The following is a 140,716-nucleotide window of genomic DNA, read 5'->3' on the forward strand; positions in this document are numbered from 1 at the left end:
GGGCGCAAACTTGCGGGGCCGGGCGGGAGCCTCGGGCGCTGCGGGCCGGGCCGCCGCGCTCCCGCCCCCCGCGCCCTCCCCGCCCTCCCCGCGGCGGCCGCGCTCTCCAGCCTCCCGCTCCCTCGCCCGCTCTCCGGCGTGCTCGCTCGCTCGCTCGCTCTCATTTTCTCGCTGCCGCTACCGCTGCCGCTGTCGTTGCTGCCGCGGCGCCGCCAGGCGTCCGCACCTCGGCTGGCTGCGCTCGCGGCTCTGCTCCCGCTCCGCTCCCCGCCGAGCCCGGAGCCCCGGCCGGACGCGGCTCCTCGGGGCGCCTCGTCCGCGCTCTCGGCTCGGACCCCGGGCTCCGCGGTAGCCGGAGCCGAGCTCGCCGCCGCCGCTCCCGGCTCGCTTGCTGGTCCGACATCGCCCGAGCAGCCGCCCAACGAACACCGCGCGGCGGCCCGGCGCCGGGCTCGGTCCGCAGCGTCAGCGCCGCCCGCCGCGGCCCGGGCTCGGGGCACCCCGGGAACCCAGCGTCCAGCCGCCGCCCCCCGCCGCCCCTCCGGCGCGCCCCGGCCGGCGGGAGCGCAGCCGACCCCGGCCGCGACTCAACCCTCGCCGGCGCGCGGTGAGTGGTGGCCCGCAGGGGACCGGCAGGGGGGACTGTGCCCGGCCCCGGGGGAGCGCGGGCGGCGGCGGGGACCCCAGGGCCGGGCGGGCGGCCTCCAGGGGCGCCCGGCTGGGGGGGGGAAGGGCCCGCAGACGGGGCTGGGGGGCACGGGACCTGGCTAGGGGTCCCCCCGGGGTCCCCCGGGTCCTCGGGAGAGACGGGGAAAGTAGTGTCGCGTGGGTGTGCGGGGACGGCTCGGGCCGTGGGGAGGTGGGGGCGGCGGTGTCAGCGCCCCTCTGCGGAGAGGCGGGCGGGCGCGGGCCGTCGCCGCACCTCCACCCCGAGGTCTCCGGGCAGCCCGGCCGCCGCCGCCCCGGGCGCCTCGGCTCCTCTCCGGGCACCGCATTCGGTGCCCACTCGGGCACCGCCTTCGCCACCGGCCGGAGTGGGACGACCGCCGGCCCGCAGCTGCCACGGACTTGGGGCGGCGCTGCAGACCCGGGGTCCCCGGACTTGAGTCTCCGTGCGGACGCTCGGGGCCCTCCCTATGCGGTCGCGTGTCCGCAAGTGCGGTGTGCGCGGGGCGCGCGTGCGGGGCAGGAGCCCCTGGCCGGGGTCGCCGCCCAGCGCCCCGCGGGCGGGCGGGGGCCGCGAGGTGGGGTGGGGCGGTGGGGAGTCCGGAGGCGGCCGGCGGGACGAGCGCCCTCTGCCCCGAGACACCCCTTCCGGAGGGGCCGCCGCGTTCCTTTCCTCCTCGCCTGCCTGCTGGGGCTGGGAGAAATCTGGCTTGGGGGGACACCGGCCGAGTCCAGCCTGCGGGTTGGGGCGCCTGGAGCCACCCGTTTTGCCAGCTTGCTAGGCACCTGGCGGTGGCGGGGGAGGGAGGGAGGCTGTGGGCGCCCCTCGTCCATTCTGGAGTCCCAGCACCCCAGTCCTACGGCGGCCTCGCAGCCCCGCCTGCGCTCGGCAAGTGGGGAAGCTCCGCAGGCCGCCCGGTTCTGCTGGGCCTCAGGCTCAGGTGTCGGGTGGAGCTGGGGACCCTGGAGGGCAGAGAGCACCTGCAGAGGGGGGCCTGAAGGAGGCTCAGCCCTTCGGGGCCGGTGGGGCGGTGGAGCGGGTCCAGAGCCTTCTTTCCTGCCCTCCCTTCAGAGGACTACTTCTTGGAGGCTCCCCCTTCTCCCTGGCCATGGACGAGAGTCCTGTCCTGGGGGGAACTGAGCCTCCACTCGGCCGTGGGGAGGCCATGCCTGCCCATTTGAGAAGTAGGTGGTCACTGTCATTATCTCCCCGACTTTTGTCCTTTTAGATGTAAGCTTTCCCCACCTGCCCACAGCTGCACTTCACCTCTTAAGGACAAACTCACCCCCCAAAAGTTATACGCTCCCCGGAAGCCAGCAATGCCTTTACCCAGAGGAATGTTCTGTGGATGGATTTTCAGCCACTTGAGGTGGGGGGGCACAGCCTGTCACATGGAGCGGGTCTCGAGCAGACTGAGAGGAGGTAGGAGTGAGTAGGAACTTGAGCTGTTTTCTAGCCCTCAGAGGCCTGGTGCAGGCTCCTCCTCCCTCCTCCCGTCGCCTTCTCTCATTCCTCATCCCTACTCCGACCGGCTTCTGGGTGGCTTCAGCTTCATTCTGTAGAGGCTGTGATGTCTCTGGCAGTGGCAGGGCTGGCAGGCCCGTGGGAGAGAAGGGTGCAGGCTAGAAAAGAAGATCTGAGGCCAGGCTGGCGCAGGAAGGGCTCTGCAGCTCCACCCCCTTCCGGAGGGGCCCACAAAAGTGGGGAACAAGACCCAGTGGACTCCTGAGCCTTGTAATTATAGCGGACAAACCATCCTCTTTCCTAGACAAGTATGGAGCCTGCAGCCCCTAATTACCACTCATCCCAAGACATCTGGCCACCCTGCCTGCTGTCAGCCTGGAACCCAGCTCCAGCGGGCGGGCTCTGCTGGCAGCCTGGGCAGCGGTGGGTGGAAGGTTATCTCCCCTTGCAGAGTGGCAGCTGTGTCCCTGCCCGGAGGAGATGTGGGGGAGTTGGCATCTTGGTCCTTGCCCTACTCCTGGGCCTGGTAAGAGTGCTGCCAGCTGAACAGGCCCATGAGGGGGTGGGTAGAGGCCCAAAGATTTGCCCTGAGGGGTAGCAGGCCTGGCAGGGGTTGGCAGCTTTCTGCGGCTCCCAGCATACTCCTGGGAGGAGTGAAGAGGCTTGTTCCTATCACCTCTGTCCTTGTTATCTGGGACCACTGGCACTGACCTGAGAGGCTGCATGCAGCGTTCCCTCCCTGGCTTCCTTGCTCTGTTCTGAGTCTCTGTGTGCTCTTGGTCTCCCTCAGCCTCTCTGCTTCTTTCTCCCCAGGCTGATGGTTCCTCATTCCCACCCAGCTTCATCGTTCCTGCCTTAGTCCCTGCCTGGGCCTGGGCCCGTCCCGGTCCACCAGTCTCCTAGCCCCATGGACAGAGGCTCTTCCTGTCTAGGTTTGTCTTCCGGGAGAAACAAGCTTCATCGGGTACTAAACATTGCCCTTAAATTCTAACTGATGACTCCTACTGAACTGCTTTATTATGAACCTCACTGTTGACTGGTCTCATGGCACCGGGAGGCCTAAATATATGTGTACTCACATGTATGAAATAAGTTAGGGAGGTGGTGTGTAGTGACATTACCAGGACCCAGCTCAATGAAGGTAGATATGATCTGTGATAGCCCATGACAGCCCGTGTGTGTTGGGCAGAGTGATGTAGTCTAGTTAAGTGACTGGTCATCCCAGAGCAGGCCAGGTCACCTGGCAGCGAGGTCAGACCGCGGTGACCGTGGGTCTAGAAGAGCTCAGTCACTGCCCCTGTTGGCTGGCCACTGCACTGGACTTAGGAGTTCAGGGTTCTACCAGGTACACCACCCCTGGCACCCCTTTCCCCCCCAGCCCATCATCTCCCACTCCCTAGCCACTGGGCCTGCTTCCTGCCAGGCAGGACTTCTAGTAAAATTATTGTCCTTGCCACAGGACCTTTTGGAGGTTTAAATATAAGAATGAAGATGGGGACTCAGCCTGGATTCCAGCTTCTCACTGGCCATGTCTCAGATGGCCTTGCTGCCCCTTCTTGGTTCGTGGCCTTCCGGTGGCCGAGGGACTAAGTCTCACCAAGCAGGGCAGGGGATGGATGTGGGTGGGAGCAGGGCAGGGAGAGGAGGGGAGGAAGCAGCGGGGGTGATGTGACCACACAATAGTGCCAGTTGCAGATCAGTCACTGGCCTGCTGGGGTCTGTGCTGCAATGTCAGGGATAGTAGTGGCCCTAGTGTGGGGGTGGGAGGGAGAGGTCTGGGGACTCCTAGGGGACAGGGGGCCTGCTGGCTGGAGAAGACCTGGGTGATGAGGACCTGGTGACTGAGAAGGAGGCATGTCAGCGCTGGCTGCTTTCTGAGCTAGGCTGGGGACCAAGGGTTGATGACACCTGCTTGCCTTGTATCTGGTGTTGGAGCACACTGGTGAGACTTCTACCTTATGTGGGCTGTGGGCTGTGCAGGTGGCTGTCCTTCTGTTTCTCTGGTCACAAATCCCTGCTGATTTCTGTGCTGTGGGCCCTCCAGGAGCCTTTCAAGGAACCCCTCATTTCTATCTACACTCTAGCCCATGAGGTCTGGCTTGATCTTGGCTGGATGCTTTCTCTGGTTTTATCTTATTAGTTCCTCTTTCTTCTCACTAACCCTCAGCCACGTTAGTGTCTGTATAAAGCCTTTCCCACCACAGGGCCTTTGCACTTGCTCTCCCATCTGGATAGCCACAGGGTTCCTCCTCTTCCTGCTCTCAATCTGAACACCACCGCCTCAGATAAGGCTTCCCTGCTGATTCTCTTCTGAGACAACCCCACCACCAAGCCCTCTCTCTTTACTTGCCCCGACTTTCTGGACATTCCCTCTTAATAATGTATTGACCGACATTGTGTCCATCCCCACTGGAAAGGAAGCTCCACAGGTGTGTGTGCGTGCCTTTGCACAGCGGGGCAGGCACACAGTGGGCACTCGGTGCCCATTTGAGTGCCACAGGCTGGCTGAGTAGCTATGGCAGGAGGACTGCATTCACTGGCCAGGCACAGGGCTGGGGGATTTGGTACAAGGCCGGAGACCTCTCCGTGGAAGCAAATGCCCCTGCAGATGTGCCACGGGCTCTGCCTCTGAGGCATGAGTGGTTCAGGGCTTTCCTGTCCTCAGTGCTTGCTGGCGTTAAGCAAAGGAGTGACTTCTTGCATCCGTCCTTCCTCTCTCCTGCCTTCTGTCCTTCCATATGTGCTCGCACAGGGCTCTCTGCCCAGGCCCCAGTTTTGGCTCTGCATCTCAGATCTCAGGTTGGGAGCCGACCCAGCCCAGGGAGCAAAGGAAACAGAGGCATCTTCCTTCTTGGTCTTTGAACTTGGCCCGAACCCATGCCCCAGATCCCAGTGTTACAGCCATTCCTCCGCACAGAGACTCCTGTGATTACAGGACCTCACCCCCTTCCCTACACCTGCCAGGTGCCAGGCGGGATGGCCAGCGCACAGAACTGAGGTGAACCTGAGTCTTATGTCCATCTGGGGAGGCTGTGCACTGGGATTGCAAGAACCAAGCCAGCCACGCTGGGGAGGCTCAAACTGTGGACTTTGTCACGGGGGCAGCTGCTGGTGGACCGGATGTGGGGTGGGGTGGGATCGGGGCCCTTTGGGTGCTTTCACCCTGGGCCTAGGCCCTGTCCATCCCTGTCCAGCAGCCACACCACCACTTAGCAGTGCAGGTCCCTGTGGCCTCGACACCACAGGTGAAGGGAGGAGAGGCCCTTGGCTCTCCCAGTCTTGCACTTGGGGAGAGGCATCTGAACAGCCTTGGGGACTCTGCACAGATTTCACATGTCCATTTATAGTTCACAGCTTCTTGGGCATTTGGGCAAGGCCAAAGTACGGAGAGATGCGAGAGGCCATTAGGCGGGCTTGAGGGCTGAGGGTGGGCTCCAGGCTCCGGGCTTGAACCCGGGGTCTCTTCCTTCTGAGTGATCTCCCATCCCTCGCCAGCTGCTCCTGCCACACTGTGGACCCCCAGAAGGCCAAGTTTAGCCCTGCTTCCGCCTGACCCAGAGCCAAGCACAAGATGGGCTCTTCCCTCCCCGTCTTTGCCCTTTACTGTGGTGTTTGGGTTTTGTTCTGTTTCGCTGGTTTTGCAAGAATGAGAAGCAGCTCAGTGAAAAATAATTGGGGTTTTAGTGAATCATGGTAGTTGTCTAGGGCTCTGGTTGTTGTTTTGTGGTTTGTGGTTCTCCCTGGCTTGGCCGTGGCTGGGTGGGGAAGGACTTAGGTCAAAGAGCGTGAAGCGCCTCCTTGTTAAGACAGCAGTGCCATGGGGGTGGGGGGTGGGGCGTCCCCTGAGCTCCTTGGGTGGCAGCGGCCCCTCCCTTCCGCTGTCTCGTCTCCTCCTGTGAGTGTTCTGTTCTCCTTGGGGCCAGAGATTAGCCAGGACCAGAGAAAAGGAGGGAATGGGGAGAGGTGGGCAGACAGAGAAGAGAAAGGAGAGACCCACTGGGGTGGCAGTCAGGTACCTGGGTCTGCAGCCATCCTGGTGGTCACTTCTGGGAGAGGGCTCCCCCCAGCTGCTCCAGGTCTGAACTTCCAAGCTATTTTGGATTTGCTGGGGAAAGGACTTCAGAGAAGAACCCCCTCCAGGGGGCCCCCAGCCCCTCCTCCTGCAGGTGGAGGCAGGCGCCTGGCAGCCCCCAGCTCTGCTGTCGGCTGCCTTCACTGGGGTATTTTTACTCTGCCTTGTTCCTGTTACACGATCAAAGGAGAGAGGGAAGGCTGAAAGAGGCCGCGCGTTTGCCCAGCTCTTTGGAGGAGCTCGGAAAAGGCAGGCCTGGCAGGCCTGAGAGGACCTGCTGTGGTCAGAGGCTGGGCCCATCCAGAGGAAGGCCTTGCAGGGACCTGATCAGCTGGCGCAGGGCCCAGGCTGCAGGGCACAACATGTTAATCTAGGGGGCGCCCCCCGCCCCCCGCCTTTCCCTCCTCCCAGACTTCCTTCACTGCAGGCCCCTGCCCTTTCTTGGGTGTGTGAGTGTACTTGTGGGTGTGAACATGTGTGTGCATGGGTGAATGTGCATGAGACTGGGGTGAGTGCATGTGTGTCTGTGAGTATGAATGTGCACGTGTCCATGCATGCATGTGTGTGCACATGTGAGTGTAAGCATGCATCAACTATGTTTATGTGCATGAAGTATATGCTCACACATGCACACACGTGTACATATGAGCATGTGCACACACACAAATCAAACACGCAGTAATATGTATGTGTGAACGTAAGGTGTGTATGTACGATGTGCATGAAGTATGCACACAGGTGTGAGTGCATGTGCATACCACATGCATAAGCATGTGTGTGGGCTGGGCAGGTGTTTATGTACATAGGTGCATGTGTGAGCATGCGTGTGAGAGTGTGTGTGGGGGCAGTGTATGAGTGTGTGTCCCTGTGTGTGCACACTGCTCAACCTAGATGTGCTTGGCCTCCAGGAGAAGCCCTGTTGCCCCCAGGAAGGATCTAGATGGTGCTGTCAGGCTTGGTTCAGGAGCTGCTGTGGCCCACATTCATGAAGTCAATGTCCCTCCATGTGACATTTCTGGGGACAAATGTTACTCTCTAGGTTAGGATTGGCAGGCCCTGGAAACCTGTGCCCGCCAGTGTCCCCATGTTCTGAAGTGTGAGTGCTCAGTTTCCTCAGCTGTGAGAGGGGGTGAAATAGCCTCTCATGGGGCTCAGGGGGGCTGTGGGTTCCACCAGGGCCTATGAGTACAGCAGGATGGGCCTGGCACGCAGTGGTGTGCTGTCATTTGGACAGCCTGGAGTTCTGGCTGTCCCCACCACAAAGGGTCAGGCGGCGTCTCTGAGCCTGACCTGCACACAGGCTAACATGTTACATCAAACCCTTCCCAGAGCACCAGGTCCGGGATGGTGGCAGCACACAGAGTTCTCCGGACCTCCCCAGGTTCCCTCAGTGTGGCTCATACCGGCTTCCATGCCTTGATTTGCTGTGTGACTTTGGAGAGTTATGCAGTGCTTCTGAGCTCTTGGTCCGCCTTCGGAATGGGGCTAAGAGGATTTGGTAGCCATATTGTTGCCTGTGAGGAGCTAATGGGGAAGGAGCGTTTTGCTTTGTGGCACAGTGCTTTATGCTTGCTAAGCAGGTGCTTCATCACTTGAGCCATGTTCCCAGCCCTTTTGCTTGGGGCTTGAACTCTGGGCCTGGGTGCTGCCCCTGAGCTCTCCAGCACTAGCACTCTACCACTTGAGCCACAGGGCCACTTCTGGTTTTTTGGTGGTTAATTGAAGATAAGAGTCTTAAGGACTTTTGTGCTCAGGTTGGCTTTGAACCTCGATCCTCAGATTTCAGCCTCCTGAGTAGCTACCAGCACCTGGTTTTTTAGTTTGTTTTTGAGATGGGATTTGGTACATTTTGCCCAGGCTGGCCTGTCTCCCAAGCAGGTGGGATTATAGGCCTGAGCCCCCCTGGGGGGAAACACTTGGATGAGGGGTTCAGAAGTGAAGAGTCCCTGAGGGCAAGAAAACCAAAAACTAAAACCGGACTCTCGGGTATGCTCTCTGTCTTTCCCCTTGGTCCAGAACAAGAACAGTTAGGGCTCAGTGGAGAAAGGCAGGTGAAGAAAGATGGGTCCAAGACCCGGATTAATTTCTATGGCAGCTCCATATCTTTGGCAAAAGTTTCCAGTCCAACCCAAGTCTTTTTCCACCTTCCTGGGAAACTGTGGCACAGAATTAATGAATGGCTTGCTGGTCTCCATTGGACAAACCCACAGGGAAAGGCCCTGGGTCGTCTTCCCAGGCAAGCCCTTCTCCCTGTCGCTTCCTAAGTGCAGAGGAGGGAGGCTCTGAGCTGGGAGGTTGGGGTGAGGGAAAGAACCCCAGGGGAAATTAGCCCAAATTAGCAGTGAGAATAAGGGAGAGCTGGTGTTCCCTCCTCTACCCTTGCAGATAAATATTTAATCACAACAACAATAATAATGACGATGCCCGTGATAATGTGCAGGAGCAGGCTGTAACCCGAGCCCTAACTCAGAGGAAGGCAGAGCAGTGGAGAAGTGGAGAGAGGAGGAAACCAGAAGGGGGGGCAGTGGAGCACATAGAAGGGGCCTGGACACAGGGCTTGCCCCCTGCCTGGGACCTTTAGGCAAATGGGATGGTCATGTAGGAAAGGAGATTGCTATTGGGCCTTTCTGATGTAGGACAGTTCAGAACCTCAACTGCCCTGCCTCTCTCTGGCCTTCCTGTGGCTCTGGCCTGTACCCCAGCCTTGCAGGATGCTTTTGTCCAGAGGCCTGGTTTGTGTTCCTTGGGGCCTCAGTTTCCTCTTCATCATGAGGTTGGGCCAGCCAGACTGGTTTCTTGCTCTGTCAGCCTTCCCCAGCTATTCCCACAGCTCCTGGGGTGCTCTGAGGCCCCCGCCTCTGAGGGCAGTGGGCACAGGCCCTGAGAAATCTTCAAACGTGACCTAGTTTCTGCTTCCAGCTCTCCCATTTCAACCAGAGTTGAGCTGCAGCCCGGAGGAAACCAAGTCGAGGAGATTTATGGAGTCTTTGGCGATAACCTCCCTCTCCCAGGCTTCTGATGAGAGATCAGAATAGCTAATGTCTTCTCTGGGCTTGTGTTTGATAGTCTCTCTCTCTCTCCCCCTCTCTCTCTCAGGTCGGTAGGAGGAGAGGAGCTGTTTTCTGCTTGATGCCAAGATACGCCAGGCTAGGAGCACCCTTCCCTTCCCACGGGCACCAGCCGAGAGTAAGCCTGCAGGACAAGGGCCAAGCATCAAGGCTTTCCTGCAGCCCCGGCTACTCCCTGCTGCCTGTGGGCCTGGGCTGTGTGGGCACCTGGGTGCTGTCCTAGTGCTGAGGAGGAGGAGCAGGAGGAGGGGGGAGAGAGCTCAGGCATGGCCTGCTCTCCTGGCCATGTTTGGCCGCCCTGCTCTTGAAGCCGTCCTGCCCATGTGCACCCAGGCTGCGGGGCCGGTGGCCTGCCGGAGCTAGGAGAAAGGCCCCCCGTTCATGGCCCTCTAGGGACTTCCGAGATGCCTGGAAAGACAGGCTGGGGCTGGCGGTGGGCCCAGCTGCCCCTCTGCCTGCTCTTCAGCCTTTCTGGCCCCTGGGTGCCCACCCTTGCAAAACCTAAAGGCCACCCCCACATGAACTCCATCCGCATAGACGGGGACATCACGCTGGGGGGCCTGTTCCCTGTGCACGGCCGGGGCGCAGAGGGCAAGGCCTGCGGAGAACTGAAGAAGGAGAAGGGCATCCACCGGCTGGAGGCCATGCTGTTTGCTCTGGACCGCATCAACAACGACCCGGACCTGCTGCCCAACATCACGCTGGGCGCCCGCATTCTGGACACCTGCTCGAGGGACACCCACGCCCTGGAGCAGTCACTGACCTTTGTGCAGGCGCTCATCGAGAAGGACGGCACGGAGGTCCGCTGTGGCAGCGGCAGCCCGCCCATCATCACCAAGCCCGAGCGTGTGGTGGGCGTCATTGGTGCTTCAGGGAGCTCCGTCTCCATCATGGTGGCCAACATCCTCCGCCTCTTCAAGGTCAGTGTCCAGTTGGCCTTGCAGGGGCCTCCTCCAGCAACCTAGCTCTCCCCAGCCCCGGGTGCCTGGCGGGCCACCAGTCCCTGCCTTCTCTTCCCATCCTACCACCAGGGGAGTGCATTTCCCTTGGGAGCAGTGTCAGAGAGTTGAGGCTCCAGGGCCTCATCCTGCAAGCTTGGCCTTGTGTGTGCATATGGCCGATGAGGAGCTGGGAGCGGCCCCCCAGAACCCAGCACTGGGTGCTGACCGCGGTGTTGAAGTGTCACCTGGTCCCTGCCCCCCCCCTCAATGAGCACCACACCTTTCTCTGGGAGCAGCCACAGGGCAGGTGAGGGAGGCAAAAAGACGCCTAGACCACAGACAGGTGGATCGTTGGGACAGACGGATAACAAAGGAGGAACAGAAATAGGAATGCCAGAGATTGCAGAGAGAAAATGCAAGACTTGTTTTGACATTGTTTTCAAATGATTGCAATTCCCAAGAAAGTGATGTTTTTCTTTTGATGAGTGGAGGAAGCGCTCCACCCTGTGACTGTGGTTGGAGAACTTGTTCTGTGAGTTCAATTTTTTTTGGATGGGGTGTGGCTGGCTGGGCCTGGTGGGATGAGATGCTGGTGAGGTTGGGAACAGAGGCCGGGACCTGGGGCCTCTGGGTCTGGAACCCAGATGCTGGTTCCTCTTCCTCTCTGCCCTTCCTCCTCACACACCTTGTCTCCCTTTCCTCCCAAAGCCCCGCCCTGCCCCCTCCCTGAGCCCCTCCTCCTCTCTTCCGGGGGCAAGAGCTGCTGATTTGCAATTCAATTGGAGCCAAGTGCTTCGCTAAGCTGCTAAAACAACTGAAAGCTACTGGGTAGAGAGAGAAAAAACATTACAAGCATTTTACCAATAATTATGTGCCCGCTTTTCTCTCCCTGAGCCTGCCTTGTTTGCTGTGTGTGTCTGTGGGAGAGCGTGAGAGGGAGATAATGGGAGAGGAAGGGGAAGGGTCAGGGAGGCTGGGGGGCCCTTCACTCACCATGGGGTCACTTTTAACCTATCTCAGCCTCCTGTAGGCAGGAGGCTCCACGCTGTGCAAGGCTGGGAAGCCTAGGCAGGATCTTGCTCCTGAGCTCTTTCAGGAATCCCCTTTGCCAGGATCGTAGGATGCATCCTGGAGGCCAAGGTGGGGGTGGGGTGAGTGGAGAAGAAAGTCCAGTGGCCTCTGCCAGCATGGGCGTCACGGCCCTTTCCTGGACGGCTGGCTGTACTTGATGATCTGGGTAGAAATGTGATTTTAGTTGCAAATGGATGTCTATGAAGAAAGCCAAATATGTGCATGTTGTAAGAGGATCCAAAGGCCTGAAGGAAACTGCCCATTTGGGAGACAAGGTGAAGAGTCCTTGGGGGCCTGAGTTGCCATGTTCATGCTTCAGGCTCCCAGAGGGTCCTTTGGGAATGGGTGGCTGGTGGGTTGGGTCTGGCACTGAGGATTGGAAGTGAACAGCTGGGGAGGACAGGGTGACCACGTGGGCCAGGATGTCTGTGCTGGCTGAGTCATCACTTCGGCTGCCTGGCCAGGTCTGGGAGAGAGGCGGCCTGGCGGCGGAGGGACCGGCCCCGGGCTCCCTGTCTGCCTCTGGGAAGGTTACACGGTAGATTGGCTGCTGTGGTCCCCTCACGTGAGCTCTGCATTGAAACATCCGGGAGTCAGAGTGCTTTAGAAGGACTGGGTAATGCAGCCTGGCCAGATAGGGGTGATATCAGTAGAGAGCCCTCCTTTCAAAGGAGGGAAGTTGCCTGATTTACCAGGACAGGCTCAAAGGGGCTGACAGGTGCCACCTGTCTGGGGTGTGTGTGTGTGTGTGTGTCCGTCTGGGCACATACATAGTGGTCCTTCTGGGTATTAGCTGCTCAGAGTCACAGTCTATTTTTATTTATTTATTTTTTTTTTGTGGGTTGTGGGACTTGAGCTGCGGACCTGGGTACTATCTCTGAGTTCTCCAACTCGGGGCTAGCACTCTACCACTTATAGCTACAGGGCCACTTTTAGTTTTCTGGTGTTAATTGGAGATGAGTCTCATGGACTTCAGTGCTTGGTCTGGCTTTGAACCTCGATCCTCAGATCTCAGCCTTCTGAGTAGCTAGGATTATAGGCGTAAGGCAGCAGTGCCCAACTGCAGACAATCCTTAGCTGTGACTTCTATGCCTTTTCTCTGGGGATGGGGAAGGTGAGGGGGGCGGGGTCAGAATTACCTACCAGGGCTCAGAGGGGCATCCTACTGTCTGTCTCCCTGGACAGAAATAAGCATGCCGACTGGGCATGGTGGCATGTGCCTTGTATTTCCAGTTAGCGGAGAGGCAGAGATCAGGAGGTTCAAGGGTAGCCACAGGGTGGTGGTGGGGGCGGTAGGTAGAAGCTCAGTTGGTTGTGGTCTGTGTTCCCTGGTTCCCTTTTAGTGGTGTTAATGGTCTTGGCTGGTGACAAGAGGCCTCCTCAATAATTAAACTAGTAGAAATGAGAGATGAGAGGCTGGGTGAGAAACTTAAAAGCCATTTACAAAGGCAAAAAGATTGTACTTCAGGGAGGGAGGTCAGGGGCTGGAGCCTGGGTAGGAGAGGCTGAGGGAGGGCACCTGAGGCCAACAGGTGTTTGTTTCTCAAGGAGACACTGTCCTCAGTGCTGTCCCCTGGGAGCTGGACTCTTGAGGACTGCCTACTCTGAGGAGCAGGGAACTGGAAGTTCACTTCCTGCCTGGATAAGTGCTAATGAGGTGCGGACAGGACCCAGAACGAGCAGAATGAGACTGCGAGGGGCCAACTCCATGCTTAGACATGTGGAGGTTGGCCTCTGACTTCAGCGCAGGGCTGGAGTCATGTCCCTGTCCACACCGGTACCTGCCACTCGGCTGCTCTTCATGGTGACCACAGCTGTGACAAGGCATACCCCTGACTTCCTGCCCCCACCACCTTCCTTCATCTTAAGTGTGGCCTATTCTCCCAGGTCCAAGAACAGAGACAGGTGTGCTGACTTACAGTGCCACGCTGTGTGAACACCCCAGATTCTGGAGTCAGACCCCAGATTCTGGAGTCAGACGGGGTCTGAGCTTAATTCCCTATCCACCAGACTCCAGACTCACCTCACCTCCATATCAGTCATCAACATCCTAGTGTAAACGAGCCAGTGTAGTCTTCTTTAAGTTTTCTTTCTGAGAATATCCAGTGCTGGGTGGGGAGGAGTGGGGTGGGAGGAGGGGGCAGAACCAGCAGAGTTCAGACTCCTGAATTACAGTGCAGTTTCCTACATCTGGACTGGTAAGCGCTGTCAGGAATCCAGAGCCCTTATTTCCGCGTCCCACATTGGGGTCCACAAAGGGGAGGGTGTATCTAATGATGGTGAACTTGAAGACTGGCCAGATAGGCCAGGACCTGCCCATTCCAACCCAGCAGGCTAGGTGTGGGCTCTGTGAACAAGGCCAGCATGGTGCCTGGCACACAGTCAGCCTACAGGAAATGTATGGCACAGCCTGGGCTGGACCTCAGCGTGAGAGACTCCGCTCATGCAGAAGAGCATGGCAAGGGTGGGCAGTGACAGACGGTGACCTTTGAGGCGGATCCCAGCGAGTCCCTGCCATCTGCACTGGCTTCTTGCTTGCTCAGGGCACTGGCGGCGCAGCCAGCTTTGCTTTTAGATGGCAGCAGTGTTTGTGCTGTGTGGCCCGTGGGCACAGGAGGAGGAGACTTGGTGGTGCCCTGTCCTCACCCAGAGCACTGAGGAGGCTCTGTTGCTTTGGTGACTCCAGACTTCGGGTTGAGGACGTGGCTCTCGTGGCTGAAGAGTGCTTCATGTGTGGCTTAGCCTGGAGAAACTGTGCACAGCTGTCTTTATCTTTCCAGGAGCTCCCCACAAATGGTTCTCTCTACTGTCTTCTTAGTGTTCCCTGAAGATCCCACAGGACCTCTAGAGGCAGGGCCAGCCCTGAGGGCAGGAGTGGGACTGACCTCTTTGGTCATCGCCATTGCCCTCCCCGACTCCACTCCACACACAGAAAGATACCCACGCAGATTTCAGACCTTCAGGCAAGGAGGCAAGTCTGGAGAGTCAGCAGCGCCGGGATGGGGTGTGAGGAGTGTTGGGCTTGGTGTGTGGGCTGGAGGCCTTGAGTTGAGGGTCAGCCAGCACCCGCCCCTTCTACCTCTAATAAGCAGCGGGCAGGAAAAGGCAAATCTTGCTTTTTATTCAAATGGAGCTTTCTGCTTGCCAGGGGGCTGTGCTGGGGTGAATACCTGGGACTCGGCCAGGCTTGCCCCATGGTGCCAGCACTGCCACTGGCAGTGATGGCTGGAAGGGATATTGTCAGAAGGACAGGGACACCCTGTGGTTCACCCTTTTTGCCTTGGAGTGGCGAGGCCCTAACAGGTCCATGAGGCCATGGCCAGGGCTGCATCTGCCTCACTGCTGTCCCCCAGGCCTGGAGGAGGATGGCAGCCTTGGCTCTGAGGGCCCCCTCCCCCTTCCTAGCTTAGATTCTGAGATTCAGAAGTCTGGTGTGGCCCCCATACTAGCACAGTGGGAAGAGAGCACGCTTAGCCCCAAGGGATGGGTTTAGGACCAAAGGTTTAGGACTGAGCGTGTGTGTGTGTGTGTGTGTGTGTGTGTGTGTGTGTGTGTGTGTGTGTGTGTTTGTTCCAGTACTGGGGCTTGAACTCAGGGCCTGGGTACTGTCCCTTAGCTTTTTTTGCTCAAGGTTAGTGCTGTACCACTGGAGCCACACTGCTGCTTCTGACTTTTTGGTGGTTAATTGGAGAGAAGAGTCTCATGGACTTTCCTGCTTGGACTGGCTTTGAACCTCGAGCCTCAGATCTCAGCCTCCTGAGTAGTTAGGATTACAGGTGTGAGCCATGGGTGCCCAGCCCAACTGGGCTTTTGGTGCAGGTAAAAACCATCGCATAAAGTGTCTCTGTCCACTGAGAGCCTGCTTCCTTCCACAGACAAGCCTGTGCTCTTTTTTGTTTTGTGTGGATAAGGCCCCACCTGCTAGCGGACTCTACGGCTGAGGCCCCTACACAACCCCCTTGATATAGCTTGCAAATGATTCTACGTATGTGGCAATTATATTGAATACTGTGTAGGAAAACCCATACCTACCACCTGGCTGCATATTGATTTTTGCTCTAATAGCATCCATACTTGTTTTTATCTTAGAAAGAAAACCTCACAAATAGAATGTCCCTCTTTGTCCTCCAGGACAACTGCTTCTTGGTCCTGGATATGTTGGCTTAAATTTTTTTATACTCATGGACTTGAAAAAAATATCTAAGTATAAATAGCATTTGCTATGGTGTGCTAAAGCATGTTAAAACATGATAAAAATGAGACCTTATCCTATGCCTTCTGCTGGCCTTTTTCCCCCTCTTTCTTACACCTTACCCTGTGGTTTGCTCTGTTTCTTTTCCTGGCTGCATAGTGCTCCATGGCAGGACTCTGTCCCTGTGCATTTACGTATCCAGCCTCCTGAGTAGTCACTCGGGCGTCTCGGAGGACCTTGCTCACATCCTTGAGGCAGAGGGCATTGCAAGGTTGTGGGAACACACCTGCGGATCCTCCCCAGGGCTGAGACCTTATTGTTTCCTTTCTGTGCCGGCCAGGGGGCTACCTTGAGACCCCCTTCTGATGGGAATCTTCTTGGGTTCATTCAAGTACAGGCCTCTCAGTGTACCTGGGCCTGTGTTATGTCACCTGCTAAGTGACGCTCAGGGCATGGGGTCTTGGACTTGCGTTTGGAGTGGCTGTTCTTTGGTTCTCTGGAGTCCTTGCTGGCTCACTACTTACTAGCTGTGAGCCCCTGAGGGAAGTTCTGGGCTGTGTCCTCCTCTGTGAGCCGGGCAGGGTAGTTAACATCAGGGGCTGTGTGATTGCCAGGTAAGGGACTTCTCGGGGAGGAGAGGCCTGACGTCACAGGCTGTGGGTTGTGCTTGTGTGCAGGGGCGGCTGTTCTGTCTCTGAGAGGCTGCCGGGACTGTGGGTCACCAGGGCTGTGGCCGTGATGCTGCAGGAGCTGGGGACATGGCAGGTGTCCTCTTCTCTGCGGCAGAGGCTCTGCAGGCCTGGCCTTGAGGGCCGCTGGAAGGGGCTTTATAGAATGTCTAAGTGTGAGGAAATGTTAAGTGCCTTATAAGTACTTTGATTATTTTAAATAGCTTAAGTGGTTTTCCAAGATGGTCCTAAGTATCCTGAGGACACAGACATAAAATCAATTAGCAAACTACAACAAACCAAGGGGAGGGAAGTAGCCCCTCACCTGCCCCTGCCCGACCCCTGCCAGTGCCTGAGCGGTCTCCCTCCCCTCCCCCTGCTGCATGGGGCTCCCCGGGCCTCGGGCCTTGCCTCCCTCGGGCATCCCAGGCTGCTGAGGCCTTGAGTGAAGGGAGATGAGCCTGAGCAGGTCTCCTCTGAAGACTCCTCTCCCTGACTGGGCCTCTACTCAGCCGTCCTGGAGGCCTGGACAGCTGGCCCCACTCTGCAGTAGTCTCTAACTTACTGTACAGTTAACTGTTAGCTCATAGTCCATTCCCATGTTCTGTTTCGAGGTGGCAGCACCCAGGCTGGCACACACAGGCAGTGATCTCTGGCACCCACTCACCAGTGGTCTTTGCTCCAGCTAGGGTGTGAGGGACCTGGGCACACTGCCTGATGGTGATGGTGCAGGCCTGGTGGCCCCCTCTCTCGCAGCCCAGCATGCACCTTCCCTAGGCAACATTAGGCCCATTCAGTATAATTAGCTGCCCACCCCCTTAGCCTGGGACAGCCCCCCAGGGCTGAGCCATCACCATGCAGGCCAGCAAGGCTCCCCTACACCTCAGCAGTCCTATAGGTCCCCGGAGGTGATCAGGCCATGACCATAGAAGGTAGCAGGGCCCTCCCAATCCCTACAGGTTATATAGGTCACCCCAACAGTAGCCAGTGCTCCTTCCCATGTGCTCAACTATGTGGGAGGGGTGTGCCAGTCCCTTTCCCAGCATTAGACTTCTGCCTTTGTGCCCTGGACCTGGATGTCTGCGTGGATTTTTGGTAAAGTCTCCATATTATCTAACACTGCCTCTCCTCCTGTTCCACAGCCATGACACCCCGTGACCTCGGGGCGTTCCTCTGGGAGGGTGCCTCCTGTCTGCCCTCACGGAGCCTGCTGAGCGCCTTCGGCAGCTGTGCACTGGTCGGACATAGATATGGTCATCATAGCCTCCCTGTCAGGAAGGGTGAGGGGTTGGGGGTGCCCAGACATGGGGCTTCCAGCCCCGTGGCCGGCCAGGCAGAGGAAGGCGGGGCCATACCCACCTGGCCTCAGTGACCTGTGCTGCAGTCAGGCACGTGAATCTCCACAGAATGCACTGGAAAGGCCAGAAACAGTGTTTAACAGAATGTGTCACTGTGAGGAAAACTATGCCATTACTGGCTGGGAGCCAGCTGGACACGGCAGCAGGTGCCTGGTTCAGTGGTGGGTGGCTCCCTGCTCATGACGGGTCTGCCGAGTGGGTTTTAGGCCTGTTCATATAGTTGTATATAATTGGTTACTTTTTTTTTTTTTTGCCAGTCCTGGGCTTGAGCTCAGGGCCTGAGCACTGTCCTTGGACTTTCTCAAGGCTAGAGCTCTACCACTTGAGCCTCAGCACCATTTCCGGCTTTTTTTCTGTGTATGTGGTACCGAGGAATCGAACCCGGGTCTTTGTGCATACAAGGCAAGCACTTTAACCACTAGGCCAAACTCCCAGCTATAATTGGTTACTTTTATTTTGTATTGGTTACTTTTATTTTATATCTTCTAATTTGCTATGAAACAAGGAGTGCCCTCTTCTTTTGCTTTTTATTTTGCTATTGAATAAGGAGGGTCCTTTTCTTCCTCCTCCTCCTCCTCCTCCTCCTCCTCCTCCTGCTGCTGCTGCTGCTCCTCTTCCTCCTCTTCCTCCTCCTTCTCCTTCTCACTGGAGATTGAACTCAAGGCCTTGCACTTGCTAAGCAGGTGTTGTCAGCTGTGCCTCCAGTTCTCCTCATAGCTTGATGGTCTCCAGTGGGGTTCCTATGTGGATATTTGAAGGGCATCTTGGGGGTTCAGCCTTGCGTGTAGCTCACAGTGTTGTCCATGGCTGTGGAGGAAGGGGCTGGTGGAGAATGTGGAAATGGAAATCCTGAGAGGCGTGTGTGTGTGTGTGTGTGTGTGTGTGCGCGCGTGTGTGCGTGCTGGTCCAGGAGCTTAAATTCAGAGCCTGGGCACCATTCCTAAACTTTTGTGTTCAAGCCTGGTGCTCTACCACTTTGAGCCACCAGGCTATTTCTGGATTTTTGGTGGTTATTTGTAGATAAGAATCTTCCAGGCTTCCTGCCTGGGCTGGCGTAGAACCTCAGTCCTCGGATCTCAGCCTTCTAGGGTTACAGGTGGGGTCCGCTGGCCATCAGTCCTGGGAGTCTTTAGGACCTCTCAGGGTCACTTCTTGATCAGAATGGTCAGCACAGAGGTCCTGTGTCACAGATGAGAACTCTGAGCCCCTGAGCAGTTAAGAAGCCCAGCCTAGAGCTCTGCCCCGTGTGTGCCTGGAAGCTGTGGCTACTTTTCTTTTCTTTTTTTTTTTGGGGGGGGGTCGTGTAGGTGCTTTTGGTGAGGAGTTAGAAGGTGGCTGTGGAAGGCAGTGTGCGGGCTGGAATCAGATCACCCTTCTTGTCCTGAGCACGGGCAGTCAGGCCCTGGCAGCGGCGTGTGAGCATGACCTGATGTCTTCTGACTTCTTCCTGTTGTGGTTAAAAAGAGCCAGCATGTGGGTTCCAAGTTTGGAAGGAAACAAAAACATAAAGAAGCAAGTAGAAATGGCTCAATTATCCCCCTAGCCAGGGTTACGACCTTGATCCATTTGTGTATTTCCTCCAGGGCCTTCTGTGTAATTTACCCCATCGATGTGAAAACATCTATATGTTTCTGTAGCCCGTGGTTGTCTACCTGCTGCAGTGGTGAACACTTTATAATCTCCTTACACACACTATGGGGCTCTAACCATCATTGGGGACTGACATCTTTGAGGTACCATGTCCTACGGTGGGGGGTGGTTTGGATCTGGAGTCTCGGTCAGCTGCCTTTCTGGCCCCTTCTGTGCTCTTTGCGGGGACAAGATATGACAATGTGGCCTGTGGCCATGTGGGGGCGCAGTAGGTGGGTGGAGGGTGTGTGTGGAGGTGGAGCCGAGGAGTCAGAAGCAAATGTCTGGCAACGTGGGGGTCTAGGCCTCTGCTGAGCCCTGGGCATGGAGGCCAAGGATGTTGGTTTCACTGTAGCCCGCTCAGGACAAAAGTCCTTGGAGTCCCGGAAATGAAGCTCAGAGATTTAAATCAAGCCTCTTGGCAGAGAGTAGGGTGGGCCAGGGCCAGGCTGGCGGGGAGGGAGATAACCTCCTGAGTGCCGGTTGCTGTGGACAGGTGGTGTGTGTGGAGGGGCCTGGAAGGAGGGGGTGGGAGCCCCTGAGGGCTCCTGGGTTGGCATTACCTCAGGAGTCTTGTAGGGTCTGGCCCCTGGTGTCTGGTCATCTCTGGCCCTGCCGTGGGGGTGGATTCCCTGGGCTACTCACTAAGCTCTGTCTGTTGCTCCCTGTGCTTGATGGCCCTAAAGATTGCTCTGTGCCCTGCTCCCTCCAACATATTGGTATTTCTTACCCATAGTGAAATGCAGGTTTCATATGTACAACCTGTGAGCTTCCCCTCCCTCCCCTGCCCAAGGTCATGGGGCTTGAACTTGGGGTCTGGGTCCTGTTCTTGAGCTCTTTTACTCAATGCTAGCACTCTGCCACTTTGAGCCACAGTACCACTTCTCTTTTTTTGGTGGTTAATTGGAGATAGGGGTATCATAGTCTTTCTTATTGGGCCTATCTTTGAACCATGATACTCAGATCCCAGCCCCTGAGTAACTAGGATTATAGGCATGAGTCACTAGCCCCTGGCTCTGTGTGTGTGTGTGTGTGAGGTTCTGTCTGTCTGTGATTTGCTAGTTAACTAGGGCTTGAACTCAGGGCTTGGAGCAATTCCTTAACTTATTTGCTTAAGACTGGTGCTTTACAACTTGAGCCATTCCCCCGCTTCTGGCTTTTTGGTGGTTAATTGGAGATGAGTGTCTCACAAACTTTCTTTCTCAGATTGGCTTTGAACTGTGATCTGTACATCTGTACATCTCAGCCTTCTAAGTACTAGGGGTACAGGTGTAAGCCACTGACTTCTGGCTCAACTTGTGTGTTATGATGGATGCAGATATCTGAATGGCCATCCCCACAGTATCATCAGGGTCTAGAAAGTTTCCTAGAGTCTTCATGGACAAGGTTTCCTGCAGCCTGGCTCACAGTGTTGGACCTGAGCTTCACTGATGCCCACAGTGAGTGCTTTGTGTCTGCTTATTTTGCTCACAGTCTGTGAGCTCAGCCCTGAGGCTGGGTGTGTTGATGGCTTGCTCTTTTTTATGGTGTTGTATTATTCCATCATGTCATTTTATTTCAGTTACTATCCATTCTGTTACTGTTGGACATTTGCGCATGCCAAGTGTTATGGCTATTATGAAAGAAGCTGCCATGAACATTTGTGAATGTGTCTTTCTGTGGAGGTAAGTGCTCATTTTTGGTGAGTGCTACTGACTCCTTTGGTTATGTGAATGACCAGGCTTAGTTGTTTTTCCCAGAGCAGGACCTTTGTGCCACCTCTTTCTTTCTTTCTCTACTGTAGTTTGAATTCAGGACCTGTATTTGCTAGGCAGGTGCTCTCCCACCTAAGCCTTGCCTCCAGCCCATTTTTTGCTTTGCTTTGATTATTTTTTTTTCTGATAGGGTTTCCCACTTTTCACCCAGGACTGGCTTGGAACTATGGTCCTTCTATTAATGGCTTCCTACCCGGCTGCAGTGACAGACCTATGCCACCATGCCCAGTTTGTCCCCCTAGAGTCTTTTGTGCTAGCCTTGAATCGCAATCTTTCTGATTTGTGCTTCTTGAGTATCTGGGACTGCTTTGGGACTTCCCCTATGTCTTCAGGCCTGTCTGCAATGCCATGGCTTCCACCATCTCCACAGGTGCCACTGGGGATTTCTGGGGGGTCAGCTACACAGACAGGGCTGTCTGGGTTCTTCCCTGCCTCGTCCTTCAGTGCTGGGAATGTAGCAGGTGCTTAGTAAAAGGCAGGGCTGATTTGATGTGGTGTGTGCTGGGACTTCCATGGAAATTTTTTGGTGCAAGTGGCCAGCAAGGAGGTGAGTATAACTGGCTCCGTTGTGCAGGTGAGAAACTGAGCCTCCCTGGGGGGCCTGGGACCTCAGCACTGCCTGTCTCTGAAGCCTGTGCTCATCTCAAGATCCAGACGGCAGTGTTGTAGTTCTTTGCTCTTTTTCAGCTCGCCCACTGTGATTTCAGTCGGCCTCACATTCCCGTCCGGGGGCTGTTGGATTAAATCCCGTGGTGCCCCAGTTAGTTTGTGGTCCAGACCGTGCCTGAAGGATCCGCCAGCTTTTGTCATTTTGAGTTGGGGCCTGAGGAAGGGATTTCCAGGCTGGGGTGGGTGGGGAGACAGCAGAAACCCACTCATACACAGCTCTCTCCTGGTATGGCTGATGTTGGTATACATTTTTACCTTTTCAAAGCCCCTGTACACTGATTGAGACCCATCCTTTGGGAACTGAGGCTTGCCACTGTCATTTTGTATCTTCTGGGTGAAAACCAGTGTGTGTGTGTGTGTTTGGGTGTGTGTGTGTGTGGTGTGTGTGTGTGTTTCTGGATTCCTGCTTGACCCTAAAGATCAAGGTGAGGACTTTGAGCTCCTGCCTCTGGCCTAGGGCTGTAGTATACTAGATAGGTTGTTTCTGGCCTGTGGGTGGACGAGTGGAGTCAGGCTCACCACAGCCCATACAGGCTTGTTCGAAGCCCCTCTGGGACACTGGAGAGACTGTTTCAGGTCACTGATTGACTGAGATCCATGAGAAGTCTGGAAGGTCTGTGGTGTCTTGAGGCTGCCTCTAAGTTGAAGTTCACGATGGATGCCCAAGGCTGCTGTCCGGGGTCCTGACGGAAGTAGGTGTGGCATGGAAACAGCCTGCTCACAGAGCCCTTCTGGCTTGGTGCAGCCCGAGGTCCTTTCTTGTTCATGTTGTTGGGGGCTGGGCGTGTGGCCAGGCAGACGGTGCATGTGCCTTGATATTTTAATTGAAGCCTGGAGACATGGTTGCTCTCTACTGTGCTAACAATGTACAGAATAAATAATTCAGCTGTAGCTGCGCTGTGCCTGTGTCCTGGCCCATGGGGCCGGCCACCCATGTTCAGCCAGGGCCAGGGGCTGCCGTGAGGGGCCTGTGGCTGCGCCGAGGCAGCACATGGCTGGTTGAACAGGACCCTGGTCATCTCTCAACCCCTGAGTATTCGTCTTCTCCTAGGCAACCCCTGCAGAGGATAGCAGAATGTGGGACCAACCTTTGTAAGCAGCCATTAAGTGGCACTCAGAGGTCCATTTGTCCTCAGAGCAGCCTGAAATGCCAGCAAGCTGGAGGCAGGGACCCTCTTAATGGGCTCATGTCCAGTGCTGTGTTTGATGCAGCCAATGTTTATGGTGCTCTAGGCTTGTGCAAGAGATCCAGAGCAAGTGGAGGGGCGGGAGAGATTGTCCAAGTGAATAATTCTGAGTGTGCCTAGGTGAGGAGGTATGGCTTGCAGATGAATCCTCACCACCCCACATAGCATGAGGAGGGTTGGGTGGAGGTACATGGACAGGACTGGAGGCTCAGACGAGAGATAGACAGATAGCACAATTTTGTCCAGTATGCATGAAGGGTGGCTTCCAGGTGGAGGTGGCTGGTTTTCTGCACCAGAGACAGCCAGAGCGCTATCCTCAGTGGGGAGTTTGGGTGAGGACAGGACCTCTGGCATGGTTGGCAGGGCTGAGGCAGGGCTGCTGTGTGTGTGTTGTGGATATGTGGATCAGACTGGGTAGTGGATCTGTGGACTGCCCCCTGCAGAGTGGTTCCCTGGCTGGATTTGGAGTTTTCCTTTGGGTGTGGATGCAGGGGCAGTTGCAGGAGGGTACTGGGCTGAGATAATGACTAGGAGACTGATAGTTTGAGGGCCATGCTGACCCACCATGGCATAGCTCATTCATTCATTCAACAGTGAAGTGGCTGGTAAATGTTTTATGAAGTGGGTGTTGGGATAGGTTGTGAATACAGCAGGGAGCACAGAACTTGTTCTTGCCCTCATGGAGCTGCCTTTCCAGATGGGGTGGAGGACAGTGAACACAGCAGCAGGTCAAGTGGACGCAGGTGCTCTGGAGGGAAATTGCGGTGGGGCTAGGGTGACTAGTTGAAAACATACAAGGCTTCAAAAGTTCCAGGGAAGAAAGCTAGGGGGAGCTCCCAGAGCCGGGGCGGGCAGAATGCCGGATGCAGGCTGTTCCTCTTTTTACCAGAAATCTCAGCTTCTTCAGCACCTTCTGACTAGGAGGTGGGGTCTGGACACTGCTTTCAGCCAAGGTGCTAAGGGTTCCAGCGGTCTCATGGTGGGGGCAGACTGTCTATCCACCTTCCACACTTAGGCTCCTGGCTGCCCCCAAAAGAATCTGGAGGCCACTCACCCCATCAGTGTGACTCAACAACCGGGACCTCCCTCTCCCTGTCTTGGGGTAAGTGGGTGCAGTGCTGCCCCACTGTTGAAGTGAACTGGGGCTGTGCTAATTGAGGGCTCTTCCTGGGGACCTCTCAGCTGACGTCGGGAGTAGAGACACCATGCTGTCAGCCAGCAGTGATGGAGTTGTAGAGGAGCTGCCTCCCCGGGCGGGGGCAGGAGGGAAAGAAGGGCCTGTTTAATTTAATTCTGTGTTTTATCGCTTGTTGGATAAATAACCTTCATTAAGATGGAAGGTGTGGGGGGGAACGGACAGGGAGAAGTTTGATTAATTTCGAGCTGGTTTCTCATTTGTTAATTTTCTCCCTGTTCAGCAGGATCATTTAAACAAATCACCAAGCTGCTCTCTCCTTCTTGGGTAGGAGCAGAGTACTTGCGGAATGATGGGGCCCCTTTCCACTAGCTGTTTCTGGGAAGGGCCCGTGCTTGTTGCTGAGGGGTTACAGGGTCCAGGCAGTCAAGACATGGGCAGGTGCAGCTGGCCAGCAGGCCATGGCTGGGACCTGGAGCCCGAGGAGAGGGCTGGTTAGCCACTGGCTTGTGGGGGTCTAGGGACCAGGCAGGCTTCTGACATGACAGGCCGGGTATCTAGCCCGGGGACTTCCCTGAGCCAGCCCACTGCCCATGCCTTCAGACCTCCAGCTAACCAACAGCCTCCTGGACCACCGAGATCCTTGCTCACCTGCCAGCTCTTGCCTCTGCTCTGCCCAGCCAGGCTGCATCCCTTGCTGCCGGGGAAAGTGTCCCCTGCTGGGTGCTAATGGCGTGATAGTCGTGCACTCTGCACGTGGGGCTGCCTTCTAGCTACTTGTCTTGCTGGGAAAGGGTGATAAGATCTGGGAGGTTCTGAAATGTTTTATTTCTCCTTCCAGTGCAGTCCATGTGGTCCCCCTCTTTCCTGAGTCTGTGTGTGCATGCCCAATTGTGTGTGTAGAGTGGGTGTGCCCAGGTTGTGGTGTGTAAGTGTCATGGGTAGTGTGTATGCGTGCACAGCCAAGGGCATCTCTCACAAGGAGCTCTGTGAGCGTGTGTCCAGGAAGCCCCCCAATGTGTGTGCACACTGAGAGCTCAGGCTCTTGAGTGTGTGAGAGGTGGGTGTCTGCAGGTGGGTGGGCCTGCCTGCCTCTGGGCACCCAGAGTGCCTCTCCCAGGGCCCTGGAGTGTGTGACTGGTTCCTGGTGTTCCCATGGGTGTGCATGTGTGCAGGTACCTGGTGCAGGTGAGCACCTAAGTGTGTGTGCAAGGTGTGGGGCCTGTTTGTGCCTCTGCCAGCTACTGGTGTGGCTTGGCCTGGATACATATCCATGGATGTCATCTCTTCTTCTATTTTTTTTTTTCTTGTTGGTTGTGGGACTTGATCTCTGGGCCTGGGCGCTGTCCCTGAGCTCTTCAGCTTAAAGCTACCACCCTACCCCTGGAGCCACAGCCTCACTTCCCATTTTCTAGAGGTTAATTAGAGATGAGAGTCTCATGGACTTTAGTGCTGGGCTGGCTTTGAACCATGATCCTCAGGTCTCAGCTTCCTGAGTAGCTAGGATGACAGTCGTGAGCCACCGCGCCTGGCTTGGTGTCGTCTCTTCTCTGGCCTCTGCACCATCAGCCGATGCCTGAGATTGGGGTGTCCGTGTTCACATTGTCTAGGAGACACGTCTCCATTTCTGCTTGCTCCTGGATGCCTGCGGGGCACAGGGTCTTCTGGGAAAGTCTTCCTGCGGCCTCCTGACTCTGTCACCTCCAGTCTATCCTGGGACCCACTGTGTTTTCCTTCACTGAGCTGAAAGAAGGATAGACAAAGGAGAGCTGGTAGGCAAGACAGGTGTTCAGGTGGCCTTGGGCAAGTATCCTATGGCCTCAGCCCCCAGGATTCATAAGTTACTAATACAACCAGTCTTGTACCGAGAGAGAGAGAGAGAGAGAGAGAGAGAGAGAGAGAGAGAGAGAGAGAGAGAGAGAGAGAGAGAGAGAGAGAGAAGAGAGTGTTGTAACATAAAGTGGCAAGGTAAGGGGATGTGGAGTGGGGATGATTGTACATGAGGCATTCAGTACCTACCACTCCAAGAGGAGAAGTTTGATGGAGAGGGGACTGGCGCAGGGAAAGTTTTCTGGTGTGAATAGGCACAGATTTGGTTGCCCAAGGCTGGTCTGGACAGTCAATGTGGCTGGGAAGGGAATGGGGTTAGTAAGAGTCCGTCACAGGGTTGATGTAGGCCTGGGTTTTCCTCTGAGGTGGGAGAACACTGTTGTAAGTGGTGGTCCTGCCTGGTGGCATGCCCACTGGTATCCCCTGCATGCCCATGTGTGCTCAGCGGAGGTCCTAGATTGCCTAGAACAGGCTGGGTAGCCCGGTGGGACTGGACATAGGATGAATACTGGAGATAAATAAGGAGAGGAAATATGGATCTGACTGAGATCCCTCTGGCTGCCAGATGGGAATGGACTGTGTGTGGTGGTGGGGGGGCGGGGTAGGTATGGGAGCTGGAGACCAAGGAGCCAAGCACCTGTCCAGCAAGAGGACCTGGTGGCATCAGTGAGTGGTGGCTGGATTCGGGCAGTTTTCAAAGCAGAGCCAACACCATTTCCTGAGAAATCAGGTTAGGACTGTTGTGAAGCTCAGGGACGTGACCATGCTAGGCCTGAGCAGCGGGGTGAACAAGTGGTCCCTACCAGCCTGTTGCTTCCCTCTGGCCTGTGGTTTGGGAGATCAACCGTGTACCTGCTTATTCTGAGCTGCTCCTTGGGGGTTATGGGAATCCTAGAAGGGTCAGGAGCACCCCCAGTCTGCTGGATTCCTTGTGGGTATCTTGAACTGCACCTAGCCAGTGAAACCAGTAGACAGGATGCCATTCCCTGAGGAGTGAGTGGCCAGGCAGACAGTGGGCAGGGGTGCAGAGCCTGGTGATGAGGGCAGAGTCAGGGTAAACGGAGGTGGCTGAGGAGGCCTGGGTCAGATGCTGTTGGAGGGTGGTGCATGGACGATGGTTGGCACTCTGCCAGGAACCACCTGACTTTGCCTGCAGGACTGAGCCTCCTTTTGATCTGGCTTTGGCTCTTCTTTTCCTTCCAGAGCTCAGAGGCACCTTTCCCCAGCGGGACCCACAGAGCCTCCATGGGGCATTCTTTCCACCCTGTCCTCCAGGGCAGCCAGCCTGGCTCTGGCCTGGCTGTGATATAAATTACTCAGAGTGATGGGGATGTGACTTTTATCAGCTCATGTGTTCAATAATGTTAACACATCCCATTATATCATATTATATTAATACAGTGCAATATATTACACACAGCACAGCACATTAACTTGCCTTCGGAGAGCACTGGGCAGATATCTCGGTTAATTTTCTTGCTGGCTGGCCACGCCTCTACCACTGGCTCTGCGGCAAAGTGGTCTTCAGGATGCGGGTGCAATTACCTTCTGCCCTGCCCCTGCCTGCTGCAGCCTGTGGGAGGCTTTGCAGAAGGGGCATGTGCAGATGCTACCACCTGTGGAACCCCCCTCTATCCTTTCTTGAGAAATGGCGGGGGTCTGTAAGCCCCCACTGAACAGATACAGAAACGGAGGTGGAGAGCCTTGAAGCAGAGTACCCAGGGGATGTGGCAGGGCATGGCCAGGAGCAAGGACATCTGGCCCTCTGCTTCCCAGTGGAGGGGATAGTGTGGACAAAGGACAGGTGCTAGAGAGACCTGGGTTCAAATCCTGCCTAGTCCCTTACTGTATGAATTTGTATTGTATTTTCCTGGGCCTATCTCTCATCTTCAAATGAAATATTGGAATGCTGCAGCTGTCATGGGAGGAGTGAACGGGATGGTTCCTGTAAGGTGCCTGGCGCAGTGCTGGTGCTTTGTGAGTGAAGGCTCCTGGTCCTATTAGAGTTACCTGGACCATCACTTTCTGCTGCTGTGAGGACTGACTGGCCCAGGCACAGCCAGGACTGTCCCCGCTGCACCTTTGTCCCTCCATCATCTGGGCATGGTTGGTGCCCAGTGTTGTAGGCTTTCTGGCCCATGAGCAGCATAGGGCATGAAGGTTTGGCTTTGTCAGCAGATAGGCTCGAAAGCTGGGGGGCCCTTGGACACTTGCCTGGTTTTCACTCTAGGCTGCTGCTCCACTACTTGAGGTAAGGTCCTCTTCCAGTCATTTGCTGGTTTTTGGGCTTTCTCAAGGCTAGTGCTCTGCCACTCGAGCCGCAATTCCACTTCTGGTGTTCTGGTGGTTAATCGGAGAGAAGAGTCTCATGGACTTTCCTGCCCGGGCTGCCTTTGAACCACGATCCTCAGATCTCAGTCTCCTGAGTAGCTGGGATGACAGGCGTGAGCTACTGATGCCCAGTTTAAGATCAGATTTTTACTTGACAGATGAGGAGACTGAGGTTCTACAGCAGGGTGACTTGCCCAGAGCCACACAGTGATCCGTTTCTAGCTTGCAGAAACTGGGCTTGGATTCCTCCCTGGCCTGGAGCACAGGCGGTATAGCCCCAGGGGTCTGACCCTGGCCTTTGCCTCTTCAGCCTTGGGTACCTCCTATCCCCAGCATTCCCTCCCTACACCACTGCAGGAGCATTCCTGACAAGGTGCCGGAGTCAGCATGTAAACCTGCAAAAGTGAGTGTAATTTATTGATCTACATTTGGCTTATGAAATAGGACAAGTGCTGATTTGAGGATCTTGTTTGCTCTCGGCCTGGCACCCACTGCTCCCCCACCCACCTTCCATCTCTTATCTGCAGCCAGCCTCCACCTGCACCAGCCTTGCTTCTTTGTTTGTGGGCAGAGCCAGCCTCCTCCTTGCCCTCCATTGTCCTCCTGCTCCCTCCTGCCTCGTAGGGTGGGGGTAGGGGGGAGTGTTGGCTGGTCTCCTAAGAAAACATATAGTGTTTAAAAGGGCAAGACAAGAGCCTGAATAGGGTGCCTTCCGGGGGAATATTTGTTCAAAGGCCCCATTGCCTCGTCTGTCTGGTTCTCTCCCAGCAAACATAATTCAGAACAGGCTGGGAAATTAATCCAAGAGTCTGAATGTTCTCCTGATAAGAGACTGTGCAGCCTAGGAGGGGAGACTGAGGCACCATGGGAGAGGCTCTGAGTGATGATCCTCAGGGCAGTCCTGGTTAAGTCAGGGGACAAACTACAAGGAGTCCCAGGGGTGAGGGATAGTGGAGGAGGGAGAGAAACCTCAGCGTACCAACCCTGTCCAGCCACATACTGCAGGTCACACATTGGCTTGACCAGGCAAGCATCAGGCCATGAGGCAGTCAGAGCTGGCAGTGACCAGCTATTTGTCCTCATGAGACTCTGAGACTTCATAGGTGGAGCTGAAGTCAGAGGTCATGCCTGTGGAAATCATGTGTTAAAATGCCAAGGGCTGATGCTTTTGACAGTGCCCTCTGCAGAAGTATGAAGGTATTTTGATAACACCACCTGTTGGGCTCCCAGAAAAATGCCGATGAATAGTCTTTAGGAAGGGGCCTCTACTCCTGCCCAGCTTGAACGCTTAGAGCTCTGGCTTCAGAACAGCGTCAATTCTCTTTATGTGAGTGTGTGTGTGTGTGTGTGTGTGTGCTGGGGCTGGGGCTTAAACTCAAGTCTGGGCATTGTTCCTTACTGTTTTTGCTCAAGGCTAGTGCTTTACCACTTGAGCCACTGTTTTACTTCTGACTGACTTTTTGGCTTTTCTGCCTAAAATGGCTTTGAACCATGATCTTTTGGTCTCAGCCTCCTGAGTAGTTAAGATTACATTTGTGAGCTACTGAAACCCAGATACAATACAAGTTCTTTCTAAACTACCTCTTCATGGTGCGATCAAGGGACAAGAGACTCCACTTTGCTTTGGGGACCAGGCTGGGGTCACAGGGCAGGCAAGGGTCCTGGGTGGGGTTTTGAGCTGGACCATGGGGCACTGGAGGTGGTACTTACACACCAACCAGATCTATGGGAGCATGAGTATTCTCCTGCAGTTTTGGGCGGGGTTGGTGATCCTAATTAAAAGCTGGGATCCAAAAGGCTTGATGATGGAATTTCTAATTAAATCAATTTCATCTCATCTGGGAGACAGAGGTTTGCATACAATAAGCATGAAATTAATAATTATGTTTAGAAATTAGCTGTTACTCAAAGCAGAACCACTTACACAACCCTCTGGGGCCCTGGCCGCACCTCTGCCCTGTCCTTTTGTTGGAGACAGATGGGCTACTTCAACCTGCAAGGTGACAGCCAGGATTAGAGCCAGGACTGAGAAAAGACAGGAACCAGACTGTCCCCATGGCTAACCTAGGATCCTGTCCCACAGGAGACATGGGCTCCCTGTGTGATTAAAAGCCTTCAGCATCATTCTCAGATTCTTTTTTTTTTTTTTTGTCGGTTTGTTATGGGGCTTGAACTCTGGGCCTAGGTGTTGTCCCTGAGCTCTTCAACTCAAGGCTACCACCCTACCCCTTCCCATTTTCTAGTAATTAAGTGGAGATGAGAGTCTCATAGACCTTAGTGCCTGGGCTGGCTTTGAACTGTGATCCCCAGATCTCAGCATCCTGAGTAGCTAGGATTACAGGCGTGAGTCACTGCGACGGCTCATTCTCAGACTGTGTGTGTGTGTGTGTGTGTGTGTGTGTGTGTGTGTGTGTGTGTGCGCATGTATGGAGGAGACAGGTTTCATTTTTTATTTTATTTTATTTTATTGTCAGAGTAATGTATAGAGGGGTTACAGTTACATTTGTCAGATAGTGGGTACATTATTTCTCACACATTGATGCTACTTCTCACACATTGATACCCTCTCATGTTTTTTGTCCCCGTTTCCCTCCCCCAAACCCCTCCCAATCATCTTGTTTTTCCACCTTCCCTTCCCTATTTCAAATAAACAAATATATATATACACACACACACAATATACCAGGTAACAAAGTCAGATACAGTAATCACATAAAATTAACCCTAAGGGGAAAAAAAGAGAAAAGAAATAACATAGTACATTAAGAACAACAATCACAAAGATAAACCTCTTGTTTCCATATGAGGTTTCATTTCATGGTACCATGGGAGTGAGTCTCTTTAGTTCAAATTCTGGCTCAGCTACTCTAACCTTGGCAAGTTACTTTACCTCCTCACTGTCTCAATTTTAGAAAAATGGGAGAGAATAAGAGGGCCTATATAATAGGATTTTTCTAATATTGAAGGCATTTAGTTCTATAAACCTACTCAGGAAGCCAAGTGTATTGGCTCACCCCTGTAATCTTAGCTACTTGAGTTGGAAGGGTCAAGGTTCAAGATTAGGTTAGGCAAAAAGTTTATAAGACCCTACCTTAGCCTATAAAAAGTTGTCATGTGGCCTAAGTGGTGTCATTCGAGTGATGTGGGAAGCATAAATAGCAGGATTGTAGTCTAGGCCAGCCCAAAGGAAGAAGAAGAAAAAGATCCTATTTGAAAACTAATGAAAACAAAAGAAAGGAGATGTGGCTCAGGTGGTACAGTGCCTGCGTGCCTGCTTAGAAACGGTAAGGCCTGGTCTGGGCGTGTGGCTTAGAGGTAGAGTCATTGCCTAGCATGCATGAAGCCCTGGGTTTGATTCCTCAGTATCACATAAACAGAAAAAAACCAAAGTGGTGCTGTGGCTCAAGTGGTAGGATACTAACCATAAGCAAAAGAAGCTCAGGGACTGTGTCCAGGCCCAGAGTTCAATCATCAGGACTGGCAAAAACACTCCCTAAAACTACTTAGGACAATTGTTAGCTCATACAAGGCATCTAATAAACATTAACTGTGCTGCCTCTGATTGCCTAGGTACATAAGCTTTAAGAATTTAATTCAAGCCTCGGGTGGCTCACGCCTGTAATCCTAGCTACTCTGGAAGCTGAGATCTGAGGCTCAAGGTTCAAAGGCAGCCCAGCAAAGAAGGACTTGAGACTCTTATCTCCAAATAACCTGTAGAAAACAGGGAAGTGGGCTTGGCTTAAGGGTAAGGCCTTAGCCTTGAGCTGAAGAGCTCAGGGACAGCGCCCAGGCTGAGTTCAAGCTCCATGACCCCCCCCACACACAAAGAACTAAATTCAATTCCTTTTATTCCCAAATAACCTGTGATACATGTAAACCTAACCCCATCTCACCCCAAACCCCAAGGGGGAGGCAAACAAGTCATGGTGCTGGTGCTTACGTGGGTCAGTACAGGTGAAGTGATGCTATAGTAACAACTAGCTCAAAAACTTCTGTGGCTCCTGAGAACATAAACAGTACTTTGTGCTCCACGGGTGGCCTGAGTGCTCTGCCAGTCTCTGCAGGGGCCCAGGCTGTGTGGAGCTTTGCTGTTGCAGTAGTAAAAGGACTATGTACATTGAGGTCTCACACCCACGGTGACATGCTCCACTCCCAGCTCACTGAGCAGCACTTTGTCATGTGACCTTGCTGACCACGGGGGCAGGGGCTTAGGGTGTTACGTGTGCCAGTGAACAGAGAACTGGGAATGTTTGGTGAGTGGCTCCAGTGAGCAGAGCAGCACCCCCCCTGCCCCCCCCCCCCCCCCCGCCTCCATTAGCTCCATTAGCTATGGCTGTTCCCTTCTTACCCATCACCTCTCACGCTAGGATCAGCTCTGCCTAGGCAGGGATCTGTCTGTCTTCACCTCCGAGGCCTGAGACATGCACAGCACCTAGTAGGTTCTCAGGAAGCCATTGCTGAGTGGGTGAGTTAATGAATGGTTGGCAGTGTTTCTGAGAAGGGTGAGAAGATGCTGAGAGACGAAGGGAATGGGGTGGGTGAGGTCTGTGGGAGTAGATGAGGCAGAGGGACCCCAGATTCGTGTGGGAAGATATTACTGATTTGCAATATGGACTCTGGTGTGCTCTCAGTAATGATGGAAAGGCTTCAGTCCATGGGGTGAGAAAACATCTCAGTCATTGAAGCAGAAGAGGGCCAGGGTTCCTGGGGGCTGGGCAGAGAACAGACCCCATCTACAGACCAGGGAAGGGTAGAGCAGGGCAGGGCAGGGCCAGTGCTCTGGGGCAGCTCAGCAGCCTGATTGATTGCATTGAGGCATAGGCCACAAGCCTGAGGTCAGACAGGGGCTGTGGCTGGGCTGGGTGGCCAGATGTTTGGGATGTTAATTGTGGCTGGACTGTGACCAAAGAGCAAAACACCAAGCTTTGATGAATGACAGGCTTGAATTCCCAGGGCCTGGGGGGAGGTAACCAGGCCTCCGATGGCTCTAGCAGGTATGGGAAAGGTGTCTGCCTTGGAGGAGCTTAGGTTTGCTGTCAGACTGTCTTCCCATCTGGTGTGCCAGTCCTTTGCTACACTACCAGTATGCCAGGTGTTGGTAGCTCATGCCTAGTTACTCAAGAGGCTGAGAGCTGAAGATTATGGTTTGAAGCCAGCCCAGGCAGCAAAAAGAACTGGAGATATAGCTCAAGTGGCAGAGCACCAGCCTTGAGTGAGAACATGAGGCCCTGAGTTCAAGTCCCAAGGTCAGCGCAAAAGAAGACAATCACCCGTGCTGCCTGCTGTTCTCCCTGTCTTGTAAGTGTGTTCTTTGTGGGGGCTCAGGTGCATGTGGCCTTGCGGGGTGTCCCAAGCTGTTGGGGTCACAATATGATATCTGTGTGAGACAACCTGGTAGAGCAGGCAAGACCCCCACCAGCTACAGACCCAGACCTCTACTGTCCATCTCACAGGATGCCCCTGTCCTGCTACCCACCTCCTTAGCTTCTGCCTCAGCCTCTGTCTCTGCTGTCCCATCACCATCTGAACTTGTCTTAGACCTTTCCTTTCTTTCTTCCTTTCCTTCTTCCTTCCTTCCTTCCTTCTTTCCTTCCTTCCTTCCTTCCTTCCTTCCTTCCTTCCTTCCTTCCTTCCTTCCTTCCTTCCTTCCTGTCTGCTGTCTGTCTGTCTGTCGTGGGGATTGAACTCTGGGCCTGGGCGTTGTCCCTGAGCTCTTCAGCTCAAGGCTACTACCCTACCCCTTGAGCCATAGTGCCACTTCGAGTTTTCTAGTGGTTAATTGGAGATAAGATTCTCATGGTCTTCAGTGCCTGGACTGGTTTGAACTGTGATCCTCAGGTCTCAGCCTCCTGAGTAGCTAGGATTACAGACATGAGCCACCACGCCCAGCCCTTAGACCTTTTCCTAATATGTAACTTGTACCAAATGCTGCAGGTAAGCCATGAAGTGACTCCTGGCCCACCTGCTTTGCTAGAAGCTTTGCTGTGTTCTATACTGTGTTCCTGCCTCCTGCTAGATGGCCAGAGTTGCTTATCTACTGGCTGCGCCCAGCCCCCCCATGCCTGTGCAGACCCAGGGCCATTGTGCTTCCCTAGGCCCCCTCAGAATCCTTCCCCAGCTCCCTGCCCTCCTTGGCATGGGCTGGGAGCAATTTGTGTCTACACCCCTGAGCACTGGGGCATGGCCTCCAGCTCCTCGACTGACCCCCACTCCCCATTCCCACACCCTGGCCTGCCCCTCTAGGCTGCCATCTGAGGCTGCTTGAGTCTGTGTCTTTTGAGTCCTGGAATTGGTACTGGGGTTCTGCTCACCCTACTGACATGGCTGCAGGGTGGGTGGGGGTGGCAGGGGACTAGTGAGTGAAGCCGCCCCTGTTTCTGAGGGCTGGGTCTCATAGCAAAGGCCCAAGGGGGTGCATGGTGGAGGCCTGCAGGGCATCCAGTAAGGGACAGGGCAGGCAGCCAGGGCCCTTTTCCCTTTGGCTAGCTTCTCTGCACCACACAGCCCCACCCATCTGCCTTTTATGTACCTGAAAGCCTTGCTGCCTTTTATCTGAGAAGAAAACAGCTCCACTGAGAGCAAGGCAGGTAGCGAGAACTTGAGGTAGCAGGATTGGGAGGGCAAGGAGTGGGCAACCAGCTGGCCCCTGCTGGCCCCGGCAGGAGTGGTGGCTGATTACTGTTTCAAGGATCTGGCCATGGGCATAAGAGAAGAGCAATATGCAGGGGTGGTGAGTAGGGAGCAGAGCAGCCCAGCCAGTGCCTGGCTTCTGATGGTCCTGAATCTCAGTTTCCCCATCAGTGAACTGGGCCCAAGGCTCCTAGCCAGGTGGAGAGCCCTTATAGGTGTTGTTCTAAGTCTTTTTTGTATCTAGGGATGAAGCTCTCTGTCGTTATGGTCAGCCCCAAGTCACCACGGAAGGGGAAGAGCCTGAGGTCCCAGGAGGCTGCCTATTTGCCTCAAAGTCACAGTACAACAGCCAGGCTGGGTTGCACAGCCTGTAGCAGCAGGCTGGCTCCAGAACATGCTGGAAGTTCGTGCCCTTTCTGTCTGTCTGTCTGTCTGTCTTTCTTTCTTTCTTTCTTTCTTTCTTTCTTTCTTTCTTTCTTTCTTTCTTGTCTGTCATGGGGCTTGACCTCTGGGCCTGGGCACTGTCCTTGAGCAACTCAGCTCAAGGCTACCACCCTACCCATGGAGCCACAACACCACTTCCAGTTTTCTGGTGGTTAATTGGAGATAAGAGACTCACTGACTTTAGTGCCCTGGCTGGCTTTGAACCTCGAGCCTCAGATCTCAGCCCCTTGTGTAGCTAGTATTACAGGTGAGAGCCACGACGCCTGACTCTTGGAAGTTTGTGTTCTGCAAGAGGCTTAGGGAAGGACAAGCTCTCAGGAAGAGTACTGGACTCTGGCTCCTGCAACGGGACTAGCTGATATCCATGGCAGTGGCCTTCGACTTTGTCGCTCGGCTGCAGGAGATTCCAGTCTTATGGAAGACAGGGTGAGGACTTCAACCTGGCTCTTCACTCTTGAGCAGAGCCCTGGGCTTTGGGGACCATGGATTGCGTCCCTGTGAGCGCTGGGCACTGGGGAGGACCCTGCCTCCTGTCCCATGGATGGTGCAGGACATGGATGGCTGCTCTCTGAACTGAGCCTCAGATTCTGCTACTTGGGCATCCCGTGGCCTAGAGCCAGGTGAGTCTAAGCACAGCAGGTGCCTTTGCTGGAAATGTTCTTCCTCAGCTATCCACATGGCTTCCTCCTTCCTAGGGTCCTGATCCAATGTCCCGTGGTCAGAGAGTGTCCTGCCATCTCTTCCCATACTTTGCTCTCTTCTTCCTTTTCCTCCTCTTAAAATGATCAGGCATTGTTAGCTTACAGTTATATTCTTAGCTACTCAGGAGGGGGGATCGGAGGATTATGATTCCAAGCCAGCCCAGGCAGACAAATTTGAAAGAATCTCCAGTTAGGCTGCTAAAAGCCAGAAGTATATGAGGCGACCTAATCAATAGAGCACCAGTCATGAGCAGAAAAACCTCGGAGTTCAAGCCTGGCACATGCTTTGTGTGTGTTTATGTACTGGTACTGGGACTTGAACTCAATGCCTGGGTGCTGTCTCATTTTTTTTTTTTTTTTTGCCAGTCCTGGGCTTGATCTCAGGGCCTGAGCACTGTCCTTGGGCTTTCCTCAAGGCTAGCGTTCTACCACTTGAGCCATAGCAGCACTTCCAGCTTTTCTGTGTATGTGGTACCAAGGAATTGAACCTGGGTCTTCGTGCATGCTAAGCAAGCACTCTACCAACTAGGCCAAACTCTAGGCCCCTGTCTCTTACCTTTTTTGCCCAAGGCTGGTGTTCTACTACTTGAGCCATACTTCTGATTCTGGCTCTTTGTAGTTTCTCATGGACTGTCCTGCCTGGGCTGGCTTTGAACTGTAATCCTCAGATTTCAGCTTCTTGAGAAGCTAGGATTACAGGTGTGAGCCACTGGCACCTGGCTGATTATTATCTTTGAGACAGAATTTTATTTTGTAGTCCAGGCTGGTTTTGAACTTGAGACCTCTATTCTGTACCACCTGAGTGCTAGCATTACAGGCACGGACCACCATACCTGGCTTCTTCCTGCTCTTTATGTCCACTGAAATCCTCAGAATTTTCCTTCTCCCTGGCTGGAGTGTGAGCCCAAGCTTGGGAGGGTGGGTTTCTGCTGTCTGTGTTGGCACTTAGGGCCATACTAGCATGCTGCTGGTGATGGTTTGCAGAGGAATGAATGGGTGGGGGCATAGGCTCCAGCATGTGCTGTGCACACACACACACACACACACACACACACACACAGATGTCCCCAGAACTCATCTTTATTGCTGCTCAATCCCAGAAGCAGCTTTTGTCTTTTCCCATGTGGCCAGGACCTCCTGTCACTCAAGGAGGGCACAGGGGGAAGAGGGAGGGAGAGAGGGAAGGAAGAAGGGAAGGGTGGGAAAGAGGGAAGGAAGGAGAGAGAGAGAGAGAGAGAGAGAGAGAGAGAGAAAGAGAGAGAGAGAGAGAGAGAGAGAGAGAGAGGCAGAGGCAGGATTATTCATGTATTCCCTTCCCCTCAGTCACTCACTATTGTCCAAGCCCTAGTTCTACTAGGAAACAGCTTTGTCACTAGGAGTTCAAGCTCTCATGCCCCCCCCCCCCCCCCAAACAGGTCAAGCTAACAGAGTGTTTTCCACCGGCTCTTTGCCTCCTCTGCTGGCATCTTCCAGGACACAGCAGATGCCAGCCAGGATCTGGGGTTCTATAAGTCCTGTCCACCTGTGTATTACCCCGGGTAGCCTAGCCTTGCACAGCGAAGAGCAAGGAGGAGGACAATAGATGGAGACTCATCATGCCAGGGAGGTGTTCAGTGCCCTCACACTTGGTGCTATGGGAGGCTAAGCAGTCCCCTGAGGGCCCAGGAAGGCTTCCTGAAGGAGGCATTCTGTCCAGCGAGGGTTTGGTGCAGGTAGAGAGGCAACCCTAGCACAAGGTCCTGAGGCTGGCTGGGACCTGCTGGACTTGAATAATGTCCTTGTCCTTAGTACTTCGATTGGCACAAGGAACACAGGAGGGGGGTCTATGTGTGGCCCAGGGGAGGATGGAGGCAGAGCTGGGCAGCTGGCCGGCGTGGGCAGTGTTGCCCGCATCTCTTGTGTGGCTGTCATGAGAGGTGAGGGACATCTCTGAGGTGAATGTAAATAGAATGTTTCCTCCCACTCCAGCAGGGCTGCAGACCTAGAGAGTGGAAGACACACCCCAGTCCCACATGGCCAGGTTGTCACAGCTGCCTGCTGATACACAGACTGGCAGATTCACCCCAGGCCCTGTGTGTGGCGTCCTTGCCCCTCCTCCACTCCTGGCTGGGGCAGAGTGGGATGGGCTGACAAGTTGGCATTCTCAGGAGGTCCTGGTGACAATGACAATGTCACAACTATGGAGAGAGCACAGGGCAGGCAGGCAGGGCAGGTTCTGGGGGGAGCAGGGGTGCAGGGAGAAGCAGGAAGGAGTAGGCCTGGGGGCCTGGGGAGGAGGGAGCTCTGCCCTGCAGGGAGCCAGCTGGAGTAGCTATTGCAAGTGGTCACATGAATCCCTTGTGTAGCTGTCACAGTCTCATTATTCAACAGCTACTGTCACTGACCCCATCATGCATCTAAAGAGACTGAGCCCTGAGGAGGAGACATTACCTGCCCAAAGTTCTAGCTACAGAGCAGCAGAGTGGGGATTTGAACCACACCTCAGCTTGATGCATCTCCCTAGGATGCTCAGGAGCCTGTGGGGGGAGCGGAGGAAGGACAGGCAGATGGGGGTAGGGTATATGCCGGGGCAGAATGCCTGGGCCCAATACCTGGACACACAGCTGACCATCCATCACTGCTTGTAGCAAGGGTCTGACTGGAAGTGGGGGATGGCTTAGAAGGAATCATTTTAGGGTTCTGTCCCTGTCTGCCTCCAGCTTGGAGGTCTGGGTATGGTCTAGACTCCTGATGAACTTCTGCTACATGGGTCCCCAAAGTGGTACTCGGTCAGGAGGAAGCAGGCACAGGTCCCCCGAGGACCCGGCAGACAAGAGTCAAGCAGCTGGATGTGTGGACAGTGCATGTAGGGAAGCAGTATCAGGACCCAGTACCCTTCCTGGCTCTAGCCCCAAATTCAGGGTTTCTCTCTCGGGAGGGTAGCATTTTATTCTTACTTTATTTATTTATTTAGTTTTGTTGGTCATGGGGTTTGAACTCTGGGCCTGGTTGCTGTCCCTGAGCTCTTCAGCCCAAGATTAGTGTTCTACCACTTTGAGCCACAGCACCACTTCCTATTTTCTTCCTATTTTCTGGTGGTTAATTGGAGATAAAAGTCTCATGGACTTTAGTGCCTGGGCTGACTTTGAACCATGATCCTCAAATTAAAGCCTCCTGAGTAGCTAGGACTATGGGTGTGAGTCACCGGAGTCCACCTTTTTTTTTTTTTTTTTGATGGGTCATGGTGCTTGAACTCAGCCTGGGCGCTGTCCCTGAGCTCTTCAGTTCAAGGCTACCGCCCTACCCTTGAGCCAAGCCCCACTTCCTATTTTCTAAAAGTTAATTGGAGGTAAGAGTCTCAGGTCCTTTTGTGACCGGGCTGCCTTTGAACCTTGATCCTAAGATCTCAGCCTCCTGTGTAGCCAGGATCCATCTTTTTATTTTTATTTTTCTAAAAAGTAATCAAAGCTCTTAAAAAAAAGGGCATTTCAGATATATACTGAGCAGAATACCAAACAATTGTCAGTTTCTTCTTCTTTCTTCCCCATCTCCCATCTCACTCTTGGTTGTTTTTTTTATTAGCATATATTGATTGTACAAGGAGGGTTTCATGGTGACATTTCTCTGCATGCAGTGTACCCTATCATCCTCAGTATTCTCTTTCCTACTCTGCCCCCTCGATTTCTTCGAGTCAGACCTCACAGCATGTCACCTCATTGTTTCTCTAAGTGGTTGTTCTGGGCATGGGACAATCTCCTTCCCCAGACATTTGTCACGTGTGGAGATATTTTTGGTTGCCACAGCTAGGGGGAGAAGGTGCCACAGACATATAGTGCGTGGAGGTCAGTGCTCTCCTCCCCCACCAGGGGCCGAGACCAGCAGGCTGAGACCCTGCCCTAAAGCTGTGGTCTCTAAAAACCAGCAAGCCGCAGTCACCTCTCCCTCCTCCACCCCGTGCATGTGTAGCCAGTGCTCTCATATTGATCCAGGACAGGATCGCTGATGGAGCCACATCTCGGAGGGCGCTGTCTGCCTGCAGCACACACCCCAGGGCTTGTGGTTCTGCTGACAGACGTGGGAAAGGGAACCCACTCACTGGTGTATGTTCAAGTGTGGTGTGGGTGCATAGCTGTACAGTCCAGATGACAGAGAGCATAGGGGGAATGGCCCAGCCCATGCCGGAGCCCAGTTCCCTGTTCCCCTGCACTGCTCCTTGGCCAGGTCACTGTTTTGCTTCAGCACAGCATAAGTCTGTGTCTCTCCTTGTGTGCATAGGACATGAGGCTCTCTGGCTGCCATTGTTTTTACCCTGCCATGTCTTGGAGAACCATCCAGAGCAGGACAGGGAAAGATGCCTCGTTCTTTTTCCATAGCTGTGTGATATTTCTCAATGGTTGCCACTGATTTAACCATTATCTTTTGAGGTACATGTAGGTTGTTCCCAGAGTTTTGCTGTAGCATACAGTGCCATAGTGAATGTACTCTGTGTGTGTGTGTGTGTGTGTGTGTGTGTGTGGTACCAGGATTTGAACTCAAGACCTCACATTTGCTAGGAAGGCTCTGTACCACTGAGTCACATCTCTGGTCCTTTTTGACACTGGTTAGTTTTTAGATAGAGTTTCACCTCATTTCCAGGTACATAACTGGAGCTCGATCGGCCTATTTTATGCTTCTTACTGTAGCTAGGATGTTGGGTGCGGGCAACCACACCCACCTTCCTGGCTCAGAAGAAGAAATCCCAGAAAAGTCTTGTGGGCTTACCTACTCTGAGTGTACTTGGGACCTCAATCCTCTTGTTGTTAGTTCCCCAAGTAGGTAAGTTTACAGGCACGAGCTACCAGCACCTGGCTGTGCACTCATTTTATAAAGACCCCAAGAGCTACAGTGAGAGGCCTAGGGAATTACTCTTTGGTCTCTCCAATCCCCCAAATCAATTTTTCCTACCTCTCCTTCTCCTGCAGGCCCCAGAGATTTGGGTTCAGTGGGAGGAGGTAGCAAGGCCACTGGAGAGGTTGTCTTGGGGCTCTTTTGGTGATGAGCATCTTGGGTGGACAGCATTGCTCACTGGCCCCTTAGCCATTTGTCCCTTTATTAAATGGTGGTTAGACTTACTGTGTGTTGACTTTCCCTTCTCTGCTCTAGCCAGGCAGGTCTCTTGCTCTACACTCACTGCTGAGCCATTTGCCCATCCCTGGCAGGGTGAGGTGGGGCAGGAGACTGGGCCCTGTGAGCAGATGGTGGAGAGAAGGGACTTCTCCGAGGCCCGGGCCCTGTCTGCCTGTGCTTCTGTCCATGGGTGTGGGTGTGGGTCAGGGAGCTGGGCCCTGGGCTCTCTCTCCCCTCTGAGCTGGGCAGGAGGAAGTTGCTGAGACCAGAAACCTGCTGTGCAGTCACTGCAGGAGCCAGAGATTGGACCAAATGACACCCTTTGGCTCCTCTGGCAACCATCTCCTCACCTTGAACCCTAGGCTGAACTCTTTCCCCACATGGACATTTCCCCGAGGCTGGCGTCTCCCAGCTGGTTGGATAGCTCCTGGCACGTGTGTTTGTATTTGCATATGGCACTGGGAGGGGGCTTTGGGGTCCATCAGTGGAAGGATCTGGGAAAGCTGGTGGGAGAACTCTGGGGGAGGGAGGAGGCTTGATGCATCTTACTCTGCCTCCCTCTAGCCTCACCCCTGCCAGGGTGGACAGGATCTGGGATTGCTGAGGGATAAGAGGTGGGTGGCACGGACCCTGGCCAGAGCTGAGGCCTGGCCGAGCACCGTGTAGCAGCTGTTCCTGTTTCCTCCTGCCCATGCCATGGGGTGTCCAAAGGGTGAGGGAGTCCATGCCCCTGTGCTGGCTGGGCTGGCAAGGCTGTGGGGAGGGAGGTTAGTGTGTGGGGACATGGTGCTGGCTGGGCTGGGTGGACTGAAAGATGCCTCCTCAGTGTTCCCTCTCCCTCCCCCAGATCCCCCAGATCAGCTACGCCTCCACCGCCCCCGACCTGAGCGACAACAGCCGCTACGACTTCTTTTCCCGCGTGGTGCCCTCAGACACGTTCCAGGCCCAGGCCATGGTGGACATTGTCCGTGCCCTCAAGTGGAACTACGTGTCCACGCTGGCCTCAGAAGGCAGCTATGGTGAGAGCGGCGTGGAGGCCTTCATCCAGAAGTCCCGTGAGGATGGTGAGTCAGGTCACCTCTGGCCGTGCCTGGGGAAGGAGGTGTCATTGCAGCGTAGTGGTGACTGGGACCTGGCAGGATGTGAGCTCTGCCCCTGTCAGCCACATCTCTTGTGGGCCTCATTCTCTCCTTTGAGCTGAGTTAGAACCACAGCCCCCCGGATGTTAGGTATTCCTGGGGTGGTGAGGCCCTTTGAGGACATGGCTGGCCAAGAAGGAGGGGCTGTGGGGGTACAGCTGTCATATCAGGGGTATGTGAGTGGCGGGGGGGTGGTGTGCTGGTTTGGGCCTCCATGAAGATGATGCCTCTACTGATGGGATGCAAGTGTCTTTGGGTACTTGCTTTGTTCTTCTCTGGTCTCTCCAACCAGTTTGTTACCTACACTACCTCCCTGAGACAAAGCTTTCAGGGGCCCTCTGTGGAGCAGGGCGCTCACAAGGGTTGGCACTGTGGCAGTTTACCCAGGGCTCTGAGGCCTGGTTGATGATGCAGTGGTGCAGACCTCTGGAGGTGACAGGCAGGTATATGGGGTTGCAGTGAGCCCCTGCCTGGGGCCCCCTGTCCAGAGGCAGGGATCCCCAAGCCTAGCGAGGCAGCCCATCTTGTAGAGTCTGTCCACCCATTTCTTGTCTTGCTCAAAGCCCTGCCACTCTTCACCTTGGCCCACGGTGTCCCTATATTTATACCCGCAGGGCTCCAGAACTCTAATTGCTTTTCCTAAGGACCACAGTGTCCCCAGACTGGTGCTGGTAACACCCTGCAGGCATAATCCTGCTAGGAATCTCTGGCAGCCCCTTTAATTATACAGCTGGAGCTACCTGGGTGTCACAGCACAGCAGAGGGGCTGCGGGAAGTAGGCCAGGGTTGACTGATGGCCCTTGGGCTATCCTCACCTCACAGCCTGAAGCAGAGGGAGGAGCAGGCCTGCCTGACCTGTCCACCTGCAGGTAGCTGGCAGCAGCATCTTAGGATCTTGAGTGACAGTTTCACAATGAAGCTACAGTCCCCTATCTCCCCACCCCTCTGGCAGCCCACATGTCTTCTGTTTGCTGGCAGGTGACACAGGCCTCCGTCCAACCCACACCACCCTTGTATACTCTGCTTCCTCTCCTCCCAATAGTTGACATCTCTCCCAAGCAAGCCAGCTGCCTCTTGTTTAAGGTATGACTTTCACAGAACTTAAGGACAAAAGTAGTGGACGTATTGGCATCTGCTTTCAGGTGACCCCTGCCCTATGATACGGGCACCCCCGTTTACAGGAGGTAAAGAAGAAAAGCTACCCAGTAACTCTCAGGTCACATAGAGTGCAGAGGAGGAAACAAGAAGATTCTGGACTCTAGGAGTAGAGGCCTTAGCTGTTCCTGTCTCCTTGTTGACTCTGTCATGTGCCCCTGGAGCCCCCTGTACTGAGACCCATCTGGATCACCCCTGTGTGATGCAGACAGACAGACAGACAGACAGACAGAGACATACATGCATCTACAGATACTGCCAGGAGGGATAGGAGATGCATTCTGGATATTAGGTTCTGGCTGAAGGTAAAACTAAGTGAATTGTTTTTACAAGCAGCTAATAAAGTGTCGGGAGTTAGAAAAAACAAAGTCTATTCAAGATGTTAAAAATAAAAGGCCTCACAAGCTGGAAAAACTAGAGAATAGCTGCTATGCCGGGGTCTCCAGCTGTGTGCCATCTTTACATCGCTGAAAGTTGGGCTTCCTGCCTGTCCCCAGACCCTCCTTCTGTACTAGTCTTGCCTCAGTTGGCACTCTGGAGGGCCTGGTTTGTCCTGTCCCACCTATGGACAGCTAGCTGCGTCCTCTGGCCCGGCCTGTTGAATGGGATTTGAGTTGGAGGAAGGTCTTTGGGTGGGTGTAAAGGAAAAGGAGTGAGAAAGCCTGGCTGCAGCTGGCCAAATTGAAATCAGAATTGAGTGGCTGGTAGAAAGCGGCCGCTGTACCTTGTCGCCTAATCCCTGTGAAAGATTAAAGATGTCTTTGGCCGAATATTGTATTGATTTGTCCTCTGAAGTATAAATCATCTGTGAGGAGTTGGGGAGGGAGGGGAGCACACACTGGGCTCCAGCTGGGACACATGTCACGTTGGGGGTGAGCTAGTCGCAGGCTCCTGGCCAGGCCTGGGCTCTGGCCCCGTCAGAGGAGTGTAGTTATCTGTGGATGAGGTCAGAGAGGGCCAGTGGCATTCTCCAGGCCACGCGGCCAGAATGTGGCAGCACTGGGGATAGGACCGTATGTCCTGCAGATCTGGACTTACCCTTTAGGAAGCGCGGCCCAGCCAGCACCTGCCATTCTCAGCTTCTTTGCTCTGGGCAAATTCTGAGGCCCTAGCCACGCCTGCTCTGCACCAGACCCCCACCTTCCCACCCCTTCTCTCAACGGTTTAGAATCCAGCGAAACACAGCGAGGTGCCAGAGCAGGGCATGGAGCAGGGCTCTCCTCTCTTCTTCCTGCTGGCATTTCTGCAACAGGTGAAGGCAGCAGGCTCTGTCAGACACAGCAAACTGGCTAGGGGGTCCTGGGAAAGTTGCTGAGCAACAAGGCTGTCTTCAGGATGAGAGGTGTGAGCGGTGTTGGTGGTGTTGGCGGCACTGGAGCTGGGGGCTCAGGGATGCCCCCAGAGGGCTGCCATCAGGGTCTGGCTGCTTGGCTCCCAGCCTCCCTGGCATGTGGCTCTTCCTAGGGAGGCCTGGGGAGCCTGGGACCCAAGAGGCTGTGGTGTGAAGGCTGAGGTTGCATGTGGGCTCAGGAATGGAGCGAGAGGAGCCAGCCCGTTCCGGTTCCTACCACACAGCTCGTCTGGTGGGCTGAGGGCAGGTGGCCACGGTGGACCGTGACTGGCTCCTGCCTCTGTCGGGGTCTGTGGCACACGGTGCCTCGGTGTAGTCTCTCCCCAGTGCATGTGGCTGCTGGGGACGTGGACCCCCGGGCTGCAGTGGGGTCCCTGTGTGGGGTGAAGCTAAGGCTGCTGGGAAGGTGGGAGTTGTTTCCCTCCGGGCTTCTCGGTGGCACAGCCAGGATTAGCCTGGGGGAGCAGGTCCCACCGTGCTCCCGGGGTAAGGCAAGGGCCTCCCTAGCAGAGGGAAAGCAGGTGGAGGGGTGGCACAGACCGCAAGGTGGCCATTGTCTTGTCCTCACCATGCATGGAGTTTGAAATGAACCTGATCTCTCTCTCTCTCTCCCTCTCTCCCTCTCTCCCTCTCTCCCTCTCTCCCTCTCTCTCTCTCTCTCTCTCTCTCTCTCTCTCTCTCTCTCTCTCTCTCTCTCTCTCTCTCTCTGTCTCTCTCTCTGTCTCTCTGTCTCTGTCTGTCTGTCTGTCTGTCTATCTCTCTCTCTCTACCAGTCCTGGGGCTTGAACAAAGGGCATTGTCCTTGGATACTTTCTGCCCAAGGCTAACTCTCTGCCACTTGAGTCACAGCTCCACTTCCAGCCTTTTCTGTGTATATGGTACCAAGGAATCGAACCCAGGGCATTGTGCATGCTAGATGAACACTCTACCATTAGGCTATGCTCCTGGCCCTCAAGCTTAAGTGTCAAGACAGCTGTGTTGTTCAGAGCTGGGCCATGCTGGGGCTCAGAGAGGTGCAGTAACTCCCCTGAGGCCTCACAGCCAGAAGGGCAGGAGTGGAACCTAGCAGGGGTCTCCCCAGCCATTGGGCGGCCCCACCTCCCCTGCTGTGACAGAGAGGACGAGGGGTGGGGGGGGGGGGAAGCTCCCCGCAGGCAGGTCCTCTGCTGGGCATTTGGTTGGAATAGTCCTGAGGGGTGGATCCTGTGCAATCGGGTGTCTCACTCCTGTGCCCCAAGGCTGGGGACCGGATGGCCTCTCTGAGTGTGGCAGGAAGGAGCCTGTGGCTCCGGCCCACTCCTGGAAGACGGGCTGTCCTGTGCTCCGTAGGAAGCTCAGAAGCCTCACATCTGCAGTGCCCCTGGACCCCAGGGGGATTCCAGGGACAGTGCCAATGATGAGCTGGGCTGTGTGGGGCTGCCCTGTAGCCCCAGCTCCCAGGACTGAGTGGCAAACTTGCATTTCAGCAGCTTTGGGCAGAGCCACGGTGTGAGGCCCTGCTTGGGAATGTGGGCTCTGACAGCCTGCAGCTTAGGCTGGTCCAGCTGTGACTGGGCTGGGGTTCCTGTGAATGGACGCTGTCCTGCTGGGTTAGGTGGGTCATCTGGAAAGGCACGGGGCTGGTACCACTCACATCTGGGAAAACTAGAGTTTGGCTTGAGGACCCTCAGAGTCTCCTAAGAGTGGACACAAGGTACCTGTCACGTCCCCTTCCCTGACTGACCTCATGTCTGTCCACTCCCCCCTCACTCTGCTCCAGCTACCCTAGCTTCCTCATTGGTTCTCAAACATGGCAGCAGGACCTTACCTCAGGGTCCTTGCACTGGCTGGTCTCTTGCCCCAGAAGCATTCTCCTGCTTATCCATGCGGTTCAAATCCTCAGTGTGCTCAAGTAACCCTTCTTTAGGGGAGCTTCTCTGGCCAGCCATCTAAGTTATTCCCTACTTCTTGTGTCCTGTTTTGTTTTTCTTCATAGTGTTAGGTTAATTAGTGTACTTTTTAGCCTGTGGTCCACAGGGCAAGGATTTTTTTTTGCCTTGTTTGTTCCCTGCTGCAGCCCACTATTTAGCTCAGCCTCTGGCACATAGTAGTTGCTCAATGAACATCTGTTGATTGGCTCATTGATCACAAAATCCAGCCTGAAGCCGCTCATTTGTTCTTTAGTTCTCCACCTGCCTTGGGCCTCAAACATTGATCTCCCAGTCTATGAAGGAGAAGACTAAGGCTGATCATGCAGAGGGCTGGTCAGGCTGCCCTGAGACCCCAGCTGCCTCTCCACCCTCTGTGGAGTCACTGAGGGTGAAGAGGCAGAAGGCAGGGCCAGGGCACTCAGCAGCAGTGTCAGGCTTGCTAGTGTGAGCTTCCCCTCCATTCATTTCTTGGTGCAGTGCCTTCCCTGTATTTCATCCTGATATACTGTCTGTGCAGAGAGGAGGATTCAGGAGAGGTGCACCCCCTCCTCTGCTGGCCCCTGCCCTCTGGTTTTGCTTCCCCTTGGTACAGGAGCAGAGCCAGGCCTCACCTCAGCAGCCTGGGCAGAGCAGGGCGTGGTCTGAGCTGCCTTGCTTGGGATGCTGGCTGAGTGTGATGACACCCCTTGTCCCAGCATCCCCGGGCTGTGTGGTGCCCCGTGGGAAACAGCAGAGAGGAGAGCCTGGGGGCAGGACAGGGCAGATGGGGCCCATCAAGGGGCCACAGGACAGGGAGCTTGTGAGATGAGCTGGGAAGAATGATGTCAGGCCAACCTGTATTTTGAAATACTGCAGCATTTGGGCCTCTGTCCGCTTGACCGCGGTGGTGTATTGGTGCCTGCTGCCAGCACCCTGTGGTTTGATTTCTTCCAGACCCCCAGGCTCTCAATGTTGAGCCCCACATCCCACAGATGTCCCTGCATGTCCCCAGACAGAGCTGCTGCTCGTGGGGGGAGGCAGGCTGAGGAGATAGTCGCTCCCTGTCACAGCAGCCTGGTGTCTGCCGAAACTTCTGTCTATCTCTCCCCCTACTCAGCTCACAGCCTGGGAGGGACAAAGCCCTGCTCAGCCCCGTGTCCCTCCTCTCCCTTTCACCTCCCAGGCCTCCGCAGATGGGTGAAGGGAACCGGTGACCAGCCCTGGTCTGCTACCATCTATCTGTGGAGGTGTGGGAGGGACTTGGCTGTCCCTCAAGGAAGCAAATGCCCCTCGTGGCCTCCCCCTCCCTTGGTCTGTCCTGTGTCACTGTGGATGTCCTCTGAAGACTTTACTTGGGAAATGTCCCTCGGAGGACTTTAGAATGGGCAGTCCCCGAAGGTTTGCAAGTGTAGGTTTCCAGTGGCTTTGGGGGCTTGGTCTTCAACCTGAGGATGATCAAAGTCGGCTGTGTGGGGGTTGGCGCCTGGCTCATGAAGATGCCATGATGGGGATATGGATTTATGGTGGGAAATGAGCTTGGGGTGGGAAGAGGTTGTGTGGTCTTTAGTTTGAGTGCATTTGAGTGTCCGATGGCTTTTACAGCTTCTCAGGGTAGGCTTGGCTGTGCCTGCTGCCTGACTCTGGGGGCTGCACCCAGGGCTCGCTGCCTGTGCACCTGTACACCTGCACGCTGTGCCTCAGATCCCGCCTTCTCCTAGGATTGGGGTAGGAGTGGTCCTGCCTCACGGCCAGTCTTCACCACCCCAGCCTATCAGCCGGGCCATCCTGGCCTAGACCCAGCCTGTGTCCTATCACTCTGCTAGGGGGAGGGAGCATTAATTAGACCTGACTTGGGTGTCCCCTGCTGAGCCACAGGCCCACCAGTCACAGCAGCAGGGTCTCTTGTCTCCCCTGGAGATTGGCAAGGTGCTGGTGTTAATGTGACTACTAGTGATTGCCAGGTCAATTCTGGCCTGTTAGGAAGATGAACCCCTGTGCTGGTCTGGCTCGCCTCGGGGACTTTGCCTGTCCGCTCTGATTTTCCTGCCACTCTAGTTGGTGGCAGGGTGCTGACATCTCTCCATTTCCTCAATCCCTGAGGCTGGGTGTCACGAGGCCCTGCTGCTTTTCTCTTGGTGTGGCCACTTTTCCCGGCACTCCCTCTGATGTAGGCAGCCGGCCTATCACGGCAGGGACGCGGGCTGGTTGCCTTTGCCTCTGAGCTTGACAGCAGTGACAGGAGGAAGATGTCACAGGCTGAGCTGTTCTGCTGTGGACTTGCGTCCCTTCCCTTGGACAGGAGATGGCATGTTCATTCACTCGCCTCCTCCCGGGTTCCACATGTGTGAAGATCCCTTAGGGGCCTCAGGAATTTCCTTTGCCTTTATGGTTTTGGCCCTCAAAGCCCAATTCTAGCAGAACTGGGTGACTAAGAGTGCAGATGCCGAGGCCAAGAGCCAGCTTCAAGTTCTGTCTCTCCACTATGAGCTGGGCTCCCTTGAATAGATGCTCAACGCTCTTTGCCTCAGTTTCTGCAGTTGTCTATCAGGGATATGGGCTAAGAGTTCTAGTCCTGGCTCTGGGCAGCTATGGGACCCTGGATTAGTCACTCTCCTCTGGGCCCCAGTGTTTTCACCGGGGTGGAGGTGCACCCCGTGGCTCTTCTGGCCTGCCTGGCCTCATGTGATCTTGGCCTCCTGTGCATCTTTGTTTTTGGTCTCAGTGCGGCCACAGGCATAGCCAGTGGGTTTCCTCGGTCCCAGTCCCTCTGGGGCCTTCACAGGTGTCTCTGACCTAACTTGTGTTCAGGTTCATCTAGTCCTTCCCCTCCCTCCCTCCCTGAGCCTTTGCAGGCAAGGCTCACTGGGCTCCTGTGGGACCCCTACCAACAACTCCCTGCAGTCGAGGCCACCGACTGCCTGCACCACTGCCTACCTGCACCTTTATATCGGCAAAAAAGGCTCACAGAGCTGCCTATGGAGTCAGTTGACACCTTGTCTCATCTGCTCCTCCGCTGGCCCTGGTCCAGGCAGTATGGGGCCACTGCATGCCAGTGGCCAGCTTTCCTATTCCATACTTGGTGACCTTGAAAGGTCTCATCTTTTCTTAGAGCCCAGAAAGGGGCTGTGCCTTCCATGGGTCCACGTGGTAGACACTTCTGCCTTGTCTTCTGTATCTCCCCTTTTCCACAATCCTTAGGCTTGCAAAGATTCTACATCCCACATCAGCCTCTTGGCTAACCTGGCTGGTGTCCTTTATTAATTTATTATTGTTATTATTATTATTATTATTACTGTTATTAATTTGCCAGTTCCAGGGCTTGAACTCAGGGCCCGGCCACTGTCTCAGAGCTTCTTTTGCTCCAGGCTAGCACTCTACTATTGAGCCACAGAGCTACTTCTGGCCCTTTCTGCATATCTGGTACTGAGGAATTGAACTCAAGACTCCACGCATGCTAGACAAGCACTCTACTCTATCACTAAGCCACATTCCCAGCCATTATCATTATTACTATGTGCCAATACTGAGATTTGAACTCAAGACCTGAGAGCTCTCCCTTAGGTTTTTTGTTTTTTTTTTTTTCCTGACTCTGCCACTTAAGCCATGCCTCCACTTCTGATATGTTTGGTGATTACTTGGAGATAAGAGTCTCATGGACTTTGCTGCTGGGACTGGCTTCAACTATGATCCTCAGATCTTAGCCTCCCAAGTAGCTGGGACTACAGCTGTGAGACACTAGCACCTGGCTTCTATTTTTATTTTTTCTCAGTGCTGGAGATTGAACTCAGAGCCTCACACTTGCTAGGCAGGCGCCTTACCTCTGGTTTTTTTGTTGTTGTTGTTGTTTATTTATTGTTTTGTCGGTCATAGGATTTGAACTCTGGGCCTGGATGCTGTCCCTGAGCTCTTCAGCTTGAGGCTAGCGCTCTACCACTTGAGCCACAGCGCTACTTCTGGTTTTCTGGTGGTTAATTGGAGGTGAGAGTTTCACAGACTTTCGTGTCTGGGCTGGTTTTGAACCACAATCCTCAAACCTCAGTCTTCTGAGTAGCTAGGATTACAGGTGTGAGCTACTGGCACCTGGCTGTACTTTACCTCTAGAGCCATACTTGCAGCTCCTTTTTGTCTTGGCTATTTTCCGGTGGAACCTCACTTTATGCCCAGGCTAGCCTGGGATGCAGTCCTTTACTTGTTCTTCCCTGTGTCACTGGGCAGGATAAGCAGGTGTCATTCCACTGAGCCACTGATTGAAATGAAGTCCCATGTAGTTTTATACTCTGGCTAACCTTGAACTATGATCCTCTGATCTCTGTCTCCCAAGTAGCTAGGACTATGGTCTTGAGCCAATGAGCCTGGCTTGTCCTTTGTCTTAATGCACAAATTTCCAGGTATTACCATCAAAATAGAAGGCGCTAGTCCCATCCTCAGACCTGGGACTGCATCCCTGAGGACTGTCTCCATCTTACAGAGACACTTTTATCCCAGGCTTCCCAGGGCTTGCCCAGGCCCTCCAAGCTGCAAGGGAAGGAGGGAGAAAAGTAAGGGGGAGGGGAAAGAGAGAGAGAGAGAGAGAGAGAGAGAGAGAGAGAGAGAGAGAGAGAGAGAGAGAGAGAGAGGGAGAGAGAGGGAGAGAGAGGGAGAGAGATCAGGTATCAAGGATTCTTGGGGCCTCAGGAGATTTGAGTTTGGAGTTTGGCTCTGGGTCACACAGCTCCTGGGAGGTGTGTCTTGGCTGGGCATAGCCACAGGGGTCTTTATCTTCTTCCTGCTAGTAAATCATTCCTAGCTTCTGTGCAGCAATGCATTGTCTGTGGAATACATATTTATGAAGGATCTCCTGTGTCAGACATTGAATGAGACCTGATGCCCACAGTGGACTCACAGTCCAGTACCCCTGGCCTCATCACCTGGTGAGAGGCTAGAGATGGCTGTCAGTGGACAGGTCTACATAGCACTGTTAATGAGACTTCAGGTAGGAGCCAGGCTGTGGGGGAGACACCTCAGGCGAGGGTCACACAACCTGTGTTCTTGCAGATGTGTTTGTGTTTGGCCTGAGTCCCAGTGCAGGGATGGGTTAGCCAAAAGGCCTATGGGAGGAGTCTGAAGATCCAGGAGGAGAACGGCAAGTGCAGAGGCCCTGAGCCTGCCTGGCAGATAGGAGCAGCTGGGAGGTAGGAGCAGAATGAACAAGAGGGGAGGAGGGGGCATCCAGAGGGTTTGGCTATGGCTCTGTGTGGGAAGAGAGCCACTGGAGGGCTGTAAGCCGAGAAGAGGGGACACAAGGGAGCTCAGATTCCATAGATGTGCTCAAGCCCTTGTGTAGGGAGTCGACTGGGGCCTGGGGCAGTGAGGAAGCCACTGCAGTCATCTAAGAAAGCTGATGTGTGGAGCAGGAGGTGGAGGTGGTGACAGGTTTGGGGTGAGTTTTGCAGCTGTTGCCCACCCACAGGGCTTGCTTCTGGGTTCCTGTGGGCAGAGATGGGGGACATCCAGGGAAATGAAGCCAGCAAGTTCTCAGCACCATGGACAGCACCCCACCCCAACACCTGGCCCCCAACTCTCCAGTACTAGGATGCTGAGCAAAGTATGAAGTGCAGGTTCCCTTACCCTTGACTTCATTGTTAGTTTCTCTCACCTTCCCTCCCTCCCTCCCTCCCTTCCTCCCTCTCTCTTTCCCTCCCTTCTTTCTAAGGCTGAGCTATGCACCCTTCTTGGGACCAGGGCAGGTTGAATCCAGGTTTGAGCTTGGGGATACATTACTGGCCAACCTGTGTTTCTGAGGAGGAAGAGTCCAGAGCAGGAAGAAGGGAGAGGCCTGTCCACGGCAAGGCTGTCCCCAGTGGGAGGTGTTCTGGGGGGGGGCGGCATCCCAAAGAGCAGCAGGTCTCTGAGGCTCTGCCCAGGCACAGCGTGGTCCAAGCCTGCCAGCCTTCCAAGTCCTCTTTGTTTCTCCTCTGGAAAGTGGAGATGATTGCAGTCTTCTGGTTATTGTGAGAATTAAAACAAAACAAAACAAAAAACCCACACAGGTGAACTCATGTCAGGAAGGCCAGGCAGGGGCCAGAGGGGTGAGGTGCTGTCTCTGCCTCCAGCCCCAAGGGTGAGCCCTTGGCTTCCTCATGATCAGAGTTCGCCCTCCTCTTGCAACTGCAACTGTCCTCGCCTTTCTCCCTGACTGACTTGCACAGCACATTATATATCTATGCCCCATTTTGCTGTAGACAGAACAATCATATGGATATTCTATGCAAATTCTCATTTTTAATGAGCCAGAGGAAAGCTAACGATGTCTTGGAGCCCAAGGGAAGCCAAGGATGGGAAGAAGAAGCAGGACAAAGTGACAAGCCGGAGGGAGGAGGGGGGAGGGGATTTGTGGAGAGCCCAGGAAGGGCTTGGGAGATGTAGGCGGATGGGTGAGTGGTGGGGGTAAGAGGGGCCCTCCCTGCCTGATCTGGGTGACAGATTCTGAGATGGGAGGGTGGCTTTCCAGGTCATCTCAGAAGGTGTGAGGCCGAGGGTGGGAAGGGAGAACGGTGGGTTGGGGAGTACTGAGGGTGAGAGATGGCCTGCGGAGGCGCTGGGACTGAGCTGTGGTGTGTGGAAGGGTTCCGTTTCCTTTTCTGTAAAATGGTCATCTTTCACCAGACACGAAGTGATTAGAGGAGCTAACATGGGGAGAAAGTACTCAAGTTGGGGTGCTGTGTGAGTGAGAGACAGAGACAGTGAGCAGGGAGTGCAGGGGAGTCAGTAGGGAAGAGACCTCTGGGTAAGACAGCCAGCTTTTATTTTGAACTTTTGGTTGGTATTGGGGTTTGAACCCAGAGCTTTGCACTTGCAGGGCAGGTGCTCTGCCATTTGAGCCATGCCCCAGCACAGGACAGCTTCTAGTTAAGTACTCAATCTATCATCTCATTCGTCATTTATCCTTCCACTCCCTGGCAGCCGTCGAGCACTTGAGAGGTGGGCATGCCCTGGACAGAGCAGGGCCTTCACCTGCCCTCTTTGTGGTGTGCCCAGCCTCAGGAATGTTCCTGATGGACGCAGTGCACGAGCGCCGAGTTAGGAACAGCCTTGGGCCCAGCAGAGTCGGAGGCTGCTGTACTCAGAGCATTTCTTCCAAACATTTCTGTTCTCAGCTGTGGGTGACCGAACGCAGTTTTGGGATTGCTATGAAAGTCTGGGTAGGAGCCTGGTGATTCCCAGGCTCCTGCAGAAAGGAGCACTGGCTTCTGAGTCAGTCTGGAGAAAGACCTGGGGAGGGTTTTTGTGTTACAGGTGCCGGATGTCTGGGAAAATCACTGTCCCTCTGGTTTAGATCAGAAAGGAACTCAGAATGCCAGGCAGTCCCACCCTACCTGAGAATCTGTGGGGTTGTCAGGAGATAGGTGTCTACGAATAGTGTTCAGATTTATTCTTTGTACTGCAGTTGTTCCACTCTAAATGTCTGTGAAGGAAAATTCTCCAGGACCCTCCCCAGCTTGGCATGTGGGAGGGGCCCCTCGTCCCTGCACTGCCCCTGCCCTGGGCGTCCTGCTGAGGCCTGCTCAAGGCTGGTTCCCTCCCCTCCTGGTCCTCATTTCACTCTCCCATGTCTGTCCAAGCTGGCCCAGCATTGGGGCTCCAGGCCTCCTCCCAAAGGGTATGCAGGAGCCTGGTTTTAGAAGTCTCTGGAATCTTCTGCTCACAGCCCAGGGCCAGGTCTCAGCCCTGGACACTGGGCCACTGGCCCTTCCTTACCCAAGACCGAGGCAGCCCCATGTTTCCTGGTAGCCTCTTGGTGCTCTGGTCAGGCTGGCTTGTGAGGTGGCAGCAGGTGTCACCCTGGGAGTTCTCCACCAGGGCCAGTCAGTGGCACCTGGCCCATGATCTAGTTCTGTCCCCAAGTCACACTCAAGCCAGTAGGTCTGTTTTCCAGAGGAGAAGCTGATACCAAGTGGGGTGAGGGGTTCACCCAGTCAGGGTGTACCAGGCTGGACCAGGCCCCAGCCCTGTTGTTCTGTGTTCGTAGCATCAGGGGAGAAGCCAGGGAGGGCTGTTCCGCTCCTTCTCTGGCCTTTGAGGTGGGCCCAGGGCTGGCTGGTGTGGGTGAGGGTCTGGGAGGATGTCATTACCCAGTGTTGTCTTGTGGCAGGCTGGGGCGGGGGTGGTGGGGACGCAGACTTGCTTGTGGCAGGAGACATACTTGGCCTGCCTTTGTAATTACATCTCAGAGTTTCATTTTGCTTGTCAGTTTCTACTTCCTGGGGATGTGGGCTTAAATATTTCATTCTTTCTGGCCAAACTGCAGGCCTGGCTGCTGGCCCCTAACCCCAGCTCCTCACTCTCGCAGTGGAGTGGAACTGGCCAGGGCATCTTTCCAGTGACTCTGTCCTCACCCAGCGATCTCTGCCAGCAGCCCCTTGCTGACTTTTTTTTTCTCATAGATATCTAGGGGATGAGGAGACTGGCAGAAAACATAGCTGGAAATTAGGAACCAGTCAGCCAACATTGATTGAATTCATCCCGTGTTCTTGTGAGGAGTTGGGGAATGAGAAAGACAATCTCCTATCAGGGCACAAGGCCCTGGGCTGGTAAGGAAACCAACAACAATGCAGTAATAGGAAGTACTCGTTGGCTACTTTAGTGCCAGGCACTGTCCGAAGTCCCTTATCTCTATTAACCAGCTCACTCATCCTTCACTGTCTGTTATGAGAAGACATGATCCAGAGGGGTTAAGAAGCGTATCCAATGTCACACAGCAGAAGAGTGACAGAGTTAGCATCTGAGCCCCAGCTACTTGGCCTAATCCTCTCCCTGACGTGGGTGAGTTTTGCAGAAAGGACCACAGCGCCAGGCAGAGGATGGGAGGAGCCAACAGAGAAGAGCAAAGGTGTGATGGGAGCCCGGTGGGGAGGCACTCTTGGGACTATGGGAAGGAGCTGGGAGGGTGGAAGGGAGAGAAGCAAGCAGGGAAGAAGGCGCTAGGCTGGAGGAAGTGATGGTGGTAGTGTGCATAGGGGGGAGGGGCACTAAGGGGGCTGAGGGACAGAGGTAGGGGTGGGAAAGCCCTGTGACCTCGCCACCCATCGGCCACTGGAGCTGGTGCACAGGGAGGCGCTGACACCGAGTTGTGTGCAAGGCTCCCTGAGTGTGGACAGAGCTCACTGCAGCCCTCTTCAGTCCACACCAGACCAGGACCTGGCACTGCATGCAGCAGCTTAGGGCCTGCAGGGGCCTTGAGGGAACCCCTCACTCCCTGAACCTAACCTGGGAATCAGGTGGGCTCCCCCACAGCTGGATGCCACACAGCTGTCTAAGTGGGACAGAAGCCAGCTTTTCTGGCCGCCCTGTTCCCTCAGTTCCCTGCTCAACTCTCCAGCCAACCGTCTCAAACATTTTCCTTCACTTCCCTTTTCTATTTTGTTTCCTGCTTTTCTTGCTTTGAAGGTATTTTGCCTAAATGGGTTTGTGTTAAGATATTAGGTTGATCACTCAGCCAGTGTCCCTCTGCTCAGCGCCTACCACCACGAATAATACAGCTCTAAACAATGTGGGCTGCACAGCCCCATAAGACTCCAGGCTAGAAAGCAGTGGGGCTTGGCTCTCAGGCATGGAGCTTGAGCTTCCCTGGCTGGGTGGCAGGTCTATATCCTTCCTTATCCCCCAAGTCCCTCCCAGGGGCCTGGCTGTCTTTAGCCTGTGTGTCCAGGAGTGATAGAGAGCACCTCCCATTTTACAGATGAGAAACATGGGTCCGATGACTTGGCTGTTTCAGGAAGCAATGTGTGGCCAAGAGGGGACCTGGTGTCTGACTGCACCTGCACAGCCCCTGAGACACAAATGGCCAGCCTTCGGAGGCCTGTAATCTCCCCTTGCCCCATGGCTACCCCTGCATCCTCCCATTCAGCCCAGTCGTCCACAGAGACAGTCTGGACAGCGGCACTGGGGACCACAGAAGGGATCAGAAGAAGGAAGGTGAGGACTGGCTCCAGGGCAGGACCATTGAAGCAGTGCACCCGATGTAGGGGCTAGGCCCCAGGCGCCCTGTTAGGGGCTTTGCAGCAGGCCTGGCCTCCCTGCCATGCCTGAGGCAGAGCTTGTGGGGACTGGACATGGTGCAGGTTGTTGTGTGGTGTTAAGCTCTCAATTGAGCTTAATGCTGCCTCCCCTTAACCTGAGTTACAGATCCAGCAGTCCTGGCTGAGTGATGAGGTTCCATCAGGCCCCACCCTCCTGCTAGGCCCAAAGATGTGGCTTCAGGGACAGACTTAGGCCTCTACACCATCCATACCAGGTGGAGGCAGGGAGGCCTCACACCCAGAGAGGGGTAACTTCCAAATTCACACAGCAGGAGGCAGTAATCTGGCTCTTCTTCTCTGGTCTCAGGCTGAACAGGAGGAGGCAGCTGGATCCCGAAAAAACCTTCACATAAACCTAAGCTCACTAGGGCACCTCAGGCCCTATAGGTGGATAACTGGGACTAATTCACCCCTCTCCTCCCTTGGCATCTAGGTCTCCCTGATACTGTCCCACAAGTGAGCCTACTACCTTCCTCAGGCTGGAATCTCCTGAAGCAGGGGTGCTAGTCTTTGCTGGCCCTTGGAACAGGCCAGTCTCTGAGGCCAATTTGCCCTTTTCTGCTCCTGGTTGTCCTTTGAACACCTGTTTCCCTAGTCCCCACAGCAAGGAATTTGCTTCTAGGTAGAGGAAGATTGAAGAAACATCCACGAGAATGTGGTGCCCCACATATAGGCCCAGAAAGGTAAACTTGAGAAGAGAGTCATAGCCAGGCACGGGCAGTAGACCGCTGTGGACCTGCCAGGGTGGCTGTTCCTAGCTAAGGGAGCAGGGGCAAAGGCCTGTTGGGCAGACATGATGGAGGGACAGGTCTTGGGGTGATTGCAGGATGCACGCCTAGGAAACAGGCATATCCTGGCATATGAGCACGGGGGGGGGGGGCTCATGCTATGCATGAGCCTGGCATGTATATGCTTGCATATGCAGACGCACAGTGGGGTGCCTTGGCCTGGTAGGTTGGAGAGAGGATGGTGAAGAGGGTAGAGATGGTGGCCGGGCTGGGGCCACAGCCTAGACAGACCTGAGCTGTGTGCAGCCCCAGAGTTGTCCCTGCCCCCCCATGGTGGGGCAGCCCTGGGGGCAGACGTATCCACTCAGGGCCTGGAAGTCCTCCCAGCCCCTGGTACTCCTCTGCCTTCCTCCCTACCTTTGGAAAACACCATTACAGCTCTGTTCAGCAGAGAACAACAGCAGTGCCTTCTGGGTGACCTGCCCCCTGAGTGGCTCTTCCTAGTCCTTTGTCTGAGAGTTGGTATGGGGAAGGGGTTGGTGAGGACCTGGCTTTTAGGGGAGGAGGGAAGGACTAGGAAGAGAGAGAACTGTGCATATGGTGGTGGTGTGTGTGTGTGTGTGTGTGTGTGTGTGTGTGTGTGTGTGTGTGTGTGGTGTATGTGTTCATGTGCGCACCTGCCAGCCTTTGCGTGTGCATGAATGCGTATGACAAGCCCTAATGGTCCAGGGAAAGCGCCAGTCTCTTCCTGCCTGCCTCTCCCTCTTGCTAGAAACCCAGGGAATCCTGGGGGACCCCTCCCCTGCCCTGTGGGTTGTGTAACTCTCCACCTCCATCTCATTGTAATTTGCCACCTTCAGATTTTGCTGCAATGTAGATTTTTCCACTCGATTTCCTAGGGTTTGTCTTTGCATTGTTTTTCTCGTTTTTAAATTTAAAAGGATTTTTAAAAGGAGAAGAGAGGGAGGAGAAGAGGAGGCTTCTACTGGCTCGCAGGACCAGCTGGTCGCCTGTGAGAGGCCAGGCCCTGCTGGGCCCTGGGCCATGCGACTGGAGGCAGAGACAGGCTAGCGAGGCATTCTGCAGAGGATTTCTGTCTGTTTTCCTGGAGCTCAGGGCTGGGATTACCAGAACACGGTGTGTGTGTGTGTGTGTGTGTGTGTGTGTGTGTGTAAAGCCCCTTGGCACCATGGGCTAGGACTCTATTTTGGAACTGGCTGTAGGCTGGTAGATTAGATCCTGGGGACCCAAACCTGGCCTAAGAGAAAATGAATTTGAGGAAGCCATGGGCAGGGGGTAGGAAAATGAGAAGGGTGCTCAAGCCTGGGGCGCACAGCTGTATGCTTGGGGGTCTCTGGCATGTGCTCCTTGGCATAGGCAAAGACAGACTCCCACAGGGGGAGACCTCTCCTGCCTGCCCAAGCCTCCTGCCCCTCTGGGTGCCTTAAAGGCCTGAGACTCCTTGGAAAGGGTAGCCTCCCAGAGGGACTGGAAAGGGCTGGGCACTATGGGAGCACGGAGGGTTCTTCTTGCCTCAGGCTGGGGGAAGAAGGAGGCTGCATTCAGCTCCACGTCGCAGTGTATATCAACCCAACTCTATGGGCTCAAGGGGGTGACACCATAGGCCTGGGAGGTCCCAAGCACTGGAGGGCAGAAAAAGGAATTCATTTGTTCAGTGTGTCCTCATATGAAGGCGGATATGGAGGGTGCAGGAGCAGCTGTGTACCCCTTCCACAGGGGAGCAGAGGATCAGACTCCTACAAGTCCCCTGTCAGGCCCTGCCCATGAAACGTTTGAGTGGCCTGGCTGTCACTGTATCTATAAGTTTTGTCCAGGGTTGACTGGTGGAGCAGTTCAGTGTGCCCTGGGTTCCAGCCCCAGCAAGGCAGAGGGGGAAAAAACAAAGTTTTTCCCAGCCTGGGTTCTGGTTGCTACATTTGGTTCTGATTCTGACATTGTGGGCCAAGAGGAAGCTTGCCATAGTGTTTTCTCTGTCCTATCCCTCTCCTTCCCTCCTTGAGGGATCCATGGTTCTAAAGGTGATGGGTTCTCTCCCTGTCCTTGCCTAATCATTCAGCAAACACCTATGGAGCATCTATTATGTTCTCAGTTTGGGAAAGAATGCAGTGTACTCAGAAGACACCTGTTGCCTTCACACAGATTTTACATGTGCAAATGTATGTGCAGGTCCAGAGGCGTTACATGTTACATGCCGTCTTTACATGGTATGGGATATGGGACTGAGAATGCTATAATTTGCTTTTTCTAGTCCACTTCATGCTTTTAGGACTTGTCATGTTGACATGTGGGAAATATTACCTTTTTTGCCAGTTCTGGGCTGGAACTCAGGGCCTGGGCACTGTCCTGGGCTTTTCTCAAGGCTAGTGCTTTACCACTTGAGCCACAGCACCACTTCTGGCATTTTTCTGTGTATGTAGTACCAAGAAATCAAACCTGGGGCTTCATGCATGCTAGGCAAGCACTCTACCACTATGCCACATTCTTGGCCCCTAATTTTCTTTTTTTAATGCCATTACTGGGGCTTGGGATTGAACACAGGGTCTGGGTGCTGTCTTTCTGCTCAAGGCTGGCATACTACCACTTGAGCCACACCTCTATTTCTGGCGTGTGTGTGTGTGTGTGTGTGTGTGTGTGTGTGTGTGTCTGTGTCTGTGTGTGTCTGTGTCTGTGTGTCTGTCTGTGATTAATTGGAAAGTGAGTTTTTTTTGGTTTGTTTTTTGGTCATGAGACTTGAACTCTGGGCCTGGATGCTGTCCCTGAGTTCTTCAGCTCAATGTTATTGCCCTACCCTTTGAGCTACTGCCCCACTTCCTGTTTTCTTGTGGTTAATTGGAGATAAGTCTCATGTTCTTTAGTGCCCAGGCTGGCTTTGAACCACAATCAGATCTCAGCCTCCTGATTAGCTAGGATTACAAGCGTGAGCCCCCTTGCCCAGCTTCTCTAAGTGTTTTGATGGACACTTTTTGACCAGATGTTAAGATGACCCACAGCATCAAAGATGCATCCGGTTTGGTGGGTGAAATGGCACAGGAAGAAGGGGGTAGTGTAGAGGAAGACAGGATCTTGTCCACATAGCCTGTTGGCTAAAGAGGAGCCTGAAGGGCAGGGACAGAGCCTGGGAGACGGGGCGGAGCTTGAGATCTGGAGAGGTGTCTGCTCCTTTCTGAAGCACTCAGAGAGGTCCTGGAGTTTATACCTCCTTGGCAGCCTTCGCAGTGGTCAGAGCCTCCTCTAGAGGGAGGCTTGACCTAGCTGCTGTGGACCGTTGGGCAAGGCACACGCTCCCCAGCCTGTCTTCCTTCTCTATCCAGTGTAGGTTAGGAAGTCTCCTCGTGCTCAGATGACCTTGGCAAATGGCGGTGGTTTTCTTCCTCTGGCCCAGTAAACAGAGGCCCTGGATTGGCTGGGCAGCAAGGCTTGCAGCTGGCACACAGCAGTTAGGCTTTGATCAGGGTCTAGCAGCCAGAGTCTTGGCATGAGGCGAGGAGAAGGCTGGTTGTGCTCAGCAAAGGGGACCCTTGAAAGACCTAGGGGGCCACTGGAACCTCAGCCTTCTCCAACCACCCTCGTTCTATGCTTGCATTGAGCTAGGGAGCAGGCTTGGCCCTTGATGGGTCTACAGGCTTGGATTGGATTCCATTATTTCAGAATACATAGACTCTTACTGCATCTGCTGTGAGAGTCTGGAGGACAAGGGTGTGGGTGGGGGGGAATAGGACTCATGGTCATGAGGCAGAGTAAGGGCTGTGTGTACCTGGATGTCACCCACCTAAACAGCATGAGACAGTTCCATGAGACAGGCCCTGGTGTCGGAAAATATCACCCTTTATTCTTGGTGGGTGTTGTTTAGGGATTACTTTGCAAGTAAAGGGGTGACAAGCAGTGGGGGACTAAGGAAGGGTGTGGAAGATGGGGCCTCTGGCTGCGGGACACTGGACTCTGACTGTGATCACAGCTCCACAGCTCCTTTCTGGCAAGGTGGCTAGCAGGTGCTCTGGGATGGGATGGCGTTTGGCCCCGCCCCTGGTGGTTTCCTTGACATCAGGGAAGCCACGTATTTATCATCTGGACACTGAGGTGTGGAGACGGCGCTGGTCTCTGGGAAGCCAGGCCATGTGGAGTCGGCCTGGTCGGCCTGCCCTGGCCCACAAATATTCATTACAATGTGGAGCTTGGCATAAATACCTCCTAGCCATCCCCTCTCTTGGAGTCGTGAGAATTTCAAACGTTTGCTAGGCCACCACACGTCCATCTCAAGGACCTGGGCCTGGCTCCCGTTCTTCCTCACCCTCATGCCAAAATAGAGTGAAGCCTGTGAGTCACGCCCTGCCACGCCAGGTGGACGGCACACGGAAGCTCTGAGAGGGGCATGCTCTGAGCTGACAGCGCCACAGTTTCTCCCTGTTTGAGAGCCATTAACACCCACCCAGTCCCTCCAGCTACCTCCTGCCCCCTGCGGCCAGGTGGCCCTTTCCCTCCCCTCCCAGGCCAGCTTCTTCCTCTTGTCCATCTGCCTCCCCAGATGGGAGGAGAAATATCACAGTTGGCCCGTTTTCTAACTGGAGGGAAACCATATGGAGGGGTGAGCTAGGAGCCAAGTGCCTTCCGCTGCGTTAGTGCAGAGGCAGCGTGTGGAGTTGGGGCTGCCCTTCCACCTAGGCTTAGTCGGTGCCCTGGGAGGGGCTGGTGGAAGGTCTCCCCAGGAACCCCAGTCCTGCCGCTCTGTTTATAAGCCTCTGGTGACCACACTCTTCTTTGGTACTTAGGATTTTTTGAGTGGCTTAGGAGGTGTGTGTGTGTGTGTGTGTGTGTGTGTGTGTGTGTGTGTGTGTGTGTGTTATCCTGTGGTCCCGGGCCCAGATGGGCACCTGGCACACAGTGACCACTTGTGATCAGCATGCCTGTTCTCCCCAGATGCCCTCCCTGGCCACTCACACCTCCTGCCCTCTCAGACCTGTCCTTCTTGGAGCAGCCTGCCTGGTTGGTGCCATCCCTGCCGTGGATGGGGCTGCATGTGGGGCACTGTGAATCATGTCCTCTCCACCCCGCCTCGGGGTCATCATGCAGCCCGGGTCTCCACACAGAGATGCCAGTGTAGTGGGCACTGCGTCTGTGTAGAGGGCTCTGGTGGAGGCTAGGTATGTGCAGGGGGGCAGTGGCAACTCGCCATAGTGGATGATGGGGCAGGGCCGAGCCTGCAGCATGAGCCCCAGGGGACAGGTTAGGGAAAGGGCCGGGCTTCATGAATATTTATCCCTCATGCTTCTCTGTTGACAGCCCTGACTCCATGGCCTCAGTCTCCAGGGAATTGCTCTCTGAGGTCCCCAGCTCTAGAGCCCTGGTGGAGCAGGGCACTGTGTGGCTCGCTGCAAGTAAGCCGAGTCTCTCCCTGCGGCTTTCTCTAGTGATAGCTGGGTGGTCTGGGGTTGCTTTCTCACTGACTGGGTAGGGTTTAAGTGCAGGAATGACATCCAAGCTCTGATAGCACTTGCGGCTTGGGAACCCACTGGCTCAAAGAGCCCTGGGTGTCTAGGGGCCACAGCCTGGGTACAAATCGCAGGGACAACCTGTCTGTCTTGGACAGCTCCAGCCAGGAGCCATGTAGTGGCCCTGACCTAGGGCCTTTGGTGGACAGGGGCTCTTGGAGGGGTGTGGGTAGGGGTTTGGGAATGCTAATGGCTAGGGTGGCTCAAGATTTAACCCTCTACAAAACATTCTGAGATTGTGATAGCAAAAACAATCCACATTTGCTACATGATATTTAACCAGACAATTATTGTATTTGTATAAGCTACTACATTACTTCACAACAACCCAGTGAAGTGGATGGCTTTATTATCTCCAGTTACTATGTGATGTACCTGAGGTACAGAGAGGCTCAGTAATGACCCGAGGTTACACAGCAGTAATTAGCAGAGCCAGGATTTGAACCCTGGCTCTTAAGAGTCATACTCTGCTGCCTCTTGTTATACTGTTTCTAGTTTGTATCCAGGGAACAGGTTCATCAGTGGTGAGTGGAGTCAGTATCTGAGCTCTGGCTGCTGTGGTTGTACAGCCTGTTGTGTCATGCCCCAGAAGCTGGAGGTGGGGGGGGGGTCAGCCTGCACCTCCTGGGGTGTGTGTGGGGGGGAATGGAGGGGAGCTGGGGCCACCTTCTCACCCAGGCTGATTGTGCCCCTCCTGCAGGTGGCGTGTGTATTGCCCAGTCCGTGAAGATTCCTCGAGAGCCCAAGTTGGGTGAGTTTGACAAGATTATCAAGCGTCTTCTGGAGACATCCAATGCCCGGGCTGTCATCATCTTCGCCAACGAGGATGACATCAGGTGAGGGGTAGGGAGAGGAGCCTCTGTTCTCATCCTGCTGGAGACTGCCCAGGAAAGCCTGACTCCACATGGGATTCAGAGGGGTGTGGATGGGGAGGTGGTAAGGTGATGAGACCCCCTCCCCACCAGACTAGTTACTGTTAATGGGCTCCCTTCCCTTTTCTGCTCAGTGTTCTGCATTCTCTTACCCAGCAGGGATGGTAAGCAGGGTACTTTAGTGAGGACTAAAGCTGTGGGCCTGGGGCCATACCACTTAGTTCTAATCTCACCCATTAGCGCTGTAACTTCAGGTGAGTTTCTGCTACAAACAATGCTGAGCTCCTTCGAGCACTGAACACAGGAATGTGCCTAAAGGACTGAGAGCAGGACTGGGCATGAGGTAGGTGCCCAGTAAAGGCCAGCTCTTGCTCAGCCGCTCCTTCTCTTGTTTGGTTTGCAGAGCACGGGGGAAGAGGGCAGGGCTGGCCTCCTGACTTGGGCCCCTCACACTGTAGCCAGGATGTCCCCTTCTCTCCCCAGGCCTCAGTCCCTGGGAGCAGATGGCTCGGGTACCAGGACCCCATGGTGCAGAGACACCTCCAGTCCCTCTGTGCCTCTGCTCCTGGATTAGGGTCATAGGTCACAAGCTGGATGACCCTTAATAGACGGCCTCTAGGTACTCCTCCTAAACGACCCCCTTCTGCTAGATTCTTCTCTCTTTCCTACTTCCTGAAAAGTCCTCCTACTGCAGCCCTAAGTTATAGTACTGTAGATAAACCCCAGGGACACTGCTACGTCCCTGAAAGAATGGAAGATTCCTGGGGCCTCAGAAAGTCTCATTCTGATGGAGATCCTGAGTCAGGAAAGGTGGGGAGTGGTCCTCAGCCCCAGGCTCAGACAGAGGCAGCCCAGGGCTCTCTTAAAGTGTGCAAGTCCCCTAATTCTGGCTGCTCGTGATGCATGAAGGCCAGTGCTTGAGGCTCAGGGACTTCTGATCCATGCTGACCCATGTCTTGGTGCCCCCAAAGCCTGGTGCCTAGACCACTCTGTACCCCATTGCTTCTGAGGACATCTTAGCTCAGAGGGACCCATGGGCTGGGAGGAGAAGGTAAAGGGCTGGGTTCTTTGGCCCAGAGAGGAGATCCCTATGGGAAGGGATTGAGGTAGACTCCAGAATAGCCACAGAACATGCTGGGGGGTGGGGAGAGGCTAGAAAGCCACATGCATTTTCAGGAACTAAGGAAGAAAAGTAAGTGCACGTGCTTTGCAGGGATGAAGGGTGGGGAACACTGGTCCCCTGGGGCTGGCTGGATGCCACTGGTGTTAATAGGGCTGTGGGTATGGCTTTGGAGAGCAGCCTCTGCATTAGTGGTAGCTTGAGGTGGGGGCTTCTGGTGAGGGAGCAAGATACGATAGCAGCAGGAAGGCAAGATGGGGCCAGAATGACCATGAGCTGGCTTGGGTGCAGCTCTGGGCTCTGGGACCTGGAGTTGCCTGTATTTCTCTGGAAGCCCAGGCCCAGCACTGGGCCTTCTTGAGGAGAAGGACAGGGACAACGTCTATGTGTAAGGCTCCTGCTTCCTCTGCATGGACCCCTCCCTGAACGGGAGTGGAGCTAAGGGAATTCCATCCATTCTTCCTGGCTGTCCCTCTGTGAGAAATGTCCCCAAGGACCACTTTATCCCTGCTTCTAGGCAGGCGGATGGCATGTCCCAGGGCTCATGGGGTCCATGGTTTGATGTCTTGATCCAGCTTGTCATTGCCAAGTAGGAGGAGGGAGGATCACCTGGCACCTGACCCACCAGGCAGGGGTAGAAGTGACTCTTGAAGGGCCTGGACTTTGGCACAGAAGAGTATGGGTAGAGTGGGCATAGTGGCAAGGCATCATATGCAGAGGGATCAGGGCCGTGTGTGTGTGTGTGTGTGTGTGTGTGTGTGTGTGTGTGTGTGTGTTTGATCATGGATACATGTCTGAGGATGGGTTAAGGGATTTTGGTGTGACATGTGCTAAGTAAATGTAGTTCTTGGGCCTGACTAGGATATGGGGGAGACTGGTATGGTTTTTGCAGGGACAGATGTGGTCCCATAGGCAGATGTAAGCCCTAAGTTCAGGGGCATTCGGGTGGGGTCCAAGTCACCCAGGGGACAGGTACAGGCTATGACAGGGACGTGTGTGTGTGTGTGTGTGTGTGTGTGTGTGTGTGTGTGTGTGTGTGTGTGTATGTGAGAGAGAGAGAGAGAGACAGAGACAGAGACAGAGACAGAGACAGAGAAAGCTGACAGCCCACAAGTAGGTGTGTGCAGGGAAGGATAGCCAAGTGGCCAGACATGCCTGGGATGGGCTGGTGTGTGTGTCCACAGGCGGGTACTGGAGGCAGCACGGAGGGCCAACCAGACAGGCCACTTCTTCTGGATGGGCTCGGACAGCTGGGGCTCGAAGAGTGCACCCGTGCTGCACCTGGAGGAGGTGGCGGAGGGTGCTGTCACCATCCTCCCCAAGAGGACGTCCGTTCGAGGTAGGCGACCCGCCAACCGCCCTCCTACTGCTCCTCCCCCTCCTCCCTGCCTCCCTTCCTGTCTTCCCACATCTTTCCTGTCTGCTCCCTGGCTTACACCTTGTGTGTCCCAGTTTCAGGCTGGAAGGCCTTTTGGGCCACACCCTAGCTGACATATTTTGTGTGCAGATTCAAGACCTGTTCCCTTGTTTTGTTCAAAAAGATACTCTGGGGGTGTGTGGGAGCTGTCTGCACCTACAGTAGGATCTGCTTACCTTTTTCCTATCTGGGACACAAGGAGCAAGGCCTGCGCACTGTCTGTAAGGCCTAGGAGCTTCCAGCAGGAAGAAAGGAGAGAAGACAGAGGGAGAGAGGGAAGGGGAGAGAGGGAGGGAGGGAGGGAGGGAGGGAGGGGGAGGAGAGAGAGAGAGAGAGAGAGAGAGAGAGAGAGAGAGAGAGAGAGAGAGAGAGGGAGAGAGGGAGAGAGGGAGAGAGGGGTGGGGGGGAGTTCTCCCTGGGTCTAGAAGGCCCTACACCATGCTGGGCCCTATCTGCCTCGCTCTGCACCCCCTCCTCTGCACCCCTGCCTGCAGTCACCTTGGCACCTTGGACAGGACAGAACTGCTCTGGCCAGAACCTTGCAGGGTGTGAGGCGTGCAGTTCCGCTTAATGGCCTGACTTGGCAGGGCTTTGCAGTCTCACTACAGGGAAGGCTGACTTCCCAGGCCTCTTCACTGCTTCACTCTATTCAGCAGAACAGGGTTGATGCGCTGTAAGGGACCTCTGACATCAGACCCCCCACAAAGAGTCCCAGGCCTGAGAAGGGGAGACACTTGCCCAAGGCCACACAGCAGTGTCCTCTCTTCACCTCCAGGAGGGAGGGGGAAGAAAGCAAGCACAGGGAGTGGAAATTTCCATGCTGCCCCTCTCAACCCCAAGCCGTGATAAACACAAACCACAACAGCTTTGGTTTATTGGTACTGATAAATGCCAGGCTGCTTTCAGCCATCTCGTGTAGTCTTCCTAGCAACCCTGTGGGACCTTCTGATCCCTGCTTAGTGGCTGGAGGCCTAGAGTGCTGAAGTGACACAATGAATGGCAGGGATGGGATTTGAACCCAATACTTGCCTGACAACACTTTTTCTTCTGAAACATCAGGGTAGCTTTTAGAACAATACTTCTCATCTGCAGTCATTTTGCCTCCTGAGGAGCATTTGGCAATGCCCGGAGTCATTTTTGTTGCCATGGCTAGAGAGGTAGTGTTACTGGCATCTAATGGGTGAGAGTCTCAAATGCTGTTTAGCATGTACAGGACAGTCCCCTATAACAAAGAATTATCCAGTTCAAAGTGCCAGGGCTGAGAAGGCAGACTATGTACCAAACCCACCCTTGTACAATGCCAGCATTTTCCCACAGCCACAACAGTCATTTAGCTTCCACTTGGACTCTTCCATGGACAGGGAGCTCAGCACATAACATGGATGTCATTGTGTTTTCAAGCCTTCTGGCACATTCTAGGTAACTCAATTACCTGCTCATGACAGGCAGTGCCCCAGAGCAGACATCTGGGCAGAGAGAGAGGGCCTCGTTCCCTCCGCTGCCTGGCCAGGGACAGGATTATCTGTGGTGCAGAGATGAGAGTTACAGAGCTCATGGAGGAGTGAGGCAGCCTCTGTTGGTGGCACATTCTGCGCTCCACCGAGAAGATCCAGGTCCGGCTCATGCTGTGTGCCCTGGGTGACCTCTACCTTCTCCAGCCAGGTCTCTTCTTCAGGCGTTCCCAGGCTGGACAGCTCCATCAGTTACTCTGCTGTCATCCCAGGAACCCTCTGAGGTTCCTACTCGGAGGCCGGATGGGAGTTAGCGCCATCGGTGTACTTCCGTTCTGTGAAGACAGCAGTTGTAGACTCCACATGCTCCCCTGGGGACTTAATCCAGTTCTTTTCATTTGGAATGAAATGAAATGTTCCACATTTTGTTTTTGCTGGCTGGGCTCTAAATCAGAGAATGTGCTCTTCCTTCCCTCTTGCCTGGGCCTTCTCTAAGCCTGTGTGTGGGGGGGGCGATGGTGGGCAGGAGAAAGAATGGGGATATTCAGGGAAGGCAGGGTACTAACGGCCCTGTTGTCCTTCTTCTCTTCCAGGATTTGACCGCTACTTCTCCAGCCGCACACTGGACAACAACCGGCGCAACATCTGGTTTGCAGAATTCTGGGAGGACAACTTCCATTGCAAGCTGAGCCGCCATGCACTCAAAAAGGGCAGCCACGTGAAGAAGTGCACCAGTGAGCATGCTCGTGTAGGAGGCCAGACCGAGGGGTGGAGCCTGAGGAGGCGGCCCATGCGATCCTGGGGGACTCATAGGAAGTCACAGGGACCTGGGTAACGGACTAAAGGCTGTTTCCAGGGGAGAGTAACTTGGGAGAGAGAGAGAGAGAGAGAGAGAGAGAGAGAGAGAGAGAGAGAGAGAGAGAGAGAGAGAGAGAGAGAGAGATCCAAAGTTAGCTGAGCCCAAGGGACAGTGGGCGGGTAGCTGTCTGCATAGAGATTGTTGACACCCAAATCTGAAGTGACTGAGCTACAGCCAGTTTAGGGAGTAACATAAGAGGGCGCAGGGTGGCAGAAACCACCCTCAACAGCGATACCATCAACAGTCTCAGCAGTGATGCTATCCAGTCTCTGTCTGCCTGGGGGCTCATGAAAACATCTATAGAATAGTACACTGGGCTGTACTGACCCCCCCACCAGCTGTCGTGAGTCTGGTCCTGATGTCCAGTGGTCAAACTACTCTAACTCCTCAGGGCTTCCCTCAGTCCCTCAACAGGCGCCTGTCTGGTTTTCAGAACCACCTGGTCTCATTCTAAACACGGTGGATACAGTAACAAACAAAATCTTGGAGATTTTATTCTAATGGAGAGGAGGATGATAAACAAGATAAATAAATTATGGACTATGTCAGAAGGGAGATGTGCAGGAGAAGTGAAACAGATAAGGAAACGTTAGGGGAGCAATGTGGAGGAAGGGAAGCCGCTCCTTAGCCCTGAGAGAGGAATGAGCTTCGTAGGGGGTGGGAATAAAGGGACCTGAGCTCACATAGGAGAGAAGGGATGGGGGCAGGGTTTGAGTCCAGGTGTGAGTCCTAGGAACAGCCTCTTAAGCTAGTCTTTCTTGGGTGGTGGGTCCTGTGTACTCTGGGTTTGGGCAGCTCTGTAGTAGAAGACCTGATGACATGGGAGTGGGGGAGTTGGTTAGGCACCCTTCAGGGTGAGAGACCCCCCCAACCAGAATGCCAAGCTTCGTCCTCTCTTCTTCTGATGGGCCTGTGTGGCATGGGTAAAGATCAACGGGCTAGGGGCATGCTACCTGGTAAATGGAGTCTCTCAGTCCTGGGAGGGACCAAGTGGGGGTGGGAGGGTTGAGTGGGTGGTCAGTGGCAGTATGCTGCCCTCTGGTGGCTACAGCTCAGAGGGATTCAGGTACTGGACCTTGGGCATCCCCCAGGGGACCCTGGTGAGCTCCTGCCAGTTTTTGTTGATCTACAGTGAACATTGTGAATTGGGGGAGGGGGATGGGGGTCCAGTGTGTATAACTGTGTGCATGTGTGGTGAGCCTCACCAGTGTGTGTGTGTGTGTGTGTGTGTGTGTGTGTATGTTCCCTGGAGGCTTATGCATTCCTGGATGAACTAGTGCTTATAAACACCATTGTTTATTATGTGTCCACTATGTTCCAGACTCCTGGAAGACACCAGCTCATTTCATATTCACATCAGCTCTGGGAATTCACATAGACAAAGATGTAGAGAGTTAGAGAGGCTCAGCAATGTGTCCAAGGCTGCATGCAAGTCCCTTCATCAGGCAGCAATCCCAGTAGACGTGTAAGAAGCACAAACATGCGTGGGCATGGAGGTTGCACCCTCACAGGCTGAGAGGCCATGTATCCCATTGACTTCTGTTCTATATTCTCAGGTACTCCTGTCAGTTAAGAACACTGGTTTGGGAACGGAGATGGGGTGTGTGTACTAGAAATGGGACGAGATGGGCACATGGTACCTCCTGCCCCCAGAGTCTTGTCCCCCCTCCCTGCTAAGTCTATCCAGACTCAGGCCTCAGGTCCAATCTGTAATCTGTGTAGTTCAGGAGGGAGTCTATCTGCCTGTCATAGAAGAAAAGGGAAACCTGCTCAGTGCAGGTTTCCAGAGATCATGGGGTTTTGCAGGGAGTGTAAAGCAAGCGCTGTGACCTCTGGAGTCTTTGCTTGCTCATTTGAGAAATGGGGCTGACGTGAGCCGGCTCAGAGGTGTCTGGGAAGGAAGGAAGGGAGCCAACGCCAATAGAGGTGCTTTCTGAACTGTAAAATGGTAGTTCTCCAGCCTGGGTGTACATTAACATCACCTAGGGAGCCTGGAAAGTTGAACGGGGTGGGGAGGCACCCCACCAGTGGGATCACACTTCAGGGTGGGGCCCGGCTGTGGGTTTTTAAAGTGCCCTAGGTGAGTTCAGTGTGTATTCAGGGCTACACCACTGTTTCCCAAGCTTTATCTACATTGAGTCAGCTGGGGCGCTTTTAAAACTGCAGATATCTGGCTCCACTCTTGGACATGCTGACTTAGTTTCTTCTGTGGGCATCTGAATACAGGATTTCTAAAGTGTGCCCCAGGTGGGTCTATTGTGACTGACTCCGGAGAGATGGTGCCAGGAGAGAGCAGGAGCAGGTAGACTGGGCACCGCTAACCCAAATCCTTCTTGCTGCATTAGGAGCCCTGACAGAGGCTGGTCAAGGACCTTGTGTGGCCTCGTATCAGGCAGGATGTTGAAACCACCCAGCTCTGGGGAGGTGAGGGCCTGGAGCTGCTGGGAATGTATGTGAGATCTGGGGAGGGGAGGTGGCCCTGGCTCCCATCAGCCTGGCTCAGGGATGAGCTGGGGGGCTCAGGGATGAGCTGGGGTCAGGGGGCTGAAGGACATCCCAGCGCTGGCTGGATGCTTGAGAGGAAGGATAGGGCAGGACTCCTTCCTCCTCCCTGCCCTTGACCTTGTATTAGCTCTTCCACTTCTCCGAGTGGCTGGTGTTGGTAGGACAGGAAGTCACCGCCCATCTCTGGGGCTGTGAGGACAGAGCTCATGAAGAGGCTGCCGGGGAATGGTGTGTGTGGCTGGTGTTGGCAGGACAGTGGCCATGGTGATGTAGAGAAGAGGAAGGAGAGGCGGGATTAGACAGCTAACTGGGTCACTTCATACCCTCATCTGCTGATACCTAGACTGCCAGGAGAAAGGAGGATACCATTCTGAAGGTGGGTGCGTTCCGTGGTCACAGATGTTCCATCCATTTGATAAAAGAGGAAACCGAGGCAACTCATGCTCACTGAAATACTCTAGAGCCCTGCTGACCCGCCCTGATCTTTCTCCTCTCCACTCCCATCCTCCACGCCAGGCCCTGCCAGCCACAGGAGCCCAAGCCAGCACAACTTCTGTGTCTCTCCTTTGCTCCCTGTCCCCCGTGGGTCGGCTGGCCATCTTCTAAGAGAGGGCAAAGGGCCAGCTCCTTCCATGTCACACTTCCAGCTTCAGGACTGGCTTCCCTTCTGACAAGAGTTAGGGAGCCAGCAGTTTGTTTGGGAAGGGACCCCAGGAAAAGAGTCACTGGAATTTAATTCTTAGTGAACTTGGGGGACAGAGAAGAGTGGGCCTAACTCCCCTCTGGCTGGAGTACTAGGAGTTAGGTGTGCCAGAGGGTGGGGAGGACTGCCACGGGAGGGGCTTGGCTTGCCCCTAAGCCCGCCCAAGGCTGTGTGGGTGGCAGGGGCTCAGCTGGGGGCCGGGCCTGTGAGGCACACGCAGCCATCAGAGTTGGCAGACTCGAGTGTGAATCCTGGCTGCCACCTCTTGCTCGCCATGTGACCTTGAGCTGCCCCTCTGGGATGCTCGTCCCATCTCCCATTGTGCTCCTCCAGGCTTCCTAGGCACAGCGGGAGCTGACCCACAGCTGCACTCACAGAGGGTCCACGGAGAGCCCACCCCATGCTGCGGGGTCACGGTGAGGGGAGTCCCCAGAGCTGTCAGGCCTAGGGGAAGGTGGTCCCGGCTTTTCTCCTCCTTGCCTGACCCCCTCCCTGGAGCTCGCCGAGCAGGGTTTGGGAATTAAAGTCATAAACAAGGCAGATGTGACATCCATCTTTTTGACAGCGCTGCCAGCCAGGTGACGGCTGAGCGGAGGAAGGCTCGGTTTATGAGGAGATAGGAAAAATTTACTGCCTGCTGCTCTAAGGGGCTGGGAGCTGGAGAGGGAGGGGTAGCCGTGACGGCTGGGGATGTGTGAGGAGATGCCAGTCACTGGGCTGGGCTAGCCGCAATAATAACAATGATAATAAAACAGAAGGATCGTGGCAGCCAATATTTACATACCATGTATCGGTGTACAAGTTCTGTCTTAGGGCTTTCAGTACATGTTTATAGCAGCCCATTTTACAGATAAGAAATGCAGGCTCAAGGAGGCTAAAGACTTGCCCAAGGTCACATAGAGTTAGTGATGAACAGAGCTGGGTTGAACCTGGGTCATCTGATACCCCTACCCTGGGTGTCTTTGGCCTTCCTTTTTCTTTTTTCTTTTTTTTTTGCCAATCCTGGGCTTGGGCTTCAGGGCCTGAGCACTGTCCTTGGGTTTTCTCAAGGCTAGAGCTCTACCACTTGAGCCACAGCACCACTTCTGCCTTTTTCTATGTATGTGGTACCCAGGAATCAAACCCGGGTATTTATGCATGCTAGGCAAGCACTCTACCACTAGGCCAAACTCCCAGCCTTTTTTTTGCTTGGTGATGGGGCTTGAACTCTGGGCCTGGGTGTTGTCCCTGAGTCCTTCAGCTCATGGCTACTGTCCTACCCTTTGAAACACAGTGCCACTTCTGGTTTTCAGAGATAAGAGTTTTACTGACTTTTTTAATGCGCTGACTGGCTTTGAACCTCAATACTCAGATCAGCCTCCTGAGTAGCTAGGGTTACAGGTGTGAGCCAGCTCCTGTAGAATCTTCCTGTCTCCATATCCTCAGAGGGACCCAAGAAGCCTCCCTTGCTGGGAAAGGGAGGAAGGACAGCTTTGAGGCCACCTATTATGTGTATTCATTAGAGGAACCAATGAGTTGTCCTCAAACCATCAAGCACCTGGCAGCCAGTGACTCTTCCCTTCTATGGTTTCCCAGTTGTTCAGCCAGGAGACCAACCAGGACCTGCTAAGTAACCAACTGTACCAAGCCTGTGTGCCTAATTTATGCTGAGTTCTATCAGGGGCAAACTTGCTTAAGAGCCTTCATGCAATTAGGGAAACATCTGGTCTTGCAGACAGAGGTGGAACAAGACCTGACCAAGAGACAGGAGGAAGACAGTCCAGGTGGCTACTTGGGGGAAGCTGGGAGTGCTGGGAGATCAGGCATTTTGTACATTTGAGTTGGAAAGTCTCACTGAGAAGGTGACCCTTGAGCAAAAGCATGATAGCAAGCCAGCTAGAGATCTAGGAAAGAGGGCAGTATGTGCAAAGGCCCTGAGGTGGGCTTGGGTGGGCATGGTGAGCCTTGCAGGCAATACTGAATGAGACAAAACCATTGTGGGTATGGAAGAGGGTGGGGGAGTCTGATTTGTGTCCTAACTATTCCCTCTTCCTGCTGCCCTGGGGAGAAAGCTGGCTTGGGACAGAGCTGGGGACAGTGAGGGGGCTGGTGATGCCATCCTGCTGTCATCCAGGTGGGAGGTGATGGGGCCTTGGACCAGAGTCACATGGTAGTAGAGGGAAGGGGTTGGAGTTTTGGCAAATTTTCATTGTAGTTGTAGGGTTTGCTAAAAGACTTCAAGTAAAAGAAAGATGACAGAAAAATCAAAGATGGCTTCAAGATTTTTGGAGGGAACAAGGAGATAGTCGGGAGGGCAAAAGTGGGGAGTCTGGCCCAGGACTGAGGGGAGATGTCTGCACAGATGGGGCAGGCTGGGAGCAAGGGACGAGTGTGGGGATAAACAATATGTGACTGCAGCCTGGGATGCAGGCGTGTGGAGGGGCAGCAGGCAAAGAGGAAGGGGGGACCCCAGCATGGTGTCTGATGTGAGCGGGAGAGGGCAGAGAGCAAGAGGACTTAGTACTATGGGCTCTCCGTAACCTCGTCCCCCATGGCCAGGGCACTGTCCTTGGTGTTGGTAGAGCGTCTGGGACTCCGCTGACTGCCGGGCGGTGAGCAGGGGCAGAGGAAGGGAGGTGTGCTGGGGAGGGTTGGGCTATGAGAGGACGGGTCGTATGAATGGCACTAAACTACGGCTATTTTCCCATTGGTGAGAAATACCTGGTACAGGAGACACTGGGTGCATCCAGGTCTCAATGGGCAGAGCTGGGCCGCTCATCGTTGGTTTGTTTGTGACAGGGTCTAGCTGTGTACCCTAGGCTGGCCTGGAATTGATCCTCCTGCCTTTGCCTCCTGAGAGCTGAGATTTCAGGAATGGACTACCATGCTTGGCGGCGCATGGTGTCTGACAGAGGCTTAGGCTTAGAGCTGTCTTACTCACTGCCAACTCCAGCTTCCCTTCTGGAAGAGCAAGCCAGATGTCAAACCAAGATGTGGCAGAGGCCTTGCCTTTTCTGGGAGCTGCAGGCCATCAGTGCCAGATGTGGCCTCTGTCACAGTACTGCTTTCCTCTCTTGTAACAAGTGCTGGCCCCATTCAGACAAGGGTATGGCAGCTCACAACTCATCGGGCCCAGCTGGTCTATCTGGTACTTTAAGTCAGGTTTTCAGGGGCCTGGGATGTCGATGAATGGCCTTAATCTTTGTGGTTTCAGTTTGATGGCTCTGTTCTCTCTTGGCTAGCAGAGCTTCTTATCTATGGGGACCTTGTCAGAGCTGGGACTCAGTTTCTGATGCCAGGGTATTCATGTTTGTGTCTCCATGAGACTCCCAGGCTAGACAAAGAGCCAAGGGCCCCTCCCTGGCCAGGCGACGGGGGCATCACCTCCCTGCATCTGATCCCTCACCTCTATGGTGATCTGTCGACTCAAACACCAGGGCTCAGCTCCCCCACTCCCACAGGAAGGAGTGGGCGTGGAGTTTGGGGGAACAGAGCTGGGATGAAGGAATTGAGGCTGAGCTGCTTAGAGACACGTGGGATTAGAAAGCAGGCAGGAGATTGGATAGATTGGGAATTCAAGGGGAAGGACCAGCAGAAGTGAAGGTGTGGGGCTAAGAGCCAGAGGGTGACTTGGGGTAGGGGGGACTCCTGAGAATGTCAAGAGGGATCAGGGGACAGTAAGCTGGCCATCCGGAGCAGGACTTGAGTGGCATATGTCATAGGGGTAATGGGGGATGGCATGGCTCTGCACAGGGGGAGGGAGGATGAGGTTGGTGAGAGGGAAGGAGGAAGCTGGGGGACACAGGTAGGGCTTTCTCTGTCCCCTGACCAGACTGACCAGGAACCCCTGTCCCTGTGCAATAGGCACCTGGCCTGTTGGTCTCCCACTGGTAGCACTGAGAGCCCTGGCTGGGAAGCTGGCCTGGGGGTGTCAGGGAAGGAGAGCTGAGGCTAAGAAGATACCCGTACCCAAGGCAGATAGGTCACTGTCTCCTGCCCTCCTCCTTCCCTCACCTCTCACCTGTGTCTTAGGGGACTAAGGCTCCAGAAGGCTCACGGGTGGCCAGGTGACCTAGCTGGTCTCTTGGCCTGAGCCAGAAGTCAGGGCTCGGTGTGTCTGCTACTCTGGACAGCTCTCTCTGAGGAGGCTCAGGGGATGGAATTTGTGCCTTTATATGTAAATGCAGATGCATGTGTAGGTCTGATCTGGACATGCATGCTTATGCTGGCACCCCACCCCCAGTGCTCTTACCCTCACTCCTCCATGTGCACCCCTGAGCCCCTGAGGCAGCTCTCAGCCTGACTGGTCCTCTTTTGCCAATGTCATGAAGGTTGCAGTAGGAGAGGTCCTATCTGCCTCAGTTTCTCTGCCCTCCACCTCCTTTCCCTTCACTATATCTATTTCCTCTGAATAAAGTACCTGCCCATGTAGCCTTGTCAGGATCTGTCCTCACAGGGCTTCCCAGCCTAGGACAGGGGTGATGCTGGATAACCCCTTTGTGCTGGTTCTTTTCTTTTCTTTTTTTGCCAGTCCTGGGGCTTGAACTCAAGGCCTGAGCACTGTCCTTGGGATTTCTCAAGACTAGCACTCTACACTTGAGCCACAGCACCATTTTCTGCTTTTTCTACATATGTGGTACTGAGGAATCGAACCCAGGGCTTCGTATATGCTAGGCAAGCCCTCTACCACTAGGCCACACTCCCAATCCTTCCTGAGCTTTTCTTGCTACCACTCTACTATGTGAGTCACAGCTCTACTTCCAGCTTTTTGTGGTTAATTGAAGATAAGAATTTCACGTACTTTCCTGCTCAGGCTGCGATCCTTAGGCTCAGCCTCTGAGTAGCTGGGATTAAAGGCATGAGCCGTTGGCACTTGGCTTTGTGCTGGTTCATGTGCAGTGTGTAGCGATGTATACAGATGTTTCTATGGATGACTCTGTCTGGCCTGTCTGTGTACCTCTAAGTGTACACATCTGGGTGCCACCTCTTGAGTGTGTATATACAGGAATGGAACACCCTGACACGGCTGGGTGGGGCTCGTGGTGGAAAGGTGAGGGGGGGAGACACGAGGACTCTGATTATTTCAACCTTGAAAACTCATTTCAATTACAGTTTACAACGTGCAGACAAAGGCTGCAGTCACCACGGTAACCACCGCTCCGGGGTTTGAAGGAGAAAATCCTCCCTATGGTTCTCCGCTGCCTGTCACCCGTGGCTGAGCCAAATGCATCTCTGCTCACGGTGCCCGGGGACACAATTAGGACATCTTCAAACTGTTGCTGCTGTCACTGCCGCCATGTGTCTGGAATTTATCTCCTCCAGTAGCTCTCAGACATATGTATCTTGCCGTATTCCCGGAGCCGAGGTTCCCTGCCTGGGCCTGGGGTCCCCAGACTCATGATAGGGTGACCGTCTTACAACACCTCCCTCCTCTAGACCTGTAGATAAGGGTCCTTAACCCTGAGTGAGGCCTGGGCAGACAGGCTGGGGCTTGGGCCCGGAAGGGGAGGCAGCAGCAGGGGTTCCATGAAACAGGAGAAGTTCTGGTGTGGGGACTTTTCCAATATGGAAAAGCACTTAGGCCTGTCATCATTGCTTCCTATGGAGCACAGTAGTCTAAAGCCTGGCTTTGAGAGAGAGAGAGAGAGAGAGAGAGAGAGAGAGAGAGAGAGAGAGAGAGAGAGAGAGAGAGAGAGAGAGAGAGGGAGAGAGAGGGAGAGAGAGTGTGTGTGTGTGTGTGTGTGTGTGTGTGTACACTCATGGCTTGACTGCCCATCTGTAAGTGGCTTAGATCTGAGTCACAAAGGCAAGAGGTGACCTGAGTCTCCAGGAGCCCATGGCTGGCCCGGTGGCAGCTCTGGCTACACAATCAGGACCACTACGGGCCTGCAGCTCCAGAGCCCCCCTGGTGGAGGGGGACTTTCTGGGTAAGGGTGTTCCACTGAGGTGTCCACACGTCTGCATCCACTCCACACTGGCTTTGGAACCCCAAGAGAGAACACATGGAACAGCCCAAGAGTGGTTGTTTTGGCAGGACCCCGTGATGGGGTGTGTATGTTGGGGGGGGGAAGCCAGGAGAAGCCAACTTAGAAGTAGGACTCTGTCTCACCAGAGGGCAGTAGCTCCTGGCTTCAAGGCCCTCTTGGCTTTAGGAGAAAGTTGCCTCCTGTGCAGTGGCTGCAGCCTCTGCTGCATTCCTGCTGGCAATTCACCTCAGCCCCATGGGAGAGGGATGTGAGGCCAGTGGAGGAGTGGGGTGCGGGGCCTGGACCTGGGATACTGAGTTGATTGATGTTGCCCTGGTCCCCTCTGTTGCCCTCTGAGGACAGGATTGTCCCTTTTCTTTTCCCCCTGGTTCCTAGAATGCTGTGGTCTGAAGCCTTGGACGGAAGCTGGTGCATTTGCATCTCACAATCTTCCCCGCTGTTTGTGCCTTGACCTAGAAATAATGTTGCCTGTTAGCAAAGCGAACAGCTTTGCTCAGCCCAGGCCCCAGGACGAGTGTGATCTGGGGAGTCAGGCTGGGTCTGGAGCTGGAGTACTCATCCTGCCATCAAGAGGCCTAGCCCCTGGCTGTGTGACCTCGGTTTCCTCTCTGGGGCCCTGTTTTCTTATCTGTGAAATCTCATCAATTGGGGCCAGTGACAGTGGTGGCCCTGTCATCCTAAGAACAGTGGTTCAGTGGTCTTTTACATCCTTTGGGCAACCTGTGAACATCTACCCAGAGACAGGGTAAGGATGGGCTCCCGACCTGGAGGGCCAGTCAAGAGACCAGGCTGGCCAAGTGGCCAGGGCGAGCAGATACCACCACCCACATTGTGGGGTGGGGTTTGGTGACTGTCCTTTCCTGGTGGTAGGACAGACCTCAGGAAGGCAGCAGGCTCCCTCTCCAGCACATCTGTCTCTGAGGCATCCAAAGCCCGGGGCAGAACATGGGTATGACCCATGGTGTTACCAGAGAATTCCAGGTCGGGTGACCCATCCTCTAGTCCCCACTGGGGAGGTCCCTAAGGCCCGTTCCCCTAGGGCCATGGATAGCTGAGGTCTCCCCTGCCACTTTAGAAGAACCAGTCTATACTGCTGTGCCTTCTGGTAGAGAAGCACCGTCTGGGAAGACAGCGGCGACTGCCAGTTCTGCCCTTGAGGAGGCGCTGTGACCCGGATGTGCTCAGGCTGTGGGCCTCCTCCCTAGGCTCTTCCTATCCTCGCTCTTTCTCTCACCTGGGTGGAAGCTCTTCCTTCTTGCCCTGTCCCCGCCCTGTCCAGTGTCATGCACAGGCTTAGAGCCAGAATGTCTGCGTTCAGATCCTGCTCCGCATGGGCCTGCAGCATCTCTCAGTTTTGCTGAGCCTCACTTTCTATAGCCTCATCTTTGTAATGGGGCCAATGACGCATTTTATAACATTGCTGTGGGAATTCAATGAGTGGCTCTCCATAGAGAGCTTAGCACAATGCCCAGCACGCAGCAGGTACTCAATAGATGTTCCCAGCTGGAGTTATTTTTAATCACTGTCATGCAGGGACCAGGCCAGAAACCTCCTCCTCCAGAAAGACTTCTTGGCCACCACAGCTCAGCTTTGCTTCCATCATAGACGCTGCTACTCCAGCCCTGTGCACACAGAGCATCATGGGTGCTCAGCCACTCTGTGCTAAGTGCTTTCTGCACTTTGTCTCCCTGAAGCCTCACAGACGCTTCTGCTGATGGAGACCCCAGGGCCTCTGGTAGTGGAGGAGCTGAGAGGCTGGGTGGCACTGAGGGGAGGGGCATGGACAGGAAGTTAGTCCCCCAGGGCCCCCAGGAGCCTCTAGAGTCAGCAGTGAGGGGGCACAGGGGAAGGGTATCCCACTTGGCCAAGCTCTCTCACTCGAGCTGCTTGACGGCTATTACTGAGGGGTGAGGAGGGAGCAGGGATGGTGGTGGCTTCTGGCATGAGATGATAGAAAGCCAATGAGGACATCTGGGAGCCAGGCTCTCAGCATCTCTGGGCCTCAGTTTCCCTATCTGTATCCTAGGGAGAGGTCAGTGCCTTCTGGCTGCACTGCTGCCCCTCTCCTTGATGATGGCATACCCCTGTCCTAGCTGTCCCCAGCCCATGATTGGACAGCTACTTGTTCCTCTACCTCAGGACAACTGGGGAGAAGACAGCAGATACCACGGGGGACCCCAGGCTCTATCTTCTGAGGACAGCAGGTGATGGGTACTCCTGTTCCCCACACATCAGCAGTACAGAGGGGGGCAACAGACCCACCTTTTCATCCCTTAGGGTGATCCCCAAGCACCTCTACAAACCATGTCCTGAGGTAAAGCAGGCTCTGGCCTGGGCCTCAGGGCCAGCTGTGGCTCCTGCTATGAGAACTGTGCGCCCGAGGCTCCCTGCTGGTGTTGCCTTGCAGACCGCGAGCGCATTGGGCAGGACTCAGCATACGAGCAGGAGGGGAAGGTCCAGTTTGTCATCGATGCCGTGTACGCCATGGGCCATGCACTGCACGCCATGCACCGTGACCTGTGTCCAGGCCGTGTGGGGCTCTGCCCTCGCATGGACCCTGTGGATGGCACCCAGCTGCTTAAGTACATCCGACACGTCAACTTCTCAGGTAGGACATGGTGTAGCGCTGCTCTACCCTGGGGGTCCTGGGCCACCCAGCCTGGGAATGGAGGCCTGGGGTGGGAGAATGGGGGTCTCTGGATGCATGTCAGTGGTGACACCCGCAGATGTTCCATGGTGGAATCTGCCCAGAGACGCCTCTGGTCTTAAGTACACAAGCCCCATTGCTCCTGGGCAAAGCTTGGCAAAGACCCTCCCCTCTTCCCAGGCATTGCCGGGAACCCGGTGACCTTCAATGAAAATGGAGATGCACCTGGGCGCTATGACATCTACCAATACCAGCTACGCAACGGCTCTGCAGAGTACAAGGTCATTGGCTCCTGGACTGACCACCTGCACCTCAGAGTAAGCTGGGGGTGGGGAGGGGCCTTCAGGGGGTGAGGGCATGGCCAGTGCCATCCCAAACCAAGAAGTGCCTTTTCCAGTGAGGGGTGAACTTTCCCAGAGCCCCTTCTAGACCTCCAAGGTCCAAGATACAGTTCATTGTAGCCCCTGCCCTCTCCTGGAGCCTGGGTTCTTCAACCCGCTACCCACAGGGCAGGGGATTGATAGATGATCTCCCGCCCTGGTGAAATGGCCGAAGGTGTAGAGGATGTAGAGGGGAGAGTAGGTGGGGAAGTTGTGTCTGGACAGAGGGAAGGGTCTGAGGCAGTAGGGCCTAGGCAAGGCTTTGTCTCTGCCCTGCGGGAGGGAAAGGGCGAGCCAGGCTCAGGGTGGACACAGTGTGATACCTTGGATGACCAGACTCAGAGACTGGGTCCTAAGCTGGCCTTAGCCTCCGTCTTCCTGGATGGTGGCCAGCTACATGGTACCCTGCTTTCTCCTGCAGTGGTGAGGAGCCCCTCAAGCCCTTCCAAGCCCTTCCACCAAGACCACACATAGCTCTCCCGATAGCTTCTAGGCCAGGGGAAACATTGCTGGAAACTTGGCCCTGGGGAGGCGAAGGGCTTTCCACAGGCCACACATGCTGAAGGAACAGAGTACATCCATAGTGAGGCTCCATGGATGCCCAGCAGAGGGACAGCCGCACGTGACAATGGGCACACTTGGCAAGGCGTGAGCATACTAACCAATGGAGGCATCTAGTGTTGGTGTAGTGGCAAAACCTGGCCAAAGACTTGAATTTACCTGTAGCAGCAGCAAGCTGATACTTTTGAGAATGTCTGGGTACCGGCTGCTGTCCTGTGACCTTTCCATGAGGAGGGCAGTTTTGCAAAGCTGGCATTATCCTTGATCCTGTTCTACACATGGGGGAGCTGAAGGCAGAGGTGAGTGTGTGGGGGTGGCCTGAAGGTCTCTCTAGAGATATAAGTGCTCTAGACATCCAAATCATGCAATGATATCTTCTTGAGCCCCCTCCCCCTCATTGCCCACAGGCCAAGATGGAGCTGAGGTGACAGGAGGAGGTAGCATGGGACTGGTATTACCCCACTTTCTGGAGTGGCTCCATTTGGGCTACACTATAGGGACTATAGCAGGCAAGTCTCTGGGTGCAAGGGAAAGGCCTCAAGCTACCTGTCCCCTGTCCCCTTGTTCTGGCTGAGAGTGAGGGTTATCGTCACAGGGGTCTGCCCTCTCCTGGGCCTGGTCACCTCTGTCTATTCCATAGAGCTTCCCTGGGCCTCTATTAGGTGCTGGCCCTTTGCTGAGGGACTGCAGAGAGGGCTTCAGAGCCAAGAAAGGAGTAGAGCACAGGAGGTGTGAGGATCCAAAGATGGTCTCATGGCAAGGCAGGAAGCAAACCTGGACACATTTCTCCAGGAATGACAGCCCAGCTGACACGTGTGCCTGTCTAGCCAGCTTGCTGCTAAGAACAGATTCTGCTCATGAGCCGCTTTGTTTAGAGCAGACTCCCAAGTGTAGCCAGACTCCCTTCACCCAGCGCCTGCAGCGACGTCAGGCCATTCGCTTACTTTCCACACCATCATAACACATTCAGTAGGGCGTGACAACACTCCTGTGGCTCCTTCGCTCCCAGCCACGGTATCTTCAGACACTACGGAACTGTGAGTAGCACTGATTTAGAGCAAGATGTAAAGAAATGCTAACCCCTGGGCACATATTAAGTGTCCTCTGATTAAATCTTCGTCCGTTGCTCTCTGCTGCACACAACTCCTCACACCACGCCACGGAAGCTCCACGGGCTGAGCCATGGGGCCGGCGGGCCGTCTGGCCGTCTGGCCGTCAATCAGGTGCAGGCAGAGCTTGTGGAGACACAGATTCTGAGTAGGAAGTCCTGGGCGGGGCTGGAATAGAAATTTCCAACAAGTTCCTGGTGATGCTGGAGCTGCCAGACCACTGTGAGTCACAAGGCCTTGACAGGGGCGGGGAGGGCAGAGTCGGGGCTCCGGGGCTCTCTCTGCTCTGTTCTTGGTGTGTCGTGTGATTCTAGGCTGGCATCACTCCCCTCTGGGCTTGCTTTCTACAGATGAGTCTGGAGAGTTTTAAATTCCCTCAGGATTCCCTCAGGCAGTAGTGAGAAGTCCACACTGGGGAGCTGGTGTAAATCTAGCTGTCCGTGAGTGAGTTCTGGTGGGTCCAAGAAGCTAGACTTTGGGCCAGCTAATGGGCTGATTCAAATGTAGGGACCAGAGGGTACTGCCCAGGGGAACGGTCCAGGTACGTGGCACATGTCCTGAGGCCTGCTGTCTGGTGCTGTTGTTGCCAGATAGAGCGGATGCACTGGCCAGGGAGCGGGCAGCAGCTGCCCCGCTCCATCTGCAGCCTGCCCTGCCAGCCGGGTGAGCGGAAGAAGACAGTGAAGGGCATGCCCTGCTGCTGGCACTGTGAGCCCTGCACGGGGTACCAGTACCAGGTGGACCGCTATACCTGTAAGACCTGCCCCTACGACATGCGGCCCACTGAGAACCGCACAGGCTGCCGGCCCATCCCCATCATCAAGCTGGAGTGGGACTCGCCCTGGGCGGTGCTGCCCCTCTTCCTGGCTGTGGTGGGCATCGCTGCCACTTTGTTTGTGGTGGTCACATTTGTGCGCTACAATGACACACCCATCGTGAAGGCCTCAGGCCGTGAGCTGAGCTACGTTCTGCTGGCGGGTATCTTCCTGTGCTATGCCACGACCTTCCTCATGATCGCCGAGCCTGACCTTGGCACCTGCTCCCTGCGCAGAATCTTCCTGGGGCTTGGCATGAGCATCAGTTATGCGGCCCTGCTCACCAAGACCAATCGCATCTACCGCATCTTTGAGCAGGGCAAGCGGTCGGTCAGCGCCCCGCGCTTCATCAGCCCTGCCTCTCAGCTGGCCATCACCTTCAGCCTCATCTCCCTGCAGCTGCTGGGCATCTGCGTGTGGTTTGTGGTGGACCCCTCCCACTCAGTGGTGGACTTCCAGGACCAGCGGACGCTGGACCCCCGCTTCGCCAGGGGTGTGCTCAAGTGTGACATCTCGGACCTGTCTCTTATCTGCCTGCTGGGCTACAGCATGCTGCTCATGGTCACATGTACTGTGTATGCCATCAAGACACGTGGCGTGCCTGAGACCTTCAATGAGGCCAAGCCCATTGGCTTTACCATGTACACCACCTGCATCGTCTGGCTCGCCTTCATTCCCATCTTCTTTGGCACCTCACAGTCTGCTGACAAGGTGGGTGTTGGGGGCTGGGGTTAAGGGGAGAGTGAGACGACTTCCTGAGGCTTCTCTCCTGCCTTGCTTGGATTCTTTGCCTCCTGGTTGCAAGTTGTTTTTCTTTTCCCTCTGGGTTCTGGCTTTTCCTTCCTCTCTCTCTTTTTCCTTTTTGTGTCCTTTTTCTGCCTTCTCTCCATCTGACTCATAGCTTTTCTTTTTTCCTTTCCTTTATCCTTCCTTCTTTCCTTCCTTCCTTCCTTCCTTCCTTCCTTCCAAATCCTGCTTATTTCTCCCATCTCCTTTCTTTTCTTCCTTCCCCTTCTCTCCCTCCCTGCTTCTGGAAGCATTCTGTCACCAATGCATAGAGGTATAAGTGCTTTCTTTGATTCATTCTTCCTAGACTCTCCCCTCTCCCTCTCTGGCCAGCCCCATCTTATTTTGGGCCTATTCCTCTGTGCTCCCTCCACTATCTATCTTATCATCCTCCAGGGGCCACTGAGGTGTGAAATGTTTTGGGCACTTGCTTCCTTTTTCCCCAGAACCAAGCTGCCTGAGGTCCAGGATCTTGGTAGTGCCAGCCAAGAGCCTGCACAGCTGGAGCTGTAGAAGGGCTGACTCTGCACTTAGTACAGCTGGGCTGGAGGGGCTGTACATACACGAGGGTCTTGAGACTCCTTACCACATCCCTGCCGTGGTGCTGCCTGGTGACTGGCTAGGGAGCTGTCTTGAAGGGTTGGGAATCATTGAAGTCAGGTCTCATGGTAGACTGGCAACCCTGGCTTCTGGCTTGAGTGAGGTCCAGGGAATCTGGCCTGACTAGCCTCAGTTTCTTCGTGAGTAATTTGGGGCCACAATCTTTTCCCTGAAGTCCTTCTAGCTGGGCAACAATGATGAGTTCCAGTGGTGTAGATGTAGTTTATACCAGCGGAGGAGAGGGGAGATGGGGAAGCAGAGGAGGTGGCAGGGATCGGGTCAGAGAAAAGGACAGTCCATGGAGAGGATGCTGCTCTTGCTGTGAATCAGAAGAGTCCTGTGGGATCAGAACCCGGAGGCTTCGAAAGGACCGAATTAAGGTGATCAAGAAGAAAAGAGGGACTGTCATGATCTAGGCAGGAGGCGTGGGCAGCAGAAGTGACAAGAGGGGGAGTCTGGGTGGGTTTGGAGGTGGCAGGTGATTTCTGAGGGATTACACGGGGCGGGGGGGGGATGTAGGAAAGTCATGGATGCTTCTAGGGGTTTTAGTCAGAGCAATCAAGGCATTTCCATATGCAAAGGAGGAGAACAGAGTTACCTGTGCCGGGGCAGGGGCCTCTGCTGAGTTTGGGATGCTGTCCTAAGGGCAACTGTTGCATCATAGCCAAGGATGAGAGCTGAATTTGAGGCTGGGGTATCCTCCGCCTGCTGTGGCATTTAAAATAGAGTTCAGGGCTGAGCTCCTTGAGACATCTGACCCTCAGTGAGGCAACCATCAAAGCTGCTGCATATGGAGTGCCAGTCCTATGCCAGACATGTTAGCGGCCATTAGTCCTCACACCAGCAGGGACTGTCCCCTCTTACAGGTGAGGACACAGGAACAGAGAGGGGAAGTGGTTTACTTGAAGTCATTCAGCCAGTAGGTGGCCCAGCTGGACTCGACCCCACCCTGCGTAATGCAGGAGCCTCCCACTTCCCCTCCACACTGTCCTGATGTTCCCCCAGCTCTGGGACACCTCTCCAGTCTCCTGGGATTTCTTTTCCCAGCCTCTTCCCGAGAGCTGAATTTTCACTCGGGATCCCCTGGAATTGGCCTATGGTGTCTTCCAGGAGTGGTGTCTAGCTGGGGGCTAGAGGCCAGCGGAGGGTCCTAAGATATCATTGTGGGCCTGTCTGTCTGGACACAGCCTAGGGAGGGGCCTAAGGTGGGAGAATAGGCCTGGCTCCATCAGCAGCACCACCCCACATGCCTCAACCAAGCCGCCTCCACCAGCTCACACCGAGCTGGGTATTCGGCTCCCTGTTGGGGGATAGGTGCTGGCAGAGTCCTACCCGCTCTGTGCCCACGATCCCTGTGGCTCCGGTGGTCTCATACCCTAGGAATCTGAGAGCTAGAGAAATTACCTCAGCAACATCAGGTCTCTCCCCCATGTCTCCTCAGGGAATCTAGGCCTGCTGCTGGGAGGCCCTGGCATGGGCTTAGATTCCTCCCTCCACCTGCATCCCTCCCTAGGGGAGTCTTGTCACCCCAGAGTCTCCTCCCAGCATGGACTAGGGAAAGAGATACTGAGATGATTCCTTCAAATTCCAAAAAGGGACAGATCACACCACAGGTCACACCACAGGCTGTACTCACCAATTATCCAGCCAAGGCGTGGGACACACCCCCTGCCTCTATGGGCCTCGAAACGGAAGCATGTGTCACTTAGGACACCAGGCTTCTTAAAGATTCAGCTGGCCCTAGGCTGTGTCTGGGCAGATAGGTGGGAGCTAGGAAATGCCCTGTACAAGCTGTGGGAGGGGCTGCAGGGCTGGAATACGCATGAAGGCGGATTGGGGCTGTGGTCAGGAGCTGTGGCCAGGAGCTGTACACACACGTGTGTGCAGATGTGAGGGTGCCCTTGGTGGATGTGTGCATGCCCGAGGTGGATGGGCTGTGTGTGAGTATATACACTGGCGGGGAGGGCTGATATATGTGCCAGGGGATTCACAGCTGCCAGTAAGTGTGTGCGTATGCAGACTGAGTATGTGTTCGCACCAGTTAGAAAGTATATACAGATGTATATATATATATGTGTGTAGATATGAGTGCGTTTGTAGATGTGTGTTCATTCAGCTACACAAACAGAGGGTCAGGTGTGTGTGTAGCACTGAGTTCAGGTGTGTGTGTGTGTGTGTGCATGCGTGTGTAAGCAAGTATGTGGTGTGTAAGCATGTTGGTGTGCAGCCGAGTAGCCGCATAGCTCCCCAGGGTGTGAGATGAAGCCGTTTGTGCTGCTCTGGTGAGCAGGCAGATGGATCCCCCGGCATTAGTCTGGATTTCCGGGGCTTAACACCACAGCCGTGTGGCATCACCCTGAGCCGTCCTGAGTGGCCTTTCTCCTGGATGAGATTACAGCTCAGCCCGGCTCGGGGAGGTTGGAGCCACAGAGGTCAGTCAGGATGCCTGCCAGGGGTGGCCTGGACAGAAATAAAGCAGGCAGAGCTCTTCATCCTGCCTGTGCCCCCCCACCCCATTCCAGCCTCTCATACCTGCACCTGTCAGCCTAGAAGGAAAACAGGAAAGTCATCATGCCCATGAACCGCAGCAGCTCCTCCCTGTGCCCAGCTCTGACAGCTTCCTTCATGCCAGGAGCTGGTGACTGGTCACACCTGTGTGAAGTTACCACCATGATTTTCAGGACCCTCTGTCAAACATTAATATTTAAAATGGTGGCAGCAATATATTAAACTAAGCACGGGCTTTTCTAAATACAGACCCTATGAAGCTGATTCTGCCTGTGTTGATGATGGGGTTCCTGGTGCCCAGAGAGGGGAGACTTGTCTAGTGTACTGCTGTGGGCCAGGCCAGAATGGCTTCAGGAACCCAGGCTCCCAACCCCTAAAGCAAGGCTGTATTCCCTGTAGAGCTTGAGTCACTCAGAGGGAGGCCTTGATTTGTGTTATATGGGCCAAATCACATACCACTCCCCTCAGCAAGGGGCAGGGGGAAGAAAAAGGCTTGCAAAAGGTATAAGATAGCAATGTGGCCTATCAGGATACCACAAGGATCACTAAACAGTCACCAACGTGAGAGCAGAGACGTCCTCTGCCCCCTGGAAGCCCTGTCTAAAGGGGGGCACACGTCCTTGGGGTATGTTCAGTCTTCAGGGAAAACCCTGCTGACAAGCCTGTTCTTATCCAGCCTTGACCACCATTCCCTGTTCCACGGTATCTGGAGCCTGGTACCCATCCAGCCCTACTAGTGTCACAGGAGAACGTGTGGTGTGTGGGTTGTGTGTGAGAATTGAGGTTTGTTTGTGTGTCTTAGGGGGCATGTGTTATCAGTCACCATTTCCCCTTGGGCCTGTGTCATTGTCCCAGGTCAATCAGCTCTCATCTGGAGGCTGGATTTTGAGCATCACCACTGTCCAGCCAGCTGTGCCCTGTGTCTCTTCTCAGTTTCAGTCCAGAGCCTGTAACCAGGGAAAGTGACTTTCCTGTGGCCTTGCAGTCTGTGCTTGGGTGTCTTTATAGTGTGGGGGGCGGGAGGGAAAGAGGAGCTATCATCCCATTGTACTGGCAGGAAAACTGATGCCTATAGGGGGCCAGACTTTCCTCTTAGACCTTACAGCTTCTCTAGCCCCTTACCCAAAGGCTGGAATGGAGGTCTTGTACTCTGTGGTATAACTTGTGGACAGAGAAGAGACAGGAAAGACGATGACAGTGGGAAACCCTGGCCCCTATCCTCAGTAGGTCCATACTGCTGGGCTGGCTCCAGAAGTGAGATGTCATTGGAGGTCAGGTCAGCCTTCCTGGAAAAGAACCATCTGAGGGAGAGGGGTCCAGGTCCAGGCTCAGCAGATAAGGGGACATTAATTGGGTCTTAGCCCTTGACTGGCCAAGGGGGGCAGAGAGACTGCTGGGACCTGGAGAACTTGGAGGGAGGTAGGAGAGAATCCTAGCGGGGCAGTGGAATTGCCTGGCCTGCCTGGAAGGGCCCACCACTGAAGGATGGATGATCCGACGCCCAGATTAATGGACTTTCATTTTGTTAAGCATCTGTCACTGTTAGTGCTGGTGAGCAAGCATGAAATGAGCTTTTACTGTGTTGTCACTGCTGCATTGTGCTGGGTACTTTGGGTCCCCTGCCCAGAGCCTGCTCTGCACAGCGTGGCACATGGGGCCTGGTTTGAGGGGTGGTGGCACAGCCATATGGGACCACTCCAAGGCACCAGTGAGTGCTCACGTTCCCTGCAGCCCTGAGCAGGGATGGGTCCTGAGAAGATGAGCTGTGGTCCCCAGGCTAATACAGTGGGGCAGTCTTCCCTGACAATATCATGCACAGGACAGTACTTCACACACATTTAGCAGAATGAAGTAAGTCCTCACCAGAGCCCTAAGAGGTAAGAGCTGTGATTATTTATTTATTTATTTATTTTGCCAGTCCTGGGGACTGAATTCAGGGCCTGAGCACTGTCCTTGGGCTTTCTCAAGACTAGAGCTTTACCACTTGAGCTACAACACTAGTTCTGGCTTTTTCTATGTACCGAGGAATTGAACCCTGGTCTTCGTGCATGCTAGGCGAGCACCCTACCACTAGGCCAAACTTCTGGCCAAGAACTGATTATTGTGTCTATATTTTATGTGAGGAAACAGAGTCATAAGGCTGAATTTGTTCAATATCACACAGCTGGAGGCAAGATTTGAGTCTAGGAATTATGGTCTGAAATCCTCAGTTTGGAATTGGAGCTGTTGCTCAAGTGGTGGAGCACCAGCCTTGAGAAAAAAAATCCAACCAAGAGCACAAGGCTCTGAGGTCAAGCCCTGATGCCATGTATGAGTGCGTGTGTGCACACATACACACACACACACACACATGCACACAGGCACATGCACACACACACACACACGCACACATGCACACAGGCACATGCACACACACATACACACAGGCATACAGGCACACACACACGCACACAGGCACACAGGCGCACACACACACATACACACAGGCACACACACACACACGCACACAGGCACACACACGCGCACACACAGGCACACACACACAGGAACACACAGACACACACACACACATGCACGCACGCACACACAGGCACACACACACAGGCGCACACACACAGGCACACGCACACACATGCGCATACACACACAGGCGCACACACACACAGGCACACGCACACACAGGCGCGCACACACACACAGAAGCGCACGCATACACCAGCGCACGCACACACAGGCACATGCCCACACAGGCGCACACACACAGGCACACGCACACACATGCACACACACATACACACAGGCACACACAGAGGCACCGGTGGGTTGGCCTGGCTGTCCCCGGTGGGGGCTGGCACTGACGCCGTCCCCCGTCCCCCCTCGCGCAGCTGTACATCCAGACGACCACGCTGACGGTGTCGGTGAGCCTGAGCGCTTCCGTGTCCCTGGGGATGCTCTACATGCCCAAGGTCTACATCATCCTCTTCCACCCGGAGCAGAACGTGCCCAAGCGCAAGCGCAGCCTCAAGGCCGTCGTCACCGCCGCCACTATGTCCAACAAGTTCACGCAGAAGGGTAACTTCCGGCCCAACGGGGAGGCCAAGTCCGAGCTGTGTGAGACCCTGGAGGCCCCTGGTGAGTGTCCCTGGCCCGCCCTCAGCCTGTCAGGCACGCCCCTGCCCGGGTTCCTGGCCATGTCCCCGCCTGCTCCCCTGGCCCCAGGTGAGCCAGGTCGGGAGGAGCTGGTTAGAATCTGTCCTGGTGGCCTTGAGAGAGCCTTCATCTTCCCAAACCCTGTGCTGGCTACACCTTTCCAGGGATTTCTCCCCAGTCTGGAATAGGACCCTAGGGAATTGGCCCAGGATGTATGATGAGATACTAAGGCCACATCCCAGCCCAGCTCTCCAGTCTCTCTGGGAGAAGTGGCCCTGCTCACAGGTCCGTGGGCAACCTGGGGAGGGTCCTGGTCCCAGAGCAGCTGTTGACACCCAGCGTGGCTTTGTTTAGCAGCCCCTTAGGAGGATCCGAGAGATGGGGGACTCAGGATATGGGCTGGCCCAGGGCAGGTGAGTGAGGGATGGAGTTGGGCTTTGGGATCTTCAGAGGTTGAGTTCCTCTCAACCAGGGCTTGCCAGGAGAGGTCCTGGTTTTTGTTTTTGTATTTTAATTTGAGAGGGTAGGTTAGCTTTTTTTTCCCCCCTTTTGGGGAAAGGTAGATTAGCTTTTGCTTGGAAATAGAAGTAAGCCTCTGTAGTAGAACTGTGCACTGAAAATGCTGAGGGAGGCATGGATTTCTCAGCTTGTGGGATGGACCCAAGGTCCATTAATGTAGGGTAAAGATTATGTCCCTCTCCCTCTTCTTCTTAGACTTAGCTGTGTTTGGGGAGTGAAGGCATAGAGAAATGGAGGGGTAAGAATGCAACTGCCAGAGGCCTGGGACGAAGGCTATCCAGTCCTTGAACCCTGACTAGGGGTAGACCCCCAACCTGCCAGCTCTCATCCCAGTTACCACCTAAGGCAAGACTTTTGTCCTGTGTGTGAGATGTAGAGAAGGACCAGAGGTGGCCAGGGACTTGCCCAGGAGATTCAGTGTGGTCCACGGTGGTCCAGAGCCTGCTCCACAGAAGAGGCCCTTTTTCATCTGGGCTGGGCAGACCTCCAGCCCCACTTGAGGCTCTGGGTGAAGCATCTTCACCCAAGAAGATGCTGCCATCACCCTCGGCTCCTAAGAAGAGTGTGACACACATATTATAGAGCTCTGGCCCACAGCCACACTTGCCCCTATGCTCAGGCTGGTCACCCCTTCATTCAAGGAGGCCCTGCTAAGGAAAGGTACCAGCTGAGCACCCCACCCCTGCAGCCACACTCAGAGGCAGGAGCTCCCCTCACCATCACTGTCTCTCAGCTCAGTGACAGGGCCAGGGAGGTGCCTGGTGATTAATTCCAGGGACAGCCTCAGAGGAGGGGTGTAGCTGGAAGAGTAGGAAGGTGTCACTCTAGTGGAGCAGGGACATTTTTCACCCTGTCACTTGCAGGCCACGGTATCTTTAAACAAACAACAGAATAAATAATTTAGGGGCCTGATTGCAGGCCGATTGGGTTGTGGAGACACAGGGCGACAAATGGGGTCTGTCAGCTTGTGCCTTACACAACCTACCTCCCAGCTAATTGTTCTGAGTCGTCTATGTCAGCAAAGCAACAGGGAGGGCTGGAGGTCAGCTGGGGCTTCTGCCACCTTGCCCTTTCCCCTCGTAAGAAGATGTCCCTGCAAGGTCCTAGGCCACTCCCTCTCCACCTCTGTGGGGTAGAGTCTGCTCCTCTGCCCCATGTTTTGTAGGGTCAGAGTGTTTTCAGCTACCCTGGGCCAAGAGCCTGCTGTGCATGAGGTCTGTGTGTGTGTGGCCATCAAGTCTATGAGTTGGATTTTTTTTTTTTAGAGGAGATAGACCACTGTGGACTTATAGGAACAAGACACAGTTGTTCCAGCTGTCCCTCTCCTCTGTCTCCTGACTGGCTCTGGGTACCCTCAGGATCCCTCAGGCTCACTTTTCCTGCAGCCAGGGCATTTAACGGTGGCTACTGCTGTGATTTCCTTCCACCTCTGAGCCGGGAGCTGCTGAAGGGTTTTATAGTTTGGAAACTCCATTTTATCAGTTCACCCAGGGGGTGAGGGAGCCCTGGGGAGTTGATTCACACCAGCTTGGTTGGCAGGCAGGTGATTAGCAGAGCCAGCTGCTGGCTCTTCTTTTAACTATGGGGGTTGGCTGTGTAGAGGTACTGGAGGTGTCCGGTAGCCCCCTTAAGAAAATTAGTGTGAGCACAAAGGGGTACCCCACTTTCTCAGGTCATAGGCAGGGAAACTGAGGCCAGCGGAGAAGGGAGAGAGCTGTGTGAGGTCTTTTAGGGTCCTTGGGATTCGCTGTCACTCTGCATGCACAACACATCTGCCATTCTCAGTGACACAGCCTCCTCTCCTCAAGCCCAGGCCACCTCCTATATGATGTCCCCTGGTCATCCACCTCCTAGAGAGACATGGGAGTATGTCTGGACTTTGTGTTGCCATTTCTTTCCATTAACATCTGACCAGGTAGCACTTCCTTGTCCCTGACCAGCCAAGTGACTATCCATCCTCATTTGAATCCTTCTGTGAACAAGGAGTACACTACCATAGAAAGCTGCTGCTTCCAATCTCACCTTTCTCCAGGGGAACGTTCTGGCTTAGTTGAACTGAACACTAGTCTTCGGGCCTCTGCCTGGCTCTCGTGGTGGCCACTCAACAAGTTTGTTTCCATCTGACGGACCCTCTTTGACCCTGTGTTCGTGGTCTTTTGGTTGTGCTGTGATGGTAGAAAGGTCTTCGTGAACAGAGAAGTTCGCATCAGACAGATGTTTGTTATGAGTATGTAGTTGGTGGGCAGGAGTAGAGGGGCCCAGGTTCCTTTCATTCTGTTTCTCCATCGGTTCCCACAGAGTTGAGGCTCGCTCGGTCCATGTCTGCTCTGCTCATGGAAGCCAAAGAAAAGAAGTCAGCAAGGGGGAAATGCTGTTTTAATCAAATGATTTGGGTGTGGTCCCCAGTCCTTCAGTCACATTTCATAAGCATGACTTTAGTCATAGAAGGCCCCACTCAACTGCAAAGGAGACTGGGAAATGTAGTCTTTAATGGCCACATGCCAGCAAAAATGGAGGAGAGGATTTGGGGAACAACTTACAGATCACCCCACTGCTCTTCGCATGTCCTCTCCTCCAGGCCAGTGCTCTAGCCCAATCAGGCAGGTACACCTCCTCTTCTGAGCTGACAGGATCCCCACTGGGGACCAGAGCAGCTTTAAGACAAAGACAGTATGTTTTCCTCCTCTCCATTTCCTCTTCTTGCATCAGCAGACCAGCCTAGCCCCAGGCAGCAACACTGTCCCTGATTTACTGCTGCCCAGGGGAGCCTGAAACGTGGCAGTACAGGGCAAAAAAACGAGGTCTAGCCTGGCTCCTCCCTCCTCCCTCCCAGCTCCTTCTCTGTCGAATGGGGCTCCTCATTCCCTGCTATGAGGCTGCACCCCAGGGGGACAGCAGACATTTGTGAGAGCTAATGCCATCACCTGGTGGGGGACTAAGGGAGCTGTGTCCAGGAGATGGGAGGTGCCACAGTTGCCATCCCAATGCCAGTTGTGAGGTCAGGGAGAAGGACCGCTCCAAACTGAGAGGAGATGGAGAAGGAAGAAATGGAATGGGAAGAAATGGCCAAGGGCTGTGTGGCTCTAGGGATTTGCATTTTCTTTGGGCACGGGAGGGATGGAGGTTAGTTCTGTCACATTCCTCAGTTTCTGGCCAAGCAAAGCCCGGGTGGTTGTCAGTATTTCCTCTGTCCTTGTTCCTCACGCCTCTTCCTGTCCACCACTGCAAGGTGTTGGGATGTGTGTTCCTCACATGGGTGCTCTTCTAAGATGGTTGAACTTCTGAAGGAATTCCCCTGGATTCTAGTTTAGGGTTATACAATCATATCACAAAGAAAATAATTCACGTAAGGTGTGGTAGAATTAGAAGGCGACAGGGGCTCCATGGTGGGGAGACCTTCAGAGGAATGAGCCTGAGAGGGGGGATAGGCTCTGAAAGGGGAGGTCGCCTCAAAGTTCCATAGTGAGGGGAGGGGCACCCCAGGCAGCAGCCCAGCAAAGACAAATGAGGGGAGAGAGGGAAATGGTGTGGGTGAGACCCGGGCCTGGGGGCAGCAGGAGGAGCTGCTGTGTGGTTGGAGGTGTATAGCTCGCTCCGATTAGGAGCCAGGGTTGGGGGCGGTGGGTGATAAGAGCCACAGGGAGCTTTTATGCAGGGCACTGACAGCAGTGAAGGGGATCTGAGAAGCAGCCCCTGAGTCCTGGTGATGCTGGTGTCTCTCCTTCCAGGACTGGCTACCAAACAGACCTACGTCACCTACACCAACCATGCAATCTAGCTGGGCTGCCAAAGCCAAGTGGGCAGAGGAGGAGCCACGACCTATGTGGAAGGTGCGTTGGGCCAGGGCCACTCTTAAGGGCCCAGCTGATGTCCTGCCTGCCCGTGGGTGCCCACGGACGTGGCTTGGTGCTGAAGACAGTGGAGGCCCCGGCTGCCACGCTGGCTAAGCAGTCTGGGCAAGCCAGGTGGGCAGCAGGGAGCTCGAGGGGCCAGGGCAGTTTCCGGCCACCACAAGGAACTTTGCTTGGATGCTGATTCTCCAAGCCCCCAAAGCACAGGGGCGCAGGATGTGTGGGCCTGAGCACTGGTTTTCTCTCTCTCCCTCGGCCTCTGTCTGTCCTGTTGGTGACCTCGGTCTGTCTCCATCTCTGTCTCTCTGTTCTCTTATCTCTTTGTTACTGTGGGTTTCTCTGCACGTCTGGTTCGTTTGGGTTCTTGGCTTCTGTCCCTTCTCTTTCTGCTCTTGCCTCTGCCTCCTTGGCCATGTGTTCTGCTCTTCCTGTTTCTGGGTCCCTCCGTGTCACTCTTCTCATTCATTTTTCTTTCCTCTTCCCCCTCAACGTTACTTTCCTCCAGCTGTGGGCTCTGCCCTCCCCCACAGCATCCTTTCCTAATCTACCTAATCTTCCATGTCACAAAGAGAAAAAAGAAAAAAAAAGGAAAAAAAAAATCAAAACACAAAAATGCCAAAACAAAACACAAATTTCGAGTGTGTTGCGAAGTGCCACGTCCTCCTGGTGGCGTGGTTTCTGTGGCCCGCAGCCTGCCTGCCTGCCCCATCTGCCCTGTGTCCTGCCCGCCTGCCGGCCTACCCACCCGCCCCTCCCGCCACCGACACGGAGTTCAGTGCCTGGGTGTTTGGTGATGGTTATTGATGACAACGTGTAGCGCATGGTTGTTTTTATACCAAGAACATTTCTAATAAAGATGAACACCTGGTTTTGCACGCGGCCTCCACATTCACTAGGGGCCTGGATCCCCCGCTCAGCCATAGCTGGTGGCTGGGAGGGAGGAGGGAAGAGGACCTTGGATGTGGGTGCTGCCAGAGTGGGGCTCTGGGGGTGTGGTAGAGCTTTGACAGGGGGGAGCAGGTCTGGCCTGCAGCCCCTGGGAGGGTGCATTCTGTCCTGTCTTCTCTGTCTTGGGTCCCTTATATGCACCAGCCCATCAGCCTCTATTACTGACCCAAACCTCTCCCTCTAGACAGGACAGTCTCCTGGGGAGAAGCACCCACAGCCCCTACCCAGCTGACTGTCACCAGATGCTAAGGTGGTTGGTGTGTTTGTCCTGGAGAACCACATGTGTGGCTATCTGTTCACCCGTCCATGAACTCACAGTGCAGTGGGTGTACAGCTCCCTCTGTGCTAAGAGCATACAGAATACACACAGGCCCTTTGCACATGCAGGTGTGCCTTGTATGTGTCAGTCTGCCTGGGTAGGCCCCAGTAGGGTGAGTCTTGAGGCTATGTGTCCCAGGCTGGTGGCAGGTGTGCCAGGCAAGTCGCCACAGCTGGCTCCCTTGGTGGGTTGGGGGTAGGGAGTGGGGAGTCACTTAGGGGTTGGGCCCTGCTAGGGAAAAATTATAGAGTCAGCGACACAATGAGGCCACAGGCAGCAGCTGGAGCCCAGGCATCCCGTGCCTCCCCCCCTCCCCCCCGTCCTCCTCCATTGCTAGCTGACAGGTGTAGGACACCATAGCTAAGGGACTGGAGGATCTCTGAATGGGGAGGAAGGCAGGGATGGAGTGAATGGAGCTGAGGCAGGGTACCACATAGTGCCAGATGTTGGGGTGGCTTCTTGAGCCAGCCCTCCCTCTCGGGGGACATTGCACACAGCTGTGCCCAGGAACCAGCTCCCTCCCAGGTCTGCATTGAGCCCCGGTTCATGTGCAGGGAAGGAGGGAGGAGGGGTCGATTGCTGACTCTCTGGCTCCTGTAAGATAGCCTTAGGCCTTTACCCAGAACAGATTCACAGCCAGTGCCAATACTCAGTGACACTGAGTGAGGCTGCTGGACCCAGAGTGTCTGCTCCAGTTTCACCATGCTATATGAGACTGGGAGCAGAGTAACAGGCCCATCTTCCCCTGAAGCAGAAGCTGACCCCTTCCTGTTTCCCCTTTTTTCTGTTACTAGATTTGAACTCAGGCTTCAAGCTTGCACATCTTGCTTGTTTAGCTGGTGCTCTACCACTTGAGTCCAGCTTTTCACCGGGTCTTTTGGAGATGGAATATCATAAACTTTGCTGTTCAGGCTGACCTTGGCCAGCAGCTCTCTGGATCTCAGCCTCCTGAGTAGCTTTACTTGGAGGTAATTCATGCTCTGAGTGTCAGGCTGCATGGGCTGCGGCCCCACCCAGGACCTGTCAGGTTCACCTGTGTGGGGAACCCCATCTAGGTGATGGGATAATCACCTCTCCAAGGAAGTGCTGCCTTCAGCTGCCCAGGACTCCAGATAGGGGGAGAGAAAAGGCAGTGCGGACTGAAGTGGCTGGTGGGGGCCAGGTTAGTCAGGTAGCAGGCAACTGGATCCCATCTTCAAGGTTTCCTCGTCTGGTGGAGAAGCAGCCCTCTGGGAGTCTAGTTGAATATAGAAGTGCTGCTGGTCCCAAAGTGAACTAATTGTGGGAATACATGGATCAAATGGGGAAGCCTTGGGAGCAGGAGAGCAGTGAGACGTGTAAGCCCTGGGGAACCTAGGTGGGCAGGAGGGGACCCTAGGAACCAGACCTCTGTAGTTCAAGAGGAAGGACACATGGGGGGGCCTTGGGGCCCACCTGGAAGGCACAGGCAGCGGGGCCAGGGCTGGCGCAGTCTGATGTACTGGGGTGGGGAGGCTGCCTGGGCCCTTCCTGGGCAGCTGATGGCTCCCATCCGCCATGGTTGATACCAGGACTCACAAGGGATCACTCACAAGGTTCTGGATTTTGACCCCGCAGCCCCCAGTGTGCCTGGGATGGGGGTGTTACGGCAGACCCAGGGGTCACTCCTCTCCTGGGGCTGGAGTGAGGGGAGGGTGCACCCCGATGTACGCCTTCCAACCCCTGGGGAACATGTTCAGCCCTTCTTAGAGCCCCAAGATCTGAACCTCTGGGTGAGACTGAGTAGGTGCTTGTGTGTCCCGGAAGATACATACGGACTGGGTATGGGCCAGACCTCAGGGTTTGGGGAGCTAAGACCCCATGCGTTTGTCTGGGGCTCATGTCCAACAAGAGCAGCTGCACTAGAGATCCAGCCAGGTCTGAGGCAGCTGCCTCTGTGCTATCCAGACCTTCCATGCTTCCTTTCTTCCTTCCTTTTTCTTCTTTGTCAGTCATGGGGATTGAACTCAGGGCCTGGGCACTGTCCCTCTAGGCTAATGCTCTACCACTTCAAGCCACAGCTCCATGTCTGGTTTTTGAGTGGTTAATTGGAGATAAGAGTCCCACAGGGACTTTTCTGCCTGATCTAGCTTCAAACCGCAATCCTCCGCTCTCAGCCTTGTGAGTAGCTAGGATTAGATGCTGTCACTGGAACCCTACAGCTCTCTCCTTTCAGTGGGTTTGTGACTATTCCTGGCACTGAGGGGGAAATGAGGCACAAGCCTGGTACCTACAACTCTTCTCCATCCTCCTGCCTGCCCCGTACTGCCTTGGCTGCTCACCCACAGGCCTTGGCCCTGGCACTCTGGGCCTCACGAGGGCTCCAGGCCTCCCCTAGACAGCTCAGTACTGAATGGCACGCACTCCCAAATCTCACTCGAATTGGCAAAAGCAGCAATTAGCATCTAATGAGGCTTCTTGCTTTATTTTTAGGTAACCTCTAAGGCCCTGCCTGTGTAACCCAGCCCGCCATTGCTCGGCAGATAATTAAAGCATGTCACCATAATTTGCCTTTTTTTTTTTTTTAAATGAAGCCCCATAATTATGTTTTTATTGCAAGTGAGGGGGAAAAAAGAGAGGGGAAAAGAAACAAAGAGAGGCGGGATTCAGGGAGGAAATGGGGTCTTCTCAGCCAGGTGCCTCTTCCTTCAGCCCAGAACCAGGGATAAACTACTAGTCAGGTCTTGGCTTAACTCCCTAGGGCCTGCTGAACTCCCAGGTCTCCCCTGGAAATTCGCCCAAGCTTCAGCCTCGTGGTTTACCGTTTATCTATCACTCCTTCTCCCCTTTCCCTCTGGAAGGCAGCCTCTTCAGCTTCCATGCAGTCCAGCACTGGAGGGGAGATCAGAAACCCCAATGCTGTAACTGAGTTTGGAGCTTGCAGGGAATGGTGGCACGGGGGAGGGGGGGGACGCGGGAAGAGGGGGTGCTTCCTGTCACATTCCTTCTACGTGTGACAGAAAATTTCCATAATAAAAAAGTTAAACAACACTCCATTCCCAGGCAGGGGGCTGCTGACTGCTGGGTCTGGAATCCACTCCCAGAGCCCTGCTCTTTAACTCTGTGGTGAAGGGCTGTCTTTAATCCCAGGAAGTGCATTTTTGTTATTGGTGAGGCTGCTTGGCAGTCCTTCGTGGGGCTTCTCCATGGCTGCAGGCCAACAGGAGGTGGGCAGAGCAACTGTCCAGCGAGCCCACTGACCCTCAGGATCTTCCCAACTTGCAGCCTGGGAGTCTCAGATTCTGTGGTTAAAGTGTTTAGGCTTCTTTTTGCTGGACACCAGTGGGTCACACCTGTAATCCTAGCTTATTAGGAGGCTGAGATCTGAGGATCACAGTTCAAAGCTAGCCCAGGCAGGAAAGTTCTTGAGACTCTTATCTCCAATTAGCCAGCAAAAAGCCAGAAGTGGAGGTATGGCTTAAATGGTAGAGCACCAGCAGTGAGCAAACAAGCCAGGAGAGAGCAGAGGACCCCAGGTTCAAGACCCAGAACACACACACACACACACACACACACACACACACACACACACACACACACACACACACACATCTCGGCCCAGGGCTTTTTCACTGGAAAGACACCAACCATGACTCCCTGGCACCTGTACTGAAGTCGGTATCCAGTCACCCTGGGTGACATGAGTGACAGGGACAGGTAAGTCTATAAAGTGCTTTGGAGGTCACTCTTACTGCAGCAGTAATCTCTGCATCTGGGGGGCACCACTGAGGTCCTGGACTACAGCCTCTCCTCACTAGCATCAGCACCCCTTCCCCAGGTGTCAGTCTTTTTGTGAATGGCAGCCTCCAAGCCAGGATTTTTGTCTGTGTGATCATGGTGGGATCACAAGGCCTATCGCAGCGCTCTGAGCCTCAGTCCCAAATTCCGAACGTGGCATTTCTTCCCTTGGCCTTCCCCAGGGTGTCCCCCCAGCCCTAGAGAAGGGGGGTGGACACAGCAAGCTCAGCCCTGGGGGAGCCACAGACCTGGATTCTAGGTAAGGCCCTAGCACTGATTTTACTGTGTGCCCTTAAACAACTTGTATTCCCTCTCTGGGCTTCAGCTTCTTCAAGTCTTACAATGAGGAGTTGAGCTAGGAGCTCTCAGAGCCTGAGTAAGCAGTCAGCATTCTAGCTCTACAGAAAAGAGGAGGAGATGGCAGAGAAGAGTCTTTTGGGGCCAGTTGCTATGGCAACTGTGCCCATAAAAGGGTGGGGGAGGGGTCTGAGAACCCACATCAGACCCTTCATTTGGCTTCCTCAGCCTGGGTTGTCTGTCTGCCATGGAGGAAGGAGGCTTTGTTACTAAGGAGTAGTGGAAGAGGACAGAGGGGTGATGAGGGGACCAGCTGAGAAGTTCAGTCAAGGGGTAGGAGGCTCTGCTTGTAGCAACACCTTCACTTGCAGATGGAGAAAGCATAGAACTAAACGTTTAAGCTGGACAACTCACTGCCTGCATCCCAGGCATGGACAGGGAAACAAAAGCTTGTCACAGCCTCTAAGGTAGCTCATACCTGGTATCTAGGAGATAACCAGTGCAAAAAAAGGGATGGAAAAAGGGACTGGTTGAGTGGTTCGAGTGATAGAGCAGGTACCTGCTTAGCAATTTTAGGGCTCAGAGTGCCAATCCTGGTACCATCAGCAGAGCAAAACCTGAGAGGATTTCCAAGGCCTCACCTTGCCACGCAGTCCGGGGTGAACAGCTGCACGCTGCACCCGCTCTGCATGGAGGTGGTGGTGATGGGACAACTCGGATGAGGTTGACTGGGTCTGCAGCAGAGACCCAGGCTTGGATCTCTGCCAGGGTCTGTGGCTTGGCATCTGAGTTCCCTCATCGTCTGAAACTCACCTTCTGCTTCAATGAGACAGGTCAGAACAGCTTTGAAAGATGATTTTGAGATGGCATCATTGCTGCCAGATACCAGGAGAGCAGGTGAGAATGAGAGCCCCAGCCATGAGGTTAGCCTCCTTCCAGGACAAAAGGCCAACCTGAGCCCCTTCTCCCGCCTGGATTCCCTTCCTCTAAGGTTTTGGGTGTCTTTCCTTCCCTCTCCACTCCCATGCTAGGTCTCCTCTGGTGCTTTAGGCCTACAGTCCGTCTCTTCTTTTCTTTCACTTCAAAAGTCCAGTGATCTCTTATTTCAATTCATGATTTTAGTACATAAAAATTGAACTATGTAACTTGAGGGATGGGGGGGGAATGGGGGAGAATAATGGAAGGGGATAATATTGATCAAGATGCATTATATTTATCATGTGATGTATAGAATTGAAGCCTCTTTGTACAACTAACTTAATAAAAATAAAAACATAAAATCATGGTTCTAGTACTTGGAAAATATTCCTCACTCCTATCTTTCCCAGACTCCCTTGCAATTGAGAGGTCATGTGACTATGGGCAAAAGTAATGTTCATGGCTTCAGGTCTGAGGCGAGGCATGTGCCCTAACATTGGAAGTCATGTGTGGAGACGATGACACCTAAGATGAAAAGCACCTAGGTCCCCGAGCCATCAGATAGAGAATGGAGGAGACTCCTTGCTAACCCATACTGAACTTTCTGTAAGAAAAAGCTGCTCTTGCGTTAAAAAAAAAAGATGCTGTGATTTCAGGGCTTCTTTGTTACTGAGTGGCAGCATTTCTCATCCTACCTAACATCCCACAGGATGAGTGTGAATTATGCACGTCTTCCAGCCCAGAGGCTCCTCCCGAGACCTTCAACTGGCTACCTGGCTCTCTGCCTGTCCTCCATACTCCCTGTGGGGTGATTTACACCCAGCACCCTGTCCCATCCCAGCCCCTTTCGCCCTCTCATTTGTCCATACTTAGTTCCACAGCCTCTCTGCCCACTGTGCCTCCTGGTTCCCGTCCTCCATCTCTCCCGACTGCTCTCCAGCTCTGCTAACTGGGCCTTCATTTCAGCCCTGCTCTCTGTCTTCCGGATTGTGTAGCCTTCAAGGAGCATCCTTATCTCTGACACCTTCCTTGTCACTGTTCTGTGTATATAATTAATGTCTCTGTCCTCTGGCTCCTTGTAAGGTGTCTCTTTCTTGCTGGTTTTAAGCAATTTGATTACAATTCAGGGTAGTGTCGTTTTCTTCGTGTTTCTGGTAGTTGGATCTCTGGAGTTATAGCTTCTGTGATATGTGGAAAATTTGGGGCCAATATTTCTGTAAAAGTATTTAAATCCCCCCTTTATCTTCTGTTCTCCAGAGACTTCTGTCACACACAGCAAGCTTCAAAGTTGGTCCATAGCCCAGTGAGGTACTATTGGGGTTTGTTTTTTTTTTGGTCATTTTTCTCCTCTGTGTGTTTCATTTTTGTTTCATTTTTTATTGCTGTGTCTTCAAGTTCTCCGCTCTTTTCTTCTTCACTCCCACCCTGCTTGCTATTCATCATATCCAAACTGACTTCATTTTTTTTTTTGAACTCAGGGCCTGGGCACTATCCTTCAGCTTTATCACTAAGGCTAACATTTGAGCCATAGCTCCACTTTCAGATTTTTGGGTGGTTAACTGGAGACAAGGCGTTCCTGCCTGAGCTGGAAACCATGATCCTCAGATCTCAGCTTCCTGAGTAGCTAGGATTTCAGGCATGTGCCACCTGCTCCTGGCTCTGACTTGAATCTTTAAAAATAGCTCCCACAGCTAGCTTCTAGAACATATAGGATACAAAAATCATAACAGCTTGACTAGCCTTATCTACAAATTCTACCATCCCTGTCATTTTGGGGGTGGGGTCCAGTTCGTCAAGACACACACACACACACACACACACACACACACACACACACGCACACACGCACGCACTCACCAGGCCAATATTGTTTTTAACGGGTTGCTCCTTTGGTTTGCCTTCACAGGCTTGCTAATGCCTTAACATGACTTTGCTTCCCTGGATGCTGGTTATTTTTGTAAACAAAGAAATCATCTGGACCTGGGAACCAGTGGCTCACACCTGTAATCTCAGGATGCTGAGATCTGAGGATCGTGGTTCAAAGCCAGCCCAGGCGCAAAAGTTTGTGAGACTCTTATCTCCAATGAACCACCAGAAAGCTGGAAGTGGTACTGTGGCCCATGTGGTAGAATGCTAGCCTTGAGCTGAAGAGCATAGGGACAGTATCCAGGCACAGAGTTCAAGCCCCATGACCGATAAAATAAAAAAAGAAAGAAAAAAAGAAAAAATCATCTCAAACTTTGTCTGAATGGCGGGTTGTTGCTTAAAAATGGTTGGGTTCTTTGAGCTCCTGCTTTTCAGCTGGTAGGCCCAGAAAAGTCAGCCAGGATGTCTGAGAAGGTCCCCTCTGGTTTCTAGGTCTTTCTGGAGCCCAATGTGTAGCACGAGGTGGAGGGGTTGCATATTCTTATGATATTGTTTCTGTACCCACTCTCCCATCCTTCTATATGTATTCTGTGCGCACAGCACACATTGAAGAGATAACGTGTCTTCTCGTGGAAGTGTAGGATCTAGGGGTAGAAGGAGACAGGCATCTCTCAAATTGACATGCTCATGCAGATAATTACAGTCTGTGTAAGTGCTCCCAAACACATCAATAGGACTCTAGGAAAAAGAACAACAGTGTGTATGTGATTTGAATGGAGAGTCAGCAAATACCTTCCTGAGGAGGTAGACATTAAAATGATATCCAGAGAATAGGAAAGTCTGGGAAGAGTAGGGAATGAGCTTATGAAACACCAAGAAGAGAATGGCATATGCAAAGGCCCTATGGTGAGGTGGGGCCTGGCAAATTCAAATAACTGAAGGGGATTTGTGAACCTAGTACAGAGGGGTAAAAGAGAGAGGAGGGGTGGCATTGAATGCCCAAGGGAGGTCATCCAGGGTCTGACAGAACATAGAACTTTCTAAGTGGGATATATACATCTTTAATGACCTCAAGGTTCTGGTGATTCCCAGGAATTAGGGCACAGGCTTTCTTTGTACTTGCTGCCTGAGGAGCTTGTGGGTCCCTTAGCCTTCACTCCATGAGTGGGTCCTTCTCATTCACCTGATTGGCTGTCCCTTTTTCCCCAGGCCTGCCAGGCCCCTCCATCCTGACCTCACCCCTAGACTCCTGACCACACTGTCTGCCTGCTCCTCCCTCTGTGCCTTCTCCATCCTCCTGGGCAGGAGGGGTCAGCTCTGACTTCCCTCTTTTCTCTTGCCTCTTACCTAGTGCCTTAGCAGTCCTACTTGTCTTGCTTAGGGCAGTTCCATAACCCAACTGCTTTCCATGGTGGCAGTGCCAACCCCCAGCACCCTCAGCCTGACGCTGTAGAAGCCCTGAGGGCCCAGCCTGCTTCCTCCTAGAGGGGCCTTGCAGTCATAATTTAGCCTTCACCCTGCTTAGGTTTCCATTGCACCAAGCCCAGGAGATGGCCCCTCCCCGGGCCCCTGCCAACCCTTTGGCTAGGGCCTGTGGGCTCCCCTAGACTCTGTCCCTTCTCTCTTCCTCCAGCCACACGGCTGCCTGCTGTCCCCCTCACTTCAGCTCTGTCGCTGCACCCTGGGGCCCTGGTCCCTCTCACTCTGACTCAGCTGAGCTAAGTAGTCTTCCCAGAGGACTGCTTCCTAAGAGCTTCTCTCCGACCTCCCCCAAACCTTCCTCTGTTTCACCCCAGGACAATATGGCGTCATTTGTGGTGGGGATCATGCTGTTTCCTACCCCATTTCCAGACTTAAAACTGCCTGGCTCTTGGAATATGGTTTACAACTATGAAATGAGTGAGTTACTGAGTAGCCTTTCAGGGAACAGGGGCTGGGCTTTGCTGTGGGGTGGTTGAGAGGGTGGTGGCCTTGGGTCCTTACAGGAGGCATGCTCTGCTTTTGCTCTGCTTTTGCTCTGCTTTGGAGCAGGCTTGGTGCTTTTTCCATCTCCACAAGGTAGAGCCTTTGAGCGACACTCGGGAGGGAGGAGAAGCCACTCCACTCACTCTGGAGAAGTCATGAGTGTGAATGCTGCTGCCTGTGATGTGTGTGTATGTGGGTGTACGTGCTTGTGTATGGGCATGGCTGTGCCCTTGAAGCATTAGCTAAGTGCTTTTCCCTAAAGGCACAGTTACAGCCCACGTTGCCTGCCCAATAGGAGGTCTGGTGAAGATGAACAATCTGGACTCCAAGACATTCAGTTATTCCAGTCACCTTGGGCAGGCCCAGAGCCTGGCCTTGTCCACCTGCTTGTGCCTTCATGTGCTCAGAATTCAGCCCCAGGGACCTAGAAACCCAAGGTCTAGAGAAGCAGGGGTTGGCCTCATAGAGCCAGGCTTTGAGGTTTGGGGCATGTCACAGTCTCAGGTCTGTCTCGCTTGTCTGTCCAGTTTTCAGGAACACTTCCTCTGGGTGTTCAGGTGTGCACTGGTGCACAGAGTGCAGTGAAGTGGGGTGTGTGGGGGGAGTGTGCATGTAAGTTTCCCAATACTACAACAAAAGCCTGAAACTATAAACCTATGACAAGAAAGGATTTTGACTCACAGCTTTGGCAATTTCGGTCCATGCTGCAGTGGCCCTGTTGTTATGGGGGCTCTGGGCAGTGAAAGGGAGAGAGAAGGGCCAAGACCACCAGCTAAAGATCTCCCCCCAAGCCCACTTCTTAACAGTTTCATGGAGTTCCAAGAGCAGCACTCTAGGGAAAGAGCATTTAACACCAGGCCCTGGGGGACATTGCAGACACAAGGGACTTCTTGAAAAGTCCGCGACCGAATTCCCCTAAGTGCTTCTCAAAGAGTATCACCTCCTTTCCTCTCTCCTGATCACTCCCGGGTTTGGGTAAGCATGGGTGTTGCCCTGTCTTCCTGGCTGGAGGGAGAGAGGGAGTGTGTGGGAAGGGGCGCAGATGAGCTTCTGAAGATGGTCCCCATGGACAAGCCCAGCCAAGCTGGAGTTTACAATAAAATTACAAAGCACTGATCACAAAGCAGGCGGTACAGGCAGTAAATGCAGACGTAGACCTTTAAGACAGACACTGAAATGGTCGAGTCCAGACTGTGTATGTCTACATGCTGCTTAGAAAGCTTGAAGAGCTGGGCTTGGTGGTCCATGCCTAACCCCAGGTTCCTGGGGTCATCCAAAGCAAAATGTTAATGAGACCCTCATCTCAACCATGTTAGATTATGCCTGTGATCTTAGCTAGATGGGAGGAGTAGGTAAGGGAATTAAGGTCTGAGGCCAGCTTGAGACCCTATTGGAAAAATAACTAAAGCAAAAACGGGTTTGGGACGTGGGTCAATGGGTAGAACCCTTGGCAAGTAAACAGGAAAACTTGGGTTCAAAGTCTAATATCAGCAATAACTAGAATAAAATGTTTAAAGAAGATGCTATGAGAAAAATAAGGCAAATATGAAAAATGAAAAAATAGGCTCAGAAATAAGAACAATAATGCTATAATTTAAAATTCCATGAAAAGCCTAGTGTACTAGATAGACACCATCAAAGAGATAGTGAACTAGAAAATAGATATCAGGCAATACAACACACAGAGAAAACTCAGTACAAGAGGAGAACCGTCATGGGGTACATGAACTTCCTAAGATTTCTTCTAGGAGATCTTGAGAGAATCAGGAGAATAAATACTTAATGATATATATTAATGAGGAATTTTCCAGATGAGATAAAAAAAGACAAGTCCAGAGAAGAACGCATAAAAAAATCCTAAGCAGAATAAACAATGGAAAAGCCAGACACAAAAATGTGAAATTTCAGAAACCAAAAAGGATATTAAGAATTTTCTTGCTGGATGCTGGTGCTCATACCTGTAATTCTAGTAGCTCAAGAGGCTGAGTTCTGAGGATCGTGGTTCAAAGCCAGAATGGGCAGAAAGTCCAAGAGACTCTTATCTGTAATTAACCATCAGAATACCAGAAATGGAGCTATGGTTCAAAGTGGTAGAGCACTAGTCTTGAGCAAAAAGAGCTCAGGGACAGCACCAAGGCCCTGAGTTTGAATCCCACGACTGCCCCACCCCCAAAAAAAGAAGAATTAAAAATATCTTTTTTTTTTTTTTTTTGCCAGTCCTGGGCTTGAGCTCAGGGCCTGAGCACTGTCCTTGGACTTTCTCAAGGCTAGAGCTCTACCACTTGAGCCTCAGCACCACTTCCGGCTTTTTTCTATATATGTGGTACCGAGGAATCGAACCCAGGTCTTCATGCATGCTAGGCAAGCACTTTAACCACTAGGCCAAACTCCCGGTCCCAAAAAATATCTTAAGAATAACTAGATAAAGCCCAGTGCCAGTGGTTCATTCTGGTAATTCTAGCTACTCCGGAGGCTGAGATCTGAGGATGGCAGTTAGAAGCCGGGATGGGCAGGAAAGACCCAGTGGTTAACCACTCAGAAAGAGCTGGGGCTCAAGTGGTAGAACACTAACCTTGAGTAAAAGAAGCTCAAGAATAATGTCCAGGCCCTGAATTAAAAAAAAAAAAAAAAAAGCCCCAGGATAGTCTATGGAAAGTCCACAGACCCTGGGGGCAGAATGACGCGGGGAGGGACCTGAGGAGAAGGCCTGGGCTATTGCCAGCAGGAGACAGTGGGGCCATAGACCATTTCTGTTAAAATATTTGTAAACAGGCCAGGCGAGGTGGCTCACACCTGTAATTCTAGCTACTCAGGAGGCTGAGATCTGAGGATTGGGTTCAAAGCCAGCTTTGTCACTCTTATCTCCAATTAACCCCTAGAAAACTAGAAGTGGCACTGTGGCTCCAGGGGTAGGGCTGTAGCCTTGAGAAGAATAATAGCTCAGGGACAGTGCCCAGGCCCAGAGTTCAAGCCCCACAACCTGTAAACAGGATTGTAGTATGCCCTCTAGCCCTGGAGGCTTTACAGCCTAATGGGCACGGGGCCTATGTGATCTACTCAGCAACCAGGCCTGGCCCCTGCTGTGGCAGGGGAGGGCAGGTCTGCTGCCCGGTCAGTCTGAATAGGGTTTGGACCAGGGGACTGGGAGGCACCAGGACTGGACATGGGCCAATGTGTCCATTCCTGGATCACCCAGGCTGCTGGGGCCACTGCTCTGAAGGATTTCTGTGGGGTGGTAGAAACTGGGAAGAGGGCCCCTGGGGAAAAAGTGGGGGAACCAGTGTGTGCAAACTGCAGGGAGACCAGAGCAGGCTAGGAAGGGAGGGTGCAGATGGCAAACCAAGGGAAATTCATTTGTAGGTAAGGACAGCATTTCCTGTCCCCATCACACGTGTACATACAGGCGCACACGTGCACACATGCATATGCATACACACGTGCATGCACATCCTCATACGCCCATGCATGCACACCTTCTTCCTTTGTTGCTATGAATTTCTCACCAAACAAGCTCCATTAATCGTCTAATAACCGGATTAATTAAGGATGCTGAAAGTAAACAGCAAGAAGGTAATTTGTTCCTGATTACTGGGTAATTGCAGGAGGATGAACTCATTTGCATATGCAAAGAAGCCTCCAGACAGAGTGACAAAGGAGGGAAGTGATTGTATATCTGACCCTACTCCTCCACTCTCTCCCCTCCGCCTCCTTTTCCTCACTCAGGTGCAGGGGAAGGGGGAAGCTGCAGAGGGTAGCGTCTCTGCACAGGACTGTGGGTTCCAGCCTCATCACCCTTGAGTACCCTGGACAACCCCCGGCCTCAGTTTCCTTAGCTGCAGAATGGCTTCCCAAACCCAGAGGTAGTGAAGATCCCGATTGTAAGCTGTAAAGCTCTGAGCTCGGAGCCAGGGTTTGCTGAGTGTGCTCGTCAAAGACCACGGCTCAGAAGCCCACCTCACCCAGAAGCCTTCCGGGGTGTGCTTTCCTTTGGGGAGGGGAAAGCTTTTGAGCATGTTTTCAGAAGAACACCTTATACCTTTAGCTACACATGTCCCCTGGGGACAGGGAACTGGAGGGGGGATGAGGGGGCATAAAGGTCCCTCCCTCCCCTCTCCCCAAGGCTAGGCTTGGAGGGTCGTCCCAGCACAGGGAAACCCCCCCCCACCGCCTGCCTCAGTCGCCAAATTGTTTTCTGATGACAGTCTCGTCTCTCCTGAACTCAATTTGCGTTTTCAAAGCAGCTAATAGACGCATTAAAAAATCCATTTTCACTCAGGATTGAATCTGACTGAGCCAGATCAATCCGCAGAAGACTTCTCCCCTCCCATCACCGCAGCCCTGCCCCTGAGTCACCATGGAGACCGACAAGCCGCCCCACCCAACTGGGCTGTGGGGGGAGGGGGGGGCAGGGGCTGGGCCTGTGGGGCAGGAGTGCTGTGGGGACTCGTAAACCCCTCCCACTCCCTCCCCTCCCCAGTGTCTTACTCGCAGTTTGGCTACACTCTATGCATATCTTCCAAGAGCTCACAATCTTACCACCACCCCAAAATCAAGTGTGCAAACTGTAGTGCGGGGAGGGGTGGCTTATCCATTCAATTGTGCCCCAAAGTTGATTGCCCACCCATTGCCGAATGCTCAGACCCTCCCCTTCTTGCAATGGCTTGGCCCTTGGGTTGATGAGGCCCATGGGCCTGGGTTCAAATCTTGATGATGCTCTGGTGAGGGCTTGGTTAGCTCTGTCTCCTCTGCCGTCCTTCCTGCTCTAATCAGCAAATAGCAGTCTCCCTGCAGGCTGGGGGAAGCTGAGGCGGGGCCAGGCCGGCCTGAGCGCAGCTATAAGGCTTATTTACATGGTTACATGGTTGCCCATTCTATATAAAGTGGCCTTACCCGTTCCCCCTTCCACACACACACACACACACACACACACACACACACACACACACCCCTCTGCGCACCTCCCTAGAGTGTAATATTGTGCAGGGTCACTGGTTAAGGAAGGGGACCTTGTAGCCCAGCAGCCAGGAGAACACAGGCCTAGTTCTTGGGTCTGCACTTGCTCTTCCACTTCCAGCTGGGCAGAAAAGCTGTGGAGATTATCTCCAATTAACAACCAAAACAATAACAAAAATAGAAGTGGAGCTGTGGCTCAAGCCTTGAGTGAAAAAGCTAAAGGGTAGCGCCCAGGCCCTGAGTTTAAGCCCCAGCCCAGTACCAGCACAAAGTAAAAAAAGCAAAAACAAAACCACTTAGTCCTCCCTCCCCAGCTCCTACACAAACAACCAGAGCAAATAAGAGGAAAGAAAGCTGTCATCGTCAAGATGGTGAAATGTGAACGTTTATGGGACAGTTTAACCTGCCAGGTGGCTTCAGTCTGAAGTGTCGTCTAGGGCAAAGCCAGGAGACTATGAATACATTGCTTTCTGTGTTCAGCAAGCTTTGGCTTCCAAAGATAGTGATATTTAAGACTGAGAGCTAGAGAGTTTATTTAGGTTTTATTTTGAAAATCAAAATATAACATATACATAGTCAGGGCTATGAGTTTGGCCTAGTGGTAGAGTGCTCGCCTAGCATGCTTGAAGCCCTGGGTTCGATTCCTCTGTACCACATGCACAGGAAAACCCAGAAGTGATGCTGTGGTTCAAGTGGCAAGCGCTAGCTTGAGCAAAAAGTGTCCAAGGTCAGTGCCCAGGCCCTGAGTTCAAGCCCCAGGACTGGCAAAAAAAAAAAAACCAAAAACCCAAGCCAAACAAAAACAAAGTGTTTATAGTAAAGTGCACCAAATCCACAGCCTGAGGGAGAGGCAACAGCTGTCCAGAAAATGGAATACAGTGGTGTGTTAAAGAATCTGGCCCAAGTGGCTGCTTGACTTTGAACTTCTCTTGCTTTATTGCACTATTGTTTTTTTTCTTGTGCTTAAATTCAGGAGCTGTCCTTAGCTTTTTTTTTTTTTTTCTCCCCTCAAGCCTGGTGCTCTATCCCTTGAACCACATCTCTACTTCCAGCTTTTTGTTGGTTAGTTGGAGATAAGAGTCTCACAGTCTTCCCTGATCAGGCTGGCTTCAAATCATGATGCTAAGACCGCAGACTCTGAGTGGCTAGGATTACAGGTGTGAACCACAGGCACCTGGCTTCTTCCTTGGCCTCTTCCCTCTCTCTGTGCCTTTGGATTCTACTCCACAACTCCTGTGTTCAGAGCTTGGCCCCAAGGTGACCTGAGAGTGGGCTTGGGGACAGGTAGAAGGTCCCTTCTTTGCCAAGTAAGCTCACCCCTGCCGGGGCCAACCGGCAGCAAACCAGGGTTCGCGGATTGGGGTTCCTGAAATCGGGGGCAAGGACTAGGAAGAAATAGAAGAGAGACAGACACACCGGGTCCGGGATGTCCGCAGTCCAGGTAAAGACTACCGAGACTGCCGCGTTTATTTTCCACTCCCCCTTCTCCCCTCCTCCAGACCCCGGGAACCTCCAGGTGTTACATTCATATGGTAATTCTCAGGTCATTTACATAGAATAGGGCCAGAAAGCAATAAGACAATAAAGCCATCGTCTGATGCAAGTCAATGTACAGTTTGATTCCACTCTGGCTCCCAACACACCCCAGCTGGGAGGCTGTGCCTGGCTGCCCACTGGGCCAGGTCCAGGCTGGGCAGGGGACAGGGATGTGGTGCTTCCACAAGGGGTGCTGGTTCTGTCCAGGCTGGTCACTAGGCCACCTGCTCAGGCTTTAGGGGCTAGACCTTCCATTGCTAAAAGCTACTAATTAAACCCTTGGCAGCCCCAGCTTTGTTTGCTAATCACATACTTTGTGCTGAGGGAAGCAGTTCTTGCCCAGATGATTCTTAAAGGGGGCAATCCCTTTTCTCACTGAACATTTGAAAATACAATTACACGGAAGACAGTGATTTTAAAATACACTTTACTAAGCACTTTCCCTTTTATTTAAGAAACACTTTTATGGCTCTTGTCAGGGGCTAAGCACCTTGCCGATCTCATCTCATTTAATCCTGGCTCTAACCCTGTCATTACCACTACTGTCTTACAAGTGAGAGGTATCATGAGAGTAATTAATGGGCTCCCTCCTGGAGGGAAGCTAGCAGCTGGACTCCATGCCTCACCTGAGCAGCTGGCCTCTGGGGGGTAGGGGGGGGGGTCTGCATTTTTGGAGCCCCTGGAGCCTCCCCATCAGTGCTCCTTTCCTGGGGTTTTAAGTCACTTCAAGCTCTGGCAAAAGCCCTATCAGCTCGCAGCTCCTGGGCTGGGGGCGGAGCTTCAGCCCCAGGGTGGGCGGGGCAGGGCCTTCCTGAGTCTGGTTTCTGGTTTCCCGGAAACCAAGGTTCCCAGAAGCCAGGCATTTGGCTTTGAGTCAAGACACTGGGGGACAGGAGGGTGGAATTCCAGGTTCTTGACAGAGCAGGTGTGTGGATGCCTGCTGGTCAGGAAGGGCAGCCAGGCTGGCAGAAGGGTTGGAAGACTGCAGGTGTGGTGAAGGCTCCAAGGGAAGAAGAGGCCCCAGGGCAGCCTGCCTGCTTTGTGTCCCTTGAACCTGGTCCAAAATACTCCTTTGTAGGGAGAGAGCAAAGCAGGGAGGAGGGGCGGGAGGAGGGAGGAGAGACTCCACTCAAAGCTTTTCCTCTGCAGGAACTTCCTCAGATTTTACATGGCCCACCTACTTCCTTCTTGTCTCTGCCCACATCACCTCCTCAGACACGCCTTCTCTGGCTGCCCCATCTAAAGCTGCACACGTTCTCCTGGCGCTCTGCTTTTGCTCCCCCGCCCCCTGCCCTCAAAGTGTTATGAAAACATTGCATGTATCCACTGCTCTTACTACTTCTCTGCCACCACACTGCAAGCCGGGGGATTGCAGGACTCTTGCCCATCCTCCCTGTGGCCTGGTGCTGGGGTGCGGCTGGCACATGCCGTCCAGGTGAGCATGCTTGTCTGATGGGTGCCAAGCTGGATGTGGGCCCTGCGTCATTTCCTGTGCATATGATGGCAGAGCCAATGGCTGCCTTCCATTTGACCAGGGGTTTGTCAGGACAAGACTCAACACTGGTGCTGTGGTTTTGGCAATTGTTCCCCAAGGCCCATGCATTGAAGGCTTGTTTCCTGGCCATGGGTACTATAGGAAGGTGGTAGAACCTAGAGCGTGGGGCGGGGGGTCTTCTGGTCCCCGGGGGCATGTCCTTGAAGAGGATTGTGAGATGAGCTTCTTCTTTACTCTTGCTTCCAGTGGACAGTTGTTTCAGCCCCCTGGTTCTTGCCATGTATGTAGCCTTACCACAGGCCTAAAAGCAACAGGGCCAACTAAGCACAGACTAAACCTTCATTCTTTATAAGCTGATTATCTCGAATACTTGTTACAGGAATGAAAAGCTGACTAACACAGGTCACAAGCACCCCCACGCTCAGGCTGGGCTCCGGCTCCACATCTTCTGCTCCTGTAATAAGCACAGTGGAGTATGAGGACATCTTTGGGGGTCAGTAGCCAATGTGACTGTGAACCACGTTGGCACTCCTCACATCTGGCACCTGGAAACTGAATTTCAATCTCATGGAATTTAGTGTCCAGGCTGGCTTTGAACCACGATCCTCAGATCTCAGCCTCCTGAGTAGCTAGGATTATAGGTGTGAGCCACCATGCCCAGTATCTGTGAGACTTATTTCCAATGAGTCACCAGAAAACTGGAGGTGGTGCTGTGGCTCTAGGGGTAAGGCAGGGTAGCCTTGAGTTGAAGAGCTCAGGGACAGCTTCCAGGCCCAGAGTTACAGCTTTCAAGGTTTCAGTTTATGATCTGTGGGTCCACCGGACCACCAAGCACAAAGCTAGGAGAGATGACCTCATTCCTAATGTGTTTGAGGACAATGACAGCCTCCTGGAGACACAGGTACCTCTCTGGCCCATACTATGGGGACAACTATGTGATCTGTCTGAAACTCGGGCAGGGGCTTCTATGAATGGTGGGCTCCCAGCACCTAAGGCCTGGACCAGGTACCCTAATTTGGGTTTGTGCTCTAGCTCCAATTTGTCATTTTCTTCCCCCACCTTGGGGCCTGGGGATTTAGAGGCCAGGGCTCTTATCTGGCCTTGCAGCAGGTATGCCCTGGCTGTCCGCTCACAACACGCAGGGAACTGACAAGCCAAGCTTAATCTTCTTAGGCCATCCTCTCTCACAGCTGTCAGATTCCAACTTACACCTCAGGTCTGCTGACACACTCCCACCCCACCTTGCTTCCCCTGACAAACCCCAAGTCCACACCTTGGTTAACGGTCCCCACTTGGAGCCCAGGAGTGTTGGGGTCTCATCCCTTCAAAATCACCCTTGGGTCTGGGACTCCTTAGATGGGAACCATCACTCCAGTGGGGTAGTAGTAACAATAGTTGACCATATTTGAACATCTGCATTCTGCCTTCCTGACATTGTAGGCCGGGCTTACTTGGGACTGCTTTTCAGAAGGGGATCTGGGGGAGGGGGCTCGCTGATCCATGTAGGGTGGCTTATCTCAGATGGGGCTGAACTGTGGGTCTGGCTCCCTCTAAAATGCCCACGGTGGGCGGGGAGCGTGGCCTAGTGGCAGAGTGCTTGCCTAGCATGCATGAAGCCCTCAGTACCACATACACAAAAAAAGCTGTGGCTTGAGCTGTGGCTCAAGCGGTAGAACTCTAGCCCTGAGAAAGCCCAAGGACAGTGCTCAGGCCCTGAGTTCAAGCCCCAGGACTGGCAAAAAAAAAATAAATAAAAGTGCCTATGCTCTGCAGCTCTGTCTTCCCAACTCTTCCAACACCTGGAGCTCAGTGCAGCTCGGACACTCAGCCATGGGTCTGTGTGGCAGGACCCTCAGCCTCACCAGATGTCATCCCCACCTCTGAGGTGGGGTGGGTACTACATGGGGAGGTGGTAGACCTTTCTCTCTGTCACACTTTGACACCCTCCAATTTGTCTGTGGACACTTCAGAGCTGGCACTGGGCCATGGCTCCAGGCCTACCTTCTCCCTAGGGGGTGAGAGCCCAGAGGATAGTCTAGGGCAGTGCCAGGAGGAGTTTTAGAGCAGGGTAGAGGGATCATGGCAGGAGGGAAGGAAACCCAGGTTGTGTACTGCACAAGAACAGGACCTCAGGGTTTGTGCGAGCCATTCTGACAGGGTCCCTTGCTCCCTGCTAGCCCCAGGTTACATCTGTCCCCTACTTAACACCCTCAGACCTCCTCACTACTTCTGGGCCTTGCACCCTGCTCTCCTCAGGCTTCTAGGATATTCTCCTCACAGGTCCATTTCCTGTGCCCTGGGTAAGCCAGTGCAGGGCCTGGCTTGGCACCACGGGCCTCAGTGTCTTTCCTGACAGTGCAGGTGGGGGTGGCAGGCAGTGGACAGCCAGGCAGAACCAAGTCCTAGATAAACCTGTCAGTCCTCAGGTGCAGTCTCAGGGGTGGGACGTGTGGCAATTTTGAGAGCAAACTCTGGGCTGTTTACCCACTGGAGCAGCTCCGGGTGGTTATTTACTTTTCTGTGATTCCAGGAGGGGGAAAAATGAGCAGGGGGGCCTCCAGGGGCCTGAGCAACCGAAGGAGAGACACCTCCTGTTAACTGATTCTGTCAGTAACTCAGCCTCCCAGCCTCATGGAGGCCATTGGCATGCATGCTGAGTCTTGGGAGCTTGGTGACAACACAGAAGGCCCAGCATTTGAGCTGCGGTGGGGGGTGGGGGGAGGAGGAAGGGAACTGAGGGGATCACAGTCACAGAAGCTGAACCCCCATCTACCACCTCACTGTCCAAAAGAGACACACCAGGAAGGGAAGGTCAGTTCTTGGAAGTCACACAGCTCAACCAGCGCAGAAACCGTGCAAAAGGCATTGTCAAGGAATACCACTTGAGAGATGGAGCTGGGAGCTGAAATCACCTCCCACCCGCCCCGGAAATTTACTCTAGCTGCTCAGTCTAGGGACAGGGATATGGCATCCATCTCCCTGACAATGAATGAAGTGAGCCTGTCTCCTTAACAAAAGCAAGGGATGGTATTTGTTGCCAATGAGAAATTTTTGAGCTTTCATGCAATAATTTGAATTTCTGGAAAACTTCCATCGCTTTCTATGAGCTTACAACTTTCCCATCTTTACAAGACTTTATTTCCAAAGAGCCAGGGTATGCATGGCTTCAAGAGTAACAAGATCTATTCTGAGTATAACATAGACTGTAGCAGAATAGGAAAAGTGTATATGTGTTTTTTTTTTTTTTTTATTCCAGACTTCAAGTAACTCTCAAAAATCATTTATTTAGGGCAGGGAGTTTGGCCTAGTGGGAAGAATTCTTGCCTAGAGTGCACAAAGACCTGGGTTCAATTCCTTGGCACCACATACATAGAAAAAGCTGGGAGTGGTGCTGTGGCTCAAGTGGTAGATCTCTAGCCTTGAGAAAACCCAAAGGATGGGGGGAAAGTAGGTATACTGGCTCACGCCTGTAATCCTAGCTACTCAGGAGGCTGAGATCTGAGGATTGTGGTTCAAAGCCAGCCCTGGCACTAAAGTCCGTGAGACTCTTATCTCCAATTAACCAGTAGAAAATCAGAAGTGGGGCTGTGGCTCAAGGGGTGGGACGGTAGCTTTGAGCTGAAGAGCTCAGGGACAGCTCCCAGGCCCAGAGTTCAAGCTCTACCACCGATTAAAAAAATCATTTAAGTCAGGCACCAGTAGCTCACACCTATAATCTTATTTATTCAGGAGGATGAGATATGGAAAAATTGTGGTTCAAAGCCAGATCATGCAGAAAATTCAGAGATTCCATCTCCAAAACAACCAGCAAGAAGCAGGGCTAGAGACATGGCTTCAGTGGTAGAGCAGAAGCTGAGAAAGCAAGCTGAGAGAGCTTAAGGAACTGAGTTCAAACCCTGGCAGTGGCAAAGACAAAAATGATACCAAACCTAAAAACAAAACAAAATACACACACACACACACACACACACACACATGCACGCACGCACACATACACACCTTCCATTTTGCTGAGGCTTAGCTTAATATAGTATTACAGAAGATAATGCACACATCAACTAAAGGGCTAGAATTTGCCTTCCACCAACACCAGATGTGGGCAATGCCAGATTTTTCTTAATCTACTTCAACCAAAACAACATATTGCCAGAGACAGAGGGTAAAAGCAGAAGAATCATGGCTTTGTACCTCAGAGATTGTTCTGGTTACTGAAACTGAGGGACTCATAGGAGAAACAACAAACAGCAAACTAGATATCAGAAACCAGAGTGAGCAGTTGTAACCACACAGCTGAACAATGATCAAAGAGCTGAGCTGCTTTGCATAGACCAAGGCTGTGGGATATTTACAGATCCCCGCCTTATGCCAATGCCATTGGTCCCATGCCCACCTGGCCCCAGTGTGGCCAGACCCAGAGTCTTTGGGCCATGTTGGCCAGAATCAGAGAAGGAGTAAATCACCAAGACTATGCCTGCCTCAGCCTTGTGCCAGGGCCTCATGCCAGGGCCTCCTTTCCGCAGGACTTGGTCAGTTTCTAGTTTGCAGGTAGCCCCTGGTCTGCTGAGAAGGGGTCGGACAAGGGAGGACTGGCCTTTTAGTGGTCTTCAGTGGGGCAAGGTGAGCAGGCCTCTCTCCAAGTCTCTCATACCCAGGGTCACAGAGCATTGGCACGGTGACAAGCCTCTTACTTCCCACTGTTACCAGCAAGCCAAGAAGGGTGCCCAGGACAACAAGGAGCACTCCCCACCCCCATTAAAGCCTGTCCCTCCTGAATATCCTCACTCCCACCCTCCTCTGCTTGGGGCAAGGCTCCATCGTCATAGCTGGCACAGAGCAGCTGCTCGGCCTGGCTGCTGGGAAGAAATGCCTGGGGATGGGGTGGGGGAGGGGAGCTGGACTGTGGACAAAGCCCTGGCCCCTCCTGCCTTAGGACTCCTCTGAATTCCCCGTGGTCCCCCCTGCAGGCTGCAGGGTGACAATCTCATCTGCCTAGTTCCTCTGCAAGAGGACTCCAGGGCTCAGAGGCCTCTGCCAAGGCCATGCTGCAGGGTCCCTAGGACTAGACTTAGGACCCCTGACTCTTGGCTGAGAAGCTCCCTTTAGCCATGCTCCTTTCCTTCTCGCCCAGGACTAGCTGTCCATGTCCTCTCTGCCTCAGGGGCACATCCCTCAGAGAAAGCTGTGGACTGCAGACCCTCCGTCCAGGTCCCTGCCCCTTTTCCCAGCCAGCTCAGGACAGAATCCAGTAAATAACATGCTGCCCATCGATCTGAGGTCACCAAGGCCAGGGCCAATCGATGGCCACAGACAGCTGGGCAGGCAGGTAATGAAGTGCCAGCTCCTTGGCGGGGGTGCTGGCTGGCCCTGGGATTTAATCCCCTTGACTCCCCCTCAAAGCTGACTCTGGTGACAGGAGGGAAGACAGATGAGACTCAGACCAGCAAAGGGCGGGGGAGAGGGGGCTGGGGATACAACTGCAGGAGTGTGTGTGTGTGTCTGTGTGTGTGTGTGTGTGTGTGTGTGTGAGAGAGAGAGAGAGAGAGAGAGAGAGAGAGAGAGAGAGAGAGAGAGAGAGAACACGCGCGCATGGGGCCCAGTTCTCTGAGGCTCCCCTAGGCTGTCTCCTCTCTTTCCAGTCTCCCCTAGGAACCCCCAAAAGAATGTGTACCCCTTTCCTTCTCCACACTCCACACAGGCACTATGCATCCCATTCCCTGTCCTTGCCTCTGTGGGTGGAAAGCTGTCCTCGTTTAAAAGGAGGTTTCTGGAAGGCAAGGAAGGGCATTAGAAGATGCCAACTCAGTATCCTGGGCCTCTGCACACGTCATCTTATTTCATCTTCATGCTGCAGAGTGATCAATCTTATTGCACTCACCCTGGAAAATAAGGAAAGAGACCTAGGTAGGAAGAGTTGCCCAACATGGACCAGACAGGTAGCCTCCTAGGTGGGGAGATCCCTGCCACTGAGTCATCAAGCGGAGGTCAAGGGACTACAGAAGAATTCCTGCTAAAGGTGGGCTTAGGACTAGTGGCCATGGTGTTCTCCCAGTTCTGGTTTGTTTGTGTCTCTGGGGAAGCAGGAACACTTCAAGACAAGGGCTGGGCCCCAGGGAAGGATGGCTAGTCCTGATATGGCCCCTGAGCTGGGACTTCTCCCCCATGTCTGCAGACCCTCTGCTCCTCTGTCACTCCATGGTCAGTACTAAAACAGTTCTTAAAAACTAATAGGTTGTCCCCTATGACCCAGCAGTTCCACTACTTGGCATTTACCCAACCATCCAGAAACTATGGCATACTAAATCCACTAGCACAACCATGTTCACTGCAGCATTATTCACCATGGCAAAGATATGGAACCAACCTAGATGTCCCTCAGTTGATGAGTGGATCAACAAGATGTGGTATTTGTACACAATGGAATTCTGTGCTGCTGTCAGAAAGAATGACATTGCCCCATTTGTTAGGAAATGGAAAGACTTAGAAAAAATCATATTAAGTGAAGTAAGCCAGACTCAAAGGAACTTAGGCTCAATGGTTTCCCTCATTCGTCATAATCAGTAGAAACCTTGGGCTCTACTAGCAGAGATCTGCAATAGAGCAAAACTTTGATACATAAGGCCATATAGTATGAAGCTAAATGAAAGGACCTCCAGGATATTGAAACAAAAGCCATATAACGAATGATTGTTGTCCTTAATGTACTATGTTATCTCTCATCTTCTTTGCTGTCTCTTGGGTATCTCATATTGTTACAGTATCTCACTTAGTTATCTGATATATTGAATTTATTTGTATTTGGTTATTTGAAATTTGATAGGGAAGGGGGAAAACCAAGACGGGGGGTGGAGGGAGTGGGGGGGGAGGGCCATGGGTACCAAGACATGTGAAAGGGTATCAATGTATGTGAATTAATGCACCTTCTATCTGGCAAATATCATGTAACCCTTTTATTAATTACAATAAAAAAAACTAATAGGTTGTCAGGCCGGGAGTTTGGCCTAGTGGTAGAGTGCTTGCCTAACATGCATGAAGACCCAGGTTCGATTCCTCCATACCACATACATAGAAAAAAGCTGGAAGTGGTGCTGAGGCTCAAGTGGTAGAACTCTAGCCTTGAGAAAGTCCAAGGACAGTGCTCAAGCACTGGCAAAAAAAAAAATACTAACAGGTTATGAGAGTGAGGGAAGGGGTGACATCTTCCAAAAAGAAATGTACTCTTGCTGGGTGCTGTGGCTCATGCCTATAGTCCTAGCTATTCAGGAGGCTGAGATCTGAGAATCATGGTTCAAAGCCAGCCAGGACTGACAAAAAAAGGAAAGAAATAAAAAGAAAGAAATGTACTCTTTACCTGACTCATATAACTATAATTTCTTTGTATTCAACCTTCATAATAACAATAAAAATTGAAAAAATAATAAAACTCTAATACAAAACCTATCAGGCTGAGAATTAGGTTACCTAACTTTCAGCCCATTGGAAGATTTGCTTCGGGTTTACCCACGGCTCAAATATATCCTGTAGCTGCTTTTTTGTTTTTCGCCAGTACCAGGCAAGAGCTCCACCACCGAGCCACACTCCAGCAATTCCAAAAGTGTCATTAATTGTGGAGCACTGCAAGAAAATGTAATGAAAGAAAAAAATAATCTCTTGGCTGGGAGTTTGGCCTAGTGGCAGAGTGGTTGTGTAGCACACACAAAGACCCGGTTCAATTCCTTGGTGCCACATACAGAGAAAATAGTTGGAAGTGGTGCTTTGGTTCAAGTGGTAGAGCTCTATCCTTGAAAAAGCTCAAGGATAGTGTTCAGGCCCTGAGTTCAAGCTCCAGGACTGGCAACAACAACAACAATAACAACAAATAAACAAACAAAAACCAAGCAAAAAAACCAAACCCCTCTCTTTTCACCCATAGGTATGAACAAATAATCTTGTACAACAAGAAAGCAAGCAGAGACAAAGGAGAGGAGAGGAGGACAGAGCTTGCACTGGCAATCCTTTCTTCTTGCTTTTTAGTCCACAAGCAGCCTGTTCTCACCTTATCTGGCCTTATTATGTTTTTGTGCTCCCTCGTGAGAGGGATGTAGCCTGTGGTGAACAGATCAAGTACATTTGTACTCATAGAAGATGAAGATGATTTTTGGTTTTTGGTTGGGGCGCTTGAACTCAGGGCCTAGGCTTTTATTAGTTGGGATGTGGGGAAGGTCTGTGAACATTTTATCCAGGCTGGCTTGGAGCTGTAATCTTTCTGATTTCTACAATTCCAGAGATTAAATGACAGCTATGCACCACAGAGCCTTTTCCAAGCTAGCTTGCATGGAGGGGCATTCAAGTCCACAGCCCCCGCTGCTCCTCACACAGGGGCTGTGGCTTTGGTGCGCCTATAATTGGTCTACACCTGTGGCCAGCACTGGGGAACTCTGACCAAACCGCTCAGGGATGGGGAAGAAAGGGGAGCCTTTGGGTCAGCTCCTGCCAAGGCTGGAGCAATACTGGTGGTCGTCTTTGGTGGTGATCATGAGAGGGCTCAGTGGCCTGGAGAGAAAGTCAAATGCAACACCAGACCCAGGAGGCCAAGAACAGGGGAAAGGACAGGTGAGGTTAGAGGCTGTGCTGAGAATGGGCCAATGGAACTGGCCTCCATTCCAATGGGAAATGCTCTTGACCCTGCTTTGCTGGCTACTAAAGAGGCCCAAACGTTGAGACTACCTCCGGACATGCCTTCCCTTTCTAGAATTTTCTCTGGGACTGCTGGGCTGCTAAGGCTTTCTTTAGCCCTGAGGATACACATAGACCTCACTCTACCTCTTATGGCTGTGGCTTTGACTTTCCTGGACTGTAGCAGGAGTTTGGGGGAGGCTGAAAGGAGTATTGGGGATCCAGATGGGAAGAGATGCCAGGGCAGGGGGCATGGGTTTGGGGAGATGGTGGGGAGAAGGCGGGCCCGGGTCCTCTCAGGAATCTTTTGAGGGGGCATCCATAGCTGGAAGAGAAGGGGAAGGAGAGACCCAGGCAGGAGAGGAGGAGATGCAGAGGAGGTGGGAGGGGAGAGAGGGGAGGGGAAGGGCAGGGAGGGCTTGATGACCCAGGCTAAGACGGTGAGAAGGGCTGGGGAGTGGGGACATACAGGCTGTCTAGGCTGGTGCAGCTGGCATGAGGTGGAAGCCAGCAGGCACAAGAGTGAATGAGGAGGCCAGGCACGGCGGGCAGGTATGGCCTGCCAAGGGCTAGGTTCTCCCCTTTGGCCATCCCAACAGCGGGGTTCACTGCCTCTCCGTCTAACCTTGTTTAATATGGCAATTAAATTTTAAAGGCCCATCAGCATGGTCCCTGAATGCCAGCTTCTTCCTAGACAGAAGTGTTTAATAGACTGGATGGCAACTCGGGGGTCCCGCCTTGGGCTATAGACCCACCGAAGCAGAAAATTAATAAAAACCACTGGCCACCCCCGCCCCGGCCCTCTGCCCCGCCTCACACCCCTTCTCCTTCCCGCACAGAGCTGGCACATTTCCCAGGCAGGGGCAGCTGGGAGGGTGGGCAGGGGAGGGCAACAAAACCTTGGTGGAGGGTCTTGGGGTGCGGTGGCTGGTCTCGGTTCTCTCATCCATGTAATGGGGTCACAAGATGATATGTGACAAGCTCTGGGTAGGATACCCAGCCTGTGGCAGGAATTCATAGACGACAACACGTCCCTTCCCTCTGCTCACAAATAATTGCACTTGGAGGGGCAAGGGAGGGGGAGAGCTGGGGATTCCCACAGTAGGATTAACCAGGCAGCAACTGCCTTGCCAGGTTGAGGGTCTCCTGATACTTGGGTATGTGGCAGCCAGAGGGAGGTCCCTGGCTCTGGCATGCTGGGTGGAAACTTGGCTCCTCAGGTGGTCTTGGTGAGGCTTCTTGGACTCAGGATACTAACCATAAAATGGGACAGAGAAGCAAATGGTGGGGTGCTTATGAGGCTTGTGGGAGGTGCCTTGAGGGCTCTGATGAGAACTCTCTGTGTGTAGGGGACAATAGCATCTAGGAGAGAAGGAGAGGGCCAGGTGTGTCCTAGTCCCGGACTGGGGAGGTGGTGGTGGGGGATTGAGCAATGGCTCACACCCAGTCTGGTTCCAGATCAAACACCCCTCTGGCAGGTTGGATCAGGATGGTAGCAGTCCTCACCCAGGCTCCGCAGCTCCCTAGCAAGTGTCAGTGAGTCCCTACTGAGTGCTCAGAAGTGACCACAACCAGGCATTGTGGGCTCACATCTGTCATCCTAGCTGCTCAGGAGGCTGAGATCTAAGGATACCGGTTCAAAGCCAGCCCAGTCTGCGAGACTTGTATCTCCACCAAAAAGCTAGAAATGTAGCTCTGGCCCAAGTGGTAGAGCACTAGCCTTGAGTGAACAAGCTAAGGGTCAGTGAGTTCAAGCCCCAAATGACCACAAAACTCATGGCGGCTTGGGCTGTGGACAAGAAAGGGGTGAGTGAAAGGTGGCAGAAGGGGGTTTGCTTTTACTATGGGGCAACAGGAAGAAAGGTGACACTGAAGCAAGGAGTTAAGTGTACCCTGGAGAGAGCCTCTACAGAGCAGAGAGAGAGGCCAGTGTAATAAGCCAGGAGGCAGGAGTGAGATTGGTTTGTATGAGGAGCAGTAAGGAGGAGGAGGAGAAAATACAGCTCTAGAGGGGGTGGGGAGAAGTTTGGGGTGTGGCCTTAGGTGCAATATTTTACTCAGGACGCTTCAGGGGCTCTGGACACAGCCATGGTCTCGGGAATTGTCCCTTGAGGCTCTTTCTCCTGTGCTCACCCAGCAGTGTGTGGGCCGTGGGGCCTGCTATGTCCCTGGGCTGCAGGAAGGGTGTGGAGGAGGGGATGGCCCCACAGCTGGAGCAGGGAGGGTGGGCTGTGGTCTCTGCCAGGCTGGAGACCCTGCAGAGGATGGTACACTGCTAAGATCCAGACTCAGAACAAGGGCAGTCTTTGGGAGAGGGGTCCCTGTGGGACCTGCTTACACTCCAGTTTTCTGCCTATACCTGGGTGCAAAGTTCTGGCATTCTTCACGGGACACCTTGTACCTTCCCTTGGCTGCATCCCCTCCCCAGTCTGTGCCTTCTAGGTTTGGCGGGGGAGTCCCAGCCCCCTGGTCTGCACACAGGTTCTGAGGCACCTTGGGCTGTTGTTGTTGTTTTAGTTTCCAAGCATTCATTGCTAATTTTTAGACATGGAGTTGATTTTTATATGCTGGCTTTGCATTCTGCCCCCTTGTTAAATCCACTGGCTAGTGCTTGGACCTTAGTTGGGGGTGGGAGGGGTAGAGGAATGGATTCCATTTTTATATAGACATCCATGTGATCTGCAAATAGTTTTCTTTTCCACCCAGTTTCATTTCCCACCGATACGTCTCTTATTTCTTTGTCTTGCCTTATTGCAGTAGTAAGGACTTTCTATACCTTTGAATGAATAGAAGAGATGAGACTAGACATTTCTGCTTGTTCTTGGTCTTTTTTGTGTACCAATACTGGGTTTAAACTCAGGGTCTTGAACTCTTGCTCAGCTTTTTTACTCATGGCTGAGGCTCTACCACTTGAGCCATGCTTCTAATCCTATGTTTGGGTTATTTTGGAGATGAAAACTCTTGGACTTTTCTGACTAATTTGGCTTCCAAGGATGATCTTTTGAATCTCAGCTTCCAGAATAAGTAGGATTGTAGGCACGAGCCACTGGAGCCTATTTATTTGATTTTGTTTGTGTTCTGTTTTATTTATAAATCATCTATTGAATATTTTACTGTTTCCCCTTCTCTCTCTCCCTCTCTCTCTGTCTCTCTCTGTCTGTCTCTGTCTCTGTCTGTCTCTGTCTCTCTGTCTCTCTGTCTCTGTCTCTCTCTGTCTCTCTCTCTCTCTCTGTCTCTTTCCTTCTCTATATCTCCCCCCTCTCTCATGGGGGATCTAATTATTACAATATATGCTTTGACTACACAGTCAACCTAGCAACATTTGTTGGACAAGGTTATTACCACATGTGAGATGAGTTAGAATTAGCAATGCCAGATTTAGCAAAAATACAGAATGATCCTTGAACTATTTCAAGGATTTCATAGAATTTTTAAAAGGAAACCTTAAATCATGTCCAATTAGATTTGAATTTCAGATAAATTATGAAAAATTATTTAGTAGATCTCACGCAAAACTTCAGACATACCATATTTTAGCGAATCCGTGTTTATCTGAAATTCAAACTAAAGTGGGTAGCTTGCATTTTCCCCTAGTTCCTGTGCTAAAATGTTGTTTCCGATGAAGGAGTCTTGGACTAGGGAGATGTGGTGGAGATGAGGCAGGGATAAATGCACTCAGAATGACTGAGGGGATCCAATCTAGAGGATTTGGTTCCGATTGGACATTGGGACAGGGAAGAGGAGTCCAGAACCACCTTGTGGTGTTGTTGCCTCTCACTGAGTAGAGACTGGAAACCTTACAGATTGGTGCTCATGATAGGTAGTTGGGGCTGTAGCGAGAGCTGCTAGATGCATGGATTTTGAGATGCCCAAGCAGAGGCAAAAGGCAAGCGGTAGGCCATCTTGGGAGAGGGAGAAGTTGGGTTGGTCCTGCAAATACAGATGCTTTGAAGCTCCCAGCAGAGACTGAGCCCCAGGGAGAGGGATACCCTCCTACTTGACCTGTGCAGCAAGGGGACCTTGGAGAAGCACCAAAGTCAGCTGGGGCTAGAATCTAAGCTTAGCTCTCTCCCTCCTTATGTGAGGGATCTCAGAACGCCTTGGAGGAGCCTCTGGCACTCTGGGGGTACAGTGAGCCTGAGGCTGGAATCTTGGCTGGGAAGAGAGTGGCACCTCTGTCTATTTGCTAGTGAGTTCTAACCTTTACCCTCTCCACTGTCACCAGCCTCATCTTGCTATTGTCCTTCCCACTGGACAATAACTGTAGTCCCTGTGACTGTGGGATGGCCTCTCTGCCTGGGGAAGATCTTGTGCCAGCCATGGAGGGGTGAGGACACAGAGCTGGGCAGAGCAGGAATGTGAGCTTTGATGTGATCCAAGCACCAGTCTCCGAAGTTCCCACTGGACCGAGGGGCATACCCCCTGGGCTGGGCTGGTGCTCAGAGTTATCCCACCTGGGGCCAGGGCTTTGGGCCTGTATCGCCTCACATGACAGGCTTGGTCTGCTCCTGACGGATGAAGACTTGGACTCAGCAGCTCCTTTGGCAGCCGGCATTGTCCACCTGGCATACATGCACATACAAGTCTTCACTGGTCCTGCTCTACCAGCTGTCCTTGCCTTAGCCCTTCTGTTTCCTCTGCTTAGAACTTGCTTCCTTGCCTCTTTGGGCCTGTGCTCAGCTGTCTGCTCTCGCCTTGCTGGCAAGCTAATGTGGAACACTGCCCCTGCCAGGGCTCCATCAGGACCTACGGCAGCCCAGTATCTCAGTGCGTGTCACCACCAGGCTCTCAGGTAGACCCATCTATTCTTAAGTGCACCATGCTGGCCCCCATCTCACTCAGGGGGCAGCACATCCTCCCTGCAGGGCACAGTACCTGCTCTTAGCTAAAGAGCAGGTACCCTCTGAGATCCAGAGGGTACAGGATTTTGAACTCTGCAAGTAATCGCCATGCCCCTGAAGGTGCTATGCTAATTGCTGAGGGGTCAGGGGACAGGCATAAGGGACAGTCTCTCACCAGCCCCCACTCTGAGGGGTCCTGGGGCTGAGGACCCATGGTGGGGGTAGGGCAGGTGTCATGGCGAAGGTGGCACCTGAATCCTGGCTGGACAGGAGCAGGGTAGGAAAGGGCCTTGGCAGCAGAAGCTATGTAGAGCAGAGTGGAGATGTGCTGCTTATGGGATAGGAAGGCAGCCAGGCAGGGATTACAGGAGGGAGGCAGGGAAGCTTAAGATTATCTCATGATACACCTCAGTCGGCTCAGGAAGAGCTTTGTGCTCAGGGCCTCCTGGGCCTGGAATGTATAACTTAAGCCACAGGGAGCCCCTGAAGTGTTAGGAGCCAGTGGGGACATGATCAGATTTGTAATTGAGAAAGATCTCAACTGCTGCTGTTCCAGGGAGGGAGAAACTAGAAATACAGAGGCCAGTTCAGAGTGATGGAGGCCATCTATGCTGAAAATGGGGCTCCCAGCCCAGGAAGCCATGTGTGTGGGGTGCTTAGGAGAATCTACCAGAGTGAAGGGGTGTCTAGGGGTGTTCACATCTGGAAGCAGGGCCTACCACAGCAAGTGAGGGTTGCACCTGAGTTCTGCTTGCAGTTGGTAGAAAGATAAACCCTGGTCCAGGCAGCCTGGGTCAAGAGCAGGGCTGACTATATAACATTTGGGGTGCAGTGCTCAAAAATTGTTTAGACGTTCAAGATGGCTGCAGCAGAGCCTCACACCAAACTGAAGGTCACCTACTACTAAGGACCTCGAAGGCTTGAGTTCTCCAATTCTATGGCAGAATGAGCAGCTCCAGGAAGCAGCTGAAATAAAGAAATCCAAATGCCCAAAGCCCACCAAAGCACGGGTTTTTTCTTCTTCTGACTCCCACTACAGTGTTTATTCAGGGGCCTCTCCACCCTGGGCTGGATCAGGGTGGGGTGAGCTGGACCCTGAGCAGGGGCTTGGACAGGGAAAGGGGACTCTGGCTCAAGGGGAGATAGTGAGGTTGGGTGTGCCTTGCATCTAGGCCAGTGACTAAGGCACACTGTTTCTCTGTGATTGGAGCTGAAATCCTCTCCCAGTCCTGTCTTCAGGGAGGGAATCCTGCCCTTAGAGAACTCTTGTCTGATGGGAGAATTACACACACACGCCTCCGCCATCTTGCCCCATGATAATGCGGGTACAGGTGCTTCAGGCCTACTAAAGCAAAGGAGCTACCACCTAGTGTGTCTTCACTAATCAAGGCTAACTTCCTGGAGGAGGTGGGATTTTATTATGGCAAGGGGATTGCTATTCACACAGAACTAAGAGAGGGTAAAGGGAGTAGGAAGGTACATTGCTCAGGCACTATGGGATCCATGAATGTTACCAGGCCCAGCTCCCTGCTGAAGAGGAAATGGCCAAAAGGGGTCAAGTGTTTTGCTCCGAGTTCCGGTCTTTACTCTCCAGCACATGCTCCTCTGACTCACATCTGGAGCCTGGGAATCTCAGGGTTCCCTGCTGCCCCCGGCTTGCTCTTGCTGGCGTCACCACACCATTATTTTCATTCTTGCTCGCGCAGAAATCCTGCCAGCATGTTAAAGACTGTGTTAATTAATTAACCAGGCACTTCACTGAGAGTCAATGGCGTAATTGTTGTTCGTGGTGGATAAATACTAATTGAATATTAAGAACATATTTGCGCAGAAGGAGCTGCTTCGCGAGCGAGCCGTGCCCTTTTGTCGGCCAGATGTTTGGGCTCGTTTTGGAGGATGAGTCATTAGCACGGTGCCCCGGCATTTGGGCTGTGCTGTTCCACATCTGAAAAGACAGGCAGTAGCCTGAGCCAGAAAATAAAGGAGGGATCTCCCGGGACAGGCTCGGGATGGCATGTAGCTGCATTCAGCAGATAACAAAGATGTGTCAAGTTGTGACCTAGGCAATGCTTCCTTCCCTTTAAACCTTTTCCACAGCTGGTTTAGGTTTGGCCAGGGAGGCAGGCAGGAGGGGCCACCAGCTACATTTAACCATGAAGGAGCTGACGCCCTAGGAGAACCCCAAAACCAGGCAACTAATGCAGCCTCATCCTCCTGTGGCAGGCAGAGTACTGGTCCGGTTGAAAGGAATCAGAGCCTCCTAAGCCTCTAGCTCGGTGAGTGCGGAATCCTGTCAAGGCAGAGAGATGGCAGAACTAGAAGGCAGGATTCTTGGCAGATGCTGGTGGCTCAAATCTGTAATCCCAGCTGCTCAAGAAGCCCAGGCAGGAAAGTCCATGAGACGCTTGACCTCCAGTGAACTACCAAAAACCTGGAAGAGGGGCTGTGGCTCAAGTAGTAGAGGGCTAGTCTTGAGCAAAATAAGCTCAAGGGCAGTGCCCAGGCCCAGAGTTTAAGCCCCAGAACTGGGACACACACACACACACACACACACACACACACACACACACACACACACGGAGTTTAGGATTTTGGATTCTTAGATTTTGGAGCTCAGCTTAATCTCTTATGTGATGAGAAATCTTGAGCAAGCACTCAGATTTACACTCATGTAGTGGAGATAGTTAATAGGTGATGGTTCTGGTTATAATAATAAACAGGGTTATGGCTGGTCCATACTGGGCCTTAACAGATATCAAGAAAAGCACCCCCTTCCTCCCCGCTGAAGGACAGATGTGTGCCAGGTGTACAGCTTCGTGATGCGAACATGGGCTGTCTTCATGGCCAGCTGACCTTGTGTCTGATTGTACATGGCAGCCATGTTTGCAGGGTTGGGACAAGTAAACCCAATATTGCACAGTAAACACCCAACGCCTTTTACTCATCTTCTATGGGTTTCTGCATGATTTTGCTGCCACACGTATGCTGCCGGCAGCTTCTTCTAGAAGGGCTGAGAGGACATTAACATATAGCAGGAGAGGAGACAGCTCTTGTCACAGCACCCATGGCAGCTGAGGTTTCCAGAGCCTGGCAACAGAGTCTCTCACATCTCTTGACTCCAGAAAAGAGGCAGAGCCCAGAGTAGTTGGACTCTACCCTCTATCCAAATTGCAGGTTCTTCTTCTGTTGGTTCGGCAGAGAGTAAGTTTACAAATATCAAGTTGGCACTCCTTGCAGGCAGGCCTGAGACAGGATACCCAGTGGACTGGATTCTGGCTTATTAGTGGGTGATCTTGAAATAACCCCACAACACCAGGAGGGGCGGAGAATGACAGGGAGGAGAGACAGTCAGCGTCATAGGCAACCGGTGCTGGGTCACGCTGAGATGTATTGGCAGATGGCACAGAACACGCCTCACAGCAACCCCAACCTGGGTGGTTGTCAACTCCAGGCTGTGTGTGGGAGGCAGCACAGACTCCAGTCTTCCATCTCAGGCTCCGAGAGACTGTGGGACCTTAAAGTTGAATGGGCGAATCCAGATGGCAAGGGCAGAGGGGACAGGACAGCATGGTGGAGGTGGGGGGGGGTGCTGCTCTGGGCAGAACACCATCCTCATCATGTATGTACCCCCCTCAAGCGAGCTGGGAGCAGAGGGACCCTGCCTACACAGGAAATGCAAGTAGACATTGAGGCCTGGTCTATTGACGGTCCTGGCTAAGACCCCATGTGTGATGTCCTTTCCACCTTGCAGGTCCACTTGCAGGCTCCTGCTCAGGGGAATGAGCCAGGGTTTCTGGCTACCTCAGAGGCAAAGTTACACTGGGCTCCACATGCCAAACTCACCAGGCTCAAAGGGTCCCTCCTATCTGTTTGTAGCCCGAGTGCTCTCCTTCGAGGACCCTGGAGGGCCCCTGTTTCTGCCAAGTCATGTTAACTGCCATCCTGGTGAAGCTCAGTGGCAAGTCAGGGAGATCAGACCTCTGGCAGCTGCCCTGGGCCCTTCTCTCCCCCTGGACCTTCTGGTGTCTCCCCGGAACCTGGTCCCCCCTTCCCCCACCTGGTTCCTGGTTGGGGTCAAGCAGCTTCCTTGAATTCTGCAAGGTCACCCCTGTGGGTCTCTCCATGTTCTTCCTGGCTCTCTGATGGCCTCCCATAGGTGGTATAGTTATGGAGGCTGGGGCTCCATCTGGGTGGTCTGTGGGTAATGTCAAAGCGGGGCTGGGGGGTGGGGGGTCCTTTGCAGCTAGTTGGGAGTGAAGCCCTAGGCCTCACAGCTTGGTGCAGAAGTGGGAAGAGGGGCAGGAACTGGCCCGGGCTTGGGACCTGAGAGGTGTCAGGGTAGTCACTAACACATCAGGGTCCCAGGTTCCTGCAAGGCATCAGCTGACCTCTGCTGGGAAGCTGATGACATCAGAGGTGACCCCAGGAAGCCACCGGCTCCCAGGGTGACAGACGGGACTATTTATGTGGAGGAAGCACAGCTCTGTCACCCTCTAGCTCCGAGATGCCTTCTGCTTCCCCCGCTCTGCTCCCCACTTCTCTCTGCTACCGCTGCCACTGCCTATATTAGGAGCAAGGCAGATGGAGGGAGCGGGACCCTCCCCTACACCCCCAGCTCTCCTCCTGTGCCAGCGCCACCCTGAGGCACGAGGGCCTGGCCCACCTTCCCCCAGCTCCCCATTCCCGCCTTAGACCCTGGCCATAGGGAACACTGCAGCCTGAGTCTAAGAAGACAAGCCAGAAGGACCCATGGAAGAGGGGAACAGAGAGAGCAAAATGAGCTTGGAAGTCAGGGGAAAGAAAGGAGTGGAGGGAACATGGAGACGGAGGAGCGGGAGTGAAAGGTTGAGTCTAGCGGGAGGTGTGGAGCCGGGGCAGCAGATGGAAGCTTCAGGGGCTCTCAGGGGCTGCCAGTCTCTGTGGCATCTGTGTGCAAATTGGGAAGAGGTGCCTTCTGCCTTAGATGAATTGGGGAAAAGGCATATGTCAGGGTGTCTGCGTGGAAACAAAGACACCTCTTCCCAGAGGCCTCACTACTGAGCCACAATACCCAAGCAGGCCCGCAGGGCCGGACCTGCGAGGGAGACTGGCAGAGGAAGAAGGGTCTGTCTTTGGGTCTGAGTCCCCCGCAGGGAATGGCTAGGTCATTCCCAGCAGTCTTGCAGATCCGCACAAACTTGGTGACCACCAGAGGGGTCCACATCTGGCAGGGTCCATGCTAGGAGGCCATGTGACTCCCTGACTCAGCCAGACACAGAGCCGTCAAGAAGACCTAGGGTGCTATGGCCCAGTCTCTTGCAAAGGCAACAGCCCAGACCTCCTACCCCATTGCCTGGCCAAGGGCTTCCCTAGGGTCCCAGACCCCCCCAGGGGCACCCAGCCAAGCTCCATGCTCACCTGGAGCCCATTGTCGGGCCACCATTTCTTTGTGTGGGGAGAAGGAGGCCTCAGGTCATCCTGGGTTTGCAGGTCCTTCTGCTTTGGTTCCCTTGTGTTCTGTGGTTTTGGCACTCTCAAGGTGTCAAAGACTGAGGTACGATTTGCATTTTAATAAAGAAAGTTGAGTTTCAGTCATTTGCATTTAAATAAGGTGCTGGCTTCCTCCCTCCCTTCCTCCCCTGCTGGCAGTGGCACCTTTGGGAGAAGGTGGCTCTGGTCTCCCATTCCCCCCCCCCCCCCACTACCAGCAGCCTCCTTTACTGGCTCTGTGATGGCATGGGGACAGCAGGTAGTAACCCTGCCCTCTCCACGGAGCATGCACCATTTGCATGCGTGCACACATGTACACACACATACATTCACTGCATGCAATGCACGTACTTGCACGTACCACGTGTACATGCAAACACACTCTGTAGGAATGTGCACAAGTATGCATGTATCTGTACACATGCATGGACCACACCTAATCCATGTGTGCATTGCACAAACAAAAGCACCCACAGGCATGAGCCACAAAGCAGGCAAAACGCTCACTTGCCTTGTGCTCTCCCAGCTGCCAGGCCTGGTACACAGCCCTTAGAGACCCAGGCCTGTGGAAGGACAACAGTGGCACCCAATGTATCCTTTGTCCTGAAAATCCATTCAGGCCGGGCTGACTGGAGGTAGTGTGGCAGGGATGGGAAGGGAGGGTTGCTGGGCTCCCTAGGCCTGGGTGCTGAGGTGAAGATGGCTGCCAGCTTCTTTCTTTCTCTGCCAACATAGGTTTTTTTTTTTTTTCAGGAGAAAAGGATTTGTTATTCGGAAAGCTGTCAGAAAGGCCTTTATAGAGTAGATTAAGCAGGTTATTTGAAGGGACATTATATGAGTAACATAGAGATGACTCTATACCATCGTTAGGTATCAGACTGAATAAGAGTTATCTGAATGATGCTGTGAAGTTATTAGAATATGTATTTTTTTATTGTACTGTGTAGAGGGGTTACAGTTATCTGCCAACATAGTTTTGCTCAACCTTATTTGGCTTTCCTGGTGGTCCCTGAGTGCTTGTCCTGATTACAGCCCTGGTTCTTACATCAGCAGTTGGCCTTGTCTCCCTCCAGTCCCCAGATTCTCTCAGTTTGCAGGTTCTTTCAGAAGATTCTTGCTGCCTTTGCTCTTCATACTCTCCTGGGTCTTGCCTCTCTCCTCCCCACAATGTTGTAGGGCCCACAGCCACATGGCTCAGTCCCAGCTGAAGTCCTGGCGTGCACACACACACACACACACACACACACACACACACACACACACACACACACACACCCTTCTCTATGTCCTTCGTCAGGAGGTGCAGAGGGGTGCAGGATAGGGTAGGGAGTGGAGTGGGAGATGCAGATGTACACTTCCCAGTAGCTAGGGAACCCGGGGCCCTGGATGGGGTCTCAGGTGGAAGCAAGGGGACTCAGGCTAGAGGAAGGGGAGCAGGGGCCCCTGGGCTGCCACAGGCTCTCCAGGCTTTCTTTCTGATGGCTTGTAAATGCTTCCAGCTCTGTCATCCAGAGACATGATTACAACCTCACGTGGGCCCCCTGAGGACTCCTGTGCAGATGTGTCCCCAGCTCCAGATAGTTCTCCAAACACGGCAATGGCCCAGCCCTGGCCAGCCTGTCCAGAGTGGGGCCTCGTCCCCTTCATAATTCCCAGACACGCAAAGGCAAAAGTTCTGTGGAGGGCCCTCACCTTTCTGGTTAATGGCCAGATCCATGGGCAAAAGACTAGAAGTAACTTGGCATTGCCTAAAAATCTCTTTTAGTTTCCAGAGCACTGGCTGTGCCTGGACTGTGTACCACCTACTCTGCTTTATCTTCATAGCTACCAGGTGGGGCAAGTATGTTTGTGTCCATTTGAGTATGGGCAGCGTTGGCTTCAAACCCAGGGCAGCCATTCAGGCTCTGCTCTCCCCACTGTGCTTGTTTGTTATGCAGCAGCTCCTCCCCCCAGTGTTTGCTGAGCTCCTACTTTGTGCCAGGCAGTACAGAGCTGCCCATATAGCTGTGGTGTGGGTTGTGCTGATGTCCACGGAAGCTTGTGGACCTCTTTTCTGAGTAATCTTTTTTTAAGGATGTGATATAAAATTGATAAACTTCAGAGGAAACCAATTATATTAAAGTGCAGTTATCAAAATATTAGGAAAAATGACAGAATGGCATATGTGCCTCTTTATGAAGGCACTAAATAATGAGACAGAGCAACGGGACTCGTAAAGCCGCCGTGGGTTTGAGGTAGAAACAGCGTAAGTGATATTTCAGATTTTTTGCTGCCATTTCGGGTGGAGCTGGAAGCTGTCTGCACTTGTCTTAGGGACAGTCACAAGTAAAGGGTGCTGTCCTCTGTCCTCACACCCAAGTGGAAGAGTGCCACCCCTGAGTGGAAAAGCTAAGCTTGAGCTGAAAGCCCTGAGTTCAGGTCCAGTATCAGCATAAAACCAAACAGGAAGTGGCACTGTGGCTCAAGTGCTAGCCTTCAGATGACAAGCTCTGGGACAGCGCCCAGGCCTAGGTTCAAATCCCACAACTGACATAACGAACAGACAAGCAAAAGAAATTCAGGGTAGCACACAAAGCCACAACTGGAGGAAGAGCCGACCAACTATCACCTGGGTCCGGAGGCCTCTGAGGCTCCACATCTACTTTGGGTCATCTGTGCCCTGACCCGGTGCAAAGGCAGTGAGGACCTCAGTCTCCCTCTGTCTCTGCTTACACTGCCCGCATCTGCTTCTCAGCCATTTCCCGGCTCCCACAGACCAGTGCTTGCTCTCCTCATCCCAGGAGTCACATCTCAGAAAGTCCCCTTCAGATGCCAAGGACATCCCAGAGGCTCCGGAAGCCTGCATCACACATTGGCAAACTATGGCTCCGATCTGAGTCAGACCTGGCCCAGCTCCTGGTTTTGTGTGGTCTAGCAGCTGAGAATGGGTTTTACATTTCTAAAGGGATGAGGAGGAATCAAATAAGAATAATATTTTGTGACATGTGAAGTTATATGAAATTCAGATTTCAGCCTCAAAAGTTGGAGTGGAATGCATGTGGTTAATGGGAAAAGTCTATTACAGTCTTGGGGAACCCTGGCCTCAAGCACATGTGACCTTGGAGCCTGGGCCCGGGGTCGGGTCAAGGACAGGCCTCCCACGTCCTGAGCCCTGCAGGCAGGCGTGCCTGCACACCTGCAGTCATACTTCCTTTGAGGATCCCAGATCTACCGGCAGGGCACCTGGCACTATATGACAAAAGCTTTTGGAAACTCACACTGCAGCCCCTGAAAATGTCCCCTAAGGGGCAGTGTCACCCCCAGGCAGGTGTGGCACAGTTCATCCAAGGAAGTAAGTCACAGGACCACCATGGTCGGAAGGGCACCTTGGCCAGGGTATCCAGAGTGAGCTGCCTGGGACCCCCTGGAGCCCTCGCTGACATCAGGGTGGGGTGCCTGAGCCTCTGTCCCCCCAGGTCTACCGTTGGATACCCACCAGTACTCTCCTCCCTGGCTTCCCCAACCTACTGCATGCATTGGTCTCCCCGGCTCTGTTCTCAGGGCAGGGCTTTCTGGGAACTGGAGGCCCATCCAGGCTGCGTGATTGAATCCCCCCCTCCCACAGGCAGCTTTATTAATTGTTTATATCACAGCCTGTTAATTGGCAATAACCAGCATGCTGAAGTGTCTTTTAATCACCCCCTCTCAGAGCCTGAGGCTGTGAAGGACTGGTGGATTCCATAAGCGTGAAGGAATTAGCAGCCCCCCATCCCCTGCGTTATCACAGTCAAATAAACTGCCAACACCTGTCCAGAGACATAGCTGGGGAGCTGGAGGGAGGGGCAGGGAGAAAGTTACCTCCCTCCTAGGCCTGTAGGAACTTCTGTGATGAATGACAAGAGACAGGGCCTGGCCACACTGGGCAGTGTATGCACACTCAGGCACATGCATGGACACACCTACGCAGGCACACAGGGACACGGATGCTTCATGCCACCCATGTGTGCAGCCCTGGGCACATATGTTCACTCCTTAGCCATTTTCTGAGCACTGACTATAGGGCCTGTCACTGCCCATAGGAGCCTGGCATCCCCTGGGGAGACAGATCTCACACAGCCATATGACAGAGGTCTCTGCAGGGGCCTTGGCTGGCTAGAGGCTGGGGTTCAACTTCTGGGATGTAGTAAGGGGACCAAGGGGATCATGTCTATGACTGTGTCCTCAGTCTCTGAAGTTCCTTTCTGTCCAGAGTCTTGCTTCAGGTGGCTCTGATGTCCTCTTCGATGGTGGCTTGAGAGGGTTTTGCCAAGGAACAGAATCTGGGGCTGGAGCGCAGGGGTTATGGCCGGAGGCTTTGGCCTCAGGATAGGTATCAGGCCCATATTGTTGTCCTGAAGAATAATTGGCCACATCTCCCATAGCCAGCATCCTAGTCCCACACGGAGTCCTTGCGGTGTCTGGGCTTCATCTTTCCACTCACACCCTGTGTGACCATATCATCCTGCCCCCACAGCATCACCCCCAGAGCTTCTGGGGGAGTGCTATCTCCTTAGCACTATGCCCCAGCCCTGCACAGAGAAAGTAGGGCAGAGAGGATGTTTACCAAGGCACCAGAGCTAAGCCCCTCATTGCAGGATCCCAAGGGGTGGGCCATGTGCACAGGTGAGGAGGAGGTGGGAATCATCCATAGGAGACAGGGAGGTGGGGAAGTTGGGGGGGTGTGGTCTCAGGTTTTTCCACTCCCATATGCCTGTCTCAGAAAAGCCCCAGTGCCTCAGTGTCTCCAGGGCTTTATTCTGAGCCCTGAGATGAGTCAGGATTAGAATATGAATTCAATAGGATTAGGTTTGACTGGGACAAATGATCAGAGAATTAAACAAGATAAAGTGTATTTCTCAGTAGCGCCTTCCTAGCAAGTACAAAGCCTAAGTTCAAACCCCAATACCACTAAAGGGGAAAAAGTATATTTTAATTTCTCTCATAAAGTTCAGGGTAAATCAGTCCAGGAATGACACAGCAGCTCTCGATCAACACAGTCCTCAGAGACTTGAAGTCTTTGTCTTATTTTGGCCATATATGGCCTCTGTCCTAGGGTCACCTTATGCTTCAAGATGGTTACCAAAGATCCAGCAGTTTCCTTCTCCTTCCAACAGCAGACATGGCAAGGGGTGATTACCAACTGTCTTTAAGTGAACTGTTTGGGACAGCATCCATCTTTGGGGAGGGGGGTAGCGGCATACATGTTGGGGTGGGGACACTTGGTCACCATCAGTTACCCAAAGGGGAGTTCAGTGAGGCCTGGAGCACACATCCATCCCCCATTTAGTGACTTCCACCATTTCTGAAAACCCTGCCCCTAAATGAAAAGCCAGTAAATGAAGAAATATTTTCATTAATTTTAATGAAAAAATTACTCAGTGTTCTTTCTGGGGCCGAGACAACTAATTTCTCACAGACAGAAAAACATAGCGACTGAACAAGGAAAACGAGTTTCTGTAAGTAATAAGTAATAAGCAGCAAGCCGAAATGAAGCACTGGAGTTGGTAAGGAAAATGTAATACGAGGAAGGTTTGCTTCCCTGCAGAGGACCCGGCCCACCCTCAGGCAAGGGGGGGGTCTCTGAAGAATACCCCTCCCCTCCATGGAGGGAGGGCCTCTGGCGATTGTGAAAATTTAATTTTGAAACGCAGAATTATTATAGCACAGAAAGAATATCTTCAGGCAAGATGAAGGCTGGGGGCATGTCTTGCAGACAAAGGGGTGATGAGGACAGTCAGCGGAACCTGCTCACAGGCGCTGTCCTATAAGATGCAGTGCTCCTCTCACAGGATCTTCCCAGCAGCCTTTCTGATCCAGCCTTCCCTCCTCCTGTTCTTTCTTCCCTGCTCTTCCCTGTGGTCAGGCCCTGCTGGGACCCAAGCCTCTCCCCACAGCCTCTGACTTTCTCCCCATCTTCCTTCACCAGCCTTTTCGAACCCCATCTGTGCCCAGAGGATTCAAACCAATACATTTCCTATTTTGCATTGAATGAGAGGTTCAGGACGTATGTTACATCATCCTTCAGACCTCCTGTACATCGACTTTTTTTTTAATAATCAAGAAAAGATGTATTATTCTTTCTCACTTATGGCATCCTCTAGGGAAGGAGAAAGGAGACTCCAGGCTGATGTGGATTGATGGAGCCACCAGCCCTCCTGTCTCAAGCTGTTTTGACTTCATTCTTCTAATTACGCTGAGGGCCCTTTCGGTCTCCTTTTGCCAATTAGCATGGATCATCGTTTGGCCAGGTTTGTACTGGAGACTTCTGCAAAATGTCAGAACTTGTGCCAACCACCCAGTGAACACTTTGAATGAAAAATTTCTGGCCATTACACCCACGTAATCCTCCCTCCTTCATAAAATGAACAGGGCCAAGGCCCCGCCCAGCTCCCGCCCACCACGACTGATGATGGATTCCATGCCTCCCCCTCTACTCCCACCGCCTTCCTTACCAACACCCATGATTTCTGGATGTAATTCTTCTCTTCTGCATTTTATTATCTGGACCACACCGCGGCTAGATCCTGAGTACTCTAGAAGAATATTCTGGAAGAAATTGTGATTGATAGATGAGTCATGAAGGGACTCGACAGTGGTGCAGTAAGGTGCTGTAGGGGCGGGGGCTCAGGGGAATCCCAACAGGATATATTAATATTTCCTGGCCATTCCCTCTCTTCTATAGGAGGACCTGGTGAGGCTGGGAATCCAACTAACACTGTAATTCAGTGACTTCAATATCACTCTCCAAGTTTAGTCTTCAGCAATTTCATCTCCATGGCTATATGCAATAAGACTCTTTGGCATGGTCATGTAATGGCCTTGAATTTTATTCTGTACCTCGAGGCGAACATTTTGATTTGAGCCTGTCATTTTCTTGCTTTAAATTATCCAGTGTTAGGAACAACCAATGGTCCCAGCATTCCTCACTCTTTATAAATTGGTCCATGTCAGCTGCTAGACGTCCACTGTGGGCTGGCACTCAGTCCCAGGTGACTAAAGGGTGTAACACGATTAGCCACTCACCACTGTGCATCGTTGCCAGCCACTTTCTTACCCAGGAATACAAAGCTAAGTCCCAGATTTCTGTCTCAAGAAATTATGAAAATCAATTCCATGAAGCGCCCGTATCCCGAAGGGTTTTGTGTAAATCCCACTCCTGGTACTCATTTCTGAGTCAGAAGTATTGGTTGTAAGCACCAAAAATTTGGTTCTAAAAAAGTTAAATGAGAGCAGGGGATTTATTGATGAGCTAGTGAAGCAGGTCACAGGATGGAAGGAAAATCTGGATCATGGATCTCATGATGGATGGGAACCAGGGATGTTCCGTGGTCTGATGGCACAAGCAATCTCTCCTTGCCTGACACCATGATAAATGACACACTGGTGTCCCTGTGACTGACCGACTCACACAAGCAACACAGGGCCAGGGAAGCTGTGGACAACTTCCTTCCTTCCTTCCTTCCTTCCTGTCCCCCTCCCTCCCTCTCTAAAGTGGCAGGTACTCTACCACTTTAAACATGCCTCCCCAGTCTCTATTTAATTTTTTTGCCAGTCCTGGGGCTTGAACTCAGGGCCTGGGCACTGTCCTTGGACACTTTTTGCTCAAGGCTAGTGCTCTATCACTTGAACCATAGCACCACTTCTGGTTTTTTCTGTGAATGTGGTATCAAAGAATCAAACCAAGTGCTTCATGCATGCAAGGCAAGCACTCTACCACTAGGCTAAGCTCTCGGCCTTTCTGGATATGGCTTTGTGGTGTTTTTGTTTGTTGTTGTTTCCTCTGATAGTGTTTCACTAACGTTTTGCCTGGGCTGGCCTCAAACTATCATCCTCCTGTCTCCAATGCACCAATAGCTGGAATGCAGGCATGTACCAGCACACTGGGCTCCCTTTCAATGGTGAGCCCTTTCCACTCTATCTTTCTGGAGCATTCTGACCTCTTTTATACGTTGGCATGGATGTGCGCTCTCCATGGTCGGTCCCATGGTTTTCTGAGCCTGTGATCAGTGCCCTCCTCAGTGTTTCCACGACACTCGTCTGGCACACTGTAATGATTTCCTTTCTCTCTGGTTGTATTGAGGGCTCCGTGGAAGTTTGCCTTGGTCTGTAAGCCCCAGTGACACACTTGGTGGCACATGGCTATCTTCAACAGCTATTGGTTACGTGAGTTAAGGACACAGAGCAGGCCCTTTCACTGATGTGCCACGATGTACGGGATGGCCCTACTCCCCTCCCAAGCTTTCTAGTCTTCTTATTCAGGGAGCCGTATGTCTTGATCAAGGATCATTGGATGGCACAAAATAGACATCTATTTAATAGAAACACCACTTAAGGGGTGTTATGAGAAATCAAGTGTCCCACAGAGCCTGAGGGCTATGTGAGGAGCTGCCCCAGGAGCTGGCAAACACCAGGAATCATCACAGACCCTGGCTCTGGTGCCTTTCCTGAGGTCTGTGTTTGTCACTGTACTCCAAGTCTCTGCCTCTGTTTTCAGAGTACATGTCTTCAGGCCTTCGGGTTTCAGGATAGATATAGCCTGGGTGATTGAGACAGAGCTTATCATGGGATGTTAACCAGGGCTGGTTCTCAGGCTCAACCCTTGGGAGGGGCCATGGGAGGGGAAAGGTGGGAAGGGAAGAGAAGAGTGCAGCAGTAGACAGAGAAGATGGTAAATTATGGCATCACCCTCAAATGCCCCTTTCTTAGAGTAAGCTTGGGGCTTGGGATAGTAAAGGGACCATAGTATTTAGGGTCACACAGTGCCTAGGCATAGGACACTCCTAATAGCATTAGCTACGCTGGCTATTGTGTCCTACAGTGACCCCGCACTACCGGAGGAATTCAATAATTCCACCGGTAGTGTGGGATCGCTGTGGTAGTGTTGAAGTGAAATGTCTGATGGCCCCGTTCCTGTTGGGAAGTTGAGTGACAGGGGGTGTCCTGGGTCAGGATTCCACTGGTGTGGGTCTTGGGGTGTGGGGATGGTGTGGGGGTGTAGGTGTTAAGCCTGCTGCGCCCCCTCTGGCTGGGAGGTTTTATTGCAATGAGAGAAACTGGCCAAATGCCTCATTTCTCTACTGTTAGGAATCGATTGTGAGCAACTTTAATAAATCAATTCAATTTGGTGAACAAAAAAAAGGA

General features: G+C 53.4%; 1 protein-coding gene across 4 annotated transcripts; it reads left to right on the forward strand.

Moving 5' to 3' along the window:
• Positions 1-226: 226 nt before the first annotated feature.
• On the forward strand, positions 227-101,018 carry Grm4 (glutamate metabotropic receptor 4). 4 transcript variants are annotated; one of them, XR_016539301.1, is made up of 12 exons: positions 230-607; positions 9,300-10,191; positions 41,744-41,960; positions 63,424-63,559; positions 65,900-66,054; positions 68,177-68,317; positions 80,024-80,224; positions 80,444-80,580; positions 82,904-83,839; positions 89,908-90,154; positions 94,420-94,521; positions 100,696-101,018. XR_016539301.1 is itself a non-coding variant. In XM_090355868.1 (11 exons), exons 2-11 carry the CDS (start codon positions 9,676-9,678, stop codon positions 90,535-90,537), a joined length of 2,697 nt encoding a protein of 898 aa, XP_090211994.1. In that variant the 5' UTR covers positions 227-607; positions 9,300-9,675; the 3' UTR covers positions 90,538-90,686. The 4 variants fall into 4 exon arrangements, 3 of the variants coding, with proteins under 3 accessions (XP_090211994.1, XP_090211991.1, XP_090211992.1); XM_090355868.1 differs by lacking the exons at positions 94,420-94,521; positions 100,696-101,018 and adding an exon at positions 90,527-90,686 and having other exon boundaries at positions 227-607; XM_090355865.1 differs by lacking the exon at positions 100,696-101,018 and having other exon boundaries at positions 94,420-95,417.
• Positions 101,019-140,716: the final 39,698 nt, after the last annotated feature.

This window comes from Megascapheus bottae, chromosome 22 (genome assembly GCF_031878675.1).
Source record: "Megascapheus bottae isolate mThoBot1 chromosome 22, mThoBot2.hap1, whole genome shotgun sequence".
Classification (NCBI taxonomy): domain Eukaryota; kingdom Metazoa; phylum Chordata; class Mammalia; order Rodentia; family Geomyidae; genus Megascapheus; species Megascapheus bottae.

Excerpts from the sequence above, each read along its gene's own strand:
- Grm4 (XM_090355865.1), top strand. The coding sequence starts at position 9,676 with ATGCCTGGAAAGACAGGCTGGGGCTGGCGGTGGGCCCAGCTGCCCCTC. Across the intron at positions 66,055-68,176 it reads CAAGAGGACGTCCGTTCGAG|GATTTGACCGCTACTTCTCC; the intron begins GTAGGCGACCCG and ends CTTCTCTTCCAG. Across the intron at positions 90,155-94,419 it reads TGAGACCCTGGAGGCCCCTG|GACTGGCTACCAAACAGACC; the intron begins GTGAGTGTCCCT and ends CTCTCCTTCCAG.